Genomic DNA, 122407 nt, shown 5'->3' on the forward strand with positions numbered 1-122407 from the left:
AATTGTGCACGAGTGTGCTCACTAAGGAAAATCTCTGTTTGAATGGCAGAGTACATTACGTACAGTGAGGATATTGTGTCCTGGATTCTCATACCTTTTCCAGACCTGCAAGCTTGGCTATCAGCCTGCAGTAATAGGAGGCGCTTAACTGATTGCTAACAACAAACAGTACTTTCGGATCTTTAATCACTGATAGACAAAGTACAGTATGTGCTGCAAACTGTATTTCTTATTCAAAAGGAGAAACTGTCCCAACAGGGCATATAAGGTATGCACAGAAAGTATGCAACTAGACAAAACCAGGTTGTGCTCCCAGAACTCTCCTGCTCCCGGGTTTTAACGTTGCCTCTACGTTATTTCAGTGTCACCTGAAGCATCTGACAGTGACAATTTCAAAAGTTACCAGCTATCAACAGTATTGATTCAAGAAGCCATAACAATCTCAGCTTTACAGCAGACAGTAGGTAAGCCTGTCAGTGACCTAAGTGAGGTAGATGAATGAATGCAGCCGTCTGTCACATGTGCATTGTGTGCAACAAAGGTAAATTTAAGTTGAGCTAAGGATGTTTTAAGAGCAAGTGTGCAAAGCTGAGCTTCTGAATAGGTATTATGTCCTATCAAGGACTCATTGTTTAGCAGATCCTATATCTAACAATGCCTCATTGTGAAGGCTCCAAAGATCAGTGCATTAAATACCAGTTTTTCAGACCCCTTCACATTTTCAGTGTCTTCCAGTGCCGCAAACACTTGGATATTCTTGCTACTCTCATACCTGTGTGTGCACCTATTGGCCGTGTCTACCTTATTCAATGGACAGGAGAAACAGCTTATATCAGTGGGTTTAATTCTTCAGGAATTTTATTTTACCCCATTCCAGAGAAATCTCTTTGTAGGATACTGGAAAACTATTGCACATGTGAAAAAGGAAACTTGGATTTCACAAATGATTCAACCCGGATGGCTATTTCAGTTGGAGACCAGGAGAAATATCAGTGTAAGGACTCTGTGTGTGATCTATGTATTTACATCTCCAGGCTCTGTGTATGTAACTGGAGGGAGGATATGGCCTTCTCTGAGAGGAATGATTCTGGCTCGTTGTACAGTACGTAAGAAGTGGCTTTCTGCAGTGCTGTAATGAGCACAGGGTGACAGTACTGCTTTCTTACTGACAGCTACAAGTACATGGAAATGCTGCGATCTGATTACTAAAAATTAGTGGAGGACTGATAACAGAATCAAGGGCAGAGCGGCATCGGGATTCAGAACTGCCAGCTGAGGGATCTCCACGTCTACTGCGGAGAAGGTGAGACCTAGCTGTGGATTTGAAAACCAATGTAATAAATTGCAGCAAATGTTCGATTTTCAGCAGTTCCAACATGAGATGTGTTCATGAGACTGATCTCTGACATGGGTGGAGGGGGGGCATCCCCAGCTTTTCAGGTAAATTAAAATAAGGATTTACATTTCTCTCTCTGGCACAGCCTCCATCAAGGGAGCCCTTGGGGCAGGTTGGAGGAGGAAGAGGAAGGCGGAGTGAAGGGGGAGGAGGTTCCTGAAGCCGCTGCTTAGGGATTGAACAGGGATGTTTTGGTGTCTTGAGCAGCTCTCAACCTCTGCAGAGGTACAAGGAATCTGCTGGGTTTCAGAGAAAACTAAAACCTCTGCTCCTTTTGTAAGCAAAGGAAGGGGAAAGAAGAATACTATAAATGCCCCTTTCCTGTTATTGAAAAGTAATATCTAATAAATGTCATACAGCAGGCTTGATCAAAACTTTCCCTGGGCTTGTCTCCCAGGCTAGTTGTTTTCAGTTCTGTATCTCACTCTTTGTAAACATGAATCTCTGCCCCAGCTTTCTGCCAGCACCACAGTAGCGCAGGGCATGTAATAATCCACCAGCATCACGGTGAGAAGAAACGTTACAATCCAGTTTTGCCAGTGGATAACAATCAGTTTGCTGGCTCTTTGAGCCAGCTGAGAGCAGCTGGGTTTCTGAGCAGCGTACACTGCATTCAGCCTATCCAGCTTAATAAAGGAATTCATTTAATCAAAATCTGCACATTTCACATGTGCCAGAAGCTCCTCTGAAACAACTGAATACCAGTGAACTAGGTATTACAAATTCTTGATGTGTGCTAGACTTGCCATTTACGGGCATCTTTAGAGACTAATAGGAGTCTGGGTCTGTCCACATAAGGATGATTAAGTGCAACTGTAAAACACCAGAAGTGACGGTAGAACATGGTCATATGAAATCCTTCGTATTAAAGCACAGTTCAGGGTAAAGATATTTTCTTTACCTGCATATTCTAGTGTTCTTGTCAGCATATTAAGCTAATTAATTTACAAAGCTCCTCCTTAGCAGAAAAATTTCCTATTCCAAAAAATCAGTATAGTAGAACTACTACCTATTCCTCCTTCCTCCTCTCCTAAAAGCTTTACATTAGTGTGAAGAAGCAAAAAGGTACAAGACAAAAGTCTGAACTTGTTTGAGCTCAAACGTACTCAGCTAGATTTTACTTCCAGGTCAGTGCCAGTGAGAGATCTGACTCTTCTACTGAGCACAGTGCAATGTAACATTCGAAATTCAGCATTAGCTTTGAACAGCAGCTTTAAAATGAAACTACAGTCCTTCAGAGCTGCTCAGCTCTGCAAGCTAGCAAAGTTTTTTCCAGCTTGGGCTAGCTTAGAACAGTTCTAACTGCTTTAAATTTTATCAACACAAAAAACGCTCTCCGCTATGTCTTCTCCTGGCATTCAGTGGCCCTGAATTTCTGGCACCCTCCCTCCTTTCCTCAGAATGGTAGGGTTTTTATCTGATTAGCTCTAAGCGGTCTTGATAACTACTCAGATCTAGTTATTTCTTGAATTCATTGCTTGGAAATCAAACATTACATCACAAGGACTTAATCCTGTTCCAAATGAAGCCAAGGACAAAACTCCCATTGACTTCAGTGTGTACAGGATAAGGCCATAAATCCTTGAAAAGTTGAGTGTCCAATTTTCAAATTAAAACATAATGAACTTAATAGTCATAGATTTGAAGGTTATTACATTTCGCCTCTGAGATTCTGCAGCTGTGTTATAAACACTTTTCAAACTTTGATGCTCTGAGGGAGGGTCATTTTCTAGGAGTTCACATCATTATCTATCAGGCCAGTACACAAAACACACAATGGAAGTGATACTGCCCTGACTGCAAACAATGCCTTTGGAAAGCTTCAAACAATTTCTTAGTAAACAACTGATCAGGGTAATTACATTTTCTAATCTGAAATGGTGCTGTGACATTGTTTCAGGTAACACATGAATCATGTTAAAGGGTTTTGCTCTGCTAGTGCTGGCTAGATTATCTAAGCAAGCACTAGTCTAAGGATGGCAGCCTAAGCCTGATGAAGTATTGTAGTGGCCCTGCAGGTAGTGGCTCCACCACCTGCTCCGAGACTGCTCCAAGTCACTGCTGCTGTTGGGCAGATAACTCATCAGGTAATTTTTTAAAAAAAATGAAGAAATAGTGAAGCTTTGCTTAAGGCCCCGTGATTCTAACTTACTCTCTCTCGGAGATGAGGCATCAGATGGGACAACCTAGCTGCATATCTGAATGAAGCTGAGTCCAAGTGAGAGAGCTACAGCCTCACTTAGCAGGAGAAGGCAAACACGGCTTTGATGACTTTGCGCTTGCTAATGAACACAAATGACCTAAAACACAATGAGTGTGTCTCCCACCATCTTTAAGCCAAGTTGCAGTGTAATGAAGTGGCTGTCAAAGCCTCACCGCGACGTGGGATTGTGTTAACAATCCAGTCCAAGGTTATTACACAAAGCATGATTAAACGCTTACAGAAGAGGCAGCTCTAGCTTTCTGTTTTGTTTGGTTTTGTTTTTAACAGTAGTTACAACAGAACTGCAGTGTGACCAGGCCCCACAGTATTCTTCTATCCTTCAGTCTCTTGTCGTGGATGCAATCTGTCCACTGCTTAATTTTTGTTATCATTGCCCTGGATATCTCCCAGCTATGATTGTCATGATTAAATCAGTATTAACTTAATTACAAAGGGCTTTACTCAAGATAAACAATAAAGTGATCCAGAACAGTGAGAACTGCAGTGCTGAGGATGTCTGACAAAGGCCCTTCAAACACTGAGCTATCTTTTTCTTCTTCACTTGAGTTTTTTTTTTTAATCCAGATGTGTTGTTTTTCTCAAATCCCAAAAATTAGATCAGTCTGTCACCTCAGAGTCTGCTCCTTGCAGCCAGCCTCTTCAATGCCTTTGGCTACGTTCTTTCTTTACTGCCTTCAGCAGCTACACTTTTAACTTCATTCCAAACTCAGCCCCACTGACGGCCTGCCATGAGTTAGATGCAGAGGTTTTCCTTATTTCCTCTCATGGAGAAATGAACAAAGGACATCAGGATTTGGCCCTCTTCCCATGTTCATCTCCCACTCTAAGGTATTCTGCAGCATGAGCACAGAATCACTGACCTACGTACAATGGAGGGCGGTGTTTAATCCCTGCTCACCTTCACTTATTAGGCCTTGCAGAACATTAATTATGATTTAGGGACTGAATCTGTTTCAGCTGAAGTAAACAGAAGAACTCCCATAGATTTCAATAAGAATATCAGGCCTTTTCTAATTAGGAAAGCAATCATATATTGCTAACACAACAGCTGACAAAGGTCAGAGCATCCTCTGATGCCTTTTAGGAAGGCTTTTGAAAAAATGTCAAAACATTTCCACTCATTTTTTTGAGACTATTGCATAGCAAATATACCTAAGTCACAGGTAAACAGACAGAAGGGACATTTTAGCATCCTGAGTGAAAGGCTAAGACTTTTCCACAAATTATACAAGGTTTTCTTAAAAATTTAGGAGTCAAACTAAATTTTTCAGAGACCATGGTCTGTGTACCCAGCTATTTGAGTCACAGCTTGCGGCCAACCACTCTCTATTCTCCAGGGAAAAGCCTGAAAAAACTCGTATCAGGGGAAGTACAAATGCCCTGTTTTTTTCCCTCAAAACCCTGCCTTTTCAATAGATTACATTAGCATTCCCCTGAATACTCCCAGCGGAAAAGTAGACATGGTATTCAGTGGGAATTCAGATCTTTTTTTTTCTGATACCTGTTCTAAAGAGAAAATATTACCAAACACTGAATCTTTCCTAATTTCTCCTGCACATCCATCCAGAAATTCTGCTTGTTCTGCAGTAGCAGGAAAAAGAGACATGCTCACACCCTACTTCACTACCAGAGCAGAACTGGATATTTCCGGCCCATTTCCATGAAATGTCACTGGAAAGATCAGGATGGACTACCTTGTCCCTTCAAATGGTGACAACTTCTTGCATGTCTATTCTTCTATCTGTTTTCCCTAATTATTTAGAACATTCCAGAGGCCAGAAAATAAGTTAGGGATCTGTCCTTACCCTTCACTGGTATTTTCTCCATTTTTTTTCCCAATGGGACATCCACTTGCAATCCTCTCTGTTACCTTTTGGCCTAACACAGGATAGCCTGCTCTTTTATCATCAGACACATCCTATTTGGGACTAACCACTTATGGACAGGTTGATTCTAAAATATAGAGATTCTGCTGTGCAAAGCTGTTAGAGAGCAAAACAAAATTAGGGATAAAGGCTGGTTTCTGATCCATGGGCTTCTGGAATAAGTCATAAAGTCAAAGCTCAAAGGCAGACCCATAGAGAAGACCCTCCTGTGGAAGAAGGAATGATGGTTTGCTAGTCTTGCATACACTGTATGTCATTTCTGGCTGAGAGGAACTTCATAAAGTTCAAAAAGAACGAATGAAAGGTCTTGCACCTGGGATACAAGAAACCCCTGCAACAGTACAAGCTGGGGACCGACTAGGGAGGAAGCAGCTTTGCAGTGCAGAACCTGGGGTGGAGAAGTTGTTGAACATGAGTCAGCAGTGCGCCCTTGAGGCAATGAAAGCTAACCACATGCCAGGATGCATTACTAAGAGAGTAGCTTGAGGGAAGTGATTATTCTCTTCTAATTGGCATTCATGAGGCTGCATTTGAAGTACTTTGTCACGTCCAGTTTGAGATTCACCAGTAAAAGTCACTGATTACTGGACAAAGTCCATTGGAGGGTCACCAACGCAGTGGGGCATGACATTCAAGGAGAGGCTGAGGAAATTGGGTTTATACAGCCTGGAGAAGGGAAGGCAGGAGTTGCAAGGGAATCTAATTATAATCTTCAATTGCTTAACGGGGTGCTACAGACAAGATGGAGCCAGACTTTTCTCAGAAGACTGGCATAGCCAAAGGACAAGAGGCAACGGCCGCAAGTTGCAGCCAGGGAAATTCTGATTGGGTATTAAAAAAAAGAGAAGAAGAAGAATTAAAATCACTGTAAGACTGGATAAAACCCAACCAGACAGATTGTGGTATCTCCACTGTCAGAGATTTTCAAAACTTGACTGGGCAAGGCCATGAGCAACCTCATCTGACTTTTAAGTTTGCCTTTCTTTGAGCAGAAGGTTGGATTAAATGACCTCTAGAGGTCCTTTCCAACCTAAATTATTCTCTTATACTATAAATAAAGTTATAAGGAAAAGGATCTAAATCAGATTCAGGAGTGGTGTGATTCTTTCCTGTGCTGAGAGAACAGGCCTGCAGGCTGTTACTACTGCTGACCTCTTAAGGGCTGAATGATTGAAAATCACTCCTGGATGCAGCAGAGCGTGTGTTCCTGGCACAGGACTTGCATTGAGCCATTCCCAAGTTTCTCTAAGCAGTGGCCTTATCAGGGTGGAGTGCTGTCAGTCAGGCATTTTTTCCTTCAATTTTCCCTCACCCCATGCCACCACAATGCATTAAACCCAGTCTGTTAAAAGGTCTCACCTAAAAATTTCACACTCCAAGAGTGGGAACGTAAATGATTTCTGTAATATTTTCAGTTTGACTTTTTATAATTCCAGTTAACAGAAAGTCATTTGTACCTTTGATGACAGAAGTATTGCACAAGTGAAAGGTTTCCAGTTATACACAGATTCTAATTACTGACCTGGAATAGAATGCTAGTCAACAACAAGAAAAAATGATAAGGTATATTCTCATTTCTCTCTTTTAGTTTAAAATGATTCTACTCAAGATAAATAAGAGCCTTATTTCAGTAAGTGAGATGACTTCAGAAAGTAACAGGTAGGAGCGACTTAACATTTTTCATGTTCAGAAATTAAATGGGTAGAATGTGTACTCTAATTACTAATAGAAAAGTTATGATGCATTCCTTAGAAAAGTTTTACTTGGCTATTGACACTCCCTCTGCAACTCACACACTCTGATTAAAATAAAATCTCTTAAAATCATTGAGTTGGATTTTCAGACTGTTCAGTTGTAGAGAAAGAACATTTTCATTTGGTTGTACTTGCCCTTTATGGGAAGCTGTCAGACTAATGAAGTGGTCGTCTTATTTTCTCTTTCTTTCTTTTAGCAAAAACTATTGGAGTTTGGATTTTCCTGCCGTAAGTATGGACATGTAAACCAATACATGCACGCAAGTAGTTCCAGTAATGGGCCTTCTCTTATGTTTAAGCTGTTCCTATTTATTTTTCACCGGGTTCAGGCCTATGGGAAGATTAACAACCTATGATAACAGTAACAAGAAAAGACGATGACTACAATAAATGCAATAGACTTATGACATTTTATGAACAATTTTTTCATTCCATTGCTTAAAGCTCCAAATTTCCACATTTTGAAGAAGCTCTTCATTTTTTTTTACCTCCTGATATTAGCAGAAATATTATCTTGTGCTGAAGTCTCGCATTTCCTCTTTTTCAAAATTTGGCATTGATATGCCTTAGTAAGTCATCTTTGCTTTTGGGAGAAAAGACAAGAGAAATGTCTACACTATTAAATTATTGCAGGCCCAAGAATAGGCTCACATGTAGGAAATTCCATAATCCTGGCACATAATCAGTCTGAATTGCTGACGGTTAGTCCAGACAGAGCTTAAACTCAGAACACGCATAATGTACCGTAAGATATCTTCTAGGGACAGCAATATCACACCTGACCTGTCCAGCCTGTGGGAGAGGAAGCTCGGGTCACGGGACAGGACAAGCAGCTTTGGGCTTTCCCCTTAGCGTGCCACAGCTGAGACTTGGACACAGGCTTACCTGACAGGGGAAGCAGTCCCCAGCTGGTCAAATATTCTCAAATGTGATTAAGAAAAATGCACTCTGTTAAGTAGACAACCACTTTTTTGAGATGCATTAAAATATTTTCTACCAAATCAGCTTTGTTTTCAGCTCTGTTTGGGGCTCAGCTCCTCACTAGTCCTTACGCTGTTTTCTTATAGTCAAGTGCCTATGCTCTGAAATCCATTAAGGTCGACACTTTCAGAAAAAAAAGATTTTTTTTATTTTTAAGGGCACTCAACTTTCAGCATTTTCTGAAAGCAATAGCCTTTGAAACTGGGAACTCAGAAGCACATGCAGAAGTTACATGCAGTAAGTCATCCAAAGAAAAGACCAGCAGAATTAGCACGCCTATCTTTAGCTCTTCTCTAAGTGGACTGCAGTGTTTAAAAAGTTGCAGTTTTTAATGCATGCTGCCACATCCCAGTCCTACTGCAATACATGGCAAAACTCCCATTGATTTCAGCATGTGTAGATTTTAACAAGTTGGCAGGTTTTTCAAAGTTGGCAAGCTTGGAAAGAAATAAAAAAAGGCAGCAACATTTTAATGTCTTCGTGTCAGAAGAAAAAGGGTCTTAGAAGTTCTGTATCAGAGGCAAAAACTGAGACTGGAATTTAAGTCCAGCTTTATGCATACTTCTAACCTTTACGCCAGTATACTGACCAGTTTCTTTAAATACAATAGAAACTCTGCCACTTTGAAGATAAGCTCTCACAGTTAGCTTAAAACAATAATTCTGTACTTTCTTTCCTGTTTCTAGATTTATTTTAAGTATTAGTATAAAATGTCAGAGTCTGATAGCAGCCAGATCAGTTTGTATAAAAATCGACTGCCTGTTTGTAGTATATTACGGGCTATATTTGACACAGGAAAGCACTTAATCATGAATGCTATCAGCACACCACACCCATCTTTGTAAGTGCCTTATAAGCTAGATTTATCATCCTGAACTTGAACTGGATAGAGACAAGTAATAATGAATAATGCAAAGCCCTTCTGAGGAGGTAGGGTTAAAAGTGTATTATCCACGGTACAACTGCCAGACTGCAGTTCAGAAGCCACGTTCACATCTGCAAGCTGTGCAGAAACACCAGGCCCAGTTCTCCTTAAATTTATATTGATGCTCACAGGACTAGCTCCACGGGGGTCAACAGGTCCAGATGAACAGAGTTCAGATAAAACGACAGAGTCAATGTGTTAATATATTTGAGACAGATTCTTTTTTCTCTCTTTCAGGTATTTCATATGTCTTGGCTCCTTTCATTTGCACAGCAGAACTGACAGCCCTCCAAAATCCAAAATAAAAACTGAAAAAAACCTGTCATGAGTTCAGTTTCATTTTACCTTAGATTTCTAAGTTGTTCTCTTTATTCTAGCTTTTGAGCTATACTATACCACTTTTTGGATGTGTGCACTTAAGATACATCCTAAAACACACATACATTAAGTGGAGGTACAAATACTGCTCCCTGCCGTAGAGACTGTCCCTCTGGTCTGCCCCTCCATCTCTTCGTGCTTCTGTGCCTAGCTTTTCTCATCAGCTTTTCCAAGCTTTCTCCTCAGCTCGTATATAGAGTCAAGGATGAAGCTCCGTGCATCTGTGACTGCACCAGAGACTCCCCTCGCCCCTCACAGGACGTGTCCCAAAACTCTGGGAGTGAAGCAGTGAAAAACAGTACAAAAATTACAGCAGTCACAAAAACTAACTTTAGAGTCAGCTGTGATGGTCACTTTGAGATTTATTTGCGTATGTGCAAGTTTTCCACACAGGCTCAGTACTGAATACATTTGTGCACATAAAAAGGAGCTCAGTTAGCTATTTAGGACACTTGTTCACAGCAGCCCAGTTAGGAACCATATTGTAAAATCTGAGCCCTGTTGTTAATGAACAATTTTTATTAAATTAGTGAATTGTATTGCTTTACTCCCTTAATATACTCAACTGCATAATGCTGTACCTAGAAGAAATAGTGGGTTTGGTACCCCTTATGATAACTTTGAGCACTGAAAGACAACATTACATTATACTACCTTTATCTCATCACTCTAGCACTAACTTTTTTACACAAATATCGTAAGTGACCATACAACTGATTAGCATCTTAAAAAAATACAGATATATTATTGGCTGCATTAGGCAGCAAATACTGCAGACTGCCGTTTCATTCCTTAGAGGTAGTGATCTGCACATTTTAGATTTAAGTGCAAAACAACAGGGTGTAGGAAGGAAAAAATTCCACTAAAGAGACACCATTGGTATTAATGGCTTCTCATTACATCATTAGGAAGAGAAAAATCAGCATAATGCAGATATACAGAGCAGGCAAGATCTTAAATCAGCTCACTCCAGGTCAATGAGACTTTAGCAATTAACTTGCTCTTCTTCAGGAAGAGCAAGGCTAAAACTCTGGCAATCCCAAGTCCAATACATTGAAGGTTCAAACTTTGGTTAAATATGAACGTTATGAAAGTTTGGGGATTCGATTGTAGGCCTAGCCCTCCAGATGATCTGCAAATCTCCTAAAGAATTTTCTGAGAAAATAACTCAATTATGAGGCATAACACCTCGAGGTACACAAAACAGCAAAAACCACAGATAGATAAATAATAGAAAATAAAGGCGTCATTAAGTGGGAAGACTTCAATTTGCTATTAAATGAATGGCCACCAACTTAACGGTCTATTTGTTTCCAAGAGGTAGCATTAGAAAAAAAAAAACATTAATCAATCCTAATTCATGAACAGCTCAGCCACTACTTACACACAGATTCTTAAATCTGTCATCTCTGCTGCCAGCTGCTTTTCAGGTTTTTGTGGCCAGAGTTAGCCTTAAGACTATTACTGCGACCTACACTTAATGGCACAGAAATAGCAAATAAATGGTTATGTCTAATAGTCATTTCTAAAGTTATGGAGATTGGTTAGTCTTCCTTATTCTTTTTTTTAAAGTGAGCTTGCATCGTTTTTTTCCTCTGTCCACTTTTGACGTACAAAGCAGACCCCAGAATGCTTCTGTTTTCATTACTGCTTACATGTTCCCTCAGACAAAATGAAAATCAGCTGGAAAACGATTTTACAACGTGGATGCCAGAGAGATCAGGGGCCTGAAACTGAGGGCCTAAGAAGTCCCTTCCAAGCCCGTGTATGGTGCTGTTCTCACTCACCTTCCACGATCTGGGAGGCAAAGCTGCAAAGGGCAAAAGCTCCTCCCCTGCCCTGAGCACTGTGCGTAGAATTCAAAGGATGAGCAATAGCAAGCAAGCGGGCTGTAAAACAGGAGCGGAGCTGTCGAACGGCACAGCCCCGCTGGCCCATGCACCGAGCCCGGCTCCAAACGCGGGATTACATGCTCTGCCTTTTCAGGAACGCTAACATTGCCGTGAGACACACGGTTGCAGCTTGCACAGATACAGCTGAGCGGTGGTACCGCAGCAACGGTCACAGCGCTCTAGACTTCAGCTAACAAGTAGATATGGAAATAGATGGACTTGGGCTTCTCAATGTAGCTGTGTATATTTAGCTCATCTATGCAATAAATTTGCCATTGATATCAAAGATAAATTAAACTAGGACAAGTATATTATGACCTACGTTGTGTGTTATATGCTACAATTACCCCTGTTAACTCAGTAATCTTTATAATCTCATCCAGAAGGTGTGCATGTTATGCTTTATATGTAAGGGGAAGATATCCTTTTTTTAAAATTGTTCATTACCATTTAACTTAAGATGTTAAAAAGCTGACAATGCTCCTACCCCTCTGCCCCAATTGCATAAATATTTTCCATTAAATTTGTCGGCTTTCACTCCTATTTTGTCGTTATTTCAACTTGGTCACAGACTATTCCAGGGACAAGTACAATCCAAATTCCCAATGTTAGAAAACAAACAAACAAAAGAAACATAAGTAGAGAGAAAAAAATTTAAGAAACCTAAATCTCCTTTCTGCATTACAACACAGCCAAAACAAAGCATACACCCACATTCCCCCACTTTGTAGTTCACTTTTAAGTAGTGCCGTATTCAGCAGCTGGATGCCGTCTTGCTGTATTGGACCATGCGCAAGGATGTGCCTGAGATTCACTCTTACTCCCTTGGGCGGGATGTAAAAAATTCCTCTCTTCATAGCTGACATTCCTACTGCACTGAGTCATTTTGTAACCCAGACAATATCATACAAGTCTTGTTTAAACACCAACAGACGTGGTGATTTTTTTCTGATTATATAAATACTACAGTTCTCATTGGGTGTGAAGCTTGCTGGCCAAAACATGAGGACCAGTATTAAAAAAGCAGAGTAGCCCATATTCACCACTTGCAGTTAGAAGAGATACTTCATTCTGATCCAACTTTCCCTAGATTAATTATGAACATACAAGACTGAAGGGGATTCAAAGTCATAGTGCAGCTATTAAAATAAATGAACACCTGGAAGATGTGAAAGCCAATAACTGAGAAGTGTTGCCTGTTCATGCCTCCTAGTAGTAACCAGCATAAGTGCAGTAGTCTACATTGTTTATTGTTCCTAAGTGTAAGCCCACGCGGTCCTCCACCAGCAGCTTTGGAAGGACATGCCATCATGCCTGACACGTTTGTGCTGCAGCAGCATGGTAGAAAGAGGAGGCTTGGTGAGCTTTTTTTTTTAAAAGAGGCAACTAGTTGGAAATACAACGCTTGTCAAAACTGAAGATGGTCACAAATTGTCAAAGTTGGATTTCTGTTGTGAAGGCATTATTACACAGTTGAACATAAATATCACTGTTATGTAAGACTCATGGAAGCTGATATACATACATAGACAAGAGGAGAAGGGGAAAATAAGGTGGTTCTAATTCTGAGTTTAGATTCTGTTTATTAAAAACCCACTAACGCTGTGATGTTTGCATTCATGGTTTTGGAGCAGACTGAAATAAAGGAGAAGACTGAACTGCAAAAGTAGGGTTTGGATTTTACTCCAATTTCCCTCTGCCCTTCCAGGCTGAGGTTGCTGATACTGCCGACTATTACTGACGTTAGCGATGGCTGTTCACCTGGGTTATTAGACCGGGTATTAGGGACAGTGCCAAAGCTCTGTGTGTGCCAGAGGAATGCAGGGACATCAGATGTATTTCTCCGTATGAAGTAGTCAGGCACGTTTGGGTTATGTTTTACTACAGCTCCAAGTTCTCGGCATGCTTCTCTTCATACCTTTGCTTACACCAAGTTTCTTCTCTCCTATACAGATTGCACAAATAGAAAAACCTTTCTCCCTTCAAGATTAATTAAATGCATGTCAGCTTCCCATTACTTGGGTTTTAGATATTTTGTTCAGTTATCTATAGCTAGCTCCTATTTCTTGTCCCAGAATCTGATGAAGGAAATTTGGAATTATGGGACAGTGGATCCAATTCAGCTTGCAATATATAGTAAGTAAGTCTATCTTGCCATTCAACAGTAGATCTAAGGAAAGTAACAGGATTAATTCCTCAACAACAGAAACATTTCTTTAAGGTACTTTATTAGTATTGTAGCCTCTGACTGAGAAAGGAAGATAGATTCACTACAAAACAGCCAGGACTCGGTTGATCAAGTCAGACTCCTGGAACATGTCTTGGCTTCCCGGCCTCACGTCTCAGGGCTACTTGCAGTGGGTCAGTCTTTCTGATTTTGCATACACAACACACGAAAAGCCCTGAAAGGTCTTAGTTTCATCTCAGTGCAAACCAGGAAACATTTTAAACTGTAGAAAAGTTTAATAGAAATCAAAGACCATTTATTCCTCAGTCTAGCCAATACCTACCCAAGAGCCAAGACCCTGCAAAATTTAACCCTGCATGTAACACTTGTCCACATAAGAATTTGGATTCTGTGTGACTAGAAATATATTAATACATTTCACACACAAGAAAGAGCTCTATCTTCTGCAAGAAAACCAGATGCAGAATATCCATGGGATAAACTTTGGAAACTGTTTTAATACAAAAAGATATGTTTACTAATGCACACTTTTTATATACACTAAAACATGCTAAAAGGACATTGATACAAGGTATGCATTAACTTTCACAGAGCAGGACATCATTACTGTTCAGCGTGTTTCTAAGCACATCATTGGCTTAGCCAAGTAACATCAATTTTAAACCACAAGTAAAATGAAGTCACTTTACTGGAACTAACCTGCTAGTTCATTTTCAGTCACCTTCTTAACTCAGCCCAATGTCTAGGCAGCAAATGACTCCTTTCCTGTGCTGGCTGGGATTACGAAGTGCCAGCTGAGGCCAGACACAGCCAGGCTCTGGAGAGCTACCGGGGAACGATTACAAGCAGTAGGCGAGAAGTGTGCTGTGGAGAGAAGGGTGGACCCTGCTGAAGAAGGGACTATTTGTTTATCCAGTCTCCCATTAAAAAACAAAACAGTTGGTTACAAGGCACAAACACACATAAAAGATAAACTAATTATTTAGCTAATGTCTGCTCAGCTAAAACAAAATCACTTTTATACAAACCTTTTAAAAAAATTCTAATTCTCTTGTTATTGTAACACGCAACTAAGCCAACTTTTTCTTTGTACATCGGCATGTTTGCTTAAAAAAAAGCAAAAAAAAAGCAAAAAACAATGCAATCTTGTCAGAAATGTAAGAAATGGTAGTATATAACTGTTACATAATAAACATGCCCTTTACATGAAACTTTCATGTAGCTTTAAGCAGCTCTACAAATGGAGGCCATAGGTGCTGAGTGCCACTAGCACTGATGGTTTGGGGTCATCTGGTTCCACTGGCCACAGTTTCAAGACCTATTCCAAAAAACCTCTCTCTTGTAATGCTGTATAATGAATGATAAGGTAGCTGTGAACCTTTATTAAGGGAAAAATTTGTGGTATCTGTTTTATTGGGTTCAAAATAAGGCAGCTAAGGTGCTCAAAACAATCATATTTGCCCACTACAATTAGACTACACTCATAGCACCAATAACCTTTCAACAGGCAAATGTAATAAAAGTGCCAACTTTTTTTTCTTTTAAACATAGAGTTAAAGCGTAAGAGGTTAATCCAGTGACTGCATTCTATAGGGAAAAGTGATTCATGGCTCTAGCTTTCTTTAATTTCCTGCAACTTCTCCTTTCTGCCTTTGTATGCTCAAATTTGATTTTGATGCTCCAACCAACATTACGATTAAAAATCTTCTAGTATTTCCAATCTATGTATAAAATCCTCCTCATTGAACATCTGGTCTTTTTAAGAAATAATAAAGCACGTAAGGATGTTGTCTCCCACTTTTTTGGAAGTATTTTGCTTTTATTCCTATTTAAAAACATAGAAAATACTCTTGAGCTACAAGGCTCTCACAGCTTCTTCAGACAGATGCAGAAGAGTGACTGGCTCAGAAATCATATTTTCTTTGTAGACTGTGAACTCAGTTGCCAGTAAATTCTACCAAAAGCAGGTCAGAAAAGACTCTGAGTGCATCACCCAAAACTGCCATTCTCATGGAAATGCAGAGCAATGCATCAGCAAAAGGGTTCAAGAAAACTTACATTTCTTCCATCAGGCTCTGATGCACCCATTTAATGCTGACACGGTAGCCTTAGTGCTGGGCGTTGCCCCAGATACTATGCACCACTTCAGCAGGACAGTGGTTTTGGTCCTGTCTCCTGAATGATCTCCTAAGTGGACAAGGTGATGTCCCTGTGGTAGTGAGCTGCTCCTACACATGTTCCCCTCTTTGCAACCAAATGAAGGGAGGTCTGGGAAACAAGGAATAGCCATAATACACTTCAACAATTTCTGCCTGCTATTGTGATAGCCGTTGTAGGAGTCAGTGCTGTGTCTGGGTTGCTGTATGGACAATACCAGAGAAGCATCAGTAGGCTACGAGCAATACGAGCAATAAACACGTTGCACCACAGGTCTTCTCTGCTGATATTGAAGATCAGGCCACTAGATTCAACACAACAGAGAAAAATGAACAAATTCAACTCCAAAATGGAATCAAATTCTCCAGACCACCTGAATTTTTCTTCAGTTCTCCTTTCTAAAGATGAATTTTTCAAAAGTCTCCCTTATATAAGTGTTTTGCAGATATTTTACCTGTATTTTGTTTTATAACTCTGTCATGCTTGCTTCTCCCCCCTTTCTTGTGCATGTGTGTGCATGTACTCTTTTGTTACTTGTATTGTATAAGGTGCCTTGGGATATTCGCATCCTGTGCATTGTGTGGCATTGTGTTGAATAGGAGGTACAGAAATTAAAAGCGGGTCTCCTCCTACCCACATATGCCTTTTCTTTTGCAGGTTTTCCTGGAAGTTTTGTGTGAGGAGGGAAGGGAAGAGGTAAAATATGACTTGGCTGAGATTGCCGGATGCTGAATCAGCTGTGATTGCCTCACGTTTTCCTTTCTTTTTAAATAAGGGGTACAGCTTTCAAAAACGTCCATCTGACTTCAGGCCCTACCCAGCCTGTCAGCCCTTGGTAAGTCACTTTTTTAAAATGGTGCATAAGCTCCTAAGTCACATGGGCACCTGCTGAAAATGCCTTTATAATCCTTTCCTTCTAAGGTCTAAAGATTAAGTGCTCTGGGATTGCAACAACCTGCTGCAGCTGCTGCCAGCTAGCACAATGCTCATGATCAGCCCAGAACTTGTTTTCCCCTCCCCTCTGCAAAAAGAGGAGGAGATAGTCACACTCATTAATCCCCCCCCCCAAAAAAAATTAAAACAAAAAAAACCGTATTAAAAGCAGAACTTTATTCTGCTGCACTGCTGTGATTAAAGGAAGCGACTCCTGAGAGCTGACTCCCTCCTCCTCACACCTACATGCACCAGCACAGGTTGCTCTGACAAAACTGGTCAGTGACAGTGAGCAAACGTGAATGAGTCTAGGAGCAGGTCAGGAATAGCAAACAAGGATTGTAGCATCAAAATCCTTGAAAGCCTCAAAGAGAACCCCCCTCCCTCTTTTTCTGGTGCAAGACTTAAGCAACCCAGAGTTTCAGATGGATGAAAAATGCTATGAGAAACAGAAAACAATTCTAGCTTCTTCTCAGGACTGACAAAAACTGGTTTGTACTCGTATCAGTGGAACAGTTTGTTTGAATCATTTCTTGTTTTGTTCAGTTTCCACCTTCTAATAAGGGTACTGATGATTTTGAGCTAAAAATCAGACAGCAGTTAGGAGCTCATTGCCAAGCTTTGGAAGCACATAGTCTGTTTTTAGCAGGGGTCAGTTAGTATTTTGCTCCCACTGCATCCCCAGCATTCCCTTTTGTGCGCTAACTTTCTCCTCGGGTGAAGGCTCATCCAGTCTTGCTCTTGCTTAATAAGGCAGCTGCTGGGTTTCAGTATTTGAAACCCTGGCAGAAAAGCAGGGAAAAATGGAGTGCCAGAGGCCTGTGGCTTCAGAGACATGCTGGGAAAAAGAACCGGGATCTGACAAGCAAGCCCTATGCATTCAAAGGTAAGAAAAGTAGTTGACAATTTACATTATTTTTACTTTCTCCTTTGCAGAAATGTATATATATTGGTCTCATACAGCCAGCATTCAAGGCCTGTATGGCTGGTTTTATATGCTCTCCTAAAGGTTATTAATTCTTCCTACGGTGTTACAGTTAGTTGTAGTACCTTATATTATAACTTCCTCATTAACATCAAGAGCTGTGATTATACAGTTTTGTTACCAAGGGCTTCAAAGACACAAAGCCTAAATATAATCTTACAGTACCTTGTTAGAATACAAAGCACATCCTCTAATACATTTTTTTTGTTTGCATAAAATGCAGTACAATAATGGTTCACTTGACCTTTGCTCCCCTGTATAGTTCATTTTAACATTGTTTGAAGAGCACACAGTTTGCATTTTGCAGGGCACAGGTGCTCCATTCCCTACTGGACATTGAGGCTCAGCCTCGCGGTTTCAGCGCAACCCTTCTCCCCCCTCCAGCAGCTGGACTCAGGGGATTGCTTTTGTGGTCCACCAGGAATTTCCTGTGATAGAATATCAGAAACCTACTGGTGACTGGTAGGAGGTGACTTCACAGGGCAAAAGTTCTCCCTCTACAATAAACATTCTCAGCGCCGCTGTGTAGATTTCCTACGCAGACCTGACAGCAGTGAGCTACTTGTCATCTTGACAGAGAATGGCTCAGCGAAGGAATCGTAGCCCTTTATAAGAGTTTATCACTTCAAGAGTGACACTGCATCTCGGCTGCGTTATGTTAATCTGTCTCCTGAGAAATGGAAGAATTCACGCTACCTACATTAATTAAAACACTCCAATGATGTGACTGAAAAGATTAAAAAAAAAAATACAAATCCGCAGTCAGAGACAGAGTATAGATTGTATCACATATCCTAGTACCTACAGGTACCATGATATGCAGTAAGAGAACTAACCCAATAATTAGGAGACTACTGTACTCAGTATGCAGGTTTCCTCGAGGGGTGTGGAGAAGGTGGGGGGGACAAACAAGCATACCCAAGTACAGGATTTCTTGCAGGGGACTGTCATTTGGAAGATCCAAGTAATAACTTTGAGACTGTCACAATTCACTAGGCCAGATCAAAAAAAAAGAGGGCTATCAGAGGGCACTGGATTTGTTTAGCTGGCTGAAGTAACGTGCAACTGGGCAGACTGCAGTGAATTTTACGGACTGAAATAGCTTTGGGGAAACAATACATTAATTTCCTGTGGAAAATATGTCTGCTAAAATGGAGATTAGCTTTGGTTGAGTGCAACAAGTTAAAGCAGCAAGCTGTAAAGCTCGAAAGAAAATACAGCTCAGTGCTGGCTTGAAAGTTGCAAAATGCTGAAAAGCAATCCTCAGAACCAGGGCTATGCTGGTGTTGTCCTTGGTACAGGCAGTGAGAGGAAGAGCAGAGATTTTCAGAAGATACCTTTAAGGTGTCCCACCAATTCCTCCACACACTTTAACACTCAGGCACCTAATCTGCAGCTATGACTTTCACCACAGGCTTTCTGACCAGGTTTCACATCCATTGGACAAGACTCAACACAAATCAATGGTGCTTTATTTCCTCCTGAAATCTCACCATCAGCTAAAGGCCATTTCCACAGGTAGGCCTCCATTAGCACGGGACGCGATAGGGCACGTACCTGTCTAACATCTCTTTATCGCATTGTAACTAGTAGCACTGCATCACGAGCAAGAGGGGGAAAAAAGACAACGGAAAACCAGCAGAACACCCAGCAGCACTGGAAACATTTGGTGCTACGCTCCTTGTTTGGCGTTCTTAAGTGCCCCCCTGTTCAGGCCCGTTTGCATCAGCCCACTATCATCAACTCTGTTTTGTCAGAGCAACCTGTGCCTGCACGCGTAGGCGTGAGGAGCAGGGAGTCAGCACTTCAGCTCCTTCAACAAGAGCAGTGCAGTGGAACAGAGCTCTGTTTTCCTCTGCATTCTCAGATAAAAATTCTCCCCTCAGCCACATTACAGCTTTGAGAATAACATGATTTCTATGAGAGCTCTGAACATTCTCTCCAGAGAGTTTAATTTAAAGAATTACCACCCGCCTCACTGCAGAGTCTGCTAATGATGTACTGGGAGAAGAGACAACATGTTTAGCTTCACTTATATTAACCAAACTCCGATTAGTTTTAATGGAAAATAGATGTTCATGCCGAGGAAAGACTAAATCCTTCTGTCAAATACTTTTTTGTGTGTGCGATCAAGGTGGATATTTTTTCAAGTCTCAGTGACTGAACTTCAAATCAGTTGCTATGTACTTAGGAGGAAGAAACCAGTTTGGTTAGCTTTTTTCTGTTTCACAGTAAGCAGAACACTGTATTCCATCTCTGTGGACCGTGACATCCCATGGCATATTAAAAGCCTTATTCAAACTGCAAGACAGCCATATTTTACACTCAGCAGGAGACTTTAGGAAGAAGTATGAGGCCAGGGTTATTCTGACTCTGGACAGCTTGTCAGATTGGGTGCTAGGAACAAAGCTTAGGACATTCTCTGCCCGTTCATATGATCCTGAAATAAATAAGTAGAAGATTGCCTCGGCTGGGATTTTCTTTATATTACAAGATACTCTGCATAGAAGGTTTGAATTCATAAGTAACTGAACCTGTGCTTGTGTTTTTGTTCTGTGTCTCCATCCATTGTGCAGTATCACAAAATCTGTGAAAGTGCTGTGCACAGTTCTGCAGAGAACAGGATTTGACCTTCCTTGTCCACACTTGAACAGAGCACTGGAACAGCAATACCTCAGCTCAAAACATGGACAAGACTCACTGATATCTGGGAACTCCTCTTCTAACCTGGGCCACATCACGTGCGCTGATCCATAGTTTTACCTAAAAAACAAAACAAAACAAAAACAAACAACACAACACCACATACAAAAGTAACCGGGTAGTGGAAGAGCTTGACAACTCCTTTGCTCGTCTGTTCAGCACTTGGTTTCAATTGGTCTTTTCAAAGAAATAACTCCATTGATAGAAGCCACAGGAAACTCCTCTGCCTTCTGAAACAATAAACTGCATTTACTGAACTCTAATGCAAAGTGTCATATGCTATCCTTCACTTAAAGAAAGGGTTTCTTCTATTCCTATCTTTACCCAGCTCTACTCTGCTGGAGAGAGGGCTTATGCAGCATTACAAGCCAGGAGCCTTTTTTCCTCTTCGCTTCCACTCCACAGCCATCTGAGGCAACCAGAAAATGCAATTGCTCTGCAAGCTGGATGTTCTTCTTTCTCTTCAGCTTTAGCAGGTAAGGCTGGATTTAAGCTGGACAGATTCCGATATCATGAGTGTGCTGAACGACATATCAGTTTCTAGCTGATATTGCTCTTGAATGTGTTGTGTAAACAAAAAGCTACTGTCCATAAGAAATAAAATCATCAAACCTTAGCTACATATTTCAATTTCACACTTAAGAAATCCCTTTGACCTGTGTGCATTTTAGGTAATTTATTTCACCTTCTTATTCCAGAAGGCTGTAACACGGCTTCTTGTCTCCTGAAGCTCATTGCAATTTGTAGGGCACAACCTGCCAAACGTTGCAGTGATGTTTGCCTCTGTATGCCAGAAACTTTAAGGAATTTGTTCTTTATAGCACACAAAAAAAGAGCCCTTACCTTTTGAATCTATGCTTTTATTAGCAAAATTCAACCACAAAACTTCCACTGAAAACCTAAGACAAACTTGGGTGGGGGACCTTTTCATCCAGTGAACACATAGGAAAGAGGTCTCTCATATGTTGGAGCTGCGCTATGGGACATGCTCTAAGACAAATATCGTCTGTGAGCACGCGTGACTCCATGGGTATGTTACAGGAGCAAATAAAACCATCAACTTTGATGATTTTTCCCCCCCATCAAAAAGGAACAGAACAAACTATATTCATCCTTTTGATCACTGCGCGTACTACACTTTGTGTATATATGGAGCAAGGCTGAAATCAAACAAAACGGCTCTCTCTTGAACACTTCTGAAATTGGTAAACTCAATGTAGCTTTGTTGCGGGTGGAAGATCTCCACAGTGGGAGGTCTCTAAATATCCCAGATGTTCCACTCTACTGGGGGAGCGAGGGAAGATGACAAAGATGGATGTCAGATCTTACAAAGGTTGGGTTTCCCCTTCTCATTCACCTCATCTCCTCAGTGCTGTAATATTGAAGGAGTTGAGGACAGCCATTTTGGAAGGTCATGCTGTGCTTTCTGGAAGAAAATGGAAAACTTGCCAGTATCAACAGTGTATTTCCCCTCCAACGAAGTAAGTAACAGGAGTAGATTTCAGGATGGAGGTAGAGCTGATGGAAATGTTAGGTTGCAAAAAACCAAATTGCAGTCTTGTCCTCAGCAGAGCTAGGAAGAAGACAGTCCTTCTCCAGCATACTCACATCATGGTTCTATGCTGAAAACTTCCCAAGCTGGAGAAAAATCTCAAGACCCAAACTTCACTAACCATCCACATCTCCCCTGAATGCCACATGAAGGGAAATTAGCTGCCCAAACGATTGCTTTCTGGTTGTTAATAGGTAGCTTTAAGAAAAGAGAAGGCGACAGATCTATATTCCAGAAGCGTACTACTTCAACTGGAACACTGGAGAACTGGCCATATTGCAGCTAGGTCCATAGAATGGTATGCTATTTGATTTTTGCGTAAAAGAGAAGGTGTTTTCCTTTTCATAGGCTGTTTATAGTGCCTCTTGCCATGTTATGAGCACAGAATGATATCACAGAATTGATTTCTCATTACACTTTGTTTATAGAAACAAATACAAAAATACTATTCATTTATTTTGCATCTGACTTTCCCCAGGCTACTTGTCTCAGTATTTGACTGTTTGGTACTGCTTTCCTGCCTGGAAGACGGAATCTCAGCATAGCTTTAATTTGCAAGCAGAGTTGTAGAGGAATAACTTCACTCCCACTAAGCAGTAACTTCACAAGCATCTTGATGGCACTGTTTGCAGAGTGATGTATTAAGCAAGAAAAGAAGTAGCATAATGTAACTCTAATCCCCTTGAAAACTGGTCCAAACATATTATGCTTAATGAATACTTTCCATCGCTGTTTAAATCTTCTAAGTGGAAGAAGAAACATCTTCTGTCTAGCACTTACAACAAATTTAAAAGGTTCAACTCAGTTTAATTACTTCTTTGTAATGAGAGTATTGATCTAACCATTTTTGACTTACAAATATCCTCAAAGATTGCAATTTTTAACATCAGGAAATGTTAAGGATAACAGAGTAGAGGATTTCCCATTTACTAACCATTATCTTTTAAACTCTCCTTTCATTCCCCCAAAAGTTGTTGCCTCATTAATCTTCATGCATGACTGAAAGGGTTAAAAGCTTTCGTGATCAATTTATTACAAAAAGACATCTCAGGGCAGTTGTACTTCCTATATTTTTAAATAGCACTTTCTGTTCTGGTGCAAACCACATTTTTAAGCGCTACAGCTTCAAAACACCTTAGAGACTTTTCATTCCAACTATACAAATTTTAATCACAGCAGCTACTTAACCGAGAACTGACCTAAAGAGCTTGCTCGGCTAGCTTAGGAGTAGTAACAGGGCCAGCTGATACAGAATAGCTAGGATAACATCTCCCCCCAGCGGTCATTAGACGACTGTAGCGCTTAGAAGTTTCTCTACATTAATTTGTGCAGGTACTTTTAAAGAAAAACAGAGACTTTAGCCTTAATTCTCACTTCTTGTAAAATGGTAGAGTTCACAGGCATACCTCCTGCAGTATAGCCTCACAGGTATCTTCTTGCAAGTAGATCTTGATAACACTATACATGCAGAGCTTCACAAACCACCGTTGCAACAGTCTTTGCAGGCTCAGCATCAGAAGGATTTCACACTTTGACTACTTCATTAAATGACGACACAAACCTAGAGAGCTGAAAAACACAGCCACAGGCTAGAGACTGCTTGCGGGTCCTTGCTTCCTCCTTACCTCTTGCCACTCTCCACCTTCATCTGTGTTGTCCTTGGGACACAGCCAGGTCTTCCCACGTTCCTCCACGAGCAGCCAGCTGCCACCTCTCTTTGGTCCTGGTGTTTTAAGGAATAAGCATATTTTGGTGGCTAAATCCCCTAGAGAGATGCCAGGAAGTCAGCAACATGCCAGCCAGCCTCCTTCTTGGGTAGTGAAACACACTCCAGCTCTGCTGGAGCTTCTGCATAACTGATTTACCTCCTAATTTCCTGCTGAGTCACAGAGGCAGGTGCATTTTCTTAACTCCAGCCAGGGCAGAAAAGGAGCTTGTTCCTCTCCCGGAGAGAATTAGAAGAAAGAAGAGAAGTTTTTATATAATGAGAAAACAGTCCACATCTGGGGAATAAGTTTAGGCTAAGCATTATGCTTTGTGTTTATTTGAGTAACCAATAAGCCAACCTGCAGATGGGTTAAGTTAGAAGAAGGATGGCTATTCTCAGGGAAAATTAGGAATCTAATCTTGTTAATAGAAATCTACTAGGTTAGTAGTAACTACCAATCTTTCTTATTCCCTGTGTATATGCTCTAAAGCTATCTATCTCTGATCATCAAAATCTGTCTCTCTTGTCAAGGAGCGGTAAGTGAGAAAATATGTAATAGAGCATAAGCAAAGAGAAGTAGAAAACTGGCATAGACCAGTGCAAAAATTCAACTTGTTAATGGAAGTTACAGTAATGAAATGTTTTTGAATGCTTTTGGAGTTGGGAACTTCATGATGTAAAAGCAAAAGGTTCTAATTGTCACCCTTTTTTAAACTAAAGGGCTGTCGGCTTTGTGCAAATCACACAGTGATTGAAAGTGTTGTTCCTACTAGTGTTACAAGTATTATTAAGATTGCTGCTGCTGAAAAATTTTGGTAGAAAAAATGCTTTTGTTTCCATTTTACTTTTGACAGGATATTTTGTGGATTCCTTCTCTAGTCAGCATGTTTGTGCGCATCCTTGCGGCTTGTAGGAATTTTCTCTCTTTGACACTTCTATTCCACCATCAAAAAGAACTGAAATTGTTCAAAAGGTTTAAAAGAAAGGGAGACAGAGCCAAACAGATTAGCAGGCAGGCAAGCATGTGCAATTGCACAGTATTTGTTTCCTTAGGAAAATGAACTGAAACAGGAAAATCTGATTGTAGCATCCCTTAAAACTAAGGAACTCAACTTCTGACTGTAAGAGCTTACGATAAGTAGCCATTGTATTACAGGAATTGGTAAGAGGAGTAGTAGTAGTAGTTAGGTGTTAGTATTAGCTACCAAAGCATATTTCATTTCCTTTGTGAATGGATCTGTAGCTGAACTTTGCTATCTATTGAACAAGTGGCTATGCAGACATTGCCGTCCTCTTGCTGTATCTGTGCCTCCCAAACTTTGTGACCAATGGACTACTAGCAACCTTCCAAAAATATTGTAGACTGTCATGCATCCAGGTCAAAGTTTTACCTGAAAACTCTGTAAAGATTATTTAGCACAGTAGCTTATTTATGGTCTGCAAGCCACAGCTTGAGAAAATCAGTGGCTTATGTACACTATGCTTTGACCAAAACAAATTAATACCCAGGGAGTAGCTTGCTGATTGGATTCTGATTGTCAGTTATGGGTTAACAAAATATGTTTTTTTGGCAGTAAATAGGGAACTTTGGTGTGGATTTATTTTCAGATTGGATATGGGAAACAAAAACAAAAGAAGTTACATAATCTAGTTGATCCAAACAGGTTAGGAGAGAGGGCTTAATCAGAAATGAATTGCGTCACGAGTCAAAGTGACTTATGTCCTACAGGATCAACAGGGAGGTCTGTCGTGGTCAGAGATGCCTCAACATCCTCAAAAGGATGTCACGGAGGAAGTGGAAGTGAGGGAAGGGAAGAGAGAAAACATTCAATACCCAGGGAACTAAATAACCTCTAAAGTTTCTCCTATGTCATAGGAAAGGTCTCATATGAATGAAAAAGTTATATCTTCCCTTTGACCTTTCTTTTAGTAAGAGTTTTCTGTTCGTGCTAATAATTTGAATGAATTACTCAAACATCCAAAAAAAATTCAGTCACCAGGGAGCACAAAAGATGCATCATTATTTAAATGTCTCTGTACCATATAGTGTAGGGCATGAAGCTGTACTTCCCTACATTCTCTTTACTTAGACTAGTTGATATGCTTCTATAAGGAAGCAGAATCAGGAAATTTCTTTTCTTCCTATGTCAAATTTTTTCAAAAAGGAATAGAATTCTGACACTGTAAGCAGAAATAATCACAGTTGTCGTCTTCTGATAATGAGTTTTAGTGGAGAGAGAAACGAACTCAAAGGTGTCTCCATAGTGTTTCAGTGTAGAATCATGCACTTCTTGATGGTTTTCTGCTGCTAAAAGAAACGAAAAACCTCAACAATACAATCTTATATTTAAAGTTTCACTACTTGGCATTTTTAGAAGAAAGCTGGGGTAAAGTTCAAGTGAATGTGCAATGGGGAGAAATCCTGAACCATGAGAAGAAGATATATTTAGCTTTAGAAGGTATATTTAGCTTTAACTTTCACAATTCTTTGGTTGTGGCTGAAACTGGGAAATGTCTCTGTACTTTATCGTGCAAGTGTATGATGAATACAGTTACATTATGAATAAAACACAGGTAAAAGCCAAGTGAATTGGTGGAAAAGTTTGTAAAATAAAAAAGGAAGTATATAAATAAATGGCCCAATTCCTTTGATAGTTACAAGTCTCCCTGAAGCTCTTGAAATGTGGGGTGCTTAAGAAAACCCGAAGAAAAGCCCCTATGGCCTATATGACCTTATTTTTTTAGCTCCAGTACTGCGTGCAAAATTCTTACAAAGGCACTTGAGTCTGAAAGATCAAGCTCTTCTGGTATGTTTTTCTGGTTTCATTTGCCATTATTCAAGGAAAGGAATCACTTACAGGGTAGCAGCTGATATTGGGGACCTTTAAGTGAGCTTCTTTTGGAAGAGAAATAAGAGCATGGTCTCAAGATAATGCATTAGCAAAGTGCCCTTCATGTACAGGAGTACCAGACTAAAGACAGGGATGTGCAAACAGCTCACTGACAAGTCACTATCTCTGTCCTGTAAGGAAGAACTTTGTCCCAATAATTCATTGGAAAATATTAAAAGAGGCAGACCAGCTTGCTTTAAGAGCTATCCCTTCTCAAAATCTGTACCTCAGCCTTAGTCATATGGCTTTTTCGCCAGAAAGGGAACATGCCTCCATGCTACTGAGCTTGCAGACTTTTAGGCAGGACAATAGGATGGGGATGTCCTCCTCAGATGTGCCTGAGATCTGCTTGCTGCTGCTCTTCCCCAGAGGAAGGCTGAGCAGGTAGCACTGGCTTTCTCCTTTTAGACTGCTCCCTGCGCTCTGCCTCATTTTCCTTTCTCTTGTTGGAGAGGCAGCACCTTGCCTCACCCACATCCACCACCCTCCTCCAAAAAGCCTTGCTGGACCAGAGGGCAGGCTGTGCCTCCAGCTCCTAACCTGGTAGCAAAGCAGTTCAATGCAGGGAGCCAGGTGGGCCAGCAACCTGCTCCCCATCTGTGTTAGGACACTGGCGAGGGAGGTGCTGTGGCCCATGCCTGGATCACGGGGCTCCCCAGATGTCCTCTTCTCCAGTGCCTGACGTTGCAGCCACACAAGGCATGGGCCAGGGAGAGTTTTGAGCGTTGCGGGTCACCCTGAGTCATTTCCCACGGCTATGTCTGCACGTATTCTTACGTCTGTGCTGCTGGTGCTGAATACTACATCTGATTTCAGACTGATCAGATGGACAGACCTAGTTTTACTTCAGTAGTAGTACCCAAGTAGCAGGTGCCCTAAGTGTAAGTAAAACAGCATAGGACTTATAAAGTTGTCTGCGACTCTGGGTAGATTTTTCAGGCGTAAAACCCCAGCTGAGCTCTCTTCCAGCTACAATGCCAGCACTAGCCATTGCTAGACCCATTCAAAGGAGCTCTGGTACTATTTCTTGTGTTGCTGGTGCCTACAGAATAGATGTATCATTCATGGTGTGTAACAGAGTTTGCAGGGAGACAAGCCGTGCTGCAGTTTAAGGCCTAACCTGAGACTCGGGAGTCTGGGCTTTAGTTTCCCTTCTGTGTGAGCAGAGCTAATCACTAAGGCCCAGGACCACAAATGGATTAGGGCGCCCCAAATGGGGCTTAAATACAATTTAAGCACCTAAGGATACAGCCAAGCCAACATGATTATTACAGCTCAAAGCATCTGTCAGCCAAGCCTCACACACCTGACAGCTTGAGAGCATCTAGCCTGCCTTGGCAGAGAAACAGCACAGTAGCTTCAGCCGTGAATGCTCTGCTTGCCCCAAATTGAGCTTATTACATTGGGCAGGGCATCGCCTTAAAGCCGCTATCCTACTTCTTGGTCAGCATTGGCTTCCCAAACACATCCAGCCAGCTCTGAGCGGGGACAGAGCAAGCCTGCAGTTACACTCAACTGTCCATGCGGACACAGCTGTAATCAATGCCCTGCTTTACTCCCTATAATCGCAAGAAGGTAGTTTGATGCTGGAGAACTTTAATTTTTCCCCATAACATTGCTTTGAACAAAGACAGGAATCCTGCACTTATGGACTGAAATAATGAAAACAATTGGCTTAGTCTAACTGATTGACAAAAATCCCATTACCTCAAAAACAAATGCAAGGAAGGGGAGCTGATCAAGACCCAATCCTGCGTTCCTTATAAACTCAAAGATCATATTCAAGGTCCTCTGAATATTCAGCTTTCACAGTTAAGAACCTGAGCTCTCTTTATGACTGTCCATGACGCGCCAAGTCGCTGCTTCTCTGTTCTACGACTGAACCAGCATAACTCTGAGCATTAGTTTTCCAGTGTGAACAAAATTATCTTTGAATTTAGAAGTCAGTTTTCAAGATTTTTAAAAATAATTATTCAAATTAACTACGCAAATAAATTTCCCTTTAACCTTGTGGGTGAACTCATTGTGGAAAGAAACCAAGGAGAGCTGCAAACAGAGGTGGAAAAAAGTGCAGCTGTTCATTCAGGCAAATACTAGCGGGCAAGAGTTTTGAGATATGTACCGAACTCCACTGTCAGTTTTTCAGAGAAGGAAAATAATTGTGTCGTATTTATTTCTAAAGATTTGCTGCTCTCCTTCCGGCTGTCCTAGTGCCGCAGGGGCTGGGAGCTCCTGGTGCCGGCGCTGGGGGGCTGCCACCGGGGCGCGTCCCCCCATCTCGAGGGACCAGGGCCCTGGGGGCAGCATCGGCACCAAGGCGGGGAGGGGAATGGGATGGGCACCCGCGGGTCAGGGCCAGGCTGGGCCTGTCGGTGCCCTCGGGGCCCTGAGACCTGGCACAAAACTGTGAGAACTACAACAGTGTTAAAAACATAGGCCACAACTTTGTAGACCACTGCCTAAAAGTAAAGTTTCATGCACAAAGCGTCCGAGGATCTGGATCCCAAGCTTAAAGAAATGCAATCACTGTTTCAAGGTTGATATTGCTTAGAGATTTGAATCTGCTGCCTTTGATAAAGAGATTTTTGGCGCAGGAATTTGTTAGCCATCTCTCCAGAGAAACGTTGCAATCACTGGTGGTTAGCTGATGAAAACTCGGTGGATTTAAAAACACGGAATCTTTATTTTTTCGTGGGTTAATTAGAAATATACCACGGGTTCAGCATCTGAATTGTATGGAAAGTAATGAGTCAGATATAAATAATTATCTGAAGGAAAAAAAAGTAACACCCTACTTTTTCCATTCAACAGCACAAGGTATTTCATTCAAGAAGAACCAAAGTTTCTTTTCAGCCACAGGAAAACACTGGGCTCTGACTCTTTGCATAGCCAAATGGCATGCTAGTAGCAAAGCGCTACAATGAATCAATCAAAATGTGTATTTCCAACACTTCAACAAACACTTACAAGACAAAAGGGCTCTCTCCTGAGGGCTGCTCTTTAGGCCTATAGTTTGGGTTTCACATGAAACTCATTAGCGGGGGCAGCAATTCAAAACTTTGCAGTCTACTTTTGAAGTCTGTGATTATTTTCATGAGGAAAACATTACTTTAGTTCAGATTAGGAAAGCCGTTTCCCCAAATTGATATGGTCACTTTTTTTTTTTTTTTAGTAAAAATCACACACAATTCTTGAAAATTTAATCTAGGTAAACAAAAAAATCAGAAGCATTCTGGAACAATCTTTTAGTTAGCTTTTACTCTTCATCTTTAATACAAAGTTTGCTCAGCCATAGTATCTCCAGCAGGATCTGCAAAGATCATGGAAAAGATAGCGCTTTTCAGGTGGCAATATCCTTGTAAGGAGTGTTGCTTGGCAGGCAGATGTCGGCAGGCAGACTTCAGCAGACAGAAAATTCGATGACTTGGAGAATATCCCCCTGTGCTTGATTTTGGATTCAATAAGTGGGATGTGCAAAGAGAATCCAAGCAGCAAGATCAGCCATGATTTTAGTGAGGAAAGAACACGAAAGGACCATATCCTGAACATATTGTTGATTGGCATTAGCTGTCGCAGTTTGCTTGGAGCAGTTGCACGCAGCCCTCCCGGGAGACTACACGCAAAACCTTCAGGGCTCCAATATTTGAGCAAGCTTCCAAGCGACCTTAACTTGATCTTGGAAGAGTATGCTAGAAACAAAGCCCAAAAGCGATGATGGAATAAATGAGCTATTCACTCTCAAGTTTAAACTTCCCAGATTCACAAAAAGAGTGAATATTCACTGAATTCAGTGAATTCCCATAGGAATAAATGCATCTGGTCACTAGGTGTCAGCCTTGTCTGTACCAGAAGGACACTAGAGCTTCTCCCTATCCCAGTGAGCAGCTGCAACTCCCAGGCTACTAATGAGCTTAGTAGCCTTGTAAAAGGGGGAGATGAGTGGAGGATGATGTTGTTTGTGTGGAATGGTTTATGTGGGATGCCATAATTTATGTACCAGATAATATAATATTGGTTACCCTCAGGTTCGGATGCTGCAAACAACAGGCCGGTGTTGAATGTTTCTTTCATGCTGAGGAGACTGGTCACTGAAGGTCCACTGAAGAGACTGCAGAGGACATGCTCTGAAACAATGAACCAGGGAGTCATAGGAATAAAATCAGCAGGGTATAAGTAATGAATCGGTAACCGTTTTGCAAGGCTCACAATATTTACTGTTTATCTTAAAGCATCAGTTCCTGGAATCATGCCATTGCATGAAAATGCTGGCTCCTACTTCATTTTAAATTTGTTTCTAGTCTTCTTGGATACAGGAACAATGCTTGGAAACAAGACTTCTGCAGAGCTGAAAACTGTAAGGACAACAGAGAAAACCTAAAATGTATTCTTTGAATGATTTCTTGAACACTTGCAGTTAATAACAGTATAGTCAGCAAAAACAAGTAACGCAGGAGAGCCTGAGTGGGGTTTGCAGAACACTAGCACATTTATGATTTTGAAATCTCTTCCAATTGAGACCTTCATGCTTTGTTTCTCACGCTCCCAAGTTTGTGAAGATTATATTTTCTTTTGTTAGGGCCAGCTACACTGCCATGGCTGCATGTTGCCATTGCAGTTTCTGGGAATGGCTTCTGATATGCTGCAAGCAGTCATCCAGCTCAGCTAAGAGCAACAGCTTGAGCTGGGAAAACAAGAACTTTTCACAAGTTGCAGCAGAAATGATTTGACAGCTCATAACCCTCCATTTTCTTCCTAGACTGCCTTAATAGATAGATAAGCTTTTCCACAATTAATGAAGACAATATTATGGCATACCAGTGCTTTGATTCCCTCTGATACTGACTCAGGCAAGCATGTTCACATCCTGGCTAAGGTAATTCATTTCACGGTCTCCCCATAGTGAGCACCTATCTTTAATGATGAACTTGTAAGGGTGCCTTCCAATAACAACAACAAAAAGCCCCCTCCCTCCCAACAACAAAAACTATAACAAAGTCACAATTAGCCCAGATATTTCACAAGTCCTCATGAATCTTACACCAGCCAAGCTCAACATAAAACCAGTAGGAAAATATTTTCACTGGAACAGTCTCAAGTCTAATACATGGCCCATACCCAAACTGTCTGCTGTGGTGATTAGTGCTATTTACCTTTCAAAGAAAGGGGTAAATAATTGCCTATGCACAGAAGAGCAAACAAGGCTGTTGGGTTTCAGGGATCCAGAAATCATTGAAACTAAGAGAAATGGCAAGTCAAGACCTGTAGAAGGATCAGTCCCAAATTCGTTTTATATACAAAGATTCATAATTCATCATAGCAGTTTTGTGTTGGGGACCCTGAGATACAGAATCACAGAACAGTTAAGGTTGGAAGGGACCGCTGGAGATCATCTAGTCCAAGCCCCCTGCTCAAGCAGGGTCATCTAGAGCACATTGCCCAGGATCGTTTCCAGGCGGACTTTGAATATCTCCAGGGAAGGAGACTCCACAACCTCTCCGGGTAACCTCTTCCAGTGCTCAGTCACCCTCACAGGAAAGTTTTTCTTCCTCATGTTCTTCCTGCCTGTGTCTCAGTTTATGCCCGTTGCCTCTTGTCCTGTCGCTGGGCACCACGAAGAAGAGTCTGGCCCCATCCTCTTGACGCCCTCCCTTCAGATGATGCACTGATGAGATCGCCTCTCAGTCTTCTCTTCAGTCTTCTCTACGTTGGACTGCATATTCTCAGAGCCCAGTGAGAAGGCCTGTGTCTTTAAATATCTCAGTGACTAACTTTTCTGACAACACAAACACCGCTTGCTGAAGCACACACGTTACAAGGGTATTACCCTCTTCTCCCATTTTCCCTAATATGCAAGTGCAGGTGGCTTTAATTTCCAGGGTTTGCTTTCACAGGAAATGTGTACGTTAAAGATAGCACAGATATTAGCAACTTTAAAATTAAACAAGTGCCAAGGGCCATAGGCAGACAAATTTTGAATGGCAATAGCAGTGCAGAGCTGGAAGCTGGGAGTCATCCACCCTGAGAGAGCTAGAGGCCTCTATCTGGGGATGCCACTGACTTCTGCATCCTGGAAAAGCTGCTATGGGCTGCACTTGCACAATAACACCGAGCATCTGATTGCATTTCCTCTCTTATGGCAGCAGGACGTGCTCTGGCTTGGTTTTCTTAGATCAGCACGCTTATTTGCAAAGACAAACACAACCTAGTACACCAAAATTCAAAAGTTCCCAATGATGAGCCAGGTTTACAGCACATATTTAGGTATATCACACTGGTAACATGGATCCTTAAGTCCTCAAGGAGATATTCCAACCATTAACTTCAAGCAACCTTGGTCACTGAAGATAAAGAGCAGAATTCAGCTCCTGATACTTAAGTTTAGATGTATACAAGGGCACTATATGTTAAAACTACCTTTGCAGTCAGTAGAGCCTAGACAGCAATTTATTGATCCAGTATCTGCTTCAGGATAAATCCAATCATTCTTCAGGCTCCACTGAACATATCCATCAGATTTCCACTTACCATAAAACAAGCTTAGACAACTGTCTAAATGTGAGCAATATGAATTTAGACTGGCATTACTTTTGAAATTAAGAAAGTACCGCAGTGCACTGAATTCCACTTAGATTGCAACTTTTGAAGCTCTGAATCATGGCTACACCAAAGGAAGTAAAGAATGCAAGCATCTCCCTTGTTAGATATTAAGAGTGAATTTATATAAGGTACTCCCACTTTGGGAGCAAACTGAACTACACTGCATTACAAGAAAATCCATAGAGAATCAGTTTATTATAAATGAACACATCAGCTTATTTTCCAAAGACAACTTGACCAGACAGCATAATCCTATCAGAAGACTAGAATGAAGCTTATGGAGGCTGGGTTTCCAAATGTGCAAGGAGAGACTGATTTGGGCAGTGACGCATTAAAATGCAACAGTGCCTATCCATTAAGATTTGTATCCAGCGTGTGTAATTCTGAGTTAAGCTCACAGATACCCTTGTAGGAGCTTTTCTCGACCCCGAATAATCTCCGAATCCACTGCTCAAAGGGCCCTCCAGACCACTGTCAGCACACGCCTTGGAATCTACAAGGTTAACAACTAAACAACATTGCTGTTGACATTTTTAACAACAAAAGCAACACCAGTGCAGGAAACTCAAGCCATGAAAAACCCCATCGTATAAACAGATGCAGGAATGATCAACACTTTTCCTGCTCCAGAGGCACATAAAACAACCAGATTTTCAAACTCAGAGTGGGCCAGACAGGATGACACTGTGAGAATGATTGAGCCTTGTAGTTCCCACAATTGCAACTGAAGAAGAGAGAAGAGACCTCGGAAAGATGCAGATGCAACAGAAAGAACGTTAACCAAAGGAGTTGGAATAGATCTGAGGATAGTTTGCTTCCACTACAAAAGACCAAGATGGCCATTTGGGCTAGGAGATGAAGGAGCATAAAGTTCATCATCTTCCTCTAATGGGTAACAGCAACTCTGGCAGAGTTCCAGGACTTCTAACTATGTATTTTCATATACTAAAGCACAACACAACAAACTGATGAAAGACTGCTAGTTACATAGAACTACTCCCATCAGATCCCTGAGGATCAGGACATTTTAAGATAAAGCTACATCTAGAATATAGACATAGCATCCTTATTTCAGATGTACATAAACATAACACAATTAAATATTTAAAATAAAAAAACCTGGGTAATTATTTCATATTAATATACTGAGACAAATTTTTACAACACTTGCTCAGCGTTGCAAAGTTAGTTTTGCACTAACGTTTTAACATTTCAAGTTATATCAATAAAACAGAAAATAATAAAATACGAATGGGAAGCTATCTTCATAATTGATCACTTTTATATGACTTCCTGGAGCACTAACATCAATTATGCTTGCATGTCAAAACAATGGTGGCATGCTGCCAGCGAAGATTCAGATCAGAGCTACGAATTTATGCATCTTTTTTACTTCTTTCTTAAAATCAGAAAACAGTATATTCAGCTTTGGGGTGTTAAACATGAATAGGATACTACGAAGCATAATGAAAGAAAAGTCAGTATCCCTTTGAAGAGTCAGATTCTTTTTATGTGAAGATAAAAAGGGAAGATGCATTTATATTAATGAGCTTCATTTCAAGCCTGCAGTCAGCCACCTGTAAGTACAATATCAACTGGCTAATGTTAGTTAGTACAGTCTATCTCATAAGAAACAGGCAATTTCTAATTATGAAGGTGTGTACTTGTTCAGAAGGTTTCATTTTGATTGCAGCTTTGCATATGTGACCAGTTTTCTCAAGGAACACTCAAGAATATGATGCCATTGATAATAATTAACATGACTTTCAATATTTTATGGCACAAATAAAGTTATTTTTCCTCAGCTACTTGATAATGCTTTTCCTGTTATAGCAGATTCAGTCCTCTTGCTGTGAAATACATTGTTGCACACACACACACACACACACAAAACCCCTATCAAAACAGGATATCCAAAGCAATCATTTATCTTATGAACGTGAAAACATCATACACATGCTTAAGAGATTAGCTTTAGATGCCAATGCTGGCTTAGAGTCTTGCATCATATAAACGACATCCCATTCAGAGGCTGTTTACTATGGATTTATTAGAAACCTTGTCAATAACTCACTTGTGCTTTGGTAATTCTGTACTCAGTTGCCAGGAGACTTGTGCTCCTTAGGAGATAAAATGAACAGGAAATCCGCTATAGCCTTGTCACTTTTTCACTAGTAAATAAAATGAGAACTCCTGTTATAAAATGCTAGCTACTGTAAACAGAAAAAAAAGACAAGCAGTGCATATTTTAAATAAAGCAACATAGGGCCCTTTTTACCCTCTCCAATTATAAGATGATAAAAGATCACCTTTATACAGCAGAATGACCGGATTTTGAGGAACGTGGCTGTTTTGGCTCCAAGGTATTTGTAGCATTATAGTATCAGAATCAGGATACAGCTGCCTTGTGACTAAGACGTCGTTCACTGAATAAGCGCTATCCAATCACTCGACGTCACCAGACATCTGTTTCCTGTTTTCATTCTTTCTTTCACTGTTATCATTTTATATCCGAGTTACCCTTTCACCTGAAAACCATTTAGAAACCTGGAGTTACCAGCATGTGCACGCGTGTATGTATCAAAGAAGTTGATTTGGAAAAAAAAAATTCTGAAAGCAATTTCTTGATTTTAATATAAACAGAAGGAATGGAAATAAAGTTGCCTTCCCCCTTTTCCCCCCCAAAATACACAATGATACATAAACACTTTTGTCTTCTGGTCTTCACTAAAATGACTAACTTCCTTCTTTGCTTCCAGTTAAGTAGCTTTCCTGTTGAGTACCACAACCTCCACAAAATACAATTGTGAATTGATTCATAAAAACAGAAACATTATGGCACAAATAAGGGAAGGCAATAAATACTCTCCCCCCCCCCCCCCCAACTCCTTCCCAAATGGAGGTAGTAGTATTGTAATAACACACAAAAAAAGTATTGCTTGTCATTTAAGTTTCCACACTAACAATCATCAGGATGCAGAACAGGATACATCTAAAGTGAGAAAGTTATTTACTCCACATTCAAGTTAACACCAGTTATATTTTTTTGGCACAAAGTATTATTCTTAATGTGCCAAAAAAAAAAGTGTTGTGCACCTTATAAAAATACTCATGTTAACACCACCGAGACCAAATTCCTGCTATTCACAATCCAGTTTTATGCTGGTGTTGTTTTGCTATGTTGCACCTATACTTAAACCACAAGTCAGGAGAACGTCCATTATTGATAGCATATAACACATATTAACAGAGACAATAGAAACTGAAGAGTAAGTTGTCAAAAATTAGTTACATTTCATTGTTAATCTCTGGATTAGACTATTTTATCAGCTTGTGAATGAGAGTTTTTTGTTTGTGATTACAGATGGTCATATTAATTGACAGCACCATTTCCTGAGTAAAGCCAAAATGTGTTGACAAAGTACAACAAAAATTTCATACGCTTATTGTTATCCTCTGAGCAAAAAAAGATTAAGTTTTTTTTTCTCTTGAGGCACACAAGTTATTGCAGCTGTTATACTAGAGAAACAGGAGATTCTGGCACTCTGAGGGCTTTCCCTAGGAGATGGAATGGTTTGGCACCTACAGGAAACTATAAGTAGCATTTCCAAGGGCATTTAAAAATTGGAAAGCAAGGTTTATTCTTGTGTTCTGATCTTCCGGACTGTTTCCTGCATCCTGATATCCAACTTAACCCTATTTTAAAGCCAAATTCAGCTTCCATTAATGTTCAAGTAATTATGAAACATCTCATTAATTTGTGAGGAGTCAGATCAAGTTCTAATAGATAAACTTAGTCTCTTCTCTCACCTTCCAATCTATTACTTGGTCCACGTTCCCCAAAGCCCAATCCTAAGCATTCAAATGCATACTACAATACCAATGGATGATGTAGTAATGATGTCTTTCTCAAGGGTATTAACTGAAGAAATGAGTACAGGACACAAAATCAAAGATCTTTCAAGCTCTAATGCTCTGGGTGGCAGTGGCAGAATTCAAAACATTGCTACGGCTAATGAACTGTTCTGCACTATGGTATCTATTTTTTCCCTATCAAAAAATGGATGGTCTACCTCTCAGAGGTATTCAAGATAGCATTATAATTAACGTTGTAAAAAAAAGGTATGTTAAATAATTGTAACACTAATATTAGTTTTGTACAGTCATGTTTTGGATTTTAAATTGCAGAAAAAGTAAACTAAGTATTAGGTCAAGCTACTCTTTGGAATGCTCTTTTAAAATAAATGCAAAATTAAAATACTTTGAGAAAAATAAAGGCAAATTATTGCAAGAGAAAGTGCTCAAATATATACTTTATTCATGTCAGATTCTACACTTTTCAAAGTTGAGACTTCTCACTACACTGTTATGACAACAAAAAAATTGACAGCTATGTCATTACATAAACAAAAATTTGTTTTGTCTAGTACAACAGAAGTCAAAAAAACCCCACTTTGTAGCCATTATTTTGTTCCCAGATGTTTCCTGTACACCTGCAGTTGTCTTCAATCGTGAATTCACGAACTATAGTATTTTAGCAGCCTCTCATCAGTTGGTTTCAGAATTTTCTTGTCACTCATGCTTACGACCCATCCTGGAGCAAGACCGAAAAAAATCTGTCTAGGATCCTTGCGTGTACGTAACATTTCGAAGAGTTCATCCTTAGTTATGTCTGGTAAGGCATAACCATATTTCTTGGCAAGTTCAAGCCTGGCTTCTGCAACCTTAGATGGATCTGCCAGGTACCCACGGTTCCTGGCATCTGTGTAGTAACGGACTAGATCTTCAGGCGGAAGCATTCGCTTTGGAATAGGCTGGCCACGCAGAAAAAACGCTACTGGCTTACATAAAATTTCTGTGTGCAAGCAAAAGAGAGAAAATTAGATACTCCGCTTCATGATCAGTGTTTAAAGACATTAAATGACACCCTCCCATTTAATGAGAGTATTATTTGGCTACATAAATTATTTATCTCACTTATGAAAAAACAACTGAAAAATGAATCTTAAAAATATTCTTGTTCAGAATTAGACATTCATTTAACCAAACAAATAACCCTGTCACTATAAATATCAGTTAAAGCAATGTGAATGAATCATTATTTCTAATATGTTTAGAATGCCTACTTTTGAAAGATACAACAACCTAAGCTAGAAGATGCCAACTGATTTAAAGCAGTGACTTCTAGCTTAGCAGTAGTGTATTTGTACCACTATTTACACAGTGGCATCAATAAACACCAAATTTTGCATTTCTATCAGTATTTTACATAAAGAATCAATAGCATGTGCTCTTATTTAGCCATTTAAGAGACTATCCTCTCTTCCTGAAGTTTTACCATAATTGGCAAATTACACTCCTGATCTATTTACCTTCAACGTTTTGATTTTTTTTTCTGGTGTAGAAAAAATGAAGCTGTATCAGTTCAAGGTAGAATATTTTGCACACTAAAAAATGTCCACCCTCTTGTCCTCTACTTCATTCACACGTGAAAGCTTCATTAATGTCAATAAAAACTGCATAAACGAGTATTAGGCAGGATGCAGCCTCAAGAAAAGCAAAGCCAAGCCACATTCTTCAGTGAAAGTGTTCTGAAAACAATAGCCATTTTGACTGGAATGATTGGGAGCTTCTATAAATTTCCTCACTTTAATTGGAAAAGTATTTAAAATAAAAATATAAACATCTACAGTGCTTTTTAAATTCATTTTTTTTTCCTGAATTTTCTTAGGGTTATTAAAATGTGTGGGAAAGCTAAAAGAGAAATCCAAAGAAACTATCCTTTATTTGTTCCTCTGTTTACAGAATAAGTTAATCAAGTCAATTTGTAGAATGCAGAACGGACTTAACTGGCTGATTGGTAAGTGATTATTAACACTGGTAGGGGTAAAGAGGTAAACAGTTAAAAAAAAAAAAAAGGGCATTATGGTTCTGCACTTATGTAACACATAACACAGCTGTTGTTGGAACTTTTAGATGAGAAAAAAGTGGATCATTTTTGCAGTAAGATCTATGTTTGAGACTTTGGTTTGGATCATCTTCTAACATTCAAGAAAAAAAGACAGAAATGAAGGAAAATTCTTACCCAAACTCCTCGGATCGTAGAAGGATGTTGTAACAACACCTCCATTTTTTTCAATGGCTGCAATTGCTAATTCAGATGCCCTCTGTACTTCAATATTTATTTTTGCTGAAAAAATATCAGCACCCTGCAAGTTTCAACACACATCAGAGTAACATTAAAATGAGTATTTTGAGGTACGTATTTATTCCTCTCCATAAAGTTCTAATAAACACTAACCCGTGCAAAATATTATGATTTGCCTTCTCTGTACCAAGAAAGGTAACCAAGTTATTCTAACTCAGTCACATGGGTTGAATTTCAAAAAATTTGCCTTTCCAAAATTGCCATACATTTCTTTCAGTAAATTCTAAAATTGTTCTAAAATAACTGCTCAACTGCTCTGTATGTGCTTCTTCAGTATTAATTTTTTAGAGAGTCTCACAAGTCTTAAAACACCATCTGATTTTCTTGCTAACACATAGTGCCCTCTAGTGGATTTAATATTACAAAAAATCCAGAGCAAACGTAATTTAGAGAGGCAAAGATGTTTCCAAACGAGAGGAAGAGAAAAGAGGAACATAACAGCCTAGTACAGAAGAATTCATCTGAAAACCCAAAACTTTACATTACTTAAAATAATAAACCTCTCTTGTATGCTTACCTCCTCCACCAGCTGGACACCATAATCCCTTTTGAGAGGTTGTACTGTTACTCCCCTGGCGTTAGTGAGCTGTGTTAAGTCAATCGGATGCGTGGGGTCAACTCTACCCAAATCAATCAGGTACTGCAGCCTCTGAAGACTGAGTGGTTGATACTGACGTCTAAGGCTGGAAAAAAAGAGAAAAATTTACAAAATTCAAAGCTTTTAAGAGGATCTGGCCAGCTAGAATACAGCACACTTTCCATTTTCCACCTGTTCCTAAAGATGCCAAGTAATTTTTCCAAAATAAATGCAAACTATGTTTGCATTAAACTAAATTTAGAAACTCTAGTTACAGCCCAAGAAAGACCTCATTATGCATTCAGGTTTTTGGGGGGCGGGGGTGGGGATTATTACATTAGTCATTTTCCTCTTGCTGAGCTCAATTTACTCTAAATACCTCTTAACCATGTACAAGATATAGGAAGCAGCAAATCATGAAGAAATAAAATTGTCAACATTTCTTGGCCAGTCAACAGGATTCTAAATAACTACCATCTCCAAAGCCTGGCAGCTTTAGTGATACATTCTGAAAAGCTGACAAAACAAACAAAAAAAAACAAAACAAAGACAAAAACAAACAAACAAGATACCCATGTGCAACAACATCCAAACTTAGTCAAAGGATATCAGCCAAAGACAATACATGCGGCTTCACGGCTTGTCTCTATCCACAAAACAAGATACTTTTTTTTTTTTTTTTTTTTAAAAAGAGCGTTAGCACTGTGTTTGACATCTCAAAAGAATTAAACAGAATCATCTTCAAAATACCATTAAGGAGAGAAACTTTCAGGAAGTATGCATTAATTTTGGTGATATTCCGTATCACCAAAGGAAACAGGAATATTTTGTCAATAGCATCAGCTTCAGCAAAATTTACTTTTGCATTTTATAAAGTTCTAACTTTACTCAACAAATCAACCCTTAAAGCAGTTTTCCGATTCTAGTGTCTCTGTCTGATCCATACCATTTATGTTGGCGCTCAAAACCTTCTCATATGATCATTTGACTGCTGTAATTGGAAATTTGTGGGTGATAGGAGGAAAAAATGAAAAGCTGATCTCTGTTAATGGTAAACTGCATACAGTAAAAAAGGCAAGCAACAGAACTAGCCCTAACAGAGCTATCAGATAGCTCCTAACAGAGGAAAAGCTGAAAAAGTAGGGAAACACTTTTTCAGCAGACAGAAAGAAGAGTGAGGGGAAGATAAATAGGTAGAGGCATTGTTCAGGATGCTCCCATCCTGCCACAGTATTGTCTCTCAAGTTAACGTACAATGTTAATTAGAAAAACATTTACTCTAGCTCGGCATTGGAATTTTGCAAACAACAGTGAAAAAAATAAAAAATACGCTTTTGTTACCACATGCTGCCAGATGCAGTTAAAATACACTAAGATTCTGTTAATTTTCTGTCATTGCAGAAGCTCTGATTGTTCTTGTTAACAAACTTGTGACCACTGTTAACCTAAGAAACTCAGTATCTGCATTCTGCAGCATTTCCTTCCTGGGACTGCAGATTCACACCCTCTCTTCACTTCAGGGAAGTGCTGCTCGTTCACTTTTATTACAAATTAAGCAAGAGGAGGGTATCATAGTATTCAGAAATTAGTTTTGAAGTGTGATTCAAACTATGAAAGACCTGCAGAGAAAATAATGAGAGCAGGTGCATTCTGAGAGAATGAGCATAAAGAATGCATAAAGAATGGTAATATAAAAATGCACAGCTATCTGCTGAAGTTATATTATTAATATGAAACCAAACAAAGTTTAACAATTTATCAATAAATACATTAAACTTTTCATTTTAGAACTGTCTGCTAAAATATAGCACACTAAAGGAAGATCTTAGTGCTTGTAACTGTGGCACTTTCTATTCGCACTGTCTACAGCAGCAGTGTGTAGGTACAGCAGTTTTTGTGACCGTTATCTACAATGGTTGATTGTGCGCAACAGAATGGTTGGTGACCCAGGTCACATGCATGCTGACTTAAGAAACAGAAATAGCTTTAAAAAAAAACCCAGATTATTATAACAGTCAATATACTGAAGGAAATGGATAACAACACTGGCTTGCAGATCCACAGCTGAGAACAGTGACTTGAGAAAAGGCACATTAGAAGAATCACTTTAAATATTTAAAAGCTGGAAGAGGGACACGGCACAAGCAAGCACAACATGAAAAGGAGACAGAAATGTGAACAAGACAGAATGCCTGAGAAGAACAACGGTGAAAAATGATTTAATGGCTTCACCCAATAGATTTGTTATTAAAGAGTTTGGTAAGACCCTAGGTGGAAAAGGTGGAGGAGAAATAGAGATATCAGTTTTGTAGGGCTACAAAAGTAGAAAAGAAGAGAAAGTAGAAACCAAAGAAAAATAGAATTGTTTAGCTAGCAGCAAGGCAGAGCTTACGGTGAAGAAGGCACAGACAAACAGCGAAACGGACTTTGGATTACACTTGCATGCTTAACACCTTCACAGGAGTCCACTGAAGTCAATGGGACTGTTTCCACTCAGGTCAATAGGATGACCCCTGCGAAGCCTCGCAGAGAGAAAAGCAAGCACATATGGAGAAGCAGTCTCAGACGGGAGATGCACTCAGTTGCAGGAGGAGAGGCAGACTGCTACATATGAAGGATTATGCAGAGAAGAGGGCACATAAGAAGAGCTATAAAACAACAGAAATCAATCGACTGAAAAACAAAAAGCCTCACAAGAAATGGCTGCTTCTACTGGTATAGACAGCCAATAATCAAAAAAGAATACAGTCTCATTTTCAGGTAGGCCTGTTTTGTGAAATTAGACAGATTACCAGCTTTAGGAGAAAGACAGTAAACACAGATAATGCTTCATTTCTGAGTAAGTATGAAGAAGCTTACCTATGTCCCTCATTAAACCCATATTTTGGTATGGCCAAATAAAACGGAGTTTGACCACCCTCAAAGCCTAATCGAGGACGATTTCCTCTTTGTCTTTGTCCTTTGTGACCTCGACCACACTTTCTACCTCTGTATCTTCCACGACCACGCCTTCTCTCCTTCAAAACAAGCAAAGATACATTCAGTCAACTACTTTACACATGAATGTCTATTAAACGTAAGATTTCAATGATATAAAACAATTCAGAAGAACACTGATTCTTGGGGGAAAGTTCAAACATAACTCTTTTCTAAGGGGGAAAAAATAGCCAGAAAATCAGTTAATGTGATTTCTGCAGAGCACAGCTTCAGGTAGGTACCACAAATAGTTTGAAAGTCTACGTGAACATATACTGTGGTAGAAGGAATGCTAATACGTCATTCTACCTCTAACACCCTGCACTCTCCAAGACAGATAATTTTCCTGAATTAACTATTGATATTTCCTTCTATTTAATGAGAAAGTTGTTCAAAGCTGGAAAAAAGTTTCTGAACGCTAAAAATGAAAAATTCAATTATACCTCAGAGTGGGGGGAACAGAGCACGTATGTCACAGATACATACGACCCTTCTTTTGATGGACTTCTGCAATTTCTACTGACGAAAAAATCAAAAGAGAAAATTCCATTTCAAACCTTTAGTTCTGCTTAAATTAAGACTGCAAAATTAAGCTATTAGTTTTATGAACACTTCAAATCAGCATTGCAGCCATAAGTAGCAGATTAGCAATCCTCTCACATCCACCTCCTCCTTGTGCCAGGAGGAGCGCTTGTGTGGCTAAATGGTGAACAGCATCAAAGACCTAAGTCAAGGTAAATCCTTTTTAAACAAACAGGTCTATTGAAATGTTTGGTACAAAGAACGGGTATGCCAAATATCTGTACCATTACAAGAGAAGCAGGGAAGCAAGGGTGGAAAAGAGTGGCTGGGAACGACAGTTATTAAAAGAAGCAGTGCCAGCTCACTTTGACCTAAACTACAAAAAACCTACCATCTAAGATGATTTTATTGTATTCAAATATTGAAGATTTTGCAGCACCAAGGCTTGCTTTGATCCGTACTTTGCTAGAGATAAGACAGAATCACAAGCTTCAGAATCCTACTTGCTCAGTTCACTACTCAGCTCTGGAAGAGTGATCATATCTATGCATCAGTTCGATGCATCCATTTGATTTCACAGCGTTTTTCCCATTTAAGCTAACATTCACTGGAGTGTGAATACATGTGAAGGGGGCAATGTCAGATGGCTAACTAGTTTCATAGCTGTACAACATAATTTACATATTTGCTGATTCCCACTCTACTCCTCAATTTGAATTAGTCATACTGGGAGACATGTAACACAACATATTTTAAACAGTATTCCTAATGCTTATCAGCTAACATAGGTTAAGTCACAGCATAGTCACAGCTGGAGCAATAATAACTAAAATAAGTTAATATTAAAAAACTACTGGAAGTCTCTTCACATTCTAATTTTTTTATTCAACACTCAGATACCCAAACTTTGGACAGCCCTAATACTGCAAATCACTCCATGCAGTTATACTGCTGCACAGAACATTTAAGAAAACTGAGGTATGAAAAGCGATCAGTACCTCGTGGTACTTAGTAGTATCTTGATTATTAGGGTAACACCACAAAGACAAAATAGGATGTTTTACACTTTTTATTGTGACCATTAGTCTTCTAAAGTTATGGAGCACTTAATGTGCACTGAAGTACTAGCATTAAAGGCCTGCACAGATATATAGAAGAAAAAACATGCATTAATATGGTTCAAAAACATGATCCAATCTAAAATATACAGTTTACCTCTATTAAAAATTAATTAGTATAGATTTCAAGTGCAGTTTTCTGCTAGGCTAGACTACCCCTGCCACTGAAAAAAAAGCCACCTTGTCCCTAAGCCACACACCACGTTTCTTTATTCACAGTATCTCTTGTGCGCAGTGGTGTGGGTTTGCATAGGACAGATCAGGGAACTAAACTGAATGAAAACTATTTTTTGTCTAATTAGTTTTCAGCTGCTTTAGTACCCCGATACGACTCACCACACAACAACCGGCACAGAACACATAGTGGAAACGAGCACCTGAAGCCAAAGGGGAGGCACAGCTGGACCACCCTTTCTGGCAGTTGCCTGTACACCCCCCCCCAGATTACATGGCGATTTTAGTCAATACAAGCATACTGACAATATTTGGGCATAAATTGAATATAATGAGTACACTGACAGGATTTTAAGTGGTCAGTGTGGAGCCAATCCAAAAATGTGGGTTTTTTGGCCGCTTATTTTTGTAAAAACAAATGCTTTTAAGTTTGCTTACGTGAGGACTCGATTAATCACAGAAAAAAAAGCCGTAAGACTTTAAAAAAAAAAAAAAAAGGGCAGAGAAACATAGCTGAGGTCACTTGGGCAGACTAAAACGGAAGGTCAATAATTACGTGTGACACGGGAAAAAATGCTCATTTCCTATTTGAAGTTGCAAGTTACTTGGTAAAACCCCAGTGAGTATATAAAAATCTCTACTTTCAAGGAAGAAGGAGGGGGAAAAAAAAAAAAGCATTTTCCTCAGGTCAGTAGCTACCTTGAAAAATAAAAAAAATCCAGGGATAAAAAAACAGGCAGAAACACACTAGCTTCACTTTCTTTAAACCTCATGTTCAGAGGATCACAACTTCTGAATGCTAAGCCTGAGCATGCTATTTGGGATCCTGCACTAGCTTGAAAACTTTAGAAATCACCACTCCAGCCCACTGCAAGGCCTCTTCCAGCTCCTCTTGACCTTGGCAAAGTTGGGTATACACAACTCCATGAGGAGTAACTTGAGAAGGGAACCCCAGCAACTGTAGGGGGAATTAACTTCCATCCTCTTGTCCTGTTACATTTCCAAGGGGTTTTAGGCAGTCTCCACCACCTCTTTAGGTGTCCAAGCACTGATAAGGGAGTGCCACTTGGTGTTCCCTTCCAATTGGCTATTCCTATGATTTTAGCCCTTAATCCTCATTCTTCTGTTGACTAGCATTCCCCCTCCCCCCCTAAAAAACATTTGGATTTTTTTCTCTGCCTCTTTATGATGGGATAGAAAAAAAAGAACATTTAGTTTTGTATAGGACAAGCCAACAACTCTCCACAATACAGAAATCAGTAGTAACAAGAAGCACTGGCTGATAATATTCTCTGTCCTTAATTTTAAACCTTTAATCATCCCCTTTTTAAATTTGTGCTCCTCTTCCATAAACATGTGATTTTTCCATGCTTTCTTTACTGTCTTCTCCCCTGGGGGGGGGGGGGATGAGGTTTAGCTAGGGCCATACATCAGCTAGTCCTCTACGGGGAAGGCAGCAAGCACAGCTGCCGCAGGGGAAGCGAAGGGCAGGAGCGGGGCCGACCCACACGACGTTACCACCCAGCACCTCCTTTCTGCGGCACTGCCTGCCGCGGTTTCCCCAACGGCCTGCGACTGCCCCGAGGCCGGCGCCACCAGGGCCGGGCATGCCCGTTGCCAAAGCGGAGGAAGGTCTTACCACGGCCAAGAAAGCGTCCCCAGGACCCATCCTACCAGCTGCGGGCACTTACCGGCTTTTTGGAGCCTGGGCTGGGCCTCAGGTTGGCCAAGCTGACCCTGGGCAGCGACCGCAGCAGCTCCAACGCCTTGGCCGGGCCATTCCCGCTCATGGCCTCCCAAGGGCGACCGCTCACCGAGGCGCTCTACTTTACGGCGGAGCCGTAAGCCGCGCCCCCCCCCCCGCGCACTTTCCCGACAGTGTCGCGCAGCACCCCTCCCACCCCCGACCCCCGCGCGCGGAGAGAGGCGGCGAGCGCGGCGCGGCGCGGCGCTCGGGGGCAGCGGCGGGCGGGCCGCTCTCACGGGTGCCCTGCAGCGGCCTCGGGCTGCACAGCTCCTATTTATCTTCGTGGCCGCCCGTGTGCTGGCGCTGCCGCCGGGCGAGCCGCACCGCAGCCGGAACGCTGGAGAACCGGGGAAGCTCCCGAAAATTAAACTTTTACAATGGATCATTCTTTTGATTGCCTCTTAACTAAGTATGCCAGTATGTTAGTATGTTAGGCATAGGGCCCAACTTCCATTTAATTTTCCAGTGTCTACTTTTCTGTTATACACGCTGATCTTATCCAAGTATTTTAAAGCCAAGACTTAAAACCATCAGGTTGCATCCTACGGAGACTGACTGATGGTGCACGGAATATTGATCAAATATGAGTGCAATGCCCTGTGTGAACCCAAAGAGTTTAAAGGTCGATACTTATTAGAAATGTGATTATTAGAGACTTTCCCTGTATTGCTGTAGTACTTGATCACTTCTATTATTTTAATCTAAAAGATGGACCTACTCAATAATCACACTGCAGTTTCAATCAGTATCTTGTGCATCATCAGTATTCCTTTGGAAGGAAGTTATTTTCTTCTAGAGGATATGCAGGATGGAGGCTAAACTGAGTAAAGATAATAGTAGTATTATAAGGTGCCACTGAGAAATTACAGAGCCGAAAGGATGGTTCTTAGTATTAGTCACCTGATACTTCCCAGCATAATATTCTGCTTTTGGTATTAAAGCTTTTGTTTGACCAAAAGCTTTTTCCATGTTGAATGTCTGCCTCATTTTTGACAAAAAGCCTTATTTTGACCAAAGATTACCAAATAGCTCTGCCAGTTCCAGGAACAAACAATGAATGAAATGGAAGCTTGGAAATCATGTTACAGAAATTTGAGTTTCAGTATGAAATTTGTATAGCCTCTTACCACATTTAGAAAAGTAGCAATACACATGAAATGCTGCTATGGAAAACAATCATATCTAAGCCCACTCCAGCCACCAGGATAGGAAAAAATACATTGTTTAGACCACATGAGAAAGAAATGGCTTGAAAAGCTCTGGCTGCTTTAAGTAGAATCTTGAAATTGGATAGAAATAGACTATTTATTTGATACCTCTTTCACTGTAAAGGAACAGCCACCTTACAAGGCTTTGAAAGATTCACAATTCAGATATATTCAGTGATCATTTCAGCAACTAAATTCAGAAGCCAAGTTCCTTGAAGTTGAGGAATTTAAGTTCCTTTAACTTAAGGAACAGACAGGAGTTTAAGTCCCTGAATGCAACAGGCATACTCTGTTCCATACCCGAACGCGCCATTCTGCTGTTGTGAGTCTGGTATGCCTTGGGCATTTGAAAAATCCTGCTATGTTTACACAGATAGCTTTGTTTTGAAAACTCCCAAAAGTGCCTGAAAATGATTTGCATCCACAAAGTTTGTATTTCTCCAGTGACCCTGAAACAAGCTAGCAACAACTGTGAATCTAGATAAGATCATTCCAGCTATACTGATTAAAAACGTTGTTCTATGAAGAGCAGGCTATTCATCTTCTGGGCTGGAGGTTCCTCACCAGGCCACTAGACCAACCGCATGAAAGTTAAAATCACTAAGCAAAATAATAAACAGCATAATAGAGAGGGAAGAGACAATCTTGTTCATGCTACAGTAAAGGTCAGGTTAGGCATATTAGAGAAGCACTTGACATAATATTAAGCTCCTAATCTTTTAGGAATCTATTACATTTTCATACAACAGATTTGAACAGGGTACAATGCATAAGGAAAGAACAAACATTAAAGTACAGAGAGAAACTAGAATCTAAAAAGCTACCTGTGAAATTAATCCCATTTTGCCAACCAGAGATTCCATGGCATAAATATTATATATGAAAACATCGTAACAATCATGGCAAAAGAGGTTGCATATTTAACGTTACATGCCTGGTGCAAGAGATTTATCCAGAGTATTTTATATAGCCATGCTGATAAAAACATCGATGGGCAAAAGCTTTGTGAAAAAGCATCCCTATCTGGATTTAACATACCAGCGGGAAGGATGTGAAAGAAAGAGCTGCTATACTCAACTGCTGTTTGAGTCACCAAAATAGCATCTATGTTAGCCAGATGCCACCCAGCAAAAAACAATAAATAGATTGACTTTCTGGGAGGAAGTGTCTGACAAAGACATATGGAATAGAAGACAAAGAACAAAGAATTTCTTTCTGATAGAAATGCATTTGCCATATTTATTCAGAGCTGGTCTAAGTATTCAGAATGCACTGGAATGATCCAGTAATTTCAACACAGAATGCCTGAATAGCCTAACACATTTCAAGACAAATAAAAAAAGTCATTCGTTTGTTGGCTTTGAGCCAAGAGATTTAGTTTAGCGATGAAGGCATCTGAAGGAGACAAATGAGTTGTGTCTAACAATCCTGTTTGCTGCATTTATGCTGGCTTTCCTATTTCTCATATTTACTATTTTACACCCATTTACTTTCTTAAGGCTTAGAACATATCCTAACATAAAAGTGATTTTTACAAAAATCACCCAACTCAGAAGCATGTACAAGTTACACTGCAAAGGTACAACACAACCTGGCAGGTATACCCACCTACGTGAAAGGTAGTTTTAAAGGCACAGAGTATTTCAACCTCTCTGAAACCACGAGAAATCCAAAGACTGAAGCAGCTTTGCTAACTTCTAATGAGAAAACAAGACACTGGTAACTAGCGCACGGAAACGTGTCATTTCCTAATACGCTAGGCTTCAGCCTGACTTCACCTAAGAGTACCCTTAGACGGCGTTAGCCACGGCAGCTCCGCTCCAGAGGTCTGCAGCGCTGACACGCGTCAGCAGGCCGGAGTTCAGACCTCCCGTTCGTGCTAACGCTCGGCAAACCGGCCCGGCCCGGTGCGTACGAGGACGGACAGGAACAAAGCCGGCTGCTCCAGCCCCACGGAGGCTCCTGCGTTAATGGTTTACCACAGAAGCTCCCGTCCTTGGGGCGGGTTCACCGCGAGGCAGCCACTGCCGACGCCTCCAACGGCCGGCCGCGCGCAGCCGGCAACACTCCCTATCCCCTCAGCTCGTGCCGGCGCATGCGCATGCTCCCCCTCATCTCCATCCCCCGCGGCGGCAAGCAGCCAATCGCACCGCGCGGGGGGTGTCGTCGCGGGGGGGAGGGGGGGAACCAAGGAGGGAGGGGGCGGTGGCGCACGCGCGCCCCTTCCCGCGCGCCCCTCCCCCCCCCCGTGCGCGCGCGGCGGCGCGCGGGAGAGGAGGTGGAGGCGCGCGGGTGCCGAGCCCGGTCCCCCCTCCCCCCTCCCCCGCCCCGCCCGGCGCCCGCCCTCCGGCCTGGCCCGGCGCCCGCGCCGCCTCCCCGCTGCTGGCCGGTGTCCCGCTGGCCGCCCCGCAGCCCGGTGTATGTGCGGCAACAACATGTCCGCGCCGCTGCCCGCCATCGTCCCGGCTGCTCGGAAGGCAACGGCTGCCGTGAGTCCGGCCGGGCTGGCGCGGGGAGCTGGCAGCAGAGCAGAGGGGAGCGGCGGCGGCGGCGCCGCCAACCCCCCCCCCCCCCGCCCCGCCGCCACCGCCGCCGGACGAGCTGCGCGCCCCGGCGGCGGCCGCCACCCCGCTTTGTTCTCCGCGGCGGGGGCGGCCCGGCCCGGCCCGGCTGACAGGTGCCGGCCGTTACTTTGCGGCGAGAGCTGCCGTTGGCCCCGCGGGCCGCTCCGGTGGCGCCGGCAGGCAGCGCCCGGCGCCGGGGAAGGTCGTCGGCGTCGGCGGGAGCGCGCTGCCGCCGCGGCCCAGCGGCGGGAAGGGGCCGGGCGGCGCCGAGCCGCGGCCCGGCAGCATGGCCGCGCCGGGGGGGCACCGCCGAGGCTAGGCGAGGGACTTAGTAGCGCTTTTTGAGAAGGTCGCGCTTTGCCCCAGAGAGCGCGGGTGCCCGCTCTACGGAGATTCCGTAGTGCGTGAGATTTGATACGCTTATTGCACTGATTTCTTTTTTTAGTGATCTTATATCGCTGCCGTTTTTTTTTTTTTCTCCTTCAGGTCATTTTTCTTCATGGATTGGGAGATACTGGGTGTGTACTGCTTTATTAATACATATGTAGTTGTTTATGTAGTTTCAGATAAAAGGCTGTATGTTTTAAGGGTGTGCGCAGTTAAAGTTACTTCTTGTTTTAGTGTGCCCTCAATTGACTGCAGTGACTGACATCTGAGGAAACTTGATAAATTCTGGAATGATGGTGGTGACAATTTTAAATTTCCCAGCAAAAAGCTTGGATAATCAAAAGCTGTTTCTTTTCTCTTTTTGATCACTTATATCAACTAATCTGAATGCGATCTTTCTTCTGTTCTTGGTTCAAGATTAGTGGCAAGAGAAGTCTTCTGTTGATTTCTGATTTTGTTTTCTTGGGAGTAGGTTCCCGGTTATTTCTGTGACGGTCTAAATTTAAAGGTGTCCCCCCCCCCCCGCCTTTTTTTTTTTTAACTGATTTTATATCTTGCCAGCTTGTTAGCAGGCCCAGTTAGTCCATGGTATGTTCTTCAGTATGTAATATTTAAGTCAGCTTGGATTTTAAAGCTTCTAAGCAAACTCCTAGCTAGTTACCTGATTTCACTTTGTGAAATATGGTCTTCAGACTCTAAGGAAATTCTTCAATCTGTTTTCCATATTCTTCTTATTTCCAGGTTGTAATGGAAATGGCAAGAGCAGGGAATTCTTGGAACACACACGCACGCACGCGCGCGCGCACACTGTAATGTTCCCATGTGAAGCTTCTGTGTGGCAAAACATAAGCTTACGTTCAGTCTTACTGCTTTGGTATTAAAGCTGTTGAGTTAGAAGTAAGGACTGTATTCAGACCTTTATCTGGTAGAAGTCTTTAAAGGAAGCAGCAGTTAAGAGACTGAAAACAGCTGGCATGAGTGCGTTGTCCTTCTTGCTCCTATGTGGTCACAGTTACATAATATTTTTTAGAACTTTGCTTTTGTTGCCTAGAACTTTGATGTTGCTTCTAGGTTGAAAACTGTGATGTTTAAGAAATGAACTTTTTTTTGAAGAGTGAAACAAAGTTAAACTGGCTGTTCGGGTTATGGAAGTTTAAATTCTGACAATAAGTTAAAAACACTTAAATCCATGCACTTGGCTGTATTCTACAAGTGGAGATGTTTGCTCTCATTTGTTGTTCTGACTGTTGGCTGCTAACTCACCTTGTTTGAGTTGTCCCTCCTCTTTTCTGTTGATGGGCTGCATCTGAAGCAGCAGTACTTACTCCCTGCATCTTGACACTAAATGTTTACCATATGATTGCAGAATCTTTTCAGTTGCTTTTCTTACTTGCAAAGGAAAAAAAGCCGTAAAGACTCGGTCTTCTACATATACTGTACTCCTCATACAAACCTGGTATTTCCATTTTAGTTACAAGTGCAGTCTCTAGCTTGCAAACGCGCTGAGATACTGGAATGTGTGTGCATTAACAAGTTATAACACCTCTGCAGAAACATGGTGACTAGCTTGGTTTTGACTAGCTTGGTTTGTTCTTCTGCCTCCTGCAGATTAGATAAGCTGAAAGTACCTTTAACAAACTACCATTTTTTTCCAAAAAAGCTGTAGTAGTGACCCAAAAATAAGTTGTCTGAAGAGATGTAATTAAATGTTTTATAACTTCTCACAGTTTAAAATAATCTATTTCACATGACGATTTAAACTGGGAACTTTAGTTTACCAGTTTTAGTTTTCACTCTGAGATGTGCCTAACCTTTTGTGAGATGGCTCTTTTTGTCTTTTAACTTCTCTATAAATGGCTCTTAGATTGGTATGTACTTGTCAAAATCTGAACGAAAGGTATAACATAGATGATTTTTCTAAGAAGTTTCCCTAAATATGCGCGTAATGCTACTTCGTAAATTTGGTAAATTAATCTTTATACTTGGCTAAAACAATTCCAGAACCCTACATAAGTGGTTTTTCTTTGTCATAGTTCTCCTTTAGATTCTTATTTGGCCCTTTATATTTCTGCAGATTTTAGGCAGTAAGATAACCCACCATTTGTAAATAATATATGTAAAAGTCTTCGTAAGAAGTAGGTTGAGATACACAGCTACAGTTTCAAATGTCCATACTTTCTGCGTGCTTTAAACCTATTTAACTTATGATGATGATACTAAAATTAAAACTTACATGAGATTTTTGACTTGTTTGCTATTAGTTTGATTAGTTCAGCTATGTCATTGATGGATTTATTACAGATGTTTTCTAGTTGCAGTCAGCTTTTTATCTTCTCGTTTAATGGGTGAATTAGGACTAATGAAAACACAGGCACTGCTGAATGTTGGGGAAAGCAAGCTGGAAAGCAGGTCGTCGTTCTTCGTTGATTCAGATTTGAGTCTAGCTCAGTTTAAGTCTAGATCAGTCCTGGAGTGGGTGTTTCAAAGCACATTATTTAAATCATGATTTCCAGTTTTCTGGCATGTAGGAGGCTTGACTGCTCGTTTGCTGGGCAGCTCTCAGGTGCATTCATACAGCGTGTGGTTGTGATGAGAAACTGCTTGGGAACATGGAGCATGGTTCGAGGCTGCCTCAATCTGAGAGCGTTCGAGCTGAGCCAGAGCTAATAGGTCTGATAGGTTTAGGTTGAATTCATGTAGAGCTAGCTTAGGTGTCGGTTTGCTGCTCTCCCAGATCCAGAAATGTGTTGCAAAAGACCTGAAGTTGGTTGTGAAAGAAGCTAGCTTAACGCTACAGAAGCAGCGAAGTGGCCTCTGGACAGAGCTGAGTCTGGAACCTGCGTTCAGGTGTTACAGCACCCAGGTTAATAAACCCGACCAGATACAGAGCAGGCTTTGTGTAGAGCCAAAGTGGTATTTCTGCAGCCATGCCACAGCTGCGATCTTCAAATTAGATAAAGTGTCCCTGCATAATGGACTGACTGTATATATGCAGCAAGTAGTCAGAGACAGAATGGACCTTTTAATTATAGTACTGCATTTATAGTATGTTGAATTTGTTACGAAAAAAATTGTTGGAAATGTTGTTTATGCTGACCTGATTCAGCCTATTTCATATTCTTTGTGCACTTGCACCAACAATAGAAATTAGAGCTAAGTCAAAACATAAATACCATTTAATATATTTTTAACAGGCATGGATGGTCAGAAGCACTCGCAGGTATCAGAAGCCCCCATGTAAAATACATCTGCCCGCATGCGTAAGTTCAGAATTGTTATTGTTTTTCCTTTTCTGTAGAGTTACACGTTAAGAGACTTACACAGATGATGAAGTCAAGTGGGATTTGGATATGTCTACATGTTTTTATGTAAAAGTTATTTAAAATAATTTTGATGCTATTAAATATTTTGTCCTTTTTAGGGAGTGCTGTGTGATTTACTTGAGGACAATACTGTATTTTTATTCGTATTTTGTGTTTGCTACTAATTCAGGCCGAACAAATAGTTGGGAAGTATTATGTGCAAAGTTGGTTTGTTTTGACTTTATGGATTCATTTTACAATATGCTTCATATAATTACATGCATTCCTCAAACTCAAGCATCCATGTATGGCAGATGCAATTTGCCTGTTACCTACAGCATATTTCAAAGATTCACAAGATACTCTTACTCATTTTTTCGGCAAATAAATGCAACTTGAGCTTTTTTTGTGCAATGTGAGAAGTGAAATACTCGTGAGCAGGCCAAGATTCAGTAAACAAGCATTCAAATCTATCTAATATTTCCTTAACAACTGATAAACTAGTAAAAGTATAATCCTAGCGTGTTTTAAGAAGAAATTCAGATCGTGTTTTTCCTCAACAATCTTGGGAGATGTGGAGCAGGCGTGGCAGGGAGATAAGCAAGCCATGTTTTGGTGTGTATCAGGTGATTACTGGGCTGTGAATTCACACATTTATTTATTATTCATTCTTTTATTTTTATCACATGACAAATTGCTGAACCATTTAAAAAGATCTTAGCAGTCTCTGCTGTTCCCTTTGCCTGCGATTTGTTTTCCTTCTATCTTTCCCCGCAGAACTTACTTTCCTCTGTTTCAGTAGGTTAAACCTATGTCACATCAGATCCCTGGCATGGTCTAACAGAGTTTTCTTGGTATGTCTGTGAAGATGGCATGTGGCAGCTTGGGGGTAGGAATGAGCCATGCAGTGGGGGCAGGCATTGCTCAAGTAGGTACTGCTGATGAGAGAAGCGTTGACGTGTGGTCAGACTCCTATCAATGGGATGCAGTTTGATGCAACCTTAGGTGTGCTGACACTGCTGTGTAAGGTGTCTTTACCCACTGAGTATGTATATGGCATAGTAAATTGATCAGCGTACTATTTTTAAATGACTAAGTGGGATATGTATGTGTGTGTTAAACGTGTGTGTGTGTGTATGTTTATACATAGGAAATATATTTTAAATATATATTATGTAATATGTATTTAAATATAATGAGTATTAATTATATAGAATTATATAATATCACTATATTTTAAATAAATGAATAAAACCAGCCCACTGTTGTGCTCTCCATCAAGACTGGTAAGTTAGCCCTGAATGATAATGCGTTTGGGGTGACAGGTTTCAAGAGATGCTTCTTGAAGAGATGCTATGAGGTAACTAATGCTAATTATTGTTTAGAAGTAAAATAAAACTTTGGATATGTAGTTTCATGATGTAACTGCTTCTGCATTGTTACATTTCAGTGTATACCTCCTGTCAAGAGTATGTCACTCTTATTCATTCTCCCTTTCAGGCCAGTTATGCCAGTTTCTTTAAACATGAATATGGCTATGCCATCATGGTGAGTACTTGTTCAGTTGCAAAAGATTCTAACCAAAAGCTATCAAAGTGTTTGAATTCATTGTTCTTAACTCTGGGTGATTGGCAATACGTGATATGTCAACTAACAACATTTTAATCTGGAGAATATCTCAATTTTGTTATTTGTGTTTTAGGGAACCGGAATGGGTGCTATAAAAACTGATACTTTTGTTCATATTCTTATAAGGTTTGATATCATTGGACTTTCTCCAGATGCACAGGAAGATGAAGCTGGGATCAAGCAGGCAGCAGAGAATGGTATGTTCAGAAACACTTTTAATATCTTAAAAATACTTCAGTGTGCCCTTAAAAAGGGATTACCAGTCTGAAACAGTTCGTTTATTTTCAAAGGCAAAATTAGTAGGGAAAGTAATTTTTATGTATCATATTATCACTGGTCTAAGTTTAGCTAAGTGCAAAGTTCTTACAAAGCTTGGAAGAAAAAGAAATAGTTCATCAGTGTGAACACTTCGTACTCTCAAATATAATACAGAGGTGGGAGCCGCTGAGCTCTTTTTTAAGAGCCTCTGTATAGCACAGCTAGTTCAAGCTGTACAAACATCCACTTGTGATGCTGGATAGTTAGAAAGAAGATCCTATTTTCCTGGCACTGGGAGTTTTGTGAGACTAATTTGCACATTTTCCTATTTGGAAGTGGTACAGTTGGTGCTTATGGCACTGGAATTTTTGATATTTTTGATCATGTCCCAGATGCATGCTCTAAGTATAACAGACCAGATTCTACTTTCCCTTAACAGCAGGGAGATGGCCAAGGAACGCGGTTGCTCAGTCTCTCTCCTTTCCTCTCAAATGTTCTTCAGAACAGAGTGGATTTTAATTACTGGCCTTCATTTCTGTTGCAGTTAAAGCGCTGATAGATCAAGAAGTAAAAAATGGAATTCCTTCTAATAGGATTATTCTGGGAGGCTTTTCCCAGGTAAGGCATAGTTGGAAAGAATTGCATCTGTTTCTAGGGAAATAACTTTCAGCTTTCTGTATGTGGGAAATTCTGATCCTTCAACTGAAAGGAGATGATGTTAGGTGCTTCTGAAATGTTAAGGTGTCAGTTTCCCTTTGCTTTAACAAATTAAGTCTTTTAGATTAGGAAAATAATTGCTGTTCACTGAAAACCTGCATCTGGAAAAATAGCTATTAAATTAATAATATTTTTAAAGTCTTTAAGCACTGTAACTTCCGTAGCTTTGCTTGAAAATCTTGTTAATATTTTATTTTACCTTTAATTTGTAAGATATTTGATGGCCTGGATTTATTTTATAAGTTTGAAGGAAGGAAATATTTCTCAAATATCTATTGTAGGTAGATTAATAGAGTAATTAGTCCATACAGTAATTGCCTAGTTTGTTTAGGGGTGTTAAAATAAGAAAGCAGAGGTGATATTAACAGGAGTGATACTATTTTATTTCATATTTAATTTTCAGCTGTTAGTTACGGTAAACTTTGTTTTACTTGCAAATTGATCATACTGACTTGATGAAAAAAGCAAAATAAATATTATATTGCAATACCATTTATAGTGTTAGTTTTGAGGAAGAATTAGTTAAAATGCAAGACATTCTTTAAAGGAGAAACCAGAGATCTTGAAACAAGCATTAAAAAGGAACATCATTTTCAACATTCTCATAACTCTATCTTTCTTTCTTAGGGAGGTGCTCTATCATTGTATACAGCGCTTACAACACAACAAAAATTAGCAGGTGTTGTAGCACTCAGCTGTTGGCTTCCTCTACGGGCTTCTTTTCCTCAGGTATTTAGGCTTTTTCCTAGGCTAATTTACACTTGGGGAATGAGTGTTCTTGAAGATCTTCTCTTGTGCAGGAATTAGTGAACATTACCGAGTACTGACTGTGGTTGGGTAATTCAGAAGTTTTAAAAATAGGACCTTGAGGGTTTCGAATTGGGCAAGCAGGGAAAAAGAGGAAATAAGCAGTAGCTACTTCTGCTTAAAATGACATTCCTAGGAAATTTACAGGATCAAGCAAATGTTCCATGAAGATCAATTTTTCACTTTGCTGCTTGTTCTAGCTGCAAGACACTGTCTTATTAGAGAGTAAGTCGTGTAGGTAGTTAGACGAAATGTTAGGTGCTTTACTTGTCCAGGAACCGTGCTTTTTGAGAACTGTTCTGAAATTAGTACCAAATTTTTGTAATTTGAAGAGTTTTTTTATGTAATATGTGCAGAATTTACCGCTTAAGGAACTTGCAAGCTATTTGTGTGTGTGTGTGTGTGTGTGTGTTTTTTTCTTTATAATTCCATTTACTTCGTCACACCAGAATGAGCATCTGTCATAGTGTTACTTTATCTGCAGTATGTTAGCCTTACGTACCTCTGTGATTTTCCCCCCTCACTGACTGTCTTCTCTTCCCCTCTCTACTTCCCACCTTTGACAGGGCACTATCAGCAGTGTCAACAAGGAGATTCCTGTTCTTCAGTGCCATGGGGACTGTGACCCATTGGTTCCTTTAATGTTTGGTTCTCTTACTGTTGAGAAGCTAAAGAGTATGATAAATCCAGCCAATGTAACCTTCAGAACTTACTCAGGCATGATGCATAGCTCATGTATTGAGGTAATTTTCTAATTTCACAATGTTTTAGATCAGTGTGGTTAGTTTTTTTTTCCTCCTCAAAACAAATATGTAGAACTTTGGATTACGTTTTTGAAACAAGTCATTACAATCAAGTACTTATTGTTACTGAATAACTGCATGCTTGGCTGAAAAATCTTCCAAGGCAAGAGTTATATGATTAATGGGAACTATCTAGCTAGTTGTAACAAGTTCTTTAGAATACTCCTTTTATTTCTTCTTTTGGTCAGAAGACTTTTTTCATACCAAAATTATCACTGAATTGGAAGGCAGTTTGAATTCTCACAGCATAAATACAACCTGGTATTTTGGGGAGAAGAATCTTTCTAGTTTCACAGATGAATGTGAATGGAAATGTTGAAGGAATGGGGGGAAGGGATGACTTAAAGGAAAAGACATCTTCATACTGAGTTTATTGGTCTGATTCTGCAAGCAGCTGAGCTGATCTAATGGCTTGCTGCTGCCAGAAGAGGATAGGCTTGCTCTCTCTCCTGCACATGATCTTGTGGCCCGCTTTTTCTTCTTGCACTAGCTCTGGAGTTAATCAGAAACTTCTTTGAACTACTTGAACTTGCTAAAATGACAAAAGCTGCTAGCGTAAGCTTTTGCTGCTTTTGGGCCATTTATGCAATTTTACTGCATTTAGATAGTAATAGCATTGAGTTGTCACGCAGCTGTATTAATAGCAAATGTGCTGTATTTCTGGCAACATTGTCTTAATACTAGGTGATACAGAATTTTTTCCTAATTTGCACTTTTTTGGGTTATAACTTCAAGTATTTTCTAAGCCTGTGTAACTTGCCACCATCATAAAAAGATGTGCTCCTGTCAAATATTCTGATGAAGGAGCTGGTCTAGCTATAACAATTTTAAAAATTAAATTATTTTTAACCTAGTTCATTTTCTCAATCCAGTTTGAGAGAGGGGAAAGAGTGAGTCGTTTGCGCTCTTTTTCCTTGTGTTTTAGCCTCCTTTAAGTAAAGATACGCATAGTGCCTTCAAGAGTTACCTGCCTTGACTTGCTGCCTGCAAAGTGATAAAAGCCGATCAAGTAACTAATTATACAATTTTTATAGCCCAACTGCTTGTCATAACTGAAATGTTGAACCATTGTTTAGTGTAATTGAATGTATGTTAGTAGGGAGCTTCAACTAACATATACTTTTATTTTTGAACAGGAGATGATGGATGTAAAGCAGTTCATAGACAAACATCTACCTTCTGTAGACTGAAACAATATGTGAGAGGCCTTCTGTATAAATACACCAGCATCAACTGTGGTAGAGTGTTAATCTTTTCACATGCCTGATAGGAAGCGTTACTTCTGCACCTGCAGTGTTACTACTGTGTTGCAAATTTATACTTATGACAAGGATTAAATAATATACATGTACAAGAAATGGTAATCTTTTTAGTAATAATCATCCACTGATGGGACTATAAGAATGAGGCAGCTAGGTAACAATGCCAGAATGTAACCTGCTCATACTATTTTAAGATATGTCTGATTTTTTGATTGCAGAATTTTAAAGTATTTGTACAAGTAATTAAAGGCTCAGTTTGAATGAGCAACATAAATGTGACTGTTTAGTGTGCTTGAGATATGATCTTAATCATCACTGAAAATACATTAAAACATTTTGTTTACGTAATAGATGCATAAAATACGCAGCATGCAACTCAGTGGGCCTGTGATGGTAGAATAAATGTTACTGAAGACAAAGCAATGTTAAATGTTAATTGTTACTGCAGGTAAGGAGGGTAGTTTTCCTCCCAGAATGACTATGAGTCAGCAAAGGTACTTCCTGTATTTAAACCACCCTAATTTTTAACTGCTTTCATACAGGAAGATATTGTGGAAATTCTAAAGGGACTCCTTCCTTGTTAGACCATCATATATCGGTATCTTTTTGCCATTCGTGTTTATATTACTATAAATTGATGTCCGATACTGACTCAGAACAGAATTCTGAAGAAGTGTATAGGATTAATTTTGAGTTTCATTTAAAAATTCCTGTTGTCATATTGGATATTCATCTTGCGCTTTAGTCACTGTAATTTCTACTTGTGTGAAATGTTGATGATGTATTTTACCTGAGCAATTCCAGAATGTAGTTTTGATTTTTTTTTTGTTTACTTTGGAGTAGCCATCTGAAAACAATGCAGCTGTGCAGTTGTGCATTGTTGAAGTCTCATCTGCAACACAGGCATTGACTAACCGTAATTCTTCAGTAATATAATGGAAATTATAAGTGGAAGTGAGATAACTTAATCTTTAAATTGATACCTTCTGATGATTTCCTTTATTGCATGCCCAACATGAAATTTGATTTTTTTTTTCTCTGAAAAAGAACATGAAATTTTATTTTCAAATATATCACTTTACATTTCCCTAGATTAGTGTAGCAAAGGACTATGAAAAACTATTATGGGAAAAACAAACTACAGCATACAGAATGTCTTTTGTTTCAGAACCCTAAAATTCTGTAGTGCACTGGATTGCAGAATTTGATGAAGCGTGCCCAGCAGCCTTTTGCAGTTAAGAGCCTTAATTTGCCTTCTGGAAACAACTGTTTCAGTAGAGTTTAGAGGCAGTCACTGCACTAGGAGTGTTTTATAAAAAAATACGGTACAGTGTTTACTACATAACATGCTGTATAACAAAATGTTCTATACTAAAATGTTTGCAAGCAGAGAGTCCTATTTGGGTTACATCCATGTTGATGGCACTGTGCTTCGTACCTGCATATAAAGTTCTTACATCTCTCCCAGCTTAATCAAGTGATTCTCTTTCAGTGTGTATTAGCTCACACTAGAGGCATATGCCACTAAAATGCATAAATTGGGAATTATGCATTAATTGCATAATGCGTTCACCCTCTTTACCATAGCTGCTGCCAGAAATTGGAGTTGTTGACCTGGTCTGAGTACTCAGTTTTCCTTGCTCTTCTTCAGATGTTTTACACTTCATCTTTAGGAAGCTGTTTTTCTTTGCTAATCCAGTTTCTTTGGATTATTTAATACCTCTTAATACACAAAGTTGAAAAAGAGTTTTTCTCCAGATTGTGCTGAAACACTTTCAGAGATTGTGCCCCTCTGCATGAGGAGGGGGCCTGTCTTATTAGCTTCAGTTAGTTCATACCCTCAGTCATTCTGCTCTATGTATTTGTCAATTTGTCTTTCAGTTAATTTACTTCACAAAAGAAACCACAATATTCTCACTGTAGTTGTGCCAAAGTTACATTGAGAAAACAGTATTTCCTAGCTGGAGTCATTCCCAATTTTCATTAGCCAATTTTGCAGTCTTGCTGCATTGCAAACTTGGTAAGCCAGCTCTATGTTTTTTCCCCTAGCTTTTAGCTTGATCTCCGTTCCCCTTTTGTCTACATTATTCCTTGAACATTGGCGTATTTCCAAAGTTCGGCACGTGCTTCTGACTTTTCTTTCCTATTTTCTTGTCCCGTTTGGAAATCGCTTGGTATCTCTGTTCAGATCTCTGCTCAGCTTCTAATTCAGTATCTGTTCATTTCACCAATATGTTCTTTCTTCTGCTGGAATTAATTTAAAAAACTATTTCTAAGATATTAAAATGAGATCAGTTCTAGCTTTAATCTCTGTTAGCTCAACAACACTTTCTTCTGTTTGATGCATTCTTTTCAGAGCTTGTGGCCAGTTTCTAGTACTTAATGCATTTTTATTCAAGTCAGCTTCAGCTGTTGTCTCCTTGATGCCTTCAGATGTTCTTCTAGAAGTGAATGCTTTGTGTACTAACTCTAGCGTAACAAGATTTTTTTTCATACTGTTGTGTTGCTGCCTGCTTTATCTGTAAAGAGCTTTGTTACCAATATAAATATAAGTAAATGTCTTGACTCATTCTGAACTTCTGTATTCTAGGAAGAAATCTTCCTTTCAAGTTTTATTTTGGCGGGGGAAGATAAGCATGTCGTAATTGGGGGTGTTAAAGAGCCCAGATGCTAGAGGAAGTTTCAAGGATGCATTTGAAGCCTGTTGTGTTTCCTCCCATAGTACAGCATGTCTCTTTAGCTCCTGTCTTTTGTAATTTCCCAGCTATTTGGAAACCTGAGTGTATGATTCTGTAGCTGAGCTTCTTCACTGTCTGATGTGATTTGATGCTGGGATTATTGTCATAATTGGCATGTGTTTTAGGCTGAACAATAATTTGGCCGTAGGATTTTTGTGCTTTTTGTTTTCTGTTCTTTTTAATGATGCTCTACTAAAAGGGAGGAGTTGGACTGTCAGTGTTCTGAATACCAAGATCCTGTCCTCCTAACCTAAAATTTGAAACTGTCCGATAATGAATATTTATCTTTTTGTGATGTTAAACTTTCCCAAAAGAGAGATGATACCTACCAAGTGTGTGAAAACAATGATACGAAAATTTATTTTGTTTGTAGACCACTTTATTTCAATGGGTATCTAACTCCCTCATAATACGTTTTTAATTTCAAATTGATACTTAAATTTTACTGTAGTTTTATGTAATCAGAAGCCTGAGTTCTTGTTGGAATTCTGCCTACTTGTTAATAAACACAGACTGAATTATGTATTGTAGGCTAAATCCTCTAGCCATTCCTGAGGTAAAACTATACTGGGGTCTGTACCCTAGTGAGGGCTGTACGATTTGGTTTTTACCTCCTATCTTGTATAATTACAACACAGTAGATTGCTGAAAAGCACTGTACACTGTAACTGGTATTAGAACTGTTAATTAAAACACATTCTCTCTAATGGAGTACATTGCACTTCATTAAAAATATTAGGTTGCATCTTTTATGTAGAGATGCTATTTGACATGTTAACAGATTTGATCAACAACATACTGTGTAAAGATGTTAATGAAGCCATACGTGAAAGGCCTGGGTATCTTAAATTTTATAAAGAAATACTGAACACTTGCTCTTTGTGTTATGAAGTATTAGCAATTTATATTTAATTAAACCCTTAAGATGTAATTTACTTAATTTGCTCATTTTATTTATGATAAGAAATCTGAACTTTTGTTGAAATTATTTCTGATGGGGAAAGTGTGAAATCTTTCAGTTTTTATAATTACGAAATAAATTTCAGTCAGTGTTTGGGAAAGTACTAAAGACTTTTTCATACTTACCTGAAAGATGTCCAGGTTTCATGTGCTGTATAACAGGCACTTCAGACGCTTCTTGCAAATATATTTCATTGTAATGTATGTATGATTCTATAATACAAAAGAGTGCTGATTTGTAGTTACTAAAAAGGAACAACCATCAGTCAGGACCAGTTCGTGTTTTGCTGCCTTGTTGAGAGCGTGTGAAGTATAATACCATTTTTCATATTCAAAGTTAATTTTCACTTAATGTGCTTTCTTTGAATTTGCAGTAATTTTAAAGGGAGAGAAAATAATTTTTTTTCCCTAATACTTTATTCTAGGACACTGCAGAACCAGTCTTCAGACTGTGTACTGTTATGCTTTTCTTTGGGGGTTCTGCAGTGTCAGGGAAGCCTTTCCAGTTATTAGGTTTAGGTTAACTGTAGTGTTTGAGGTTGATCAGTGGTATAGGTACTATGAGGCACTGTCTGGAAAAAATGTGGAGATTACGTAGGAAGAGATACTGTCCTTAGCTGAAGAAATTTGAGAGGGGCACAGGATTATCCTGTAGTCAAGGTAGACTTTCCTTCTCAGGAGCACTTTAAAGCAACTGAAAGACTGCTTGTCTCCAACAATGGCATCTAAAAGTCAGTGTGGAGTATTATGTTTATGAAGTTCATGAATGTATGGAAATGCATGTCAGACGCAGTGCTATATGTGAATATTTGCAGGTAACAATATATGAAGAGCTAATAACAATAAAGATGCAATAATATGCACAGTAATATGTCAGTTCATATATATATATTTCATGATAACATACTGAAGTAATCTTCAACTTTAAATTACTTTCAGACCTCGCATCCCTTTTAGAAACAGTGTAATTGCAAGGAGGAAAGTTGCCAGAATTAGTATAATAAAAAATTACAATGTACTATTGTATTAAACTTTATGAAACACAGGATGAAACCTCTGCTGTAGTAAATTAAGAAGGTGACTCACATGATAGGAAATTTTGAAAATGTCCATAGCTAACTTGGAAATGTGATTCTTTTGACGAATAGTAGGTGTAGAATAACAGAAATTTTTGTTTGCTTGCCACTATCATGTTACACCATTTGCCTTTGGAATAACAGGTTTTGTTAATTCTCTTTGAGTGAAATGAGTACCTTTGATGTAGCTGATGGAAATAATTTGCTAACTATGTAGTTAGCAGTAAATACTATTGTATTTAAAATGATCTTGGGGGTCTTTAAAAGACTTGAGTATTTTGAGTCATATTAAAAAAAAAAAAAAAAAAAAAGCAGAGGTTGTCCTAGAAATAGAGAATGTAGCTTGCTGGAAGGACAGTCTAATAATGTGGCCCTAAAAATCAGATATTTTCTTAAGCATTTTCCAGTTTTCACAAATAAATATCCCCGATTATGTATTACAATACAAAATATGAAAATAACTCATCACTTCTTGAAATGAACTTAAAAATGTATTGCGAACACCAGAATTTGAAAATGATGCTCCAGATTATACACCTATAATCTACAGCTAGTCCAGGGAAATTAAAAACAAAAAGAATTCCTGGTGAGCGATAATCGAGATGCACATTACAGTTTTAGAATATTTTTCAGAGAACGTTGCAGTTAAGCGGGAGCAAAATGCCAATTTGCTGCAGCTCCCTTCACGTAGCTGTGAATGGACTACTCTTCCTACCCACTCCATCACCCCATGAGTAACAAGGATCATCTGGCTGTTTTAGACTGGCTCAAGTTCTGTTCTGATGGAGCCAAGTTATTACACTTAAGGCTCAAATAAAGAGGAGTAATGAGTGTAATACATGATTACATAAAACCTCTTAGAATGCCGCCTTGAATTTTGTATTTTGCATGGTTGTGCTAACATTTAATTAGAGGAGCTTCTTTCATACAGAATGTCAGTTATGAAAATGGATTTTCATTGTATCTATAGGCGTTCAGAGATCTTCTGCCTTAAGTTTTGTGTGCTGTTCTTTGCCCCCTCCACTCCTCTCCCCATTAATTTCTCAAGATGCCATCTCATAACACAGGAGACTAGTAAAAGCCTACAATGTTTCACATGTGCATCCTCTCAAGAGTCTTTTCTGGCTATTAATCTTAAAATTTGTTAAGTGCCTATGGGCCAACAAATAATAGGCTGTAGTGAGTTAGACGTTGGCTCTTTACAGCAGCATGTGTACAGTACTTCTCAGAGAATGATAAAAGGCTGATGAGAATATGCTATGACTGGTAAATGCAGTGCAAAACACGCCATGTTATTTCTGCTTTCTGATAAGGTTATGTAGGAGAAAGAAGCTAAACAGGAAAAGGCTATATATTTAACTTTATGTGCTCTTTTTTCTGCTACTGTTCTTTAGACTTTTAAAAGGCATATTTTTTGAATAAAAGAGATTGCTGCTACAAAGCTGCTTGTTTTAGAACTATCTAAAAATAGAACAACTATGCAGTGTACTGCGCATTTCTTTATTGTAAAGAATTGCAGTCAGGATGATAGAGCAGCTAATAAACAATCTGGTGAGTACTGGTTCAGATAATTGAGCATCATTCTGATATTGTAGCAAGTAATACAAGCAGTGTAAGCTGAGTTTTGTTGTTTCATTTTAATGCAGCCGTTTTCAGAAAAGGATATGCATTACCCTCTGGTTAGTCTTTTATTTCCCTCTTGACATGTTTTTCTAACGCTACTTATTTTTATTAGTTGAGATGTTAAACATGTATGACTTGCTTTCCCCTTATAATCCTGCAGCATGCCCTTTATTAGTGCTACATAGCATTTAAGTTAACATTACCATTTCTTTACTAAATGCATTTTGAATGTTAATAGGGTTGCATCTGCAATTTTGAGCTCTTTCCAGGCTTTTCCGATTAATAAGGTATTGAATGGTATTTTTTAAAAAATAAATACTTTAAATATATTTGAACTCTGTAAATTCTTTCAAGTAATCAAACTGACTTGAGATTTCTAGTTTTCCGATAGTGTTATCGCTGACATAACTTGGACCAACTGTAGAACATGTACCAGCATGTTATAGTGTTAGGAGTTATAGAGTGTTATAGTTATAGAGTATAGGAGTTATAGTGTTACAGTTGTGAGAAAAATGATAATTGTTATTTGAGGTTATCATCTTTTTTTAATGATGAGGTTGTCATTACCAGTACTGGGTTACTGCATCTAGACAAAATTTAGTTAAACCTGAATTGACATGACACCTTAAATGTTGTGGTGAGCGTTGCTGTACTTTTTTTTCCAAAATCTGTCCCTGAAAGAAAAGATGCCTTTCGTTAGGGAATCCTTTCTGTGTGTTTTTCCTTTGGGCAAAAACAAACACAAAAGCTGTAGACTAAGTTTTTCTGTATGTTTGTCCAGTTCATGGCCCAGATCTAACTTGTGGAAAGATCCTACCTAGCTCCCAAATGACTTTTACTGCTTCTACTGTACCTTTTAATTGTTAAATGCAACTACCGTCCTTCTGCATGCATTGAGCATTATGTAGAAGTGCCTTAAAACTACCCTTCTCAATATGGCTTCAAAATGTAAGATAGACTTGCTGTATACATGACACGCCAGTACACTGCCAACACTCTGTGCTATAATTCCTTCCTTAAGTATCAGCTCACAGAAAACACCCATGCTGCCTTTTCTCCAAAGTGTACATATTTTGCAGTCCTCAGTTGTACAACTCAGGGATCTGCATTAGACCCCTCAGGGCTAATGGATTTCAGAAGCATGTGTAGGCACCTCCTGAATCTTAGCAGGGGATAATCTTCAAACAATCATTATGTAACCTTCAGATATGCTTTTTATTTTCCTGAAGTAAACGTTTTATTTTTCAGAGAAAATGGCTGGACGATGTTCCCCCCCCCACCCCCCCCCCCGACTGAATTCCTCACATAAGAAGGCATGTACCATTTGAACGGCATTTTGTTTTCCTGCTTTGCCGTTATTTATGAATCAAGTTCCAATGTAATTTTTGACAAACTTTATAAATGCAGTCTACTCCACTTGAACATATACAAGCTGCAGACTACTTTTAAGACTCGGAAGCACTGGTAGCACATTTCAGTGTGGTATTTGGTTAAAAGAAAGATTCTTCCTCATCTTCTCCAGATTCTCAATTCTGGGCTTACTCTAAAATTGCAACTGAGAAATTCTCAGTGTTACACAAATGCAACTCCTTTAAATTTAGATTGTTTTCAGTTACAGGGAGGAGGGAATCTTCCATCTATTTGAAGTTAACAAAATAAATATCTGCTATTCCTCAGAAACTTTTGACAGCTGAAGAAAACCTTGAGAGCATCAAAGAGCGGATTACTTATGGCATCTTTTGCCTGTGTTACGCATTGTAGGAACTGGAGCACGAACTAGGAGACAGCGGATTATACTTGCTGCCTGGAAGAACAACGTTTCCCCCAGCTAAGGGTAGTAAACTGGGGCTGCAAACGATAACGCATCGTACGAGTTCAATCCGCTGAGCTACCCTGGCTGGAGCGTGTGTTTCACCCCCGCTCCCGCCGGGACGGAGCCGCCCCCGGCGCCGCCTCGGCGCTCGAGCGCCGCTCCGTCCCTGAAGGGCGCAGGGGCCGGGCCGGGCCGGGCCGGGCCCCTTCCAGGAGCGTTGCCGTTTCACTGCGCCTCGCAACGCCAAGGAAAGGGATGCGGCGCGGGCGCCCAAGTCCCCCCGGCCCCGGCCCCGGCCCCTCCGCGCGCGCGGCCGCCCGCAGCCCCGCCCGCCCCGCCGGCGCGCGAACCGCCTCGGCGTGCCTCAGCGCTGCCTGGCTCCTGCGGCCGGCGCTCGATGAGCGCTGCCTGGCGGCGCCGCCGCCGCCGTCCGCGCCGCTCTGGCTGCTGGGTGGCGGCGTTGTTCCGCGGCCTGGCTCCATTTCTGCCTGCAGAGCCCGGCGGGCGGCGGCCGCCGCGACCGCTCTCCGCGGCCCTACGGCGCGTGTGCTCCGCAGGCTTTAGCTGCCACGTAGCCGGCCGGACCCTGCTCGGGCCGCAGCAGCCATGACCACGGAGGACGAGATCATCCGTATTGCCAAGAAGATGGACAAGATGGTGCAGAAGAAGAACGCGGTGAGCGGGGCCGGGGACCGGGGCGGGCCGGACGCGGCTCGACCGCAGCGCGGAGCCGGCGCGGGCCTTAGCGCACCCCCAGCCGGCTCCGCGCTCCCGCCTGTGACCTGGCCCTGGGCCCGGGCTGGCAGCGATCCGGTCCCACCCCCCCGCCCGCCGCGCGGCGCTGGGGCCGCCAGGGAGGAGGGAGCGAGGGCAGCGGCGTTCGCGGGTGGCGCTCACCCCTGCGGCGAGGGCCTCGCAGCGGCGCTGCCGCCGCCGCCGCTGTGCCTCCCTCCGCGGGCCCGGCCGCGGATCCTTCCCCCGGCTCCGAGCGCTCCCTTTCCCGTCCCCACCGCCTGGCTTCCTCGGGGCGCCGCGCGCGGCTGGCTGGCGGCGGCGGAGCGCCGGCCGCGTCCCTCGTCCCCGCCCGCCCTTCGTGGCGGGAGAGGACGTGGAGCCGGCGCGAGCCCGGCCCCGGCGCGTGGCGCCTCTCGCGCGCCGCCCCTCCCCCCCAACCGTCGTGGTCTCGCGCGCCCGCGTGTCTCCCCCTCCCCCCCCCACGCTCAACCGTCGTGGCCGCGCGCCGCCTCGCGCGCCCGCTCTCTGCGGCTTCGTGGGACCCTGGCCTCGGCGCTCGCTGCGCGCTGGAGATCCGTGGGGGTTTTCCCCCGAGCGCTCTTCCGCGTCGGCCGCGCGTCCAGCCGGGCGCAGGGCCTTGTCAGCGGTAGCGCGTCGCACGCCCAGAGCCGCGGTACTGACTCCGAGCACCATTTCACACCGCCTTTCTGTCCGATCACAATATCGGTCTCTAAAGAGCGGAGGGGGAGTGAGCTGATTTGGGGAATCCAGTCGGCTTTTTCACTAGAGGAAAATGGGTATGGGAGCCATCTCATTTAGATGTTCTCTTTTCGCTTTTAAGCGTGAAAGGTGAAGTTTTATGTGGCGTATTTAAATTAAAATGAACGAGGAACCCTACTCCAGCTCCGACAGGGTGGTAGGAGTTCTGTGGACAAGCTCGTGAAGCAGATGTGGAGTGTGAGCTGCTTTTGTAACCTGGAACAAAGTACAAATACCAATTTTATTTTCTGTATTAATTCAAGAAATAACTTCTGCCTCAGAACAGAGGTAGAGTTTTAAGTTGAGTTGGCTTAGTTTAAGTGTTATTCTTATATAATCCCCTGATATAGAACTTGTTCAGGTAACATGTAATGTCCATACTATGCATATAAACACATCAGAATATGTAAAATTATTGTATACAGCAACTGCTGAATAGCTGATGATGATTACATATAAAATAGTTTACAAGTGAATTATGAACTCGTTTCATTTATTAGCACGTTTTGTTCTTTAGCATGCTGGCACCTTGGTATTTTTTCTCAAGTTGTATATTTCAGTTTTTGATACTGTCCTTGCCAGCCGTGTATTTTAGTACACAAAATTGAATTTTTTCCGTATGTTATGATAAGGCATTAAATCTTAAATATGGTAGTTTAGAACCGAGCTGTGTGGTACTCAGTTTATGAAAGTCTTAACAGATGCAGCAAGAAATTATTGTTTTCCCCTCTTTAAGATAATGAAAACTATAAATAACTTTTATTATTTTTATTCAGTTTGCATAATTATAGGCATATTGATTTTATTAAACCCAAAACAGCCAATTGATTGTGAATCCAAACGAGTTCTTTGTAACTACATGTAAGCTATGCTTTGTTGTGTTGCAAAACTCTTGATGTTCATGGTAGTATATGGTTTAGCTGCAGAGTCGCCCCTTCTAATGGTAGCGTGAAAATGGGAACCTTGTCTGGTGGAATGAATTTTCTATAACCAACTTTTATTCTTTCATATATTAAAAAAAAAAAAAACTGGCTTCCCCCCGGTGTTTGATGATTAGGACATACCTGATAAGGATTTACTTAGACTTTAGATGGTTAGATCCAAAAGCATGTTCCTTGGTACAGATACGTAAAATAGATATCGAAAAAGTCTCCAGAAAAGAGATATCTGAAATTCTGTTACATCACTCTTGTTGCTTTGCCATTATAGAGACGTTCAGTGTTAGCGTCTAAGACCTACAGATTGTTCCTGTGCTGAGAGCATGATCAGGTGCTAGGAGTCCACTGACAGGATCAACGTTTTTATATCAAACAGTGCCAACAAATGCTTTAAAGAACATAACTGACAGAAGGAACAGTAAGTTGTGTCTAATGTATTCAGCCAGTGGGGTTAGAGTTGCAGTAACTATGCCCTTCTCACACTCAAAGGTGTTCAGCTCTTTTCAGCTCCCTTCCAAACCAGTCTTTGAGCTTTTCTGGGATTCTGTAATTCTGAGCTCTTCCTTTTTCTTTTCTTTTCTTTTTTTTTTTTTTAATTTTCCGTTCCTCTTGCTGTTCAGTCAGTTCTATTTTATATGGAGGACTTCTGATAATGGAAAGTGACAACTTCCAGATAATACAGGAATGGCCACTGGTGCTGGGGAGCGTCAGTGCAGAGGTACTATAAATGCTCCTGGTGACCATAGTGTACTTCTTGGGGATGTGGAAGGCTTAGAAGTTTGGGTGTAATGCTTAACAGCAGCTGGGGACATGTATTCACGCTCTAGTGCATGCAACCCAAATAACTTTCAGAGCTCTTGTGAGTGGTGTAGTGTCTTTGTTGGGGTCAGTTTAGATCTGACATGGTCAAACCCAGTGAGCGCAGCTGGATCCTGACTGCGTCTGGGTGGAGCCAGTGGGTGTGTCTGCAGCACAGTCCTAGGAGCAAGAGTACAGGGTGCTCCCCAAGCCTTTGTGGTCTTGTGCTTAGCTTGAACAGAGCTCATTCATTCCAGCTCCTTACCACACATAAGTGGCTCTATTTGCTTGATGCTGTGTCTCAAAAAGCTGGTGACATTGAGGACCAGAGCTGCATCTGTGGGAGACAGGAGAGGACGTGCATCTGGATTTAACGTGGTAGATTTCTCCCTCTGTGTTTTTTCTTAGTAATCTTGATCCATTATAAGGTATTTCTTTCTGAATTGCGCAATATGATTTCTTACTTTATCCTGTCCTACAATTAAAACACTTAAGTTTAGCAAAATTATGAGACCACTTCTGCGAAGATGTACTTCGTTGTCTCGCAAAGATGAAGTTAAATTGAGAAATGCATTCTTAACGTATTGGATATATATTGATAAGATTTGTTACTGTATATTGATATGATATAATAATAAACATATTGGATGATGATGTTCCTGACAACTTATGTTCCTTTCCTTAGTTTTCCTCAGTACAAACAAGAATTTCTCAACAGCTTTTATATGCTGCCAGTACCCCTTTTTGAAATAAAAAACACATTTTTGTGTTGGAGTGTGTATTTGGTGCATGTCCTTGAATGAGAATGATTTCATGAAACCCATCAATAAAAATAAAAGCTTTGATACTTTTTCACTCTGAACTTGTCAAGAAACAGATGGGAAGAGGTGCCATATCCTAATCTGTCATCAAAAAGGTGACTATGCTGCTTATGACAAAGTGCTGTTTGGCATTTCTTTTGATGAGTTGAAAAGGCTGTCAGTGCAGACACCTTTCCTGAGTCAGACTCTTGGTGATTTGCCTTGACTAAAGATTTAATTGTAGGTACTCAGAACTAATAATTATATCAGTTAAGTGATGATATATATTTATATATATATTTATATATAGTTTTTTTAATTTAGAGGACAAAAAATGATGCAATGCTGTATTTAATATGCTGTTAGAAACATATTTCTGCTGTCATGTCGAAGATTGGCTGCTTATTTCAAATAGATGTTGTCCTTCCTTCAGAAGGAGTGTGATTGCGTTAAAATGTGTGTTGTGCCTTCTTGTGACTTTTGTCGTATGTAATTACACTTTTCTTCCATGAAGTTGCTGTAATGAATAAGTATGAAAGATAAGGTTGCACACATGGATTTTAAAAACTCAAGAACAGCTGAGAAGACTTAGGGAAGAAAATGTATGATTATTTCATCTTATTGAAAGTTCACTCCCTTAAGTAGAACAGAATTGTAACTGAGTAGCTGTGCTGTCTTCAGGAATTTACTCTGTTTTCTTATAGCCTGAAGCATAGCTTTAAAGTATGAATATATAACGTCTTTCTGGTATTATAATCTGATCAATTGGGAGAGGCTGAGAGGAGTGATCTGCTAAATCCGTATCAGGTAGATACTGAAATTTCAAGTAACAAGGTAAATGTAAAATTGTTGCTTCCTTTCTATGCATAAAACCCGTTTAAAGTATTTTCGTTTGTGGTAGATAAATGATCATGCAAGACCCAGTAGAGAGAAAATGAAACGTTAATACAACTTTCAGCCAAGTGGAATGGGTCATTGTCTTTCTTTTTCTATAAAATAATATAGAAGAGATTTGCAAAGAAGATTTATAATAATATTTTTGGTAATTTTTTTCTCTCAAAAAAAAAAAAACTTTCATGAGAGAAGTTGGAATTATGGGTCTTTCTATGCAACTTCCACTCTGAGGTAAAGAGGACATTTACCTTTAAGAAAAATGATTATTAAAAAAACCCGTTTAGCTGCTTTGATAATATAAATTCATTTTGAAATTAATTTTAAAAGCATGTAATTCTCAGTACGCTTAATACAACTAAGGAGAAGAGTTAAGGCTTAGAAAGCATTAATATGTTACAAATTTTTTATGTTTCAATGTAGAAAATCACATGAAATGTTGATAACGTACTCTGCGTAGAGGATGCCTTTTTATTTGTGGCATAGTTTGTGAAACTACTATGTATGAGTTTATTAGTTCTGGAAAAGGTTTAAACTAAGAATAGCGTTCCTTTGACACAATTTAAAAGAAATTTTATACAGGCAAATTGTTTTGACTTAATGTATTTCTAAGATGAGGTAAAAAGAGCATTATAATTCTTCATTTGGCCTACCGTATCATTGTTATGCTGAAATACTAGAGTACAATATCTTGGGTTTATTTTGAGATCACATGCCACATGTAGTTGGCTAGTAAGTCAAATGGTTTGGAGATAAGAGTTACCAGATTGTATTATTGAAAATAACATTTTGATTTCTGTCATTCATTTTGTTTTGGCTAAGCAAATTCTTTTTCTTGCATTTGACTTTATAGTAGTAAGGATAATAAGTAACTTATTTTACTTGGACATATGTTTTCACAGAAGAAAACATGCTTATGACTGTTTACAGAGAGGTATGGCTTAGCATGCTAACTCAATTTGGCACCTGAAAGGAGCATGAGGTTTCCATGTCTTGCGTCATTGCTGCCCAAATACTACGGTGAAAATTTTGAGAGTTTTGTTTATTGCAAATGAAGTTGTTTTTCATAGTTATTTTTACTTGCTTTTGTAGAAAAAAGTAAAATTTGGGGCTTATGTAAGGTGGGAAATAGTAAAGTGTTCCTTTTTGGTGGCTTCTCTGCTATCTGATATCTTCAGAAAAGCAGTGGCATTATAGCAGACGTTTGAAAGTTTCCAAAACTGTTCCTATTCAGATACAGCACAGAAGTTCTACTTTCATCTTTCTCAGCCTCTCGGTGGTTATTTTATGTGATTATCCTAGTGGTTAAATTTTAAGATGATGCAGATGCAACACCAGATTATGAGTTCCTTTGCAAGAGGTATCATATTAAGAGTTGATTGGGGTTGATTTAAAAACAAAGATGAAGAAAATGCATATTAAAGTAAACAAAATAGTGAGTTGAGAGAGGTAAGGACAGGAAAAAGTATGAAATTCCATTGAACTGCAAGGTGGTGATCTGGTTGGGTTTGTTTCTGAACTTCTATGAATTAAAAAAAGTGGGAAGGTAGTGGGCTTAGCCTGGCTAGAGTGGCCTTTTATATGTGAGGTTCGTTATCTTCCTGCTGTTCTTAGGTCACACGTTCGGAACCACGTTCACTTGAATTGCATCCTAACCTTTAGGAGGTTGCCCTAATCTGCTAACCCATGTCTGCAGACAGAAGTGGAAGGTGCAGAGACTTTTTTGTTTGCTTGTTTTAGGGGAGGAGCTAAAATATCAGGGATGTAGAGGTTAAAGTAAACAAATATGAAGCCTATTGCTACTGTTTACAAAAACTTTCTTTAAATAAGGCCAGCCTCTCAGAGGGAATGGGTAATGAGCGTTTAAATGAATTGTTACAGTAGCTGTGTATATGGTTTGTTACTGATAATTAGTTAATAAAAGTACAATCTCTGAAATTAATTTATCTATCTAGAAATCTACCACTTATGTAGTGTTAGTTTGTACCTTCCTTGTCATTTTAGTAGAGGAAAAGGGAAAAAGGGAGGGAAGGGAACCCCACAATAGCGGAATAATAAACAAGCGCATTAGCTCAGATGTTATATGGCACTTTAGCATGGGCTCTGGCTTCCAAACTGGTACAGCTTGATGCTTGGCCAGTCTGATGTAAGCCAAAAAGTGTTGTTTGCACTAATCTATGTATTTCATTGAAGCTATATGTAAAGATAAGAACGGTTGAAAATTAAGACTTGAAAGCCTTGAAAGCACATCTTGCTCAGCTTTTTCACTTGGGCATTTAGTGGTAGACACACTTAAAGTTTTCTTTTTCTGTGGGGCAAGTTATACTTGTGTCTAGTAAAACAGTGTAACCTGAACACCATTTTAAAGCCAGTATACTTTTATGGCTTTACTGCACCACCGTAAATACAGTTAAGAACGTTATTTTGTAAAGAGCTGGATTATTGATGAACATAGAGCTTCTCATCTCCAAGGTCTTGTTCTAATAAGGGTGAGGTCATTTAGAACTGAAAATGGCTATTGTTTGGTTTGTTTCTGATGCTGTTGTGTGAAATATGTCTGAAGTCATTTTCTAGAGGAAGTGAATTGATTAGGTAGTAATTTTTCCCCACAGAAGGCACTAGCTGGTATTTGAATTATACAGGATAAAATTTATCTTGTCTGTGAGTGGATGCTTTGAACTCTGAGTTTATGCCTGTTAATGCTCAGAGTGTAAGAAATAAAAGCCTTCTTATCCTAAATTTTTTTTGTGGATAAATTGGGAACTGATGGTTTACATTCATTCTGGGAACTGTAAGGAAGTTAACTGTGTTGTTGGAATCATGTGTGAAATACCTGATTGCTACTAAACATGACTCATTTTCTTTCTTTTTGCAGGCTGGAGCGCTTGATTTATTAAAGGAGCTAAAGAATATTCCCATGACCCTTGAGTTGTTACAGGTATGATTTTATATTGCTGTTATATTAAAAATTAACACTGTAATGATGAAAGTGAAGCTGTCAGATTTGCATTATTATAAGCATTATTATAGGGTAGCTAATCTTATTTAACCTCAATTTAGGGTACTCTTCTTAGGTGTTTTCTTCCAATAGCAAAGTCTAAAAGTTTGTCTTTCCATTTAAGTTGAAAAATGATTAATTTCATCATGGGCAAAGGGAAAGGGCTACTTAGAAACTTACCTTAAAGATAATCTTAGGTTCTTACTAACACAAATGTGACGCGTTTCCTTCTCCTTTTGGTAAGAATACACCTCATGGTAGCTGATAACTCCTTTTCTTATGTAGTCAGTTCTGTTTCTGGATTGAAAGTGAGGAGAGCCATAGTTCACACCTGCTCCATCTATTTGTTCAAAGAAAGGAGTCTTCAGACAGGCTGTATGTCAACCATTTCCTTTTTCATCCACCTAACCCTGAGTAATGTTAATCTTAGAGCTATTATACAGGTACTTCACCCCTCTTACTCCCTTGTGCAGGTGGTACAGTCTTGTATAAACTTTCTCACTTGCATGCATGTGCACTCTCATTTTGCCTATGTCTGTGTCTCTGACGTAGATGTTACTTTCTTCGAACAATGTAAAAGTAAGTCAAGGGACTTTTATCTACATGTCAAGTTTTAGTGTTTGTCATGTAATTCATATAGTCAACAGTGATTTTTTTTTTGTCCAAAATAACTGGATATTAACTGTTTCAGTGAAAATTAGAGAGAGAAATCTTCACTTGTCTTTGCTGCTGTCAATATATCGTGTCATTTTACTGCAAGACCTGATTTGCTGTGGTAGCCATTTGAATTGGGAGAGACCAACAACAACTTTTTACTACGTGACAGCTATTGGTCAGATACAGAATAACTAGAAAGTTCAAATCTCAGGTTTCAGTACCAATGCCAGTATTGACGTGTGCATTCTTTATATTTTAGTACAGCATTTGGTGATATGTTTGCCTAGGAGAATAGGAATTTGAGAGTTCCTTCATCATGCATGAAGGAGCATGGCTGATGCAACACTGCAACTGTCTCCACCTTCTTAAAAACCTGTATTAACCTAATTCTTTGGAGTTTCTTTAGGCATAAATTATTACTAAGTATTACTATGTATTATGTAAATACATAATAGGTTTTTTTTTAACCTTTAGAATGAAAAAATCTCTGTGTGAATGCTCCAGAAATGCTTTATAAACTAGAAACGTGTAAATGCTACTGTGCAGATCTCGTGTGATTAGTGCTGTGAATGAAACTAGAGGACATAATTTTAAACCAGACAGGAGGACATACTTTATTTGTGTAAGTTCTTAAGATCTTTATGGTACAAGTAGATAACTCATTCCTTTTTAGCTGCATATAAAAACCTTTCTTATCAGCGTTATCATCGGAGGAGGACTCTTCGTCTTGATAAATACAAACAAATCCAGTTGTCTGCCTTGTAGAACGCTTCTATGATCCTGACTTACTTGTAAACAGTTGCATACTAGCTCTGTCCCTTTTTCTATCCTATCTGGAAAAAAGCTTATTTTTTTCAATCTACGTCACAGATACCTATTTTTAAAGTGAATTAATATTTCCTATAGAAGATTGTTTTTATCTGTACTTTGCGGGGGGTCACCATGTGAGTTTTTAGAGAAGGTTGCTCAGTGGTTACAGTGGGTCTAAATGAATCGGGTATTTACTCTACTCTCTCAATAGATTGACTGTAGCTTTAGTTAGGAGAGATGTATCTGCTGCTATATCCAAAACGTTTTTCCTCTTGAACAGGGGAATGTTATGACACTGGTGCTATATATTGCATTTAACAGCGTATTTAGATTCAAATTTACAGTATTTTCGTTGAGAGACTTATAAATATGCAGAGTCAGCTGTGAGTTTTCTGTATTAATCTTTCAAATTTGCTTAAGCAGTGGAGGGCTCAGAGCAGTAGTTTAAATGGAGAGTAATCGTACAAATTGCTCTGGTAACCAGTCATTAGTGTGGTAATCTCAAGAAGGATGCTTGATGAGAAAGTGGGAGCACTAACTTCCTCTTCAGAGTTGAAATCTCTGTCTTCGGACGGATGAAACTCAGGACACCCCTGAAGAGCATACTTCCAAACCCATTTTTAAGCAGTTCTGAAAGCTACCTACATCAAAAATCTGTCTGTGATCTCTGATGTGATGGATTCATTATTACTGTGTAGTGACACAACCAACAACTTGTCCTGTGACATGATTGTTACTTCAGTCTGCACTGGGGGAAATCCTCTGAGCAATTTACAAGGGCTTGGAATAGAAAGGTGCACAACAGCAGTCTGAACTTAGCTTGCGCTTATGTCTCAGGTCTTTCTTGCCTCATCTTTGTCCCAGAAAGATGAAGTGGTTACAGACAATAATACAACTCTGTCATATCCAACTTAAGTTATATGTAAGCAAGTTGATCCTTGCGCAACTGTGCAGGGACCTGGTAGCCATTGTACAAGTATGCAGAACTAAGCAGTGATGTGTAATCTTTGATTTTTTTTTTTTTTTTTTTTTTTTTTTTTTGCCAGTTCATCGGTTGGCAGCCTGGGAGACTTGGGAACCTGGAGTTGGTTATAGCTTCAGAGTTTGATCTGGTTCTCCTTTGTTCCAAGCGCTCACAAATTCTCTGTCATGATGCTTCCTTAAAATTCTAAAGTTTATAACGGCTCTGCTTGCTTTAGTGGTTACTTTCCCTCCCCGAGTATGTTCCTCTCTTTATATCCTTTAGAGAATCTTATTGAGAAGAGTGGCTGCCACTGTAAGATTCGTTTTGGATTCAGTCATAGGTTACTTATGCTTTGTGTGTGACAACTGGAGGCTACTTGGACTATATCTTGAATGCTTTGGGGAGAAAGCAGTTGTTTTATGAGAGTCTCTGAGTCTCTTACTGTTACACAGCAAATGAGAAATGCCCTAGAACTTTAAGTGGGGAAGTGTGATCCCTTCAAATGCATTTCAGATGTATTTTAGACATGCTGAGGAAGGTGTCTCTTTTCAGGTACCTACATATTCATAAACTAGCACAGAGATAAAATAATTCCAAAGGTTAAATTGTGCTAGACAAAAATATTAAGAGTTCTGTTTTCCACTTAAAATAGTGCTTACAACAGCAGTATGTTGGCTGGAAGAGCTGGTAAATTTCAAATGTGGACAGCTGATGCGCACGATAATTATGAGAGTATGTCAGTAATCCTGTGTCAGTTTGCAGGGAAATACATGGGTAAATCATTCCTTCCTGTCTTTTTAGGTGAGACCAGGACAAGTGCTCTAAATTAAAGCAAACAAATGAGCTATGCTTACATACTACCGTAAGAAAACCAAGACCTTAGACATCTGTTACCATAATCCTTTTCTCTTGCGTGATCAGAGGAAGAAATTCATTTATTTAATTAGTGTTTTGAGTTGTAGTTATCTAAATAAGTTTGTATGTTGGTGACTTTCCCTTTCTCTGATGAGAGCAGGTAATGACTAATTGTCAGCAGAGCTTTTTTTTTTTTCTTTCAGTATCGAGACATTTATTCAGATGCAGAGAGTAGTTGATGTAGTTCCGAACATATGTTAAACTTCATTGTCTGAACATAATGTCCAGAGCATGTATTTGACATGTTGAAAGAGAGCTGTACCAACAAATAATTTAGGCCTTTTTGCAACTGGTTGTTACATAACACAAGTGTATCCTGAAAGGAATATGCTGGCAACCATAAAGGAAGAAATGCAAAATGCTAGCCTGTAAGTGGAATTCTTGGAGAGAGATTCTGCATATTCACGCTCCATACTTGCCATTGGCTTTTACTTAGAACTTTACTTACTGTGCAGGGGCTGAGGAGATGCTAGAAGGAATTGTACTGCTGGCTCTCTTTCAGTACTGCACGCTCACTTTTAGTAGCCTATCTTCAGTGCTCAGCCACAGAAGGGGAAAAAAGAAAGGGAGCACAAGAGCTGCTGCATCTAGTTGGTGCTTTCTATTAATGTGATTGTGCAGAGTCCGTCCTGAAAAACTTTACAGGTGAGTAGCCATCCGTTTTTTTAGTCTACAGTACACGTTAAGAACTGATGCTCGGACCTGAGGTTATTTGATGAATCTCCTTTGCTGAAACATCTGCCAAATATTTTAGTACCTCTTCAGTCATTTCGCGTATCTGTGGTGCCCAAAAAAGTGCTGTGTGTGGGTTGCAGGGAGTAATTTACAGAATTTCCATTCTTAGTATAACCTAAAGATTTGAATTTTCTTTTAAAGAAGAAAAAAATTGTGGCAAACCACTGCAGAAGTAAATAGACTAAAATATATTTTGTGAGTCCTGCAAATAGTAAACGCCACAAAACTCAGCATCTTAAACGTGATCTAAAAAATCATCAAAGATGTCAATCTTAATTAAAAAAATCTTTTGTGATGGTAAATGCTTTTTTCCCCTCACCCAAACTAAAAATGTGTAAATTTTATAGATGTGTAAATGTTCGTGTTATATTAACACATTAGTCAGAATTTCTGTCTCGTAAAGTAAAACTTTTTTGCGTCCACATCTTCTGAGCCTTAAAAGGACTGGATTGTAAATTAATTTCCTTTTCACTCTGTAGGTGGCAGTAGTGCCAAAGGTTTAAAGCCTATCACTAACATGGCCTCTTTAGATGGGTGGGCTGTTCTTACTGTTTATATCTAAAAGCAGAAACCTCCACCTTTAAGATTTAACGAATGTAACTATTGCCAGAATTATTAGGGACATAATACATGGTCACTCTCAACTGATATCACAGCTCCTTTTTTGCAGCCAGGGAATGGGAACGGTAAGAATATTGAAGCAACTGAAGCAGTTGGCAAGCTTCTTCTCAAACCGGAGCATGAATACAATTATTTTTCCATAGGAGATTAAGGTTTTAGGTTAGAACTGTAACTAAAATGTTATATGAGTTGTTTACATTATTAGATGTGTTGAATGCCATAATTATATTCTATTTAGGTAAGTGGTTCTGTAGAGTTTTTTTGAAATGATTTAGAAGCAAAATCTTTTGATCGACTCCTACCCCCTGCTCTCCTGCCAAAAAAAAAAAAAAAATCTGTGACGGGATTAAGTGTTAGTATTGCTGTATTTCTTTGCAAGATGCACACGTTGTTAAAAGAGCTTCTGTAAAGGCTTGTAGCCTTTCCTCCTGATATTCTTGAAAAATATACGTTTTTTAAAGGCTGCTGTCAAAATACAGCTTTATGTGTGTGTATCTGTTAAATTATTTACATGTCACCATTTATGGTGTATATTTTTGTTTCTGTTACAGTCTACCAGAATTGGAATGTCAGTGAATGCAATACGCAAGCAAAGCACAGATGAAGAAGTTACATCATTAGCCAAGTCTCTTATCAAGTCTTGGAAGAAGTTGTTAGGTATGACAGCACAAACTTTTTTTTTTTTAAACTGTGCTTGCATGTTTTGACTATATGCAGTCTTAATATAAATCTGTGCCATTGTCTGTCTTTAAATTTATCTGTGCTCCTGTTTTAGTGTTGAAACTTTCTACACTGATGTACTTTTTTCCCCCCTCTTTGACTACCACAAGTGCATTACTGTGAGGTGTATTCAGAGACAAAGTCAATGTACTTTAATTGTGGCTGAGAAGCAATAGGAAACCAGCTTCTGTGGCGTGACTCATTTCTGAAATCTCATTGTCTGCTGTTGCGCTAGTGTGCCCGTACTACAGTGGTAAAAGCTAACGAACCTGTTCTTGACTTTATTTCCTTTGTCAAGTGTAACATGCATTCTGAAGAGTTTGTGTAGAACCTCCTATAGAAGGGTGCAGGCTTTGAAGTTTGGTTATAAAATGATTTGTGAAGGGGAAAAGCAGAAAAAACGTTTAACTTTAAAAATCTCTTATAACTTACAGACAGTGACTGTTTCTCTGAGTAGATCTATACTTTCTAAAAACTTCCTAGTATTAACTCACTGTTTAAAATTATCTCTTTGATTTCCCATGAATGCATCCAAGGAATCCTTTCTGTTACTGTATTTTTATTGACGGGTATTCATGAGCACTTAATTTTAATGTGATTGAAAACACTCAAAGCTCAAAAACTATCTTTCAGATACTTTTATTCAGTGATTGTGGTATACTCTATCTTACTTCTTTGTATCATGTTTCAAATAAATTGAGATTTAGGAAGCTTGAAGTTCTGGAACAGAAAAAAGCACTTGTATTAATTTCTACAGATGATTTCGATATTTAACATTCTGTCTAGAAAAATATGTTAAGTGTCAGGAATTGTTAAAATCTCCTACCATTTGAAGTCATCCTCAGTTTATCAACTGTGAAGTATTTTATCAGATAATTTGCTGCTCTTCTGTAAATGGTGTAGAAATGACTTTGTATCCATTTGGCAGTATGTATCTGGACAAAAAATGGACAAACTGTGACTGCTTCCATATTATGCTTTTCTACAGTTTTTATACTCTAATGAGAAGCAACAAGCCTTATACCAGAGGTATTTCTTAATTAAGCTTTAAAAAGTTAGGTAATACTAACGAGGTTAATATTAGTAATTAAATTTAGGTAATACTAGATACGCTGGTCAAACACCTTTAAAATCATGATGCTAGCTTTTATTATAAATTAAAGGTGTACTTTACTAGCAGTCTGATGAAAAGTCACTGGTAAATGTAAGAAATCACATACTTTTTATGTTTAAATTTCAACTTAGAAGCTGAAGTCAAATATATGTCTGGTGGACAAAAGTGATAAGATATATAACTGAAGAAACAGAGACTTTGTTATTCACTTAAAGTACTCTAAATACTTACAAAAGCAGCAGCTGTGTGACCTAGTTCAGTAGGTTCATATGTATTCTTACATTTCATTTAAATAATAAGTATATAATGAATTTAAAAAAAATCCCTATCAAAGGTTTTTTTAAGTCCAAATTTTTGATAATTCAGTTTAATTTAGGCAATAACATGAAGGAAGTAGTCTGTTTTTTCCACATAATATTCAGCTTTTGGGAATAATTCTAGATAATGCTTTTTTTTTTTTTTTAAACCCTTCTGTAACCATTGAGCAAAGGAGGTGCTATTGATTTGTTGAGACAGTAGTAATAGTCTTCTGTTTTTCTTTAACCTAGTATCTTGAGTCAGTCAAACTTGTCTTAATAGATTGTTAGCTATAGCTGACTGATCTTTAGCTGTTCAAACTGTTTGACTGAAATGTACAGAGAATCATTCTCCTTATTTTAGGACCAAAAGGTGTTCTTGCTGCAAAAGTCTGGAATAAAACTATGGTGTCTGGTGATCACAATAGGTCAATCTAAGTGTAGTCTGCTGCTGAAAAGGGATGGTCCCGACCTCCCTTCTCCAGAGGTGCGTTATTGCTCCATCCTGTGCTAAAACCAGTGGTCACGTGGCTATTCAGTCAGTTGGAGCAAGGAACTGACCAGATGGAAACTAATAATTGTGTTTTTCTTCTGGATTGGATTTCAGCTGTATCAGTTCCTTGAAGTTCCTTGATCTAACCTGTCCTGTCCTCACTGTTTCCAGCACAGGAGCTCTGGCAGTAACATTCAGATGGGGAAAGGTGGAAGTTCCCCTTTCAATGGCTTACTGCATTCTGATTGTCTTAGGACAATTGTTAGACTCTACTTAAGGCTGCTTACATCAGGTGATGCCAAACATTTGTGGAACTGCAGAATAAATAGCAAATATTTGAAAACAATTGGAATTTGAAAATGTTCATCCTGAGGCAGTGAGTATGTGACTTTGTGCTCTAACTTTTGGTACAAGGCAGATGTTACTGCATGTACGTTATTGTGACAGGTCTAGTAAAAGCTGTGGTTGTGCGCTCATTTCATATAATGAAATGATTCCTGAAAATACAGCACTGGTTATATCCAGAACTGATGGAGCTAAATTGTCCTTGATCATAATGTGCACTTTATACTAAAGCGTAGTAGGGCAAATGTTTCACCTCTTATTTCACTGCTGTATACTCATTAATTCATTAGAACTTAAAATCACTTAAGTCTCTGGAAGATAGGGGTTCTAGGCTGTGTCAAATATGGGTGGGAATCTTACAAAGTACTCTTATTCTGTTTTATCATTAGTTTTGACTTTCTCAGAAGAATACGAAATACCATATGTTGAGCTGCTTGAGAAATCAGTTTCGATTATGCTGTTTATAGTGCATGTAAAATGGTATGGATCAAAGATGGCAACCGAAGCGGACAGCTGTTAATCGTTCCAAGCATTGTACTCAGAGATCTGAAGTCTTTGTGAGTTATTTTTATAAATGACATTTTAAATTTAGGAAAGAATCTTTGACTGTTCAGGCTGCATGTACTGTCTAAGTTGAATGCTTTTGGAACTTGTGTTTTAAAAATGCATGGGAAATATGCGAAGAAATCAAGTGAAGTTCTGAGTCACCAGAGCATAACAGATATTGTGGCTTGATTCGAACTGTACCAGGTTTCCAATGTTTTTCAGTGAGGTCAGAAGCTGGCCAGCAGGTGGCTTGCAGGCATTGGCTGGTGAGGCACCAAGTGACCTACTACAGGGCAAGATCAGATTTTCAGATGTTACGAGAATGTTAAACCACGTGGCCTTAGTTGATCACAATGTTGACTGTTTTGCCAAATAGCTGAGAATATCTAGAATATCCTATGGAGATGATAAATATGTGCATATCCATTTAGGTTATAAGGTATGTTTCTTTATATTCTAACTTAAAAAGATTTTCTTTAAGGAATTTAACATTCTTCATCACAAGTAAATGCTTATTGAACTCTAGGAGTATACACTGAGAAAGACTGTTCAGACCTTTAGCGAAGTAAACTTAGCTCCAGGAAGTCTATGTACAGGACTGAAAATGCAGTATGACTGGACAATAAACTGACATTACGTACACGTGTGATCATGTGTTGCCAGTAATAAAAACTAAAAATGGAACTGAGAGCACTTTGAAATGCCCGTTTCATAAAAATTCATGTATTTGAGTAATTTTGTTTTAAGAAGGAATGCTTCAGTGCTTAAAAGTGCTTAAAGTTGTTAAGAGAAGATAACGCCAGCCAGACTGCGCAGAAGTATATTAATGAAATGAATTTGTGCATGCAATCTTTTGTTATTTTGAACCTGGTTTTGATTCTACTGGAGCAAACTGGTGTAGTCTAGGACTATCTTACAGGTATGTTACTGCTGTCATCCAGTCAAATTGTTCAAGGACATGAAATAACCTTCTGGCTTTGTTTTTAAAAAAAAAAAAAAAAAAAGGAAAAAGGAGAGAGAGAAGCAATTGGAGAAACAAGTTCCTGAATTACGTTCTAATAGTGTTTAAGAATATTGTGTTCTATTGATGGTAATTGTACGAGTCTCTATGAGATACCAGGTAGGAATCAAGTTCTTGATCCTGTGCAAAAATAGTTTTAGAACAGCTCTTAATTTCCATATTAAGTATGATCTTTGGAAATAACTTTCTCTCAGCTTTGTATTTGGAACTATTCCAAGTATAATTACTAGAGCTGTAATTTGCCAACATCATCAGTGGAGAGGTAGTAATGTGTAGCTGTATCTTATTATGTAGGAGACAAAACGTGTGACAAGTTCACGTGTCACGCTCTTTTGTCATTTACTATAAAAATTTTTTTAAAAAGGCAAACAGTGCCCCATTTTCTTGGTTTTTTACAGATTTCAGATATTTCTCCTGCCTGTGCTACTACTAGGAAGAAGCTTTTCTTATTTTTTACCTTCACGTCTTACTATGTCTTGCAGAGGAATTGGTGACAAACATAACTGCTAATGTATCTTAAGGTTATTATTGATCAGAGTCTGGAACACGGGGTCTAAAGCATTATTGAAGATGAGAATCACTGTTAAATCATTGACTATGCCATCTCTTACTTGTTCTCGCATTTCTTTCCCCTAACTTATTTAAACTGAATACTCGGAAAACTTTCCAAGTTTCGGTGGTGATATCTGACTTAACATATGATAACCTACAAAATGAAATTCTCTTATGCTTCCAAGGAATAACAATCTAATCTAATCTTTCCAATTAGTTGCTAATCACAGATGTGAACTGTAATACAGTAGTGAGAATTTGGTAGTCTTTATTCCGATGGCTGATAGTCAACAATTCATGTTACTAGTTTGTTCTTTATATTTTAAAAAGGGACATTAATGTAACTTAATTTTTTAAAAAATATTTGTTTTAAGAAATTGTATGGCTATCTGAAGCTGTGATAACTAAAGCTGTCAGGTTATGTTTTTCATTCCTAAAATTGACTACAATTTCTATTTGTTTGAAAAAAATAAAAGTTTTAATTTTTAATAGTTGTGTAAACTTTAAAAAGTAATCATACCTCTTTAAAGCATCTTAATATAATTTAAATTATCTAAATAGTTATATACTCGAGATTTTTCTGATAGGAATCACTTTTGAGCTTGTGAACTTTTAAATGCCTTTCACCAAAAGCCCATTTTTCATCTTAATTGGTAGAATTTCTGTGGTTATCTTTAGTTCCCATCAGCTGTCATTTCCTTTGACTTAGAACCTGGCCCTTGAATGTGTTTTTAAAAAAAAAAAAAAAAAAAAGGAGGGGGGAGAGGAAAAGAAAAACAAAGGGGAAAAAAAAAGAGAGAGAGAGAAAAGGTTAATCTGTGGAGTCTAATTTCTCAGGAATATATTTATTTTTTCCTTTCTCCAGAGGGTGGTTGACATGGGGTCTAGCAGGCTGTTAATTGCCTACAGCTCTTCAATATCAATACAATATTTAATAAAATAAACCCTTATTAATGCATAAGTTTAGGAAAAAATACTGCTTGACACTGGATCACCTGTCCTTGCTCACCTTTATGGGGCATAAATTGGAAAATACTGACTTAAACACTTAGGAAAATATTTCCTGCAATCAGTTACTAATGTTGTAACTGTATGCTCAGATTTCTGGGTTAAACAAAAATATCTGTAATTCTTCTCACGTGATTAAAGAAATAGCAGTTTTGAAGACATTTTCTCAAGATGGTCCAGTTGTGGCAGCTGCTTGACCTTGGTTTGAAGGATACTTGCATAGACTGGGCCACAGGTGTAGAAAGAGCTATGCTTTCACCTCCTACTGCTTACCTCCTGTGCGCCCCTACCCTCCGTAAGTGGAAGAAGCAGTTGCAGTATCAGCTTTTACTAAACTGTTCACAGCTGCCTGCCTTCTCTGAGGACATGATGGTGGGTTGGATGGAAGCATTTGATAAGCTGAAGTTTTGAAAGGAAAAATATGGAGGTACCTGAGCTGGAGCAGAGATCTGTTCTAATGTAGCTATGCTATTTTTTAGAACCTGAAATATACCCCAAGATACCTAGTCATCTATCAGTTTGTCTCAAAACTTCAGACAAAAATAATCAAGTACTTGAAAAGGGTAAGGGTGAATGAGATAATTTAAGAAATTGTGTGTGTGTGTGTGTATATATGTAATCTATCATGTGTACATTGCCGTAGAGAGTATTCATGTGAATATACATGATAAAACTGGGGTTTGTTTTCTTTCTGAGTAATATGTACTTCAGGTGGCATAGCAGAGAATTTCCTTGACTCATTCAGTTTACAGCCTTGTTTTTCTTAGTGAAATTATTATTTTTTATTAATGATAGTTGATTACATTGATATCTTTACTGGGATTTTCTAAATATCATATGTATCTTATTAAAGTGTATTAATCCAAATGCATCACGTGCTGTGTTTATTTTTTTTTTAATGGAGGAATCTGTCAAGGATTAGATACAAGGTTACAAACAGTGGGGGAGGAAATCATTGAGCTCTTAAGTTTTTGAAGACTGGGGGAATATTCTGGAGAAGTGTCCTTGTGTGCTCACCTATTTCCTATGCTGTTTCTAAGGCATCTATTTTTGAGACAAACATCTGGAGACAGAATATTAGATAGGTTCTTGGTCTTATCCAATGCAGCTTTATGGTCTCCATTCGCAATGATGTTTATTTAACAGAGATTTGAGATTTGTTAAACTCTAACTTTTGATCCTTTTCAGTTTATTATATCATTTCTATGTAGATTTAAATGCAAGTTCTGCATGTTAAAAATAAGCCAATACAGTCATTTTCTATTGTCTAGCAAAATGTTAAGCTAGGTGCTTGAATAAAGAACTGACTCTGGGAGGGTGGGGAACAGGGTCCTTCTGAAAAATCAGAATATTTTCAGAGACTTAAGCAAAGATTTAGCTACCTAATGCAGGACATCTTCATTCTAAAGTCTTAAGCCTAATCAAATTTTCCTGTTTTGCTTGATCTAGTTTTAGTACTGTTTTTACAGTTTGTAATATATGTTTGTGCTGATAATACAATCTGCAGAATTGGAAGAGAAGACAGTGTAATGGCAGATTTATGAGGGATTAAAGAAAGAGAAGTTAACAACATCAGACCTCAGGTGACTGAGGCTAATCTTGCTAGGCTTTCTCCGTAGGCAGTGGAGGGAGTCAGCCTTTCTAGAAAGCAAGTCAGAGCAGGAGCTTGATTTAGACCCTCTGAATTCCTCTTTGCAATAGAAGTGCACCTACATTTTTCTCACTAGGCTGATTAATGAAGTTAAATGTTGTGAATGCCCTTTTTAATGACTGACTGTATTCTTTCTGATGTTATAAAATCATCATTAAGCATATTCTATGGGGAGAAGGCAAATTAAAGCCTTTCTAAACATTAAGGCAGCTGACTTGAAAGCAGTCACAGAAGTTACTCAGTAGATGTTTGCAGAACTCTTCAAAAGTATATGAACTTTATTTTTCTTGAGTGTTTAAGTAGAAATCCTGTGAATATAATTAAAAAGAATGATATGCATTTAGCAGGAACTTGTATTTACTGCATGGAAGATAAACTCTGGAGACTTGATGCAATAGTTTAAGAAGCTATTGTCTCTGCAGCAGAGTTGGCAAAGGCAAAGTGTAAAAGTCTGTTTTCATCATATCTTCTCTGGCAGTTTAAGCAGGTGCTGGACTTGACCAGAAGCATCTAAAGTGCAGGCATACATTTCATTTTGTTGAATTGGGATGGGAAAGGAGAATCTATACCCCAAAAGGAAGGCAGAGCAGAGAGTGGAAGTGATATCGTTTTTAACTCGCTCAGAAAATGTTGTCAAAGATATTCTACTGCTGTTTTACATCAGTTACTGTTTCTGAGTAAAAGGAGTTTCTGATGTTGTTTTTATTTCCAGATGGACCTTCAACTGATAAAGATTCTGAAGAAAAGAAAAAGGAGCCTGCCTCTTCCTCACAAAGCAGTCCTGAAGCAAGAGAAGAAAGGTACTTCAATTCTTGATGACTCTGCAAATAATCTCACTTAGATATAAATCAATACTAACCTGAGAAATCAACCAGTGTATACATGTACTTACATTTTGGACGAACTTGTTGTTCTCGAGACAGCTCACACATTCTTCTGCTAAATGCACACTGTTGTGTAAGAGATGCTTTGTTTCAGGGAAGTAAATCATGCTATTGCTAACACTAAAAAAAAAAGCTGAGAGCCATAGATAAAAATATGACCAGACTAATCAAGAATGTTTATTCTGTCTGTCTTATCTGTCAAATACTTTTTTCTCTTCAATACTACTACAGAGCTCTTGGAACTGTAAAGCAACTTTTAATTGCAATTTTGCGGTAGAATTACATATGCTAAAGGTTTAGAACACTTCTTTTGTCTGTTTGCTTTTTGTTAATAAATACCACTTCATTCTGCACCTTTTTTGGTAAATGTAAAATGTATCATGAACATGGGCCTATTTTTCTGACCTATTAAGAGCTGAAGAACATTTGCAAAATAGTATCAGCAAACTCATAGGTGTTTTTTTTTTTTAATGATTCTGCTTTTAGTGAACCTGCTTACAGCAGCACTTCTCAAAATTGAAATTTCACCTTTAATCGTTTGTCCCTATGTGAGTTGAAAAGTTTGGTTTACTGTTTGCAAAAACTACATTAACTCTTTGTGGCCATGGTACCCCTTCAGTGCAGTAAGTAGATACAGACTGAATGTTAGGCAGCATGATATTTCTTCCCTGTTATAAGTTAAGTTCCATGAAGAAAAATGGTTTCATGTTTATGTATATCAGAGAGAAATAAGAATTTAAACTTATATCCCATATAAAGGATAGAGCTCTCCCTGTATAGAATATTCACCCTGGTGAGTATTCCAGACACTTATTAAATTGTGGTAGAGCTATAAATAACTTCAAAAATGTAATCTATGCTCTTTTTACTGATTGCTATCCAATGGATGTAGCACCAGAACTGTGTTTTGCCCTGGAACTAAGCTGTTGGAGGGGAAAGAAACCTTTCATATTCGTTTTTTTTGCCTCTTTTTAGCAGTTCAAGTAGTAATTCCAGCAGCAGGAAGGAAGAGGGTAATGCTCCCTCAAATTCTTTCATCCCTTCTTTTCCCCGTGCTCCAAGCACTTCGGATTCTGTACGAGTGAAATGTAGAGAAATGCTCTCCGCAGCTCTCAGAACAGGAGGTGAGCTTTGCAGAATATATTTTCAAATTTAACTGTTTCCTTCTTCTCCACTTCACCCCTTCCCCCTTCACCCCCACAAGTTTTTCTAAAATTTTTATTCCATTTGTGTATATGTACCTGTAGGCCAGTTGTGTAGGTTCACCCAAATTACAGGCGCTTAGTAACCTTGGCAACAATGGGAATGTATTGGGTTTTTTTTTTTTTTTTTTTTTGGTGGCTGATGATACAGGGCACTTTGTGGCTTCCATTTGTCTGATATCCTGCCTGCAACAAAACTTGTTTTCCATGATATCTTTTAGGATATTGCCTCCGTAATGCCTCATTTGAATCTGTTTATGGAAGCCACTATTTTTTTTCTATCTCTCTGAGAGTGACTCTGGATATATGCCTTCTTTCCTCACACAGGAGATCCTGTGAGCCTTCAGATTCTGGTTATTGAAAACTTCCTTTCAGTTTTGATTTAAGCTTAAAGCCTCATGGAGGTACTTATAATGAAGAATCTCACATTGCTCCCTCTTCGTGCCTTTTGGGCAACTGTAAATTGCTTGACTATCTAGCTTTTTTTTTTTTCCTCCCTCATGTACCCTCGGGTCTCTTTAAACTGGCAAATGGAATGGTATACTAGATAGGGAGCAAAGTGAAAATTGGACTTCTCCGAATAACCTGAATTCCTTTTTGCAGGTCTCTCTCTTCTCCCGGAACTTACTGGCTCCTGTTCCCCTGTTTTTAGCTTAATGTAACATGTCCCACCCAGTGTAAGGGGACTTGTGAAACATCTATTTTCACACTTCAAATTCACTTAAAGGTTCAGATATGATACAGCTGGTTATCAAAGCTGACTAAAGACCGTAATTTATTGACTTGTGGATATATTTCATAGGATTCTAAAATAATTTGTGATCAGAAGATTGCATATAGCATCTTAGTATGCTTCTATGTAGCTGTAGTTTTAGTTAGGCTTTCAAGAATTCTTTTTGCAGTGTTACCTCCTATTGCATGTGTTGCCCGATGATCCATGAGTCAAATACCAAACTCAAAGTACAGCTCTCTTCTGTTTTTGTGGCCTTTTGCATGAGATGGGGAGAAATGGTGTCTGGATCACTCACTGAAGTTCGCCCATGTTAAAATGAGAAGGAAAAGAATGCATGTTGTATCTAATTTGTCCTAAGCTACGTGGAAAGACGGATATATTTTTGAGTGACAGGTTTGATCAGAAGCAGTAAACTTAGAGACATTTCAGGTCAAGGTGTTGCATTGTCTTCAAGATTGTCAAAGTTTATTTTTTCTAACTTGTATATTTTATGACACTTTTCTGCTTGCAAGGTTTTTTTAATATCTGTTGTTTCTGTTGTTTAGTTAACTCTCGCTCACGTATGCTCTCTTGCTTATGCGCTCCCTCCCTCTCACATGGCACGCAGAGACATGCATGCACACACACACACCATTAATTGCACACAGTTGTGCTGTGTCGAATGAAAGAATTGATGCAACCAGATGGCAGAATGTTTTCTTTTTGTAGTGCAATCTATTCTACACATGGAGATATGCTGTGAAGATAGGTGGTTGCCATGTTAAATACAATATTTGAAATCTTGCTGTATAACAGAGTTTTTATATTGCCATTTGTGTTTGCAGCTAGAATCCAGATTTTTTTCTCTCTTTTGGAGAAAAATTTGAGAGGGTTTTGTTCTTCTACTATTTTTAACTTCTATTACTCTCCATTTGTCTTTGTTCTTCAAAGGAATATGCTAACAAAATTTTGAAAGGATAACTATATAGCAAACTGAATTTTCATATACAAAAGGAAATTTCACTGTGATTGCGTAGTTTGCTCTGTTTCAGAGTTCTGGAAGGACTCTCAAAGTGATATAAAACAGTGATAAGATGTCAGATTCCTAATATTCTAATTTTTGTTTTCCGCAGATGATTATATTGCTATTGGTGCTGATGAGGAAGAGCTGGGTTCTCAGATTGAAGAAGATATCCTTTATTGTACATCTGTGTATTCTAAAATAAGAGTATTTGTTAAAAGTATTGATATGTTAACAAAGAGTTGACTTGATGCTTATATTAATATTCTTTTATTTCATTTAAAACAAAACCAAGCAAACTCTATTCAACACATTCGTGCAGAAATTCAATGTTTAAAAATACCACAACCTATGTGATTTGCCTTAAAACATGTAGGTGTATGCATATATGTGCATACGTATGTGTGTGTATATATACATATGTACTGTTACAGTTACATATCTTTTCCTTACAGCAACAGTATTACGTCCTGCTGAAGCATTTTGAGACAACATGTTAGGCTCCTATATGTTCTTTAGTTTCAAATCTGTTCTTGTTAGCATTTTTTTTATTTTAACTTCTTGATTTCACTTTCCACAAATTTATTTCTAAGTGAATTTGGAGTTTTCAAGAGAGTTGTTCTGGTAGCAGTGTTTAAACTGTTGTAGAGCAGAGGTGTGTGGGTTTTTATGTTTTCATTTGTGGTTTGGGGGGGGGGGGCTTCTTATGCACAGAAACAGTTTAAGCTTCCTGATCTAACTTGCTAATGTGCTTTTGTAATTACAGGCAACCATCATTCCTGTTAAGGAATTTCCTGTTTATTTAAAAAATTTGGAAGATTTGTTTCAAAATTCTGTTAATGAAATTAAGAAACGAATTAATCCTCAGAACGAGGTCAAGGAACTGGTCTTAAATTCATGAGTGATATTTCAGAATTTCTGTTAAGATCCTACCACCCAAAAATCACGTTTCACTGACCATATGTGAAACTATCGTTAGGCCAGTACAGGGGACATGGAATATTGTCTGCGGTGTTGAACAGGAAAGTAACTGTTGTCTAGCATTGGCGGGGGGAAAAAGGACTTGATCGACAGTGGAAAAGCACACTTATTACATGTTTTGTTCCTTAAATCCAGAGCACCTATTTTTCAAGAATTAAAAAACACTGATATGAAATACAAAAATAGGGTACGAAGTAGGATAGCTAATCTCAAGGACACCAAGAATCCTAACTTAAGGAAAAACGTACTTTGTGGGAACATACCTCCTGATAAGTTTGCCAAAATGACAGCAGAGGTAAGTAGAGAATAGGTCTTGAACTGTTTCCCTATTCGACTTATGTCCTGGCCTTGTCTTTATTAGCCATAGAAATAATTTATATATGTTATCTGCACTTTTAAAAAAAACTATGACTTGTTTGTGGCTTGCAGAGTCTGAATTATACTGGGATGTGTTGGGGCAGAAGGAATGGAACCTGTGTGTGTTAACTGTAGAGGACCATTCTCTACCTTGTATCTCTGTTACATTTCTGAAGTTCAGAATTGTGTTTGCAAGTGAATGTTTCTAGTCGTATTGTAACTTCGACTGATTATCCAGCTGCATAAAAAACCTGAAAATTTAAATATTTTGTAGCTTCTGTGTTGTGAAACATCCCAGCTTAAGTCGTACAATTTAAAATGTGTAGAATTACTTTCCCCTTTCAAAACGATATTATTTGTGGATTCTGAATCAAAATGGTATGTGCCTTCAGAATTCTGTGGTACACGTACTGGTAACTCTTTCTGTTGTATGCCCATAACAGGAAATGGCAAGTGATGAGCTGAAAGAAATGCGCAAAAATTTGACCAAAGAAGCTATCAGAGAGCACCAGATGGCTAAAACAGGAGGTACTCAAACTGATCTGTTTACATGCGGCAAGTGCAAAAAGAAGAACTGTACATATACTCAGGTATGTGGTTATTCAGATTGTTGATTTTCCCTTTCCAAATTTAACTTCTATATAAAGATTGTCAGAGAGAAAAATAGTTCTAATTACAAAATGAACAAGTAACAAAATGTTAAAAAAAATTACAAAATTTGTGGGGAAGTTGGAAGTACTTGTGTGCTTACATGAAAAATGTTTATTGTATTAGTTTACCAAAAATTTCATGTAAATCCTAGCTAAGCATCTAAATAGCTTGAAACATCAGTTTCTTGCAGTTTTTGCTTACTCTTCTGATTACGTCTTAGTGACATGCTGCTAATACAGAGGAATTAATTTGCTATTTAAATATGGTTAAACTATTTTTCTTTGAAGATAGTAAATAGTGAAAATAGTGATACATATAATCTATAATTTAACTAATGTTAGGCCCTGATTTATAACCATTCCGAGAACCTTTTTTTGTTTAATTAGGAAACATATGCAAAAAAGCTGCCTTAATTTGTTTGGCAGTGCTGCAGGGCATGTATCTTTAATCACAGAATCAACTACATTCACAATGCAATATTGTATAATAGATGCTTGGAGTAGAAAGCTGTTTCTTACTCATGAGACTTCTTAGCGTTTTCTTGAGTAAATATGTGGAAAGCTGTTCTGAATGTGTAGTTCTACTGCAGGCTTATTTCCTAGAAGTATATGCACAGTGTTTCATTGCTGCAATTGGTATCTTTAGTACTTCTAAATCTGTCAAAACATAAGCTCATAGGTCTGTTTTATATTCTATACATAAATCTGCATACATAAATTGGTATGAAAAGTTAACCTATGTTTTTATACAAATGTGTTTCTTAAAGGTTTAAAATCAAAGTTTAACGTTAACACTGAATGTATACTAGCAAAAGCTGAAGATGCTAATTTTCTTTTTCTACTTTGGCCCTTGCCTTTGCTGAAGGTTCAAACCCGCAGTGCTGATGAACCTATGACAACATTTGTTGTGTGTAATGAATGTGGAAACAGATGGAAGGTAAGACCATTAGACTGTTTTGCATATTTGGTAGTAGACAGTCAGGCTTTGTGCTTAATTTTCTCTTTTAAGGTAAATAACAAATGAGTTTCTGTTGTCTTGTGATTATTTCCTAAACCATTGATTAATTTTGTATGTTGATATTGCCAAATAGCTTTAGGTTAGAAAAACACCCTTGATTGAAGATGTGAGAACACATAGGCCCGGGGGAGGGCAGGGCGAGAAAAGTCGGGACGTTGACTTAGACCTTGTGGCATTCAGGTACAAGTTCTCTGCTTTGCCTTAAAAAGCTGTGGCAAGCCCATATCTGTTTTTGCCTTGTTTCTCCAAAGGAGGTTCTCACCTTTTTTTAATTTCTACTCCTATGAATAAAGTAGGTCTTTTTTGACCTTTTCTTGTTTTGTTTTTTTGTTTTCACTACCCTGAAAAGAAGGGCAGATGAAAAAGAGATGACTTCTGCCAGATTCCTGTGTCAGGATAGAAAGTGTGAGATAGTGATAACTTGATTGAATTTCTTAAAGGTCAGGAAATGGGAATTTCAAAAACTTCTGGAGAACAGTGGTAGCCCAGTAAAGTGGGGAAATATCTAAAGGAAGGGCTGTAAAATTTTCAGCTTAGGTGTGGTAACATACAATACAAAGCACAAAGTCTTTATTCCGTTATTTTTTCAATGTTAAGGATGCTGCAGCTCTGCAGAATCATGTTGCAAAACATACCTTAAGATAAATCAGATGTAGAAAACAGGGTTTTTTTTATGCAGTTAAGTTTTACATAGCTTCGTATTGAATACAGGTCAAATCTATAAAATCTATACTCCAGGATATCTAAATAATTTAGAAAGTTTAGAAACTTTAAAAAAAGTTTTATTCTGCACATAGAAGAAACAGTTCATTGGTCCCTAAAACTTTCTATAAGGTGGCAGTTAAAAAAAAAAAAAAAAAGGAAAAACCTCAATCTCCTTATAAAGATGCTTGACTGAAGGAATGCTAGTATGATATAACCCAATGCTCTAAATAATTATTTCCACATCCTAAGTATGGTGTCATTTTCTTCTTGCAAAGATTTAGAAATAAGCTGTGTAAAGATCTCATAAAATATTTCTTTTCTTTTGACAGTTCTGTTAAAAGAAGAAATTATCAAGACGTCTGGACCAGTATGAAAGAGGGTTTTGTAATTAGCTTTAAAAACTAGGCTAAGCATCTAGCATCCTGCAAATGAGAGGGTGGTTCTTTTGTTTCGGGATTTTTTTTTTTTTTTGGTTAAGCCACATACATCCCTGAAGTTAGCCTTTGTTTTGACACAACCATCATTTCCTTAAATGCCTTCCTATAGCTAATAGTCAGTAGGGCCAGGTTGCTCAGTTGTATGGTGAATGTTAAAATATTTTTTCATTTTTATAAGTAAGTTGACATTAAACTTTTACCAATTAAACGTTTGGTAACTGGCTTATTTTTTCCTAAATATGTGAATATTGTACTGTATTTTTTTTTTAACAGTCCGAAACATGCCTCCTCCTCCCATATGTATTTTACCTCTCCACTTTTGTAAAATTGTAAGAATGGATTGTGTTTCTTACTGGTGTGTTTACTAATTTTGCAAAGAGAAAAGGCATCCAACTTGATTTTAATCATGTTGAACCCATTTGTTAACCGAACCACAATTTGGTTATCTCTCTGGATTGTACATACCATTTCTGAATTAGCACTAAAATTTTCATCACGGGGTTTGGAAATCTCTTAGTGATATGATATGTTGACCTCTTTTTGCAACAGTTGGTTAAGCCTGTTCATGTAACCAGCTTTAATCAATGCAATTTATTTTATTGCCCTAAAGCATATATGTTATGTTCTATCAGTAGGTATTATTTGTAGGAACATCTTTAAAAAGTTGGTTAAATTTGATTCAATTGTTCTGTTTTGCTTAACGTGCTTGCCAATGACGCTTGTTTAAACTTTGTAAAGAAGCAAAGGCATTTTGTAGTAGGCTGTCCTAATTACAGCCAGTTGAATTCATCAAAAGACAAGTTGGCTGGGGTATTAATATTAAATTTATTTCATATAAATGACAGTAATTTTGTTCCTGAACTGAATTTCAAAATGTAGAGTAACTGAGGTGACCCGTAACCATGGAGGCCAGAAGAACAAGTGGGATGATAGAAATGCTATTTGTTAGAGCCTGTTCTTTTCACAGTGCACGTGTTAAGAAAGCATTTGGAAAATACTTTTAAAGAAAAACATGTCAACATCTTTGAAGAGATAAAATATTTACATTACACCTAAGTTTGTATTGTCATTTAATTTATCTAAGCCTGGGGCTGAAGAGGTCTATCCTGGCAATGTATAAAGTATATGTAGTTTCTGGAGAATAAATTTGTTGACTGTAAAGGACAAATAGGATTTTTTGTTGATTTTTTTTTTTTTTTTTAATGTGATAGAGGCAGGTGAAAGCATGAGATAGTATGATGATACTTCAGCTTTACAAGGCAAAAAGTGTTTGTTAAATACTTGATAGAGCAAGCTTTCACTCTTCTGCCTCTGAGGTAAAAACAGAAGCTTTTTTCATGTAGTGAAAGATGAAGCCAAAGGAAAACAGACTTTTCCCTTGAAAGGAAAAATGATTAAAACAAGAATTTAGTTTGGTTACATTTGCAAGCATTATTAAGGCAGAAAATTGTTCAGTGTTTCTAAGTTTCTTAGTACTTTATATAAAAACAGTATTTTATATTACTGCTCTAATTCAGAATAATTCCTCTGTTAACTTTTAGAGTCAGTTTATATTTGGACCGCTTGGCAGGGTTGCTTCTTAAGAGTCATTTAAAGGTGCATAATTTTTTAAAAAAATTTGTTTAAGACAGCAGCAATTGAATTGCAGATGTTTAGAATCAATGATAGTGCTTTGCTTTGAAGTATTTTTAAAAGAATAAGTCCAAAAAATTGTATTTAAAAACGATTGCAAATCAAGTGTCCATTACATCTAAATTTGTTTTGCTGTTCAAAATATATACAGGACAGGTTTGGTTTACATTACCTGCTTCACGTTACATTTCTTTAAGTCTGTATGTCCAACTGTGACGCACAGGAGAAGTATTCTTCATGAGAAAATATAGTAATTGTTTTTCTGTACCTACTGAGTTATATATGGAACCTATTACAAGAGCTAGAACTGTGTTAGTGCTTTCTGTGATGTATGTGTATCCAGTAGGAGCTCAAATAAGACACTTGTTTCACCTAATGTTACCTTGTGGCCATGGCAACAGCCTTCATGCTTTCACTCTTCTGCCTCTGAGGTAAAAACAGAAGCTTTTTTCATGTAGTGAAAGATGAAGCCCAAGAACTAGATCCAAAAAAAAATGTAGGTGTCTAAATTCTATTCATGCTTCATTTCGGTACCCAAATCCAAAGTGCAAACTGCTCAGCAGTGAGCTCTGGATGCACCTTTGTTCAACTGGTGCGTCAGTTCTCAATTGCCCAAAGTTGTCTTCCCGTATCAGAGAGGATACAAAATATGAAGACTGTATAGAAGTTTTTAGACCTGGGGCTGGAACCATATCTCACTTTCCCAGATGCTTGGCTTACCTACTCAGTCATACTGTGACTGGCCCAGTACACTGGAATTTTTGAAATATGTCAGCATGTTAGTGGTGATTGGTGACGAATCTCTTATCCACGAATAGCTTTAGCAAGCTTCTTTAGTGTCCTTAGGGTTATTTGAATCCTCTTTAGCAAAAGAGAGACTTGAACACAGTTGCCCTACAATCTAAGCTAATGTTTTAACACTATTACAGAAAAAGAAGTAGCCATATTTCTTAAAATTGAGGAAAGAAAAGTTTTTTTTAAGTGTCATTTTTCTTCAGTAAGATAGACTGTAGGTTTTTGCTCAGAAAATGGTTGTAGCTTCTGGATTCTTAGTTGGAAGGCATTTCTTCATATATAACTCTGGTACCTTCCCCAGAAGTGTGGGTTTTAAAATATCTTGTCCTGAATGATTTGACTAAAGCTAAGCGGAAGGGTAAATATTAGCTCAGTGATCTCAGCCTTTATGAATCCCGTTTTGAAGTCCTGCAGCGCTTTCCAAGCATTATGGGGGAAGTGCCCTTTTTTGTTTTTCGTTTGTTTGGTTTTTTTTAATTTGGAGTTCTGGATTCCACTTCTGTTCACATACATGAATTTAACTGGCAGCTTAAAATCCATAACAACTCAGGTAGAACTTAAGTTCCTCAATCTGAAGTCTTCGTTCCCCCCAGAGTGGTTGTATTAGCTTTCAAATGCGTGACCTTTGGAATAGATGATTAGTACTCATCCATATAATTAAATTTGAGGAGTTTCACCTCCTTAAGTAGAATTCCATACCCATGTATATTAGCTTCTATTTCAATAGATCATTAATCAGCTTGAATTGTTTTACCATTTGAAAAGGTTTCGGATTAATTTAGTTACAACATTAATATAAAAAAAACCTTTCCATTAACGTTGTCATTGAAATGATAGTTTTTATGGCAGTATATTTGTAGTCTCAAATACTGTTTAGAGCAAACTTGTTTTAAAATTATTTTGTACTGAGACAGTGTGACAAATTCTAATTTATCTTTTAGAGTATATTGCCTGAAAGGCTCTGCTGTATTTAGTCATTTTTTTTCTTCATTTGCATTGTGCTAATGAATTTGGAATTTAAAGGTCAGTGTAAAGCACAATATGCTGGCTGAAGGAGTCCATACAATTTTAATACTGTTTAGCAGGCTCTTGAAAAGAGCAGTCTTTAACACTGTGCATGTTCTGTGGGAGTTATTGGATTGTAAAGTGCAGACACTCAAAAACGAATACCAGTGGACTTGGAAAATTTTTACAGCTTAATGATATCCTGCAGTTAGATAAATGCCAAGACAAACCAGCCATGCTTATTTTCAAGCTATGATAAATTCATTTTTGTGATAATTTTGGACTTTAATGATATAGTATCTTGTGTCAGTGATTGTTTTGTCCTCCTATTGGTGTAACAGCTTGCCTACAATAACTTTTCCATTTCAGTGGAACTCATATTTGCCTGAGAAGACATAAATTTGTGCATAATTAGCAAATATATAGTAATGAAATGCAATTAATAAACTGTCTTCTGTGTGGGTGGGTTTTTTGTTGTTTTTTTGTTTGTTTTTTCTTTAACTGCAGCATTAAACAGCCTCAGAATGACATAATAGTATTGTTTTGTTTTGTTTTGTTTTGAGGGGAGGGAGGGTGTTAAGAGATATTCTCAGGATATCTAGGGACCAGAATTCTGCCATGGGTCTTGAGCGTAAGGTTAAACCTAAATACAGCATGACAGTTTGTTAAGATTTTTCAGGAAGGATCATCACATTGCAGTAATACAGAAATAAAATAAAAATTGCCTAGACAATTTTATTTAACATTTGAGGGACACAGAAAATAAGCTTAGAAACTATTCTTTTCCTTTAATAATCTGATATTAACCACAGAACTACCCAAATCAATCCTGTTTTTTTTTTCTCCCCTTTAATTTCAATTTATCTTTTTCTCAGAGAATAATAGAATATATATTGTTTGATATAAAGTTTGATTGTTCAGTTTGTCATCTAACTCTTAATGAAGTATCTTTGCAAGGAAGAGAGAGAACTTAAAGGAAACTAAATCCTCTGTTTCATGAAATGACACAGCTTTGAACTTTTTTGATGCATGAGTCTAATCTTTCCAACAAGCTGAATTTGACCTACTTAAACTTACTTTGTCAGTTTTACAACAGCCTTACCCAACCTAATCAAAACAGTAAGTGTAGCATTGTCAGTTGGAGTGTAAGCTCCGTCTAAATGCTGCCTTACCAATATGTCCAGTTTGATCTTTGTTGAAGTTGCTGCCTGTCATCCAATACTACTTGTAAACTGAGATTGTATTGAGAGTGCATTGGGTATGTGATAAATGGATGATGATAATATATTAGGCAGTGGCAACCACTAACTGGACCATGTCATTAATAGTAGTGCATGGAAAGGCTTCCTCTTAACTTTTTTTTTCTAAGATGACATAATGACTTTTTTTTTTTTAACTTGCCTTGTGTCAGCTCTTCTCCCATGATACTGTATAATGAAAAGTCTTATTATTATTTATTTGATAGTGTTGATGCAAGAAGGAGAAAACATGTCTCCTGCTTTGTGCATTGAAGAAGCCAGTAAATTGACTTCTTAAATTCTGCTTAGGTCCCTTTTTCAGAGAGAGGAAGTCCCATTTTGTCCTTTTCATAGTGTTGGAATTAGGCAAATAGTAGGCTGTAGAAAGATTACAGTAATGTCACTGAACTATGGCTGTATAACTCTCTCCTGTTTCCTTTTTTTTTTCCTTTTTGTTTCATTCTGTTCTGTCGCCCTTCTTTCCATGTACTAATACGCCGTATGTCATTTGGTTCATTAAAATGAATGTGCGGGAGGGAAAATAGAATTTAATGGAAGTTTACTGTAAACTCCAAATTTTAATTGAGTGGGATTGTAAAAAAAAAATCTCATAATTTGAAAAAAAGTTTTATTATAATAAGAGATCTACAAATAGATTATGCTGATTTGACTTGTTTTCTTCCTAGAACTTGCAGTGATTACCAATTTTGATGTACACAAAAGTGCTTACGGGGAGATATCTGTCAAAAATCAAGTGTAATGCTTTGGGGATAATGTAAATGAACATGGATTTTCTTTTGGACAGTCTGAAATAATGCCTTATCAGCACAGGATAGTTCTAGCTTCTTTCTTTGGTTAATGAAATATATGAATGTCTGTAAACTAAACATGTCATATAACTGGGGAGAGCTTAACATTGTGCAAAGACAAGATGGTTGATACTGCCAGTCTCTCAGGAACAAGTAGTGAAATATTTTTTTTTACATCTGCAGAGTGAAGAGAACAATACATGAGAATTCTTGTGCTTTATTTAAGAATTTAAATGCCCAGACTCTTCTTCCTGTTAAGTAAATAATTTAACTTTAAAAACATCAACAGTATGAACTTAAAAATGTTTTGAGCAGATTCTTGGTAGTAAAATAACACTTTTTCAGGAAAAAGATTTTTTTTTTTTTTTTACAGGCAGCATTATTTCAACCACTAGCTTTCATGAACTCGAGGTTGCCATACTGATTTTCATTAGCCCACTGCATATGGGTTAAATACATATTCTAAAACAAGTGGAGTGTACCCGTGCCAGGTACAACTTGTACAATATGTGAAACTTTGGTCTAGTATAATCCAGATATTGACAGCATAACAGTTTTTATTTTGCTCATTGTATGGATGGGGAAACTGGTTTGAGTATCAACTGTAGCACTCCACTTAAAAATAACATCTAGTTTTCATGCTCATTTGGCAATTTTACTTTGGAGATACGTCCCTTTATGAGAGATTTGTGTCCAAGTTGCATGCTGCATTGTAAAAAATACTTTTTTTAAACAATAACATTTTCTCTTCATCCTTTTCATTCTTGTTTGCAAAGCAATACTTTTTGTGATCAGAAACTGTAGCTAACTACAGTGTCAGAGCCTTGTGCAGATTTTAAAACATCCAGTCTGTATTAAAACTTGCCTGAGTTATTTTCAGGTAAATCATCTGGTTAATTCTAAATTCCCTGTTGATTGATGTAGCCCAGCATTCCATTTGTTTTAAAATAAATACATTTGAGAGAGAATCCTATGCTTCAATGGATTTTTCAGATAAGGACCGAAGCAACTCCTTATAAATAGCAGAGTTCATAAAGCGTGGGTAGGAGTCTCTGTGCATTAAGGTATAAATTTGAAGCTGTGCGTCATCGAAGGTATGTTGTGAGGGTTCCAGCATGTTTCGGTTAATAACTTCTCGTACTCTGGAGTCCAGACTGACCTGCATATTAAAATAAAAAGTCATGTAAATGGTAGCAGTGTGAAATACACATGCTTTTTTCCAGCTCTTTTGGCTTGAAAAAAGCAGCCTTTGTTAACCGTTTCAGTTGGCATCCTTCAAGAGTGTAAAGACTGTTCAATATACATAGGCTAAAACTGGCTGTATTCAAATTTTGAAGTAGTGATCTGTTGAGTATGGATAAAGGAATTCTCTCACTTAGGAAACCTTATTTTGAACAATGCTGCTTGCAATACTATTATTACTAAAACCTGTGAGACTGGTAGAATTTTCTTCTGCAGAGTAATTTCGTGCTCTGTAATAGAGTGAATTTGTAATTTTTTGTGACGTTTTGTTTCCTTGGGAATTAGTGCTGTTGCAAAGAGCCTGAATTCAGAGTGAGTAGTATTACGCAAAAGGAAACTGTAACCTAGGAAGTTGTTGATTAATCAAATTTGTATGTTAAAAAGCAGGGTGAATTGAATATAAACATCAAGTAGCCATATAATGCTTCCATGTGTGTAATGTTTTGCATTTTTTTTTTCTTTCTCTCTTGCAAGGCAGTAGTCTTTATAAAGATGTTAGCATTACTGGAATAGACTGATTAGATTAATGTTGTTTTTATCTGCACAAGTACGGTTTGCACCACAATCAGTTAAGTTTATGAATTTTGCAAGGAAGTTAGAAGGTTTAAAATTCTAGCTTCTTTGTAGGATAATGTTCAAACTGATCTGAGATGTCTTTGAACGTGACATATTTGCTAACAGTGAAGTGACAGGTAGCTTTGAAAATTTTCAGAGTCAGTTTTTTGATTTATGTCATATTTTGTCAGCTGCTCTGTGGCAAACAACAGACGTTCTGTGCTTACTGTGCTTGTAAAGCATCCCCTCCCCTTCTTAGTGCAAAGAGAAAAGAAATTGATTTGTCCAGCAAATAATTTTTAAGTTTTTTGCGCAAAGATGAAGTCTTCATCTGTACCTTTGTTGTGCCTCAAACCTAAGGACTTCACATTAGTGTGCCCTGGTAGCAATATGAGTAGTTTTCTAACAGCAAGTGAAAATTGTTTTGACTATATCACTACAATGTTGAGTTTGCTTTTTTTTCCCCTTCTAAATCTCTCTTTATTAACAGTAGAATGCATAGGGGAAAAAAAAATCCTTAGATGTTTTTGTGGTTTTAAGTTAAACTGTTTAAGTTTTAAGCTGTGCAAAGCAGCATCAAAGAATGTACTGGAGAAAGCAATGTACCTCTTTTGGAGAAAGGATAGAAATATAATCTTCATAAATTAGTCTTGCTTTTTCTTCAATGACACTTTTGTTGGATTCTTGTTTTAGTTCCTCACAGGCCATCCAGAAAAGCATATTTTCCTCACTGAATTCTGTTCGGAGGAACTCACGAAAAGCATTTCTGCCAGCTGGAGTAAGCATTAGTTTGTCAAATGACTGAGCCCAGGCATTCACCTCTTCAAGAGTAGGAGCAGGGCTTGAGGAAGAAAGAGAGGACAAGAGAAATGAATGATTGCTACTCAAGCTGTTTTCACCTGGTAGAAGGCATCTGCTGTCATGATGGAACAAAAATACAAGGTTCATGTGGCTCTAATTCCTCACCTGAACTACCCAAGCGCAAACTCTAGGAAACATAAGATGCTTTTTGAAAGTGGGCTTATCAAAAGCTCAGGCACAGGTGATTGCCTGGGCTTTGATGCAGAAATCCAGTTTATTGCTCAAAGTAGTAGCAACAAAGGAGTCCCTCTACAACCACTAAATAGGTTTTTTTTCTACAGATAATAGTCCTCATTGAAACATTGTTAAAAAATGAATGAAAATATGCAGAAAGAAGCATGGAGGCAAATATAAAAGGTGCTCTCCGGTCTTTTGAGGTTTTGCAGGTGCTCCAACCTGTTTGAGCAATGCTGAAGACGCAGTTGTGTGACTCTTGAGAGCATCTCAGTTCCCCTTTATATTTATTCTTTGTGTACGGCTGAGCACTGCCAGTTGGCTTGGTTAAATACTTGCTGAGTGGGAGAAGGATGCATTTAAAAACTATTTCAGAAAAAAGGAAAACTGTTTACTATGCTTTTTTGATCTGCCATCTTATGAAAGTTGTGATGTGGTTACATGCTGCATATAAATAAAAGATTATAGATCAGACCTTTGGTTCGTTATAAGTTAGACATGGCTGCAAATTCAGTTTAAATGACATGGATAATAATATTTTTTTGCATATTTCAGGTAATTTATTTTAAACATTTACTGTGATTTGATTTTTGTTGGTTTTGTTGTTATTTCTTTTTTAGTTTAATGTAATGCTTAATAAAGAGTGTACCTTTCCTCGCAATTTGGAATACCCTCTGTTTGGAGTTCATGGGATGTTGTTCTTGCTCTCTCTTCATCTTGATTTCTAACAGTAAGACTGCAAGATAAAAAACAAAAGTTTAATTAGCTTTGTAAAGGCAGAGGCTGAACTGTGCCAGATGTTTTGCTTTTAATGTTTTGCAAAATTATGTTAACAGAGCAGAAGCTATGAGTAGCCACATGACCACAGTTATACTCTTGACACTCGTTTGACACTTGCGTAACTCTGGTGAGCTTTAACATAGCTGATTACTGTTCAAAGTTATATAAAGTAGGCTTTCTGTACAGGGTTAATTTGTGTATACATGAGTACCCTTTATCAGGTACCAAATCCATATTCCATACAGGCTTATTATGCTGCATTTTGTGTGCTTGATGCAATGGTTTTATGCAAGTGAGACTTCAAGGGTTTTTTTTTGGAAAGATGATTCTTTGTGGGGTATGAACCCTGGTTATTTTTTATATGCACAGGGCATGATGAGTGCTGGCTGTAGAATGATACTGTATTACAAGAAAGCCAGTGTTTAGCAACTGGAACTCGAGTTTGAAGCAAGGTCAACACCTTTACATGTGGATGTTCAAGTGTAGCCATAGCTACATAGTATGGTTATTGATCGCAGCCTTGAGAAAATGCTAGTATATGATTCAAAAATTAAGGCCTAGAACAAAAAATAAGCAGATGCATCGTTGCTAAATATCACTTTCAGCATGTCTGACTGGAAATGAGTGTTAGTTTGTTGGTCTTTGTAGCATTAATATAAAAATAAATGCTTGCTGCAATCACTAGTCATCCCTGAGAGATTGTTTTTGATGTCCCTCGGAAGGGTAGGTGCCAACTCCTGCTGCTCTGATCAAATGCTAATTTAGATAACTCTGTAGTTGTTTAAAAAAAAAAATCCTTTTATAGTTTCAGCTACTGAGGATTCTTTGTCTTTAAGGCTTAATTTGAGAATGTGCCTGTTTCCTTTTAGGGAATGGTGACTGTATTCCAGTTCATAAATAATCACAGTTCAGTGAGAAATAACTCATACATGCATGTGCATGCACGCAGATACATTCATATCATGTGTAAAGCTGCTTAAAATTTGTCAAGAAGAAAAGGTCCTAGTGAACGATAACCCACAATTTATAAGAACCAGGTCCTCCAGCTGGAATAAAGCAATAAAGTTGTTATAACTTCTAGGAAAATATAATACTCAATTTCTTCATTTATTATCTTACCTCTCTTTAATGTTAAGTTTGTTGCTTTAATTCTTAGGAATCTAATTCATCTGAAGCAAGGCTTTTTGTTAAACCAATTGATTTTTCTTTCCTTACTTCCTCTTAAACTCATTGTTTTGTAATATTTGCAGCCTTACCACTTACTGGTTATCTCCTCTTACTCTCCAGTGTTAGTCCATAATCTGCAGAGAACTTTCTGGAGGATGGAGAATGTAAACATTTTTAAGGCTTAAGAAGAGTGGCTGGAGGCTGGCAAGAGAGGAGAGAGATGCTTTTCTCTTTGCCAGTGGAGTCCATGCATTGAAAAGATGGGGAACCTTTCCTGTTACGAAGTTGGATAGCAATCATATTTTGCAAATTCATTTTTTGTGCAAAATCTGAACCATGCATTCAAACCAGTGACCTATCTGAGTGCACCTTTTCAGTAAAGAAAGCAAGCAGTTAAAGAATGTTAGCACTGTATTCTCTTTGGGGTGTATTGGACCCAATCCTATACTAGTTGCCAGTGATTCTGGCATTTTTTAATATGAAAAATGAGTATGTCATGGATTACACACACATGCATGCACACACAGTAATATGTTTGTCATGAGTTTTGTAGAGTGAGGGGGGCCAACAGATCAAGAAAGGAGTACAGTCCTTATAAGAAAATACATGAAATGGAAAAAGGCATATGAAATAACAACAGCTTTCTGAAGAGGAATGGGCCATGACTTACAAAATGTCCTGGGAGATAGGCTAAGTCCCTAGAAATGTACAGGTAAAGAGCAAAGAGACAGAATGTGTGCAATGCTGTTTTCTCAGGTTCTGGAAGAGCAGCAAGCTGGAGGCTTGAGTTTTGGCTGTAGGAACAAACACAGGCTCTGAGCATCCAGGTTATGAGACTCATTTCACCATTTCTTCCCTCTAAATCTACTATTAGGAGGATGCTGAATGCTGGATGTTCTGCAAATCAGCTGCATGACTCATGTAGACTGTTATTTTTATTCCTATTCATATTTTTTCTGTTCAAAGTACTTGAGCTATTTTGAGGAAAGACTTTATGAATGGGGAATATAAATAGCTTAATTGCAGTTTGTTTTGCATTTTTTGCTACTAGCAAACAATTGTTCTCCAAAAAAAAAAAAAAAATCAAATTATTTTAAAGCTAAAACAGGCTACTCTGTTCTGTAGCCTCCACCAGTTTCCAGGTGATTCTGAAATGCAAATAGAAATTTTAAGCATCATGGCATTTGGGTAATTTCATACACCCTGTTGTGTAAATTACTTTCTTTGAATTGTTTGAATAGTGAGGCGTACAGAAAACAAACATCCTTGGGAATATCAGGTAAAATGACAAAAAAGTTTATCAACAATTTAAAAGATAAAATGCAAATTTTATGTACTCTGACTTAATAGATAAATGTGCCTTCTCTGTCTCTCATGGAATGATGTGTGTGTGTGTGTGTGTGTGTAATAAGCAGCTCTAGATTGTCATCTGCAGAGCTGTCAGTGCACTGGAATTTGTATGGTGATACTTTTAACTCAGGCACCATTCTGCAAGATACCAAACTCTGATCCTGAACAGGCACAACACTGAAGTGCATGTTTGCCTCTAAGCACCTGCTTAAAAGCTTTATAGGATCAGAGCCAGAGTACCTTGCAAAATAAAGCCCTAGTTCCTTGCAAAATACTCACTGTTTACATTAGAAAGGGCAGAACTGGTTATCTAAGCTTCTGATTATTGAAAACTGAGTGCCAATAACAAGGGAATGATCAGCTTGCTCCTTCTTTGCTTATAATGTTCTTCCCCAAAGCATTTGCTCTTGGCTGCTCTTATTTAAAAAAAAAAAAAAAAAAAAAAAAAAAAAAGGTGGAATAGAGTCGTTTCCCGCCTGTAAAGATAGATTCTAAGTTATTCTTTTTTCCCTTCTTCTCAATGCCAGGTTTGCTTGCCTTGAAGTGTTTCCATATGATGCATGTTTCCATGTGTATCTACAGTATGGTAGATTTATAGTGCATTTATAAGAAGCACTCAGCTTGCTATAAGTGCTTTGGTTGAATTGCTGTGGCTTTTTAAGACTTTATTTTTCTTTATTTCAGTGCAAGTCTCACACATTAATTAGTGCTGGCCCCAAACGGACACAGAACTTTTGAGTATGGCAGGTTTTACCTTCAGTTTTGAGTGAAATCGCTTGGATCTTGCAGAGTTGATATGTGAGATAAGAAGAACACATTACTCCTTTATTAAGGAATGAAGCAATGCTTTTCCCTTGCTTGCTTTGCTTCCTCAGTATATTTTCCTCCTTAATGCCCTGTAGTGGGAGTTCCTGTAAATTGCATTCTGCTTAATTCCTTGTCTTCAACAAATAATGCATAGTGTTTAAAGTCTCTAATCCCAAGGATATTACTTCACATAAATAGCAGGTGCCATGAGTTGACAGCCCTAATTAATGGCAACAGGTCCACTTGCCATTAAAAAACAAAACAAAACGAAAAGTGCTGGAGATGTGGTTATTAGTTGACTTGCACATTCTTTCAGCTACTCCTAATTCCATTTAACACAGTCCATGCTCTTCGTTATGTCCCAACCCTACATCTAAAACTGTTAAATGTTCTGGTATTGCTTTCATTTTTTCTGGAAGCCCTGATGATGCTCAAGAGAGCTTCAAGGGGAGAAACCAGTCCTCCTGCACAAACAAAGCATCCATTACACAGTAATGAAACAGAAGTAGCGATAATGTATAATTCCAAGGCATAAGGTAGTGAGAAGCAACTGAATGGTGGTGTAAAAACTGCTTCTATGAGTATCGCTTGTCTTATTCAAGAGCACAGTGTCAAATGTTTTCTTCTAATTAATATAGGTTTTGTATGGGCATGAAGTGTTCATTTGACAGGTGGTGAATCAGCCGAGAAGTGACAGTTCAAGGAAAAGGCCAAGACAAACCAGTTCTTACGCAGCTGGAAACAAAAAGATACCATGAAATAAACAAAAAATTGACAAATAATGTTACTGTTCATTTTGTCTCCAAAGAAAAGGTAGAATAGCAGGATATTTCCTCATACCTGCAGTTACATGGGACTGGTTAGGTTTGGGCCTGTTCCTTCAACTGCTTAGGTGTTATATGCTCTGACCGTGAGCACTAATCTGGACAACAAAAAGACAAAAGATTTTTCTGAGCCGGGAGCCTAGGTCTAGAGCCAAACAATTCCATCGCCTTAGAAGAATAAGCACTGAATACTTTTAAAGTAAATCAAACGTGTGCATCTACTGTCTCTTGTAGAAAACTTTTGAAGCTGCCTTCTCCTGACATTCATGTTTGTATAACACTGTACAACAGAACTGTGATGTGATCAGGCTTTTGCACGTTACCACACAGAAGTTAAACTACTTTATTTACATAATATGCAATATTTTTAGTTCTTTTGGGGGGTGAAAATAGATTTGATTTCTGAGATAGGAGTACTGCTTTTGGTACTGTGTAGGATGACACTGTGATAATATGTTATCAATTTGTCAAAAGTGTATTAGCAGTAGAGCTCCTTTTTGTGTTAATTGGAGTTGCATAGAAATACTTTACAGGAAGCTTTGCGTGTTCTTATTTTTTTTTGAAATGTGCAGGGATCTCATAAGATAATTCATATTATTTTGGGACCCAGAATTTTGTCTATTTTATATGAAAAGGGTAAGTAGTGGTGTTTTGGCTTTTTTAATGTTTTAATTTACCAGTGGCATTTCTAGTGGAGAGAGAAGTGGGAGGGGAAAAAAGAAGTTTCTAAAGCTTTCTGAAGCTACTGGAATTGTATACTTCTACAGTAATGCTATATCTGACCCTTATCACCTGGATTTGGATACCTTGATCCAGTTCATGTTTAACTTCTTCCTTTCTCAGTGTTTTTTCATTAGTTTTTAGGATTTGGGAACATTGCCTAATACTTAAGGTACACCACTGGGATCAAAGAAATTCCGTGTTCTACACCAGCTTTGCTGACAGGGCTTTGGTGAGTTACTCAGCAGTTCCATATCTTGTTTTTGTAGGGAAAAATGGGATGATAATACCTCCTTACTTACACCGTTTTTCTCTGCCTCCCATTCCCATTTGAGTGAAAAAAGACTTAACACAGGGAAGCGAAAGTGGGCATTTAAGGAGACATAAGGAGACAGAATCAAACCTAAGGGCTGGAAGAGACAGTTCGGCTTGACTCTGTTGATAATGTAAGTCACAGAATTTGATGGGAGACTGTATCTTTATCAAATCTGAAATGTCTGTATGACCTATCTTTTAAATCTCTTTTTAAAGTCAGTCATAATAACCTTACTGAAGCCACTGGAGATGCCAAATCATCTATAAAATGGGAGTTAATTGCAAGGCTAGCCTGTTTTGATAGTATACTGCCTGCTTTTCTGAAGTGCCTACGCTGCTATTTCTAGCACACAGTAACTGTTAGGTAGCTTACTTTGTTAAAGTGCAAGTGGTCAGTGCAGTGAGTATGCAACTTTGTTTCCAGGTAACTTCTGCAAGTCCAATGCTTCATGGGAGCACATTAGACATTCTTTGTTTCTGTGCAAAATAGGTATGAAATGCTACTAAGCAGAATGGTAATACTTGGCACTTACTTGGTCTGGGGGCTAGAACCTATACTTACAAGAGTGTGCAGAGTGAGGATAGTAAGGTTTCTTAAAAGGAGGCACATAAGAGGACTCTACAGAACCCTTAATGCCCATAGGATAAGCAAATGTTGTTCTTAACCACTTTGTTATTCAGTGTAATGTGCTAGCTGGTGCTTCATTAACAAGGGGGTCACTTCCATGCATGTGTGCGTGCAGTTGCACAACCTAGAGGAAGGCTCAGGAAAGAACTAGAGTATCTTTGCTTTTTAAATGCTACCTTAGTTTTTCTGTTTCCTTTTGGAAAATGCTTTATGCAGTATTTTTTTTCCCCTCCAAAACAGTGGGGGGGAAAAAAAAAAAAGCAAACTGGAGCAGAATGCTGCATCTAGTACTAGCTCTCGTATAGTCCCAGATTGTACAAGTTGTGTTTGGCTCATGCTGTCCTATACACTGAGTGTCACCTCCCTCCCCTTTTCTTCTGTTCCCGAGAGGCTTGAATAAGAGTCTATACCATGAGCAGCTGCAACAGCAGCACCAACAAAAGCAGCAGGCATTGGACCCTCGAGTTCCCATGTTGTTTTGTGTCTGTGCAGAGCCTGGGGTCTCCTGGGCTGTAGACATCTGCCGTTTGCGCATCTCCATCCGTTCTGATCCCATGGGCTACAAGAAAGCAAGAGAAGGGGGAGGTGAGTAACATCTGTTTTCTCTCTTTTGTGTTTTGTTTTAAAAGTCTTACCAAGAACTACTTAAGGCTACAACTTAAAAAGGGGAAGCGAGGTTTCTCCTCTCTCTTCTCAGAGGGCTGCAGCTAGTCTAGGCTAAGCCTAGATGTTTCCTGAGGCTTTGACTTCAAGATCTATCCTAAAGGAAACAGTACAGAATTGAGGTAGTTGGAGACCCTTGGGTTTTTTTTTTTTTTTCTCCATTTTCATGATTAGCTGGTGCACTGGTTTAGTGATGCTTGAATGAGACATATGAGAGTTTTTGAAAACATGGCCCTCGTGGTGAGTTTTACGAATGCCTCAAACCTGTTGGTTGTCCCATAACAAAGGGGAAAGGCCAATGCTTATCTGTCCATAATGGATCCTACTGCCAGTGTTTTTAACAATGCTTTTTCTGTAGAGAAAGAGTCAGAGTTTGTTTGTTTAAAGATGAGGAATTACTTAATGCTGTTTGGCCATGTGTTTTCTCCTTAAGATTTAACATGTTTTTTTTTCCTTCCACCATAATTGTAGACAACATGAAACAATTTTTTGTAGTCTTTGCACTGCTCTAGGAAACCTTTTTGGAGACTGAATTCTGCAGATTGTACAGGGAAGTAGTACTAAGGAAAAGACAATTGCCACTAACGTCATTGTCCCTTTCTGATGCATCTTTCTGTGAACTTCAAATTTCCCCTATACCACTTGATATGTGTTCTCCTTATTATGCTGAGGGTTGGGTCATATGTAAGTGAGAGCTGTGTTTTATAGACAAAATGTCACCTTGTAAAAGAATTAGTGCGTCTTTCTTTCTAATTGTTCTCATTGTATTTTATCTTTGGATACATACGATTGAATCACAGAATGGTTGAGATTGGAAGGGACCTCTGGAGATCAGCTAGTCCAATCCCCCTGCTCAAGCAGGGACGTCTACAACACATTGCCCAGGACAGTGTCCAAGTGGCTTTTAAATACCTCCGAGGAAGCAGACTCCACAAGCTCTCTGGGCAACCTGCTCCAGTGCTCAGGCACCCTCACAGCAAAGAAGTTTTTCTTCGTGTTCAGAAGGAACTTCTTGTGTTTCAGCTTGTGTGCCTGTTGCCTCTCATGCTATCACTGGGCACCAGTGAGAAGAGCCTAGTCCTCTCGGCACTCTCCCTTCAGATATTTATGTACCTTGATAAGCTCTCCCTTGGGCTTCTCTTCCCCAGGCTGAACAGACCCAGCTCTCTCAGCCTTTCCTCAGAGGAGAGATGTTCCAGCCCCTTCATCAGCTTAGGAGCCCTTCGCTGGACTCACTCCAGGAGCTTCATGTCTCTCTTGTACTGGGGAGCCCAGCACTGGACACAGGACTCCAGGTGAGGCCTCCCCAGGGCTGAGGAGAGGGGAAGGATCACCTGACTCGACCTGCTGGCAACGCTCTTCCTAATGCAACCTAGGATACCGTTGGCCTCCTTGGCCACAAGGGCACATTGCTGCCTCATGCTCAAGTTGTTGTCCATCAGGACCCCCAGGTCTGTCTCTGCAGAGCTGCTTTCCAGTAGGTCGAGAAATTTGAAATATTAACACTGATTTCATTTAGTATGAGTCAAATTTTTAACTGGTTAAAAAAACACTATATCACTTCACTAAGGCCAGTGAAGATGAGGGGGTTTATACCAGCTGGGGATCTGATCTGGTATTTGTATTTAAGCTGCAGAAAAGAGTGAGTTTAAATCATGGGTCATATTTAATATAAGATGGTGCTAAGCAGAGGAGTTATGAATTGTGTGAAATGCCTTTCTTCAAAATTTGTGTAAATGTTTCTTTTAAAAAAACCTCCTCCTGTTTCCTGGATGCTTTTTCTACTCTGAGTGTAACTGTGCTTCTAGTCATATCTTATCTCAAGTGAACATGACATTTTCCATGTTACTAAGGGAATGAACAGGGTGAACATGTGTGTGTGCACCTGAACTATAGTTTTGTATTTCTGCTCTGATTTAATAGCTTTGTATTTTTTTTTTGAGAAGACTCTTGCTGTTTTGACTATGAAGTAAATTAGAAGATGGATGGTTTTCTTTTAAAGAGAGGCTTCATTATCTTTTCCAAAGTTCTGTACGTATATTTAAATTTTTAGATGTATTTCTTTAAGCAGTTAAAGATCCAGACCCATTCTACTGACACTGAGTTCAAGTAATTTGCCCATTTGATATTCAGGCAAGGCCATGTTACTAGTTCAAGGAAAGGGAGGAAGGTGCAGGAGGAGAACATATCTCTGACCCTCCCACAGAGAGGTTAATCAACATAGTTTCTGATAGGGATACTTTTGAAATCCAGATGAATTGGAGAACATAAATCTCTGATGCCCCATGTCTCTTGTTCTTGTTTAATACCCTATTACTCTAGGCTCCCTTACATTGTGCTGTATGAGAGCAGCGTAGCCTAAAATTTGGTTTGATGGGAAAAATAAAACAAAAATTGTTTTTCTTCCTGTGCTAATCTCCCTCATGCCAAAATGGACATCCTGGAGCTCCAAACTCCCTGTGCAGTGAGTCTCTTCCATCTTCTCAGGTTTCCAGACCTCTTAGAAGGTGCTGTGAGAGAGCAAATTGTGCAGTATTGACATAGGAAACCCCTCTGCGTTGAGTGCTCTCTTTGCTTGAGAATTGGAGTCTGCCTTCTCTGTCCTCTGCTATCCAGAACAGATATGTATCTTGTTAGAAAAAGGGTTTGAGAAGAAAAGATGTGGGAGAATGAGAAATTCCAAAAACTGGAGATGGACTGCATATTTCAAACATGTTTTGTAAGGAATACAGCAATACTTTTAGACTAATGCTTGAAAGAGGGGAGATACCTTTAACCAAAATATTTTAACCTCTACCCCAGCATTACCTACCCCCAACCCTGGGGTTGTTTCAGCCAATTGCTGAATATAACCTGAAACGTATCTCTATGTTCAGTTATATCCGTTTCAGACTGCCTAAAATAATCATGGTGCTATCAAAGACACCTGTGTCTGCGTGGGTAACTGTAATAGGAAAAATAGATAAGTCTTTCTGGTTCTTATGGACAGAGTGGAACTAACAGCTGATAGTTTCCTTTTTTGGTATTCAGTAGGATCTGATTTTGCTAATGTGAAGTTGCCGTGGTAAGAGGCATCATACTCTAACTTTTGCTGATGTTTAGTTGATCTGAGCTTGAAGAACTTAAGAGCATGGTATGAGCAGGCACAGCAGGACCTGCCTGGAGGAATCTTCAGAACTGTCCAAAGTTTCCACCTGGAGAACATGAATTAGTCAAATATTTGCTTGTGAAGAAGGCTAGGAGTTTGATCATTTATCTCGTCTTAAGTCAGTTCCATCAGTTCAAGTTGGTTTTATGTTTCATCTGTGCAGATGACTAGAGAGGGAGTTTCTGGACCTCCTAGAGAGTAAGTGACCTAAGCAAACTGAGTGTGCAGTCAAAACCCTGATTCCCATATGTGCCACAATTATGACTACAGGACAAACTTGAATTTCAGACTTAAAACTTAAGTTCCATAGTTCTTGCCACAGTGAGGTCTCCAAAATGGACTGCTATATAGCTCCTAGCTCTATATTTAGGAAAACAACCATGACTTTGGCATGATCTGGAGAACTGGAAAGCACTTATACCAACAGTTTCGTAGCTATGCAAAGCATGTCACCTACAGGAACCATAAGCCCAGGAACTCACTGGAAGATTCCCATTAGTTTCATGATGGAAATTTCACCATGCTTGGGTTTATGATCTTGTTTAGACTTCAAATTGGTATTAGGGTCTAATGCAAAAAAATCTTGCCTAGAGGGCTTGTTTTGCAAAGAGAAGAAAGATTTTAGTCTCAGGCCATCTATTCTGGTCCCTCTCTGATTATTGATCACAACAAATTTAGTCCATTATAAAAAAACAAAACAAAAACAAAACAAAAAAACCCAAGTTTTACCCAAGTAAAAAGCAATGAACCAGAAATAAACAAAATAATGGCATGTATTCTTGGCTTTTTTATCCAGCTCGATAACATCTAGGATTCATAGGAAAGATACAAACTTAAATTACTCAATGCTAACAAGTAATTTTTTTTAAAAAGTAAGTCCAGGGATTTAAGCAAGCATTTTAAAAGCTACTTTTGACAATAATGGAAAAACTAAAATGTATGCCTTAAGAATAACGTTGAGATACTAGAATAAGTATGCTTATCGTGCCTTTTCCACTCTAAGGTGTGCCTATCTGACATTCAGATTATGAGGCATTTTTGTATTTAACCTTATGAACACAAAGGAGTGCAAAGATCAGGGATGGAAATTATTTCCCGGGTTAAAAGCAGCTCAGATGATATTTGGCTTAGTTGTAGCATTTATAATATTTGCAAATCCTTTAGTAGAAAGGTGAGCTACCAAGAAAACAGCCTTCCCAAAGGAGGAATATGTAAAATCTAAATTGCGAAGGTCAAATTTTTAAAAACCAAGAATGCTTGGAAAAAAAATCGTGGACAAACCTTTTATACTTTTATTTTATGTTACAGCACAAAGAAACTTTGTCAGCTCATCGGAGTACAAAAATTCTGTTACTAAAACATAAAAAAATAATGTTCTGTCCTTGTGCATGTTACAATTAAGCAGGTGCGCAAGCCCTAACTTGTGCTAGGGTCTGACTTGCATAGCCCCAGTGTGAAGATCTCGCAGTAACTATACAGAATGTGAATCCCTGCACTCTAATTAGAGCCGACAGCCAGTTGCAGTGCCCAGATTTGGATCATCATAGTCCATTCATTTTTCAGTAAATGCACTGGGCCTAATCCAAACTCCATTAAAACAATGAAAAACTCCTATTGATTTCAGTGAGCTTTAGGTCAGGTTACATAAATTGCTGCCCTCTCTTCAGATTCTCCCTCCTCCTCCTAAAAGGATAATCAGTGAGCTGGAAGAAAGAGATTCTCTCATTCTTTACTACTGTCACAAGATGCTTGCCACTGGGCTCAAGCTCAAAGTAAATCTCTGAATCCATATTTTATTAGTTTAGGAATATTTAAGGCAGCATACTCTTACTGAAGCCTATGACAGTTTACCATCAACTGAAGTAAGAACAGGAAGCTTGATACTCGGGCTTATTTCTCTTCATTGACAAATTTGACACACAGGCTTTCTGCGTCAAGCAGTGTGCTATTTTAAATGGAGAAGAATTATAAGTTATGTTAATGAACTCACCCACTCATATGCACATGCTTCAGGCACAGTTATCAGATTTCCTCTTAGTGAGTTAGAGTAGGGTCAGTTCCTGGGACTTTTTGTGCTGTTGGCGACGTGGCATCTTGTAGTGGTAATAGAGTGATTTAAGTTGTTGAGGATTTAAGAAAGCAAGTTCGACTTTAGTAGAAAGGATACTGGCAGCCACATGGAATAATGAAGCTTCTTATGCCAGTATTGAACTCAGGTCTGTCAAATGCTCAGTAGATAAGATCACAAGAGAAAGTAATATCCTCCTATGAGTTTAAATAACAATTCTGGGACACTTCCAAGATGTCTAGAAATTAAGTTGGGTGTCTTTACTTGTTCTATTCTTTTTTCTTTTTTTCCAGAGGAGTAGCATCTCAGAGGAGCTTGGTTCATCTATCCAGATTAAAGCAGTGCTTTACATTTAAAAGGAATGTCTGGAAATGTATCATACTCCCACAGTTAACAGTAATAACACCTAGATCATGCCACTTGTAACTTAGGTTTTATTTCACCAAAGGCCTTTATTTCACCAACTGCTGTACAGTTGGCTGCAAGGTCAGCCTGCTATCTGTAGAAAACACCCTGCGCTAAAACTTTTCTGAGTAAAGCTGACTTCCTTCCTAAGAAACATAACAACAAAAAACAGAAGCCCCAGTTAATTATTTATTTGTTTTTGAGAAGGGTATTCTATATCTCTTATGCTAGTAGTGCAGGAGATATGGCTTTACTTTGGACACCATCACATAAGATTTCACTGAAAATATTACTCTGAAACGCAATTAGCATGGTCATTCTGTCACCATTTCTCCTGTAGTATGGGAAAGATTTGAGAATTTTAGAGAGAATTTGTTACCTGCTACACAGAAAAACCAACAAAAGCAACCTGTTGCTCTGGTATAACCATTTGTGTAGGTGCTATGAGAGTCGAGCACAAATGTGAGTGTGGAAAGCACTTAGTTCCATGCTGAGTCCCTTTACAAACGAGGTCATTGTAAAATGGCTTTAAGGTAAATCAGTATCGACTCCTTACCCCCTGTATAATACAAACTGTCAGAATCCCTTGCCTTGTATTTTGCGGCAGCTGGAGTTAACCTTGGTGGATCTTGGTCAGTTCATACTAGCTGATCAGCTATTTTGCAGGTTAAAAAAAACAAAACAAAACAAAACAAAAGCAAAACAAAAAAACAGGCTTCCCCAATGCAGAAAGTGCTACCGTTGTTTCAGTCCTATTTTGGCTGGCTTTAATATCAGAGGAAAATATTTGCTTCTAGTTATTTTTATGCAGCTGGCTTAAAAAAAAAGTTCATTCAGCCTAATATTTTACAAACCTCTTTACTATGCAAACAGTGGCATTGGCGTGCGTATAGCAGATTGCTCTGCTCACTCCCATCATCTCCTGCTGAGTGCTTGGTTGCATCGTGCTTAATTATGAATGGCCTCCAAAAAGCCCATTTTACTGTACTATGAAGTGACTCATATCACACCGAAGCTTTGACAACTCATACTGGGTATTGGAGTCACATGGTGTTGGATTAGTCAGTGACTCGTTTCATATTGTACTCGGTGCTGAGATCTGACTCATATTGAACTAGGAGCTGACTGACATTGTACTGGTCCGAACGCTGGTTTGAATCGGGATGACTCATCTTGTGCATTAAATAGTGATTCACATACCGTTTCCTATTGATTCTGACTGTCGCGATTCACTTCAGATTGTACTACGCTGGAATCTGGCTGCTCTGTCAGGGCAGACACCTTTGTAGCTGCCCTGGGCTCTGCCAGCCTAGTCAGTGTCAAATGAAGCAGCATCAGCCGGGAGAAGTATTACCAAAGTCAATGGAATTCCTAATTTAAAGCAGAAGTAAGATCAGAATTGGGCTTAGCATCCTATACCATAATTTCAGTAATGACACTTTATTGACTTCTCTGCGTCAAGTGGCTGTGTCAAGACTTCAAAACAAGCCTGTAAACAGAAAGTTAAGAATCACTAACCTCTAGATAAGAGTACTCTCTTTATGCATTTTCTTGCATCTGAATGCTAGCAGTTCTCTGCAGTACTTCCACGGCATGCTTCCTCCTTGGGATATAATTTGTCTTGATGTCAAAAGGATGGGATGAATTTTCAGAAGTAACTGAGTATTAGTAATTGCCTACACTTTTGGCTAGCCAACATGAGACCTAGGATCCAAGAGGTGCGGAAACCTCATACTTTGAAAGTTGTTCATGATTCCTCAAACTGAGCCCCCCAAAATCACTAGTCATTCTGAAAAATGTATATTGTTCTCTCCGAAGGATAAAGAGGAATGTCATGGCAAGACTCAGAGGTGACGTTTCCATGATTAACTATTTAGGAGCCAGAGAAAAGATATCAAAATAAGTACTGATGGGGGTAGGTAGGCACAGAGGAAAATCAAGGATAAAGAAAACAACTGCTCCCTCTATTTACAGCATTTTATAACATAGTGCTAATATAACATTCGGTTGGCTGGAACATGCTCTTACTTTAGAAAGATGCTAATTTTAATGTGTCCCCAAATAGGACATTCTAATAGTTTTTTGAGTGCTTTATTTAGTAAACTAATGGTTATTACTTTGCGGTACTATAACATAGTAATAGCGTAACTGGTACAGAGGTACATAGCCCTGTTGAGTGCTGGATCTAATGCTGATGCTTTTATGCAATGAGTATACATGTACAAGGAGTCTCCTTACCATTTATCTTGTGCCAGTGGTGTTGTACAAAATATTTTTATCTTACATTTTTTCAACAGCAAAAATGAAATAATGGAGTGGTTGCATCAAATTATCTCAGTATTAAATTACTGTAATTCCTACTGGCATGTACAAGGATAATCTTATTTGACTTGCTGCACTTGTGCTGATTTTCATTACCTGCTTTCTCTTACATTTCAGTAGGTAAGTAAGGGCATATCTCAGGAAAAGGTCTTTCTGCGCCCCTCGGCTGCACCGTGTGGCAGGATGGCACTGGCAGCATCTACCTGGAACCGCCCGTTTGGTGTTACTCACATCTCTAACTTTGCGAGGAAGCTGAGAGCAGTGATTCTCGGTGCTCCCCAAGCCCAAACGTGCCCTGGGCCTGCCGTCGCGACGGGGGGAGGGCGCTGCCCGGAGCCGCAGCCGGCGCCCATCCCGGTGCGGGGCCGTCCTGCCCCCCGGGCCGCCCCCGCCGCCGGGGTGGGGGCAGGTCCCAGCCCTGGCTCCCGGGGCCGGCCCGCCGGCGGGGCCGCGGCGGGGTCTGCCCGGCGGAGCGACGGGACGGGGCGCGCCCCGGCACAGCGGGGCGAGAGGGGGGGCTTTTGCCCCGGCTCCGGGCGGCGGCGGGGACGGGACCGGGGCGCGGCGGGGGCGGACGCTGCCCCTCACCGGCGCGGGTCCCGCCGGCAGCGGGGGGGGATCCGGCGCCTGCCGGGGGCGCGGAGCCCGGCGGCCTCCCGGCGGCGCCGCGCGGTACTTACGGTGTCGGCGGCGGCGCCGGGGGCCGGCTGGCAGTCCTTGCCCGGTTCCCCTCCGTTAGCGGCGGGCTCGGCGCCCGGGGAGGGCGGCTCGCCAGCCCCGCGCATGCGTCCCCGGCCCGCCCCGGGGGGACGCTCCACGGTGCGGGCGCGGGTGGGTCTCGCCCGGCGTGGCCGGAGCGGCGGCGGCGGCGCTGGGAGGGCTGGGGGCGGCGGGGGCTCCCCTGCGCGGGCCGGCCTCGGGGCCCCTACGGCTCAGGGGCGCTTCGCGGCGGGAGCGGCCGCCGCAGCGGCCACGTCGCGGCGGCCGGGCGGGGAGGGCGCGGGGAGAGCCATGGGGCCGGCGCGGCCGGGCGCGCAGGCGGCGCCGGGGGAGAAGCGCCGGGGAAACCGGTGTGGGAGCGTGTGTGTGTGCGTGCGCGCTCAGGGGAAGCGGGTGGGAAGGGCTTGACGAGGAGGCGATGCCGCCGCGGGGCTCGGTACCGGTGCTTCAGTTCTCATAGATGCCTTAAATGCCGACCGTGTTTATAAAAAGTCTGGATTGGAGCAAGCTTGCATTTTAAGTAACTGCAGGGATGCGCCCCCCCCTCCCCATGCCTCCTATCTTCTAAGCGTACATGGCACAGCACCTGCAGGGGTACCTCTCGGTCTAGTTTTCCTGTTTTATCTAAGCGCGGTGTTACTCGGTCGCAATAACGGCGCAGGGAAAGGCGTGTGCCTGATCCCGCAGGGGCGGGCGAACAGGGGCTGCGGTTTCCTCGGGGTCCCCGCGTACCTCCGTGGGGGGGACACGGCTGCCTCGGCAGCGGCCCTTGCCAACACCACCGCGTCTGGGGGACTACCATCGATAGCGTCCTGCCCCCGCACCCCCGCGGCAACCCCAAACGCCGTCTGTCGGGAGGGCGCAGCGCGCCCGTCGGCGGGACAAGGCTTAACGCGCGGCGGCGGCCGGGCTGTGCGACGACGGGCCCCGGGCAGAGCCACATGGGCTTCCCGTGAAACCGTGACCGTGACTCAGCGGAGGGCAGAAAGCCCCCCCCCGTACCCCTCCCTGCGGCTTGCTCCGCGGCGAGCCGGCAGGCAGCCCTGCCGTCGGGGCGCGGAGCGCAGCGGCCGCGGGAGCCGCCTCGCGGGGCTGGCGGTCCCCAGGGCGGCGGACGGGGCTGGCTCTCCCCCAGCGCCCCGAAACACCCGCGCCGGGCCCGGCTGGGGGGACGTGGGCGGACGGCGGCTTCCCCGTTGCGGGGAGGAGGAGGAGGAGGAGGAGGAAGGGGCGGACGCGGCCCGGCGAAGCGGTACTCACGGCGCCGGGCGGCTCGGGGGCGGCGCGGGGCTGCGGCGGCGCGGCTCCGTGGCTCGCCGGGCATCTCCGGTGCTCCGGGCAGCGGCGGCGGGGCGGCGGCGGCGGGGCCGGGGGCTGTGCCCGACGGCTCCGCAGCAGGGCGGCCAGCGGGCAGGGGGCGGCCCCGGCGTCGGCCAGCAGCGCCGCGAGGCCGCCGCGGGGCCCCGGCACGGCTCGACGGGGCGCCGAGACGAAGCGCGGGCAGGGCCGGCGGGCGGGGAGCTGCGGCCGGAGGAAGGGGCTGCAGAGCAGGGCTGGCAACGGGGCGAGGGGCCCGGCAGGCCTCGGAAGCTGCGGCGTGCGGGGGAGGTGTGAGAGCGGCGGGGAGAGAGAGAGAGAGAAACACAAAACAAGCGTTACCGGGGGCCAGGCGGCCCCCCCCTCCACAGCCCAGCTCCGAGCGGGAGCCCCTCCACCGCGGCGCTCTTCCGAGGTGACTGGCTTGAACCCCCCCGGCTCGGGAATGCCTCTCCCGCTCGGTCCCTTGGTGCTGCGGGCTGGCCCCACCGGCTCAGCCGCGCTGCCCGCTTTTAACTTTTCCAAGCTGCCCCTTCGGGTGCAAACCGCGGAGATTGTGAGCGCTTCGCTTTGCACAGGCCCTTTGCACCCAGCTAGTGCCCTTTGGGGCTGAGAACTGCAGTTAGCGCCCGAGGAGCATGGGGACGAGGTTGGCCACCTACAGCTCCCACGCAGACAGCACCTCCCTTTCCCCTCCCGCCCCAAACACCCATCAGACAAACCCACGGCCGCGGGAGCAGTGGGCGCAGGCACGTCCCGCGGGGCCGGGGCCCGGGCCCCGCAGCGCCGCCGCCGCCGCCCCAGCCCTGTCCACGGTGCTGAAGCTGCGCCGGCGGCTCCTGCCCTGCCCACCGCTGTTCGACGTTTGGCTTGGCAGCTCGGCAAAGCCTCTCCCGCTTGCCAGCTGCA

The 122407-nt window shown here is 39.6% G+C and overlaps 3 protein-coding genes and 1 long non-coding RNA gene across 5 annotated transcripts; 1 reads left to right on the top strand and 3 right to left on the bottom strand.

The window, feature by feature from the left end:
- Positions 1 to 13684: 13684 nt before the first annotated feature.
- On the bottom strand, positions 13685 to 20387 carry LOC138066045 (uncharacterized). The gene is made up of 3 exons (XR_011139222.1): positions 20234 to 20387; positions 14324 to 14488; positions 13685 to 13886 (listed from the first exon to the last, which is right to left on the bottom strand). It is a non-coding gene; the product is annotated as an uncharacterized lncRNA (long non-coding RNA).
- Positions 20388 to 37445: 17058 nt separating this feature from the next.
- MRPL15 (mitochondrial ribosomal protein L15) lies at positions 37446 to 46714 on the bottom strand. Its single transcript, XM_068932706.1, has 5 exons — positions 46417 to 46714; positions 42795 to 42952; positions 39876 to 40041; positions 39236 to 39359; positions 37446 to 38005 (listed from the first exon to the last, which is right to left on the bottom strand). The coding sequence occupies exons 1-5, from the start codon at positions 46513 to 46515 to the stop codon at positions 37668 to 37670; spliced, it is 885 nt and encodes a 294-aa protein (XP_068788807.1). The 5' UTR covers positions 46516 to 46714; the 3' UTR covers positions 37446 to 37667.
- A 3220-nt stretch (positions 46715 to 49934) lies between these two features.
- LOC104143196 (transcription elongation factor A protein 1) lies at positions 49935 to 97004 on the top strand. Its single transcript, XM_068932710.1, has 17 exons — positions 49935 to 50169; positions 50731 to 50762; positions 53826 to 53891; positions 55434 to 55481; positions 55689 to 55759; positions 56365 to 56438; positions 57165 to 57266; positions 57911 to 58087; positions 75416 to 75478; positions 80792 to 80897; positions 88699 to 88786; positions 89846 to 89994; positions 91918 to 91974; positions 92927 to 93081; positions 93587 to 93733; positions 94659 to 94730; positions 95846 to 97004. The coding sequence occupies exons 1-17, from the start codon at positions 50101 to 50103 to the stop codon at positions 95852 to 95854; spliced, it is 1485 nt and encodes a 494-aa protein (XP_068788811.1). The 5' UTR covers positions 49935 to 50100; the 3' UTR covers positions 95855 to 97004.
- A 4629-nt stretch (positions 97005 to 101633) lies between these two features.
- RGS20 (regulator of G protein signaling 20) lies at positions 101634 to 121504 on the bottom strand. 2 transcript variants are annotated; one of them, XM_068932708.1, is made up of 5 exons: positions 121442 to 121504; positions 111266 to 111414; positions 104914 to 105000; positions 103836 to 104070; positions 101634 to 102591 (listed from the first exon to the last, which is right to left on the bottom strand). In XM_068932708.1, the coding sequence occupies exons 2-5, from the start codon at positions 111409 to 111411 to the stop codon at positions 102403 to 102405; spliced, it is 657 nt and encodes a 218-aa protein (XP_068788809.1). In that variant the 5' UTR covers positions 111412 to 111414; positions 121442 to 121504; the 3' UTR covers positions 101634 to 102402. The 2 variants fall into 2 exon arrangements, with proteins under 2 accessions (XP_068788809.1, XP_068788808.1); XM_068932707.1 differs by lacking the exon at positions 121442 to 121504 and adding an exon at positions 120142 to 120222.
- Between the last annotated feature and the right edge of the window lie 903 nt (positions 121505 to 122407).

The sequence above is a fragment of the Struthio camelus genome, chromosome 2 (genome assembly GCF_040807025.1).
Source record: "Struthio camelus isolate bStrCam1 chromosome 2, bStrCam1.hap1, whole genome shotgun sequence".
In the NCBI taxonomy this organism is placed as follows: Eukaryota; Metazoa; Chordata; class Aves; order Struthioniformes; family Struthionidae; genus Struthio; species Struthio camelus.

Bases quoted from the DNA above. Each gene is read 5' to 3' on its own strand.
- MRPL15 (XM_068932706.1), bottom strand. From the start codon at position 46,515: ATGAGCGGGAATGGCCCGGCCAAGGCGTTGGAGCTGCTGCGGTCGCTG. The intron at 42,953-46,416 runs GTAAGTGCCCGC...CTTGTTTTGAAG, and splicing joins GCCCAGGCTCCAAAAAGCCG to GAGAGAAGGCGTGGTCGTGG. The intron at 39,360-39,875 runs GTAAGCATACAA...TGAAACTTGCAG, and splicing joins GTGTCCAGCTGGTGGAGGAG to GGTGCTGATATTTTTTCAGC.
- RGS20 (XM_068932708.1), bottom strand. From the start codon at position 111,411: ATGGGATCAGAACGGATGGAGATGCGCAAACGGCAGATGTCTACAGCC. The intron at 104,071-104,913 runs GTACACTCTTTA...TTCTTCCTCAAG, and splicing joins ATTCCAAATTGCGAGGAAAG to CCCTGCTCCTACTCTTGAAG. The intron at 102,592-103,835 runs GTACATTGCTTT...TTTAATATGCAG, and splicing joins CTATCCTTTCTCCAAAAGAG to GTCAGTCTGGACTCCAGAGT.
- LOC104143196 (XM_068932710.1), top strand. From the start codon at position 50,101: ATGTGCGGCAACAACATGTCCGCGCCGCTGCCCGCCATCGTCCCGGCT. The intron at 75,479-80,791 runs GTATGATTTTAT...TTTCTGTTACAG, and splicing joins TGACCCTTGAGTTGTTACAG to TCTACCAGAATTGGAATGTC. The intron at 88,787-89,845 runs GTACTTCAATTC...GCCTCTTTTTAG, and splicing joins CCTGAAGCAAGAGAAGAAAG to CAGTTCAAGTAGTAATTCCA.